This window comes from Mytilus galloprovincialis, chromosome 8 (genome assembly GCF_965363235.1).
Source record: "Mytilus galloprovincialis chromosome 8, xbMytGall1.hap1.1, whole genome shotgun sequence".
NCBI lineage: Eukaryota > Metazoa > Mollusca > Bivalvia > Mytilida > Mytilidae > Mytilus > Mytilus galloprovincialis.
The window spans coordinates 52,345,625-52,489,803 of record NC_134845.1 but is presented as its reverse complement, the minus strand read 5'-3'; the positions used below and the strand labels follow the sequence as shown (position 1 = coordinate 52,489,803).

Below are 144,179 nucleotides of genomic sequence, written 5' to 3'. Positions count from 1 at the left end.
ACATAAAATTGCAGAGTGGAAATATGAAAATTGTACCTGAAGCAATCTTCTACCTTTTTTTTTTTAAATATTTTATATACGTTAAATTAAGGATTAATGCTGTTTTCTCAGTCTTAAGTTTTCTTTGTTTTCTTTTGAGTAATATAATGTTTGCGTGTTGGTCTTTTTTTTTAGCAATTGCTTCTTCAGTTTATTTTTCGACTTATGAGTATGAATGTCCTTTTGGTACTTATTGCCTTTTTTTAAACCAATGACAAATATATTTATTTTATTATGTCATTAGTAAATGCAGGTTCAATATAAGGAGCTTAAAACATTGATTATATTGGAGCAAAAGAAACACAAAAAACTAAAACCAAGGAATGAAAAAAAACTAAAATAAGCATAATTTCAGCATAAAAAATACTTACTTTCGATTTAAATCATCATTATCACTTTGAAGTTTGTCCATATGACTCTTTAGAGCTGGAATATCTTCAAATTTTTCTGCATATTGTTGCAGTCTGAAAAACACATAAAAAATGTTATTAAGCATAGTGTTCATGTTTAAAGTTTAACAAAGGATTTATTTTATTTTGTGATACTTATTATTTATACACTTTTGACCCAGAAAATTTCCCATGCCTGTAGACAGAAGATTAAAAACACAACAGCAACATTGCTAGTTAATTCAAAGAATCTAGATCGTTGACAAAGAGGGAAGCGATTCAAAATGATTGTCAAACTGAGATATACTGTCAGCAATACAACTTTACAAGAAGATGTGTCCATACTACACAGATGCCCCACTCCAACTATCATTTTCTATGTTAGGTGGACCGTATTAATGGAATTAGAATTAGAAAGATCATATCATGGAGAACATGTGTACTTAGTTTCAAATTGATTGGACTTCAACTTCATCGCAAACTACCTTGACCACAAACTTTAACCAAAAACTGAATCATGAAGCAGGATAGACTGACGGACAAACATCTTACGGACGTACAAACATCTAACGGACGTACAAACGTCTAACGGATGTACAAACAGACTGACTAACATAATGCCCCTAGGTTGGGCATAAAAAAATATCATTGTCTACTACCTTGTTTCCAATCTTTTCACTTCTGATAGTTTATCCTGGAGGATGTTCTTCAGTTCTTTATTTTCTCTGTGTATTGATGATTTTTCATCATTGTTGATTTCAAGCCTAGAATTGATATTTCAAAAATAATTTCTTGATATCTATGTGAATATTAAACAAAGGACGTAAATGGATTCATGATAAAATTGTGTTTTGGTGATGGTGATGTGTTTGTTCATCTTACTTTACTGAACATTCTTGCTGCTAACAATTATTTCTATCTATAATGAACTTGGCCCAGTAGTTTCAGTGGAAAATGTTAGTAAAAATTTACAAATTTTATGAAAATTGTTTAAATTTGACTATAAAGGACAATAACTTCTTAGGGGGTCAATTGACCATTTTGGTCATGTTGACTTATTTTTAGGTCTTACTTGCTGTACCTAAAATTACCAGTTCAGGGGCAGCAACCTGACAACGGCTTGCCCGATTCATCTGAAAATTTCAGGGAAGTTAGATCTTGACCTGATAAACAATTTTATTCCATGTCAGATTTGCTCTAAATGCTTTGGTTGTTGAGTTATAAGCCAAAAACTGCATTTTACCCCTATGTTCTATTTTTAGCCAAGGCGGCCATCTTGGTTGGTTGGCCGAGTCAAGCCACACATTTTTCAAACTAGATACCCCAAAGATGATTGTGGCCAAGTTTGAATTAATTTGGCACAGTAGTTTCAGAGGAGAAGATTTTTGTAAAAGATTACTAAGACTTACGAAAAATGGTTAAAAATTGACTATAAAGGGCAATAACTCCTAAAGGAGTCAACTGACCATTTCGGTCATGTTGACTTATTTATAAATCTTACTTTGCTGACCATTATTGCTGTTTACAGTTTATCTCTATCTTTAACAATATTCAAGATAATAACCAAAAACAGCAAAATTTCCTTAAAATTACCAATTCTGGGGCAGCAACCTAACAACGGGTTGTCCGATTCATCTGAAAATTTCAGGGCAGATAGATCTTGACCCGGTCAGATTTGCTCTAAATGCTTTGGTTTTTGTGTTATGGGCCAAAAACTGCATTTTACACCTATGTTCTATTTTTCGCCATGGCGGCCATCTTGGTTGGTTGGCCGGGTTAGCGGACACATTTTTTAAACTAGATACCCCAATAATGATTGTTGCCAAGTTTGGTTAAATTTGGCCCAGTAGTTTCAGAGGAGAAGATTTTTGTAAAAGATTTACGAAAAATGGTTAAAGATTGACTATAAAGGGCAATAACTCCTAAAGGGGTCAACTGACCATTTCAGTCATGTTGATTAATTTGTAAATCTTAGTTTGCTGAACATTATTGCTGTTTACAGTTTATCTCTATCTATAATAATATTCAAGATAATAACCAAAAACAGCAAATTTTCCTTAAAATTACCAATTCAGGGGCAGCAACCCAACAACGGTTCTAAATGCTTTGGTTTTTGAGTTATAAGCCAAAAACTGCATTTTACCCCTGTGTTCTTTTTTTTAGCCGTGACGGCCATCTTGGTTTGATGGCCAGGTCATCGGACACATTTTTTAAACTAGATACTCCAAAGAAGATTGTGGCCAAGTTTGGTTAAATTTGGCCCAGTAGTTTCAGAGGAGCAGATTTTTGTAAAAGTTTACGGACGACGGACGACGGACGCCAAGTGATGAGAAAATCTCACTTGACAGTTTCCGTCTAAAATGAAAGTGGCCGCATTCGTGTTCATTCATAATATTGAAATGTAAGTTGTATTTGATGATAATACAAAACATATATAAAGGTTGAGGATGAACACGGATGCGGCCACTTTCATTTTTGACAAAAACCATCTGAAAAGTGACGTTTTTTGGCATATTTGATAAATTTAGCATATTTAAGCTTGAATCAGAGCGTTTTTAATGATTAAATCAGTTAAAATCTTTCACATAAACTAATCGAATCAATTGAAATAGACACTTAAGTGTTTAAAAAGTGTCCAAAAACTTTCGTTAGATGAACTTGAAATTTGAGGCCAAAATCGGCCCTTACCGGACCTACTCCTTTCAAATGTAAAAGTCATTAAGACATTAATACAATAATATTTCTATCTTAAGTACCAGTCTTTGTAAGAATCAGGTAATTTAGGTAAAAATCAAAACATGATTAGAAAAAACCCACCAAGCTAATCATGCTATTAAATACTTACCATCATCCTGAGTTAAAAATTATTAGTCTTTCGTTTGTGTGTGTCTGGTAATATCAAATAACTTGGTTAGAAAATTGGTTAGAATGATAGCAAATTAGAGAGTTATCTCCCCTTATTCGTTAATTCCTAGTGCATTTCAACCAGATTGTATCTTCTATTACCAGAACAGAAAACGGTAATGAATGTTATTTTTGTGCATAACTACATATTATGAACTGAAATCATTGTCAAATTGGGTGAGTTTTTTTTGTCATGTTTTCACCACTGCCTGATTCTTAGGCAGACTGGCACTTAAGACTTGTATTAAAGGGGCTGCTATGGCTTCTCATTGTTTCAGGTTCATGATTTTATTTGTAGCATTATTACAAAATTGCAAGGAACTATTTTTGTAGATTATGATATCCAACACAATTTCATTTTTTATCATGTTACTTATAGCCAAAGAAATCAAGGGAGAATGTTTACATTACATTATGACTCTTGTTCTGCATCTATCAGGATTCTTTTTCTTTTTTTTCAACACTCTCTCTCTCGCTCTCTTATTCTGTGTTTTAATAAGTATGCCTTCAATATTTTATACTAATGTATATAGATATTGAAAACAGACAATACGTAATTAACAATAAGTTTTTAACATTACTCTTATTAAAATGACCTTTCATAACCAGTAGCCTTAAGGACAGTTTCACATTAATTACTATAAAACTTAATTATAATCACTCATTTGATCTCATTCTTTGTAATATATTTTCTTTTTACATTATTTTTCACACCTTCCATAAGAATTAAGAATTGAAATCTCTCCTCTTAAAGTCAGTAACTTCAAAAATCAACAAATATTACAATTTGTTTATTGACATTAAATGTCAAATAATTTGTCTCCACATCAAAAATGCTTAATTTGAAAAACTATATTTTGTAGTTAAAAAAATCCCAAGTTCTATATAAAATGATAAAATAAAAATAGAAGTCCAATTAATCTTGAGACAAATTTCATATATTAAATGTATCTAAAGATATATATATTCTTACCTCTGATTTAAATCTGAATTTTCCTGCTTCAGACTTTCAATTATCTTATTAAGAACTTCTGAAGTTTCTTTTGAATCTGTTAGTTTCTGGAACCTTTATGAGAATTAACAAAGATAAGAAAATTAATGTTTTCCTTTTAAAAAAACAATACTGCTCTTGCAATAATTAAAATTAACAAGAGTGCACACGTTGAAATGTCTCTCCTTCTTAAATTATCAGTGATATTATGTTAATAGTCCTAAATATCTATACTATTAAACGAGAAGACCTCATTTTGTGTGTCGCTTCTCTTCTTTCCCCAAAAAATAAATCAACATGCCTCTGTGTCCTATAGGTACAAAAAATAATTGATTACAAAAAAAGAAGATGTGGTATGATTGCCATGTTGAGACACCTCTACACAAAAGACTAAAATGACACAGAAATTTACAACTATAGGTCACTGTACGGCCTTCAACAACTAGCAAACCCCATACCGCATAGTCGGCTATAAAAGGCCCCGAAATGACAATGTAAAACATATTCAAACGAGAAAACTAGCGGCCTTATTTATGTACAAAAAAATGAACGAAAAACAAATATGTGATACATAAACATACGACAACCACTGGATAACAGGCTCCGTAATTGAATGTTCATAACATACTAAATATTGAAATTAAGAGACAACCAAAAATTGGGAATTTTGGAAATAAAGGAGGAGGTCTTAAAAAAAACATTTTCCTGTTCCCATGTACCTATGACTTTTGATACTTTTCCTGAAATTCTTCAGTCATTCAATATTTTACAAAATTCTTCCAACAACACTTTACATACTTTCAACTTCGCTCTGAATGCCCGCGATTTCGCGGGTGTGTTCTAGTAAAGCTTTATTATAACTGTCACATAAACTTAACATTAACCAAGAAAACTAAATATTGACCAATGAACCATGAAAATGAGATCAAGGTCAGATAAACCATGCCAAGCAGGCATGTACAGCTAAAAATTCTACCATACAACAAATATAGTTGACCTATTGCTTAAAGTTCAAGAAAAACAGACATAAACACAAAAACTTAACACTAAGCAATGAACTGTGAAAATTATGCCAAGGTCAAAACCTGCCCAACTGACATATAGATCATAAAATATTTCAATAAACCAAATATAGTTGACCTATTGCATATAGTATTAGAAAAAAAGACCAAAACTCAAAAACTTAACTTTTCCCACTGAACCATGAAAATGAGGTCAAGGTCAGATGACACATGCCAGCTAGACATGCACACCTTACAATCCTTCCATACACCAAAGATAGTAGACCTCTTGTATACAGTATAAGAAAAACAGACCAAAAGAGAATTTAACATTACAAAATATCTTAATTATTTTTTTAAGTAGCCACTGAACCATGTAAATGAGGCCAGGAACATTGGACATGTGACTGACGGAAACTTCGTAACATGAGGCATCATATACAAAGTATGAAGCATTCAGGTCTTAAAATATAAAGCTTTTAAGAAGTTAGTTGGCGCCACCACCACCGACAGATCCCTATCCCTATGTCGAGCTCTCTGCAACAAAAATCGCAGGCTCAACAAAAATTGTTTTATAGACTGTTGTGTTGTGTTTCTTTTCATTTTTTTGCCTGGCATGGTTAGTGGTTTTATGAATTTCAATATCCTTATCGTATCTTCTTTCTCTTTTTTCAAGCTTATTAGATTCATGAAAAATTTAAGTACAACAAACATGTAATTACCTTGATTTCAAATTGTATAATTCTTCTTGTTTCTTTTGCAGAATAGTTTTCAAATTCTCAAATTCTTTGCCTAAAGAAGTCTGTTCTTCATTGTTTAAGGCTAACCTAGAGGGAAATATATAAAAATAAAGATCAAAATACATGATGAACTAAAACAATTAAAATTATATAACTAAATATTTGATACATGTTTAAAATAAAAATAAAAAGTATTGTCTTGCTTTTTGTACAGCATTTGGACAGGCAGAGATACTGACAAGTGATATACAATGATATTTGAAAGTAAAAATTGGTTTAAACTAAGATTTTGACTTTGATGACGTCATGAATTTTGAAGATTTATTGCACTAGTGCAATATTGGAATGTATTGCACGCTAACTTTTGGTTACTTTCTGTAGGAAATATTATATTGCTATACAATAATATGTGTTTTCTACAATTGGCATTTAAAATTCACCTGAGCTTATTTTCCAAGTCTTTCTTTTCTTTATATATCTTTCTGTTTTCTTGTTTCTGATCTTCAATTGTTTCCTTTTGTTCTCCCATCTGTCTCTCAGCTTCATGCAATTTAGAAGTGATTTTTCTATACCTATGAAATTAGAATAAAATGCACATTTAATTTTACAGATATCATCAAGTATGTAACAGTATTTATTTTTCAGAAAACTCAAACAGTCCATGATTAATATTAATACTTTAAGCTGAAGCATGAACTATTTCCCATCTCTGTTCAAACTTTGTCAACGTGACACTGACTGACTGATGTTCATGAGAAGTACAAAATACATGGGACTCTGAAAGCATAACTTAAGGAAGAGTGTTTTTCAGACTGGTACTTGATTTCTTTTTCACATTACTATAACTCCAAATATGATAAACATTCCAATACATTACCCTTCTTCGTGATCCTTAATTTGTTTCTTCAAATTAGATATGTTCCTCACAGAATTTTCAAACTGTTCAAGTTTTGAGTAAAGGCTCCTACAAATGGAAATAAATTTCAAAATTGTCATTGAACTGTTCATTATAATTTGATGCAGTTAGCATGTACTTATAATTACAATTTATAGGGTCAGAGGTAGCAGGGAGAGTATCATAAGCACATTCAAGATGTCAGGATTTTTTAAAACTGAGTACCGCTATCTGTTTCACGGGGGTCAAATAAATAGTACCTAGCACAGTCTGCAGAACAAATGATGGTTTTTTTATGCGTAGCCTTCTCCAGTGAAAAATATACTTTTCTTTTTTCTCATAATAAAATGAAAGTATCTAAATAGCAATGTACCTGTATACTACAACATCATCATATGGAGGTGGATTGACATTTGAATTATTTTTTTAGTTTATTACATCATATGATGTATGTTATTTCATTATTTTATTATTTTATTGACATCTACTGTTCGGAAATTTTTACACATATTTGTATTTCAATTATTCATTATAGGGGACATGATTGGCAAACATGAAAGATTATATATTGCTATTATTAATTAGAATTTATGTTTACAAATAATGTTATAAAAATTAAAGTGCAAGATTTAATTTTTGCAAACTCTATCAGGTCACATTTTATTACAATAATAAAATATCCCAACTGCAGCTTAATGTATTTATACTTACTGTAACTCATTTTCCAGTTCCATATTTTCTTTCTGAAGTTCATTTCGCTCATCTTCAAGTGCCTTCTTTTGATGTTTGCATGTTTCAAGATCATTCTTATTCTGCATCATTTCATAAGCACTATACCGATTTGCTTTTTCTCCTGTTAATCTATTAAATTATTAAAAAAGTACGTCTATGTGACATTGTGTGTACTAAAATGAGATTCCATTGATAAAATAGTATGTTTACCAACTCCTGTAATTGACCCTCTAAATAGAGATCTTTTTTTAGTTGTCTCACATAGGCATGTTAGGTGGGACATAATTTTCAATTTAACTAAATAGAGAGCTACCGTAAATTAAACTAGAGGCTCTCAAGAGCCTGTGTCGCTCACCTTGGTCTATGTGCATATTTAACAATGGACACAGATAAATTCATGACAAAATTGTGTTTTGATGATCATGATGTGTTTGTAGCTCTTACTTTACTAGACATTCTTCTTGCTACAATTATCTCTATTTATAATGAACTTGGCCCAGTAATTACAGTGGAAAATATATTCAAAAAATTTACAAAAAATTTACAAAAATTTAATGAAAATTGTTAAAAAATGACTATAAAGGGCAATAACTCCTTAAGGGGTAAACTGACAATTTTTGTCATTTGACTTATTTGTAGATCCTACTTTGCGGAACATTATTGCTGTTTACAGTTTATCTCTATCTATAATAATATTCAAGATAATAAGCAAAAACTGCAAAATTTCCTTAAAATTACTAATTCTGGGGCAGCAACCCAACAACAGCTTGTCTGTTTTGTCTAACTGATAAACTATTTATCCCTGTCAGATTTGCTCTAAATGTTTTGGTTTCAGAGATATAAGCCAAAATCTACATTTCGCCTCTATGGACTATTTTTAGCCATGGCGGCCATCTTGGTTGGTTGGCAGGGTCACGCCACACATTTTTAAAACTTGATACCCAAATGATGATTGTGGCAAAGTTTGGTTATATTTGGCCCAGTAGTTTCAGAGTAGAAGATTTTTTAAAAGAATACTAAAATTTAGAAAAATGGTTAAAAATTGACTATAAAGGGCAATAACTCCTTAATGGGTCAACTGACAATTTTGATCATTTGACTTATTTGTATATCTTACTTTGCTGAACATTATTGCCGTTTACAGTTTATCTCTATCTATAATAATATTCAAGATAATAAGCAAAAACTGCAAAATTTCTTAAAATTACTAATTCAGGGGCAGCAACTCAACAACGGGTTGTCCGATTTGTCTGAAAATTTCAGGGCAGATAGATCTTGACCTGATGTACACTTTTACCACAGTCAGATTTGCTCTAAATGCTTTGGTTTTGGGGTTACAAGCCAAAAACTGCATTTTACCCCTATGTTCTATTTTTAGCCATGGCCGCCATCTTAGTTGGTTGGCCAAATCACGCCACACATTTTTTAAACAAGATACCCCAATGATGATTGTGGCCAAGTTTGGTTTAATTTGGCCCAGTAGTTTCAGAGGAGAAGATTTTTGTAAAAGTTAACGACGACGGACGACGACGAAGACGACGACGGACGACGACGAAGACGACGACGGACGACGGACGACGGACGCTAAGTGATGGGAAAAGCTCACTTGGCCCAAAAAGAGCAACTAAATCTGTGCGTAATGTGTGTTACCTTTAAATTTTTATTTTTCACTAAAAACTTGTGAAGACTCAGATATATCACTTTCAACATATCAAGCTTTGCGTGGAAAAAAGCCAATATTGTCCTGTATAGAACCACATTATGATTGACATGCAAAGGGAAGTAATATGTTAAAAGAAGGGAATTGGCAAATGGACTATTTCACCTAAAATTTAATAAAACATATAAATTGATGTTTTTAACTCAATTTCAACCCCAGTTTTTAGCAACAATGGATTATTTCTAACATAAATAACACATATTATATTCGTTCTCCTTTTCTTTTTCTTTTGTTGGAGAATTTTCCATTTATAAAGAGAAATTAGAGAGAAAGTGACGTCACCTAAATTCAAATTTGAACTGTGTTCAGTAGTAATAGAGGTCGGTCATTTAAAGACGTATCAACCGTATCATATACGTTGACGTATCCGCATCTGCAGATATACCAAAAAACAGTATATGATACATTGTACCGAGATTTAATTTTGTGTACTTTCAATAATGCAAATTGGCGACTGATTAATCTCTAATGGAGAAATTTACAAAAACAATTAGGAAATATCGATGTTTTTGTGAAATATGTAACCCGACTTTTAAAGATAGTCCGGATAATTGGAACAGGTTACAGGCATGATAGGAGTGAATACGGTAAAATCGTTTTTTTTGTGTATGAACTTGTTCTCACGTAGAACCAAATTGTTAATTGACAAATAGAGTGATACTCAGTAATTTTCTATTACCTTTAACGATAAAAACGCAAATGAACAATATTCAAAGTTCCTTTTATACAAGTAGTACATTTGATTTCTTTTGTGTTTATTAATATAAGATCTTGAAATATTTTTTTAACTAGATTATTAAATGATTTTGTACGATATTCGTGTACCTGCCCTACATTGGCTCTTTTTTAAAAGTAGTTGATAGAACCCCTTATTTTTTTTTTAACAAATTTACTATCACAAATATTGAAAGTGTATGTTTGATTGTTTCGAAGAGATTCCAATTAGTTTTTTTTTAAATGAAGCATGGTCTTATTAATAAGCTCGGGATCACATAATACTTTTTGATATATCTGCAGATGCGGATACGTCAACGTATACGATAAGGTTGATACGTTTGTAAATGACCGACCTCTAATAAGCATTGTATATAAGTTTCAGAACTTTTGGTTTCAGTAAAGTAAGTAAGAGAGGGGAAACCAATATCAGGACAAACCTATGGGTATAGAGACATACCAATGGACAAGCATAGGCCTATCAAGGGGAAGGGCCCTTTTCCCCCCTTTTCGTGGGAAACATTTGGTTAATTATATAGGGAATCACTGAAGCATGACTGGAGCGGGCTCTCCCCCCCCTTATGAAAAGTTCTAGGGCCGCCACTGGCAAGGCTGGGCATCAAGTATATAAATTTAAGGTGACCACAAATTTCACGAGAATTGAATTCTATTAAAAATCATGAATGGACATTTAGAAGGTTGAAATGTTGTCTTTCTTATGCTACTTGCATAAAACTATAATTCTAGTAAAAGTGATCAAATATTTCAGGTACCTTGATTTTAAGTTTTCAATCTCGTGTTCCAATCGCTGTATTTTGTCATTGTCTTCTTTCCATTTTGATTTTAAACTTTCAATCTCATGCTCCGATTGCCTCATTTCTTCATTATCATCCCTGTACTTTGATCTTAAAGTTTCAATATCCTTTTCAAATCTCTTTAGTTTTTGTAAATCTTTTTCCTCCCTATCCTTGAACAAAGCAACAAGCTCAGACTTTTCCCTCTCTTTGCTCTGTAATTCTTCTTTTGCAAGAACATGTTCGGTATTAAGGTTTTGATAAGATTCGTTTTTCTCTCTCAGTACTCTTTGCAATTCTGTTCTTGCTGAATTTCTTTCTTTCCTCAGTCTATCATTTTCCTTCTTATATTTGGTGGAAATATTATCAGAGCTCATTCTATCCGATTTCTCTTTTTGGTATCTATAAAATTAGATGTAATACCTATTAGTACAGGTTAAAATGAATCACAAATAATCAAAAGACTATTTTTGGATAAATATCACAGTAAGATCAACACAACATACATTAACCACAATATAATTATAAATAAGGTCTTTATACAATATTTAACAATGAGACATTCACCTTCCAACTGCTAATAACCCCTTATAGTAATCATTTTAGGTTATAAGTATTTTAAGATGACAAAATATCTAACCTATTTAGTCACAAAGAAAAACATACATAGACATCAATATCCATCCTGAAAAAAAACCAGAACATAATAATTTGTTTTAAATAATTTTTTTCTACATACAGTGTTATGGCAATCAAGACAAAGACAAATACTTAACTTTTTCTAGGTTGTCCAACTCCCTTTTTACTCCTTCTATTTCACGTAATGATTTTTTAACTTAATATTTTCAGTTTTTGCGTTTTGAAGAAATAAGATATCAGCTTAAACATTTTTTTATTCGAGCGTCACTGATGAGTCTTTTGTAGACGAAACACGCGTCTGGCGTAAATATACAATTTTAATCCTGATATCTATGATGAGTTTATTTGCAACCACTGGGTCAATGCCATTGCTGGTGGAGATTTACTTCCCCGAGGGAATCAACAGCCCAGTAGTCAGCACTTCTGTGTTGACTTGAGTTATCAATGATATGTTCATCATTATAAATTAACTGTTTACAAAACTTTGTAAAACTTAGGCTTTTCTACCTCAAGAATTGATTACCTTAGCGGTATTTGCCAAAACTGTCCTAAGTTAGGGGGAGGGTTGGGATCTCGCTAACATGTTTAACCCCGCCACATTATTCATGTATTACATATGATTATGTGTTACATATTTGTTTTTCGTTCATTTTTTATATAAATAAGGCCGTTGGTTTTCTCGTTTGTCTTGTTTTATATTGTCATATAGGGGCCTTTTATAGCTGACCATCTGTTATAGGCTTTGCTCATTGTTGAAGGCCGTACAATGACCTTTAGTTGTTAAGGTCTGTGTCGTTTTGGTCTCTAATGGACAGTTGTCTTATTTATATTTTAGGAATATTTGGTTCTCAATGCTCTTCAACTTCGTACTCCATTTGGCTTTTAAACATTTTTTTTATTCGAGCGTAACTGATGAGTCTTTTGTAGACGAAACGCGCGTCTGGCGTAAATACAAAATTTTAATCCTGATATCTATGATGAGTTTATTTTCAGTTTTCCTATTTTGTAAAAACCAAAAAACCTGACACCTAAATTTTCAATAAATAACCTACTCGAAAATATTCTAAACAAAGAATTCAGCTCCTTCAATTTTGATGGCTCTTTTTCTTTTTCTTAGTGAATTACACAATTATATGCCATGTAAATGTATCAAAACAACAACTGAAAAAATGGTTGAAAATGTAGAAAATGTATCACCCTACTGGCTAATATCATCAAAGAATTGTGAATGAATCTCTTAATGCTTATAAATTTCTAGAACCAAGGGAAATATTTTGATCAAAATATATTTACTACAAAAGAAAAACACATAATGTATTATTTACATATGTTATAACATGGAACTACATTCCATGTGGAAAAACATTGAAAACAAGAATGTGTCCATAGAACATGGATATAAATCACACTATCATTTTCTTTGTCAGTAGACTGAGAAATTGGGGTTACAAATATAATGTGGCATTGTAATTATCACAGGGAACATGTGAACTAAGTTTCAATTTGATTGAACGTTTAATCAACAAGAGTGCACACACTGAAATATCTCGCCTTCTTTACTTATCATTGGTATTATGCTGATAGTCCTAAATATAAAGCTTTATTACAACTGTCACATAAACTTAAGGCCTCGGTCACACCTTACCGGATAGCCCGAACGGACGCCTAACGGATGAACATAAAAGTTGTCCGTTGACAAAATTGTTATCCATTGGGAGTCCGTTGATGTACTGACCGAATGAAACGGACGTGTAACGGATGCATAACGGACACACACCAGATATGCAACGTACGAGAAACGGACACGTACCGGACAAAATGGATGTCGAACGTACATCCAACGGACGAGCAACGCATAAAACGGACACTTAACGGAAGCGTACCGGATAAAACGGATGAACGAGATATACGGAAAAATCAAAGGCGACAATAATAAAACATGTAAATCGAATAAATATTTAAAATGTTTCTTTGTACCTGGTTTTGGTTTGTTCTTCAAAATTCCGCCAAATGGCAGTGTCTGGTCTGAATAAAAACTGCTTGATTGTGAAGAAGTGCCTATACTCTAAGATCGATTATGAATAATAAGAATTCATGAACCTTAAGAAATCTGACATACCAATAATTGGCATTTCTGACGCAAAATGTTCAAATGGCATTTATCCGTTTCAGATCCGTTCATCATCCGTTTTATCCGTTATACGTCCGGTAGAAGTCCGTTTCTCATCCGTTCAACATCCGTTTTATCCGTTAAACGTCCGGTAGAAGTCCGTTGGTGAATTTATCTTTCAGACCTTCAACGGATGTATAACGGACACGTAACGGATACAAAACGGAAACGAAACGGACGAGTACCGTACAAAACGGACGCCTAACGGACGTTCAACGGACATTTATCCGTTTGACGTCCGTTCAAAGTTTTGAACATGCTCAAAATTTTCCACCGGACAGAACGGACGTCGACGGATAAAACGTACGCTTAACGGACATGCAACGGATATGGACCGACGTCTAACGGATAAGAACGGACGTCTAACGGACATGAACGGATTGAAAAAAAGTTATCCGTTAGGCGTTCGTTCGAGCTATCCGGTATAGTGTGACCGAGGCTTAACATTAACCAAGAAAACTAAACATTGACCAATGAACCATGAAAATGAGGTCAAGGTCAGATGAACTATGCAAGGCAGGTATGTACATCTAACAATTCCTCCATACAACAAATATAGTTAACCTATTGCTTATAGTTTAAGAAAAACATACAAACCAGTCCCATTAGAACACGATCGCACCACGCTCACCGCGATCTACAATAAATTCAGATCGTGGTGAGCTCGCAGTAAGAGCGCAATGAAAATGTATTTTTTTTTCTATCACGTTGCTACTACGTCCTCATTACGCTTTTAAAATCATCACGCTTTGATTATACCACGTGCTCACCACGCTTATTCTGCGACTTAACTACAATTATCACGATCTTTCTACGCTCATCACATCCTCACTACGACCGTATCACGATTTCTCCGATTGAAATACGATCTTACCACGCTTCCACTACGATTATAGCACGCTCTTACCACTACCATACTACGATCAAACTACGATCATACCACGTTCATACTGCGATCTCACTCCGTTCCCAGCAATAACGTCGACATCTTGTTCCACATAAATACTGTATCATTCCTTTTATTTTTCATTGATACGTAGAGTTTCTCGGAAGTCAAGCAGTCAAGAAACCAAAATCTACATAAGGGTAAGGGTAGAGGTATAGGCAGAGGCAGATCTTGAAGATATATGTCGAACTCAACAATCAAACATGATGCACAACCTATTGCTGGTCCATCAATATCAAATGACAATGCTTAAGTAAACGATAGTAGGGATGACACAGATGGGATCATAGTGAGGTCGTAGTAAAGCCCCAGTCCCACTAGACCACGATCGCACCACGCTCACCACGATCTAAAATAAATGCAGATCGTGGTAAGATCGCGGTATAAGCGGCATGAAAATGTATATTTTCGTTGCCTCTACGATGCTACTACGTCCTCATTACGCTTCTACAACGACCCCACTACGATTATATCACGTTTTCACCGCGCTTATTCTGCGACCTTACTACGTTTATCAAGATCTTTCTACGCTCATCACGTTTTCACTACGACCATACCACGAGCTATCCGATTGCAACACGATCTTACCACGCTCCTACTGCGATTATAGCACGTTCTTTCCACAATTATACTACGTTCATACCGCAATCTTACTACGTTCACAGAAATAGCGTCAACATCGTGTTCCATATCAATACGATTCCATTCTTTCTATTTCTAATTAATACGTAGATTTCTCGGAAACGACATGTCTTGCCACCAAAATTTAAAAGAACACTTGGGAGTGGTGGTAGGGTGATAGAGGCAGAGGGAGCTTTGATAGTAATGAATCCTGATCCAGCAGAGATGTCGGACCGACCAATCAAACCTGAATCGCAAACCTATTGCTGGTCCATCATGCTCAAATGACGATGTGTAAGTGAACGATATCAGGGATGACACAGATGTGTCAATATAAAAAAAAGATGTGGTATGATTGCCAATGAGACAACTACCCACAAAGGAACAAAATGACACAGAAATTAACATCTATAGATCACCGTATGGCCGTCAACAATAAGCATAGCCCATACCGCATAGTCAGCAATAAAAGGCCCCGAAATGACAATGTAAAAAAATTGAAACGAGAAAAAACTAACGGACTTAATTCGAGCCGTTAGAGCAAAAGGACAAGAGGTTCAAATTACATACAGACAAACAAAACCTGGTGAGCTTTTATATATTTTATGTGACAATGATTAAGAGCATGATGGTCGTAATATGAACGTAGTCAGGTCGTAAGAAGAGCGTGACGAGAACGGCATAGGCGTGCTAAAATCGTACTGTGATCTTGAACAGCGTGGTGTAAACGTGGTATAGTCGTAGTAAAAGCGTAGTTGGGTCGCAGTGAGAACGTGATGGTCGTAGTGAGGTCTTAATAACATCGCTGTAAGATTGTAGCGCAGTCTCTCCGAATAGAATAACGCTTTCACTACGCTCTCGCTACGATGGTACAGCGACCTTTGCGATCTTAGCATGACCTTAGTGCGCTCTTACTACGCTTATACTACGACCTGATTTCGCCACGACCGCACCACGATTGTTTTGAACATGTTCAAAGTTGGCCACGCTCATCACGATCTTAAAGACCTTACCACGACGGTGATACGACCTTACTGCGATCTACACGATCGCACTACGATCGTCAAAATTTACATTTTTTTCACAGATCGTAGTGCGATCGTGGCCTAGTGGGACTGGGGTATAAAGTCGCTGTGAAATTATAGCGCAATCTCCCCGACTAGAATCTTGCTTTCGCTACGCTGCCGTTACGATGGTACAGCGATCTTTGCGATCTTACCACGACTCGACTGCGCTCTCACTACGCTTCTACTACGACCTGATTTTGCCACGACTGCACCACGATTGTATTGAAAATATTCAAAGTTGACCACGCTCATTACGATCATGAAGACCTTACCACGACCGTACTACGACCTTACTGCAATCTGCACGATTTTCATTTTTTTCACAGATCGTAGTGCGATCGTGGCCTAGTGAAACTGCGGTATAAAGCTAGGTTCACACTGCCGATCAAACTCGAAGATCCCGATTGTCCAAATTTCCACGACCAACCGAAACCAAATTCTTGATCGGGCCAGTTTACGACTTCTACCCGACTACTATCCGACTGTACACGAACTTAACTTAACGACCAATACTTGAATACATATTCGATGATTCCGACCAGTTTACGAGCTCTACACGATCTTTACTCGACTAGCTAGACCAAATCAACTATACTAGATCACAGCCTGTTCTCGGTCAGACCAGATCGACTTGATCGTATAGGGGTCGTAGGGAAATTCGGGCATGGGTCGGGTATGTACAATTTCAGTATAAACCGTCTTAATTTTTTATATCACCCGCTGCAGCAGAGAGGGCACAAAGTGTCACCCTTGTCCGTACGTAAGTACGTATACGTACGTTCCAACAATTAGTTTCCATTCTCTAATTTTATTTTGCCTCAATCAAATTCTATGAAACGTTTGAACAATGCTTAATACCATAAAACACAGATCAAGTGCGAATTCGGATGGCGTCACTTTTCTCGTTCTTGGATAATGACTCTTTACAGCGTTATATGCATATCTACATGGAAATAAAGCAGTTGGATTATTTGGCAAACTGGTTAGAGCTCAGATAGACAGGTTATTCTAATGCAATTATTTTGTAACAATTGTTCTGATTGGATGACAGCAAGCGTAAAATTCTCTATCTCCTTGTCTGTAACTAAGGAAGCCGACATTTTGAATTTCGGAATGTACTGACATGTTATTTCTACAATAATAAACAATAAACTCACTTCTTGCGTCTAAAAATCTTCTTTTTATCAAATTTTATTACATTATGAAGCGGCACAGAAGCCAGAAAACGCCCGTTGTTTATGTTTGACGCCGGAAGCATACCTATGACGTCACGTAGTGTAGGGACCAAAGAAGATAACATTTTTTCGCGGAATTTTTTTTAATGAAGATTTTACACTGAAATTATGATTGAAATTTAATTATGAACTTGTTTTGCATTAGAATAGAGATAACTGTATTGTATTTGAAGCTTTGCGGACGTCCATCGGTAGTTTTACTGTCGCAAATACCCGTTTACCTGTCTCCGCTCCGCGTCGCCAGGTAAACTAAATTTGCGACAGTAAAACTACCGATGGACGTCCTTAAAGCTTCAAATACAATACAGTTATCTCTTAAATAGCCGCGACGGAGCTTGAAGACAGCATAGAAGATGAATAAAAAGGGATAAACAGCAAAGGGTGCCGATAATCTAGATGATGCAATGGCTGACACGACGATCACTGTGTTCGCAGTATACATTGTTATAAAAGAAATACTGAACTTCGAGGAAACTGGAAAGTCCCTAATCAAATGGCAAAATCAAAAGTTTGAGAGATTTGCAGGAGCTCAACAAAAAGGATCCCAATAGTTATAAAAATTTCTTGAAAGTATAGTAGGACGCTGATTTGTTATGGGAGTTTTACTGCTCGTTACCCAGTAGTTGAATTGTTCAAGATATTTCTTTTTTTGTGTACCATGCCTACAACCTGCTCGTTTTTACTAATAATATTACAAAAAGGGGGTAAAGATGTCACATGTTTTCCCAAAATTTTGCCAAAAATAGAATATTCCTGGAGAATACTTTTTCTGAAACTGTTTACATATATATATATATATATATATATATATATATATATATCTTTCACGAATTCAAATAAAAAGCATTTGTCTTTCGTCTCTTTTTTATTATATAATATTGTGTCAAAGAGCGTAGGTAAAAAGTGTTTGTAAACATTCGAACGAACGGTGACATATAGCTGTTTATTTCTGGTTCATTTGGTCTCCTGTGGAGAGTTGTCTCATTTTCAATTATACCACATCTTCCAATTTTTATATTTAAAAAAGTTCTGGAAATACGGAAAATACGGACAGTGAAATAAAAATAGTCCATACAACAGGTAAAAATATAATATGGATGTTCTTAAAAACTAACTTTGAAAGTTAAATTAGTCATCCGCTGTCTCATTGTGAGTTTTAACATGTTTAATGCACATTTACTTTCATATTTGAAAAATTCTTTGGGGCTGAAAGGCAGGATCTACTTCCTTCCGGAACACCTGAGATCATCCAAGGTTTTATTAGTTTTCTATGTTGTGCTATGCAGACTGCTGTTTGTCTTCTCGTCGGCTTTCATTTTTCGCTATGGCTGTGTCGGTTTGTTTTTGACCTTTGAGTTTTGATTGTTCTTTTAGTATCTTTTGTCTCTCTTTTAAAATTTTACAACTCCTTGTAAAAGTACAGACGCGTACTGTACATGGGGGAATTTGTGTATAGTTAAAACAATAAATAGAGACAATATAGTTTTGCAAGAGAAAAATTACGGGAGTTAATCAAAGCGGCACACATATTTACGGAATAGTGTATGGCCGAGTAGAGATCGAAGAGTGGTCGAATGTGGTCGCGTGGAGATAGGGTATTGGTCGAGTTGGTCTGGGATGAAAACAATATAGAGGTCGCAGTGATTATTAAGCGATCGGGTATTGGCCGAGTTGATCTGGATCACATATCGAACAGGTTGGCGTTGATCGGGAAATGATTAGAAATAAGTCGAGCAAATATCGAAATGAAAAAATCGTGCACAGAAGACTAAGTTTATGGTGTTTGTATGTATGGGTTCAAGAATTGGAATAACATTATTTTTCATCGGTCACTCGTTTATTATGACTTGTAGTAATATGGTAAATTTTATAACAACCTTTATTTGTATTTTATTTTTTCTTCAATTGATGTTTCTTTTTTTAATACCTTGCTCAGTATTACGATAGAATAGATGTACTAGTACATACCTGGTTGTGAAATATATCTAAATATTTATACCTAATTATGAAAGCAATACAAATTATTTTTGCATTAATCATGATAATTATGAATATCTGTACAGCAAATTAGTATTTTGAATATGCACATAATAGGTCTTTACTAATTTAATAAATTACTATAACACACCCGCGAAATCGCGGCCATTTTGAGCTTGATTTTAAGTTTGTAAACTGTTGTAGAATGATTTTTTGTAAAACAAATATTGGTCTGGAGAATTTCAGAAAAGCCCTCTCCCTTTTTTCCAAAGACCGTTATTTGTTTCCTTCCTGTTAAATTCCATTATTTTCACTGTTCTGGCCTCAGACCGAAACAATCCTCCCCTTTTGCTACAATGCATTTTTTGGTAAAAGTCAAATTCAATTACAAAATTTGCACCGCTTCAAATATGAAATAAATATAACTGTTTATACACCATTATCATTCTAATAAAATATGCTTCTTAGACAATTGATCAGTGGTTTTCTTTCTTTTGAGAGCCCTATTAACATGCCAATGGTAGGATTTAAATCTTGAATAAATGACTAAGGCTAATTGCTACCTTACTTTCATTTTGGCAAAATCACTACAATCACTGGCCTTTAACAAGATTTTTTTCCCACATGATTTATTTATTTTAATTTATATACAGCTGATATGACCCCCAAAATAGTAAACATTTCAAAGAAAACAGTAGCCAGAATACTTAGGAAGCATTACCCCTCATAATAATTGGAAACTATATTCCAAGGTCAAGAACAAAGGGAAGTACTTGTGGTCTGTATAGTATGAACATATATTATAAATAAAGTGTATTTGCTATTAACTATCAATTAAAAGTCTCTTCTCCATGTCGATCACTGCTATAATTTTATAGAGAGTCTCTATATATTATAGTTGTATAGTCATAGTATACATTTAGATAAACGCGAAAATAAAAATCATATGCAAGTTGAAAACTGGAAGTCTTATCGGTGACTTAAAAGTCGGTTTGATGACGAAAACAATATCCGAAGGCCTTTTTTTCGTTTTTCTCCCAAAATAACTCAATCTGAATAATCATAAGAATGGATGACAAATGCGAAAACGCATGGTACCTTAAGAACACATAAGCATGATAATTGATTTATTGTGGAAGGTAGAGAAAAGACACACAAAATGAGGTCTTCTCGTTTAATTGTATAGACATCAACTTAAAAAAGTCATAAATATAATTATGTTAGGTATTGAGAATTGTGAACCGTTCAACGTAGTGGTATGAAAACTCAAAATGTCAATGTGTAGCCATGCAAATTATAAAAAGATATAGACTTTACATTGACAATATGTGACACAATTACGGTACTTGTATGAACCACAGTGTTTGAAATTGTTTAAAGAAAGTGAATATTTAAACTACGACATATAGTTTTAAATTTTACTAACTGGAGCTCTTATTAATTAATCTTCATGAGGAAAGCCTCAACTATAAGATATGTTAAAGCTTGGAATGTATAAGTCCTTGAATTAAGGAGGATTATATGATAACGTTAAAAACAGGCACTGTTCCTACGTATAGTATTTTAACACTATACTCATTGTTTAACTTACTGAAATGTTAACTCTCCGAATAAGTTGTTTATGTCTGTGACTGAAAGCTGTTTGTTAGTGTATGACACAGAAGGTCTGGGCGTATCGAGCGACTGCTTTAACAATATCTGGTCAACATCAGTTTTGAGGTGTTTCAGCTTCTTAAACAATAGTACATCTGACGTTGTTTCCATTTCTTTAATTTTCTTTTGCCATTGTTGACAGTGTTCTAAAATTTCAAGGTATACTTTAGTAGCTGTAGACAAACTTCCTAATGCCTTCTGTGTCTCATCTTGCACTAGCTTAACAAAACTATGTACTTTTTTATCAATGAATTCCTTATAGTAATTCCCTTCCTCAGTAATGGTTTTGTTGACTGCTTTGATTTTCTGATGGTAAGTTTTTGTGTCTTCCTCAATTTTGTCTATGCATAAAGTGGATGTTGTTATCGTTGATTCAATGATCTTGACCAATTCAAATTTGAGTTTTACAGCAGATTTAGTTAGGTCCGTCATCAAATGACCATGATGTGTCTGTAAGGAACACGATCTACAGACAGGAGTATCACAACCATGACAGTAGAATAAGAAACGTTCTTCATGTTCTATACAAAGCCGTTTTTCTTCCTTGTTGATATTTTGTCCACTAAAAAACGTATGCTTTTTACTTATATTTGCTCGTAAATGTGATAACTTACAATTTCCGCAAAAAAACTGATCACACTGCTGACAGTAATATTCACCTGGTCCGCCAATGCAGATTTCACACAAACAGGTCGAATCAGCCGATTGTGCCATTTTTTAATTTCGTTTGTCTTATAATCCTTTCATACAATTTTTGGCTTATTCGTTTAACTTAAAAGTTTAATCCGGTAGCATAAACCGTTACCGAATTAAATGTGATGAAAGTAATATTTATGATAAAATTAATGGAAAAAAATCATTTATTGGTTATTAAATGAATTAATGATGTTCAGCCAATAAACTGCCTGTTAATTTAATTATCCGTTTTAATAACTAGTTTCATAGATAAACAAAGCTATGAAATTAAAGCTAAAAACCAATGAAATTCAATGTATGATAAAGTTTGTCTATAGTGCATACATCATCACTTTCTTATTTTAATATTAAAATATCTATTTAATTACATTGTATATTTATTTGTTACGGTTCTGAAATTATTTATTGGTAATAATGTGTGAACCTTCTATTATCAGACTTTACAAGTATTACCAATCGAACCTGGTATTGGACAATTGATAAAATATATTGACATTTTATCTGTACTAACTAGATAACAGGTACTTTTACCGTGACTATTTACACATAGTTGTTACATGAATGAATGCCAAATATTTTATCTTCGCATACTGATTTGTTTAAACTAGTTACCTGCTGGTTTCTTGGGGTTTTTTGTTGTTGTTTTTTTTTTTTTTTTGGGGGGGGGGGGGGGGTTCTAGTATTTTCTTACATAGAAATTTAATTTCAATAATATAAATGAGCCATGTGCAATGTGATTATTACTGGATTGACACATTTATTACTCTCAATGCTTCTCAGAGATTAAAAAAGTAAGAAAATGTGGTATGATTGCCAATGAAAACTCTCCATAAATGACCAAATTGAGGTCTTCAAAAATGAGTAAAACCCATTTCACATTGTCAGATATCCAATATAAAAGAGTATTATTATGATGAGGGGGGATAGGACCTTTATCGAGACTCCGGGATCGGGTGTTTTAAAGCTCGGGATTTCGGGATTGACCCTTTCGGGATCCAGGAATCCTTTTTTTTCGGATTTCGGGATGTCGGGATTTGCTTTATTTAAATTCGGGACCTCGGTATTTCGTTTTTTTAAGTCCGGGATTTCGGGATCAAGACCCCTCCTATCCCCCCTCTATGATGTGCAGTTACAGTATTTTGCAGTTTGACAAAAATATGTTTTAAAAAATATTAAAATTTGCTGATTGAAACTTAGCCATTAATAATCCTTTTATTTTAACTGGGAAAAGCAAAAAATAATAAAAAAGTTTTCTGCACTTCAGATATGTTTCAATCAAAGATTAAGTTGTTCTGTTTGTCTGTGTTGTATTTTGGTTATCGTAATCGTCATGTTTTTCCAAGCCTTTAAACAGGACTCGGTGCGATTCAGAGCGTAAACTTTCAATACTTTGGTTATTAAGTTCTGGCGTATTGCTGATATCGACATTTTCCTTTTTTTTATTCAGCGTAATGGACAAGTCGATATACCGAAAGGTTACATTTCTAGAACTGATACAAAAGGATTTCAATAAAAGGTTACAATCAACAACTAAGTTGCATATGTTGACCACTACGTGCGTGGATAATAAACTTTGGATTGAAAGTAAATCTTGTAGCAAATACAAGTTATTTGTAAAACAAATATGGTCGTTCAACATGTAAAATAAAGATTGCAGTAGTTAAAACACAAAATATACCCATTTACAATAATATAAACCTTAAAATTTATAATTTTTCTTAAAAAGGCTTTAAAGGGTAACTTTAAATAAAAATTCAAATAATCTTATCATAGATAGCAGGATTGAAATTTTGTATTTGCGCCAGACGCGAAATGCGCGAGTCTACAAAAGTCTCATCAGCTCGAATTTTATAAAAGTAAAACGGATCAAATAAAGAACGAAGTTGAAAAGCATTGAGGACTAAAAATGTCTAACACTTTTGCCCAATACATCTTAGGTATATATATAAATAAAGGCACACAGTATACCGCTGTTCAAAACTCATAAATCCATGGACAAAAAACAAAATCGGGGTAACAAACTAAAACCGAGGGAAACGCATTAAATATAAGAGGAGAACAACGACATAACACTAAAATGTAACACACATAGACAAAATCCCACGAGAATAACAAATATAACATATATATATAACATCAAAACCAAATACATGAATCTGGGATAGACAAGTACCGTGACACGTCTTATCGCAATGTGAATTTACACTCAAAAATAAGAGAAAACAAACGACACAACGTTATAATGTAATACACACAGAAACGAACTATATTATAACAATGGCCATATTCCTGACTTAGTACAGGGCATTTTTAAAGGAAAAAATGGAGGGTTGAACCTGGTTTTGTGGCATGCCAAACCTCGCACTTTTATGGCCATGTGAAATATAACATCAAAATGACAACACAGGACTACAATATAAATAAATTGGAGAACACAATTGACAAAGAATCACACGAACAACAGCCAACAAAAGGCAACAAGTTCAAAATTTTAATACGCCAGAAGTGTTTTTTGTCCACACAAGACCTACGTGTGACGCCCAGATACAAAAGTTTGAAAGCCGAAACGAGTACAAAGTTGAACAGCATCGAGGACCAAAAGATCAAAAAGGTTGTGCCAAAAACGGCAAGGGTTTTCTGTTAGTTACCAGAAAATCCCTATAATTTAGAATAATTTATACTTTTGCAAACAGTGAATTTTATAAAATTAATATTCAAAAGATGTACATGATAAAACTGAAGTATTAACTAATTACAGGAAACAACTGAAATACATTTACATAACCAGACATTTGAAACACAAAAGTAGACACATCCAAATAAGTTTAAACCTCTACGCCAAGTGACGTCCTATTTGAAACTGAAAAGTATTTCAAAAATTCAAAGTTTTGTAAATAGTTAATCTATAATTATGACCATATCATGGATAACTCATTTAAACTGTATGCCACTAATGATCTGTATCTGAAGTCAAATTTGCTAAATAATAGTTATCAAAGGTACCAGGATTATAATCCTGAATATCAATTATATGGTCATTTTAATGAATTTCCTGTTGACAAAACTTAAAAATTTTCGAAAAACTAAGGATTTTCTTATCCCAGGCATAGATTACCTTAGCCATATTTGGCTATGTTATAACTTTAGGTTAGATTTAATTCTAAGCGGGTTAAGAGAAGTTAGAGTTCGTCAGAACAAGTATACAGGTGGTAGACAAAGGCAATGTTTTATGAAAAAGGTCAACCAAAATTCCAGTTTAAGGAGGAGTTTTTTAATATACAAAAAGTTCAAAGTTTCAACTTTAGATGGCAAGCAAAAAAAATATTAAAAAAATATTTGATCATTTGAATTTTACAAATTATTTAATTTCATCTTTTAATAACAAAGTGTAAAAATTGCTAATTACAGTTGACCAGGTTTTTTTTAAGATCACAGAGGGAATTCTAGATGGTTTTTTTTTTTAGAGTTAAGAAAGGCGTATTTCAAATCAAATATAATACCATATATACATTGTTTCATGTTCCAATGTTTACATCAAACTATGGCTGCTTCAAAAAGTTTTCATGTCAAGGTGTTGAAAAAAAAAGAAACTATTCATCAGCATAAACGTGTTAATGCGACGATCTGTGTGAGAAAAAAACTCTGAAAACATTGCTCCACCAAAGCCACCATATTCGAAAAATAATCTAAAGACAGTTTTCAGACTACCAATGTAAGTTGAAACTTCAGATAATTTCCATTAGAAAAGCATATGATTTAATTACTAAAATATCAAATAATTAAATACAACTGATCAACAGATACTCGAAAGAAATCACTGATTAAGCGTTTTTTTGCTCAGATATTAAACTAACATTAAAGAACAGTTCGATAAAAAAAAGTGTGTGTTTTCATGATTTCAGCATAAACTTAGCCTTATTCCTTATTTTCTCTCACTCCTGTTGATAAAAATATTGTCATCTCTATGTCACAATAAGACATGATTGATTCAATGATTGGTGTTTAGCGCCACTTTCAATACGGTTGTGTTATTCTGTGTTGGTCAGGTTTTTTTGGCGGAGGAAGACAAAGTGCCCGGATATGGTAGGAAATCTGACAATCTTAAGTCAATTAAGATTGGAGTCGAGTGCACCTGCGTTATACGGGATTCGAACTCACAGCTTTGGTGTTCACATGCTAGTGACACGATCAAGAACAAAATATCTTGATTACAACATGTCGAAATAATCAATATTGTCATTTAAATATATTATTTTTTATCTAAAAAGTAATACAACAAAAATACTGAATTCCATTGAAAAATAAAAGCTTGAACACGTCAAAAAAATAATGAAATGAAAAACAACTGTCATATTCCTGACTTGGTACAGGCATTTCAGTATGTAGAAATTGTGAATTAAACCTAGTTGTATAGCTAGCTAAACTTCTAACTTCTTAAGAATGCCATATAATGTAAGTAATTATATAAAACAAAAGAAAATTTCAACAAATTCCATTTGAACTTATAATTATTTTACTAGAATTGATAAGAATTACCACCTTCAAAATTCCTATTCTAGCAGTACCTGGGCTGTACTTAATGACAGTGGTCGTTTATACCAGAAAACCTAGCTAAAGAGCCAACATAGCTTTCACTAGTAACGCAATACCATTCCTCTTCAAATTATTCATGAGATGTTAGTGAATTCTATAAATGGATTTTGAATGCATCTGTATAGTTCATCTTTATTCAAGCATTTATAAGCCTGCCAGAATACAAATGGTCAATATGATCAATGATGATAGCCTTCATATTCCACAAACATGTTTTCTTTAAACATATTCTATTTTTAAAAAATCATGTACATGACATACACATGTAAATACAGAGATACAATAATACTAAGGGATTCGGAAACAAGGTTTCTCTTATCTTAATCTGTCTCCCTGTTTGCAAGTACCAGCATAATGAACAAAAGGATGAAAAGACAAAAGGAAATTATTAAATGCCAAAAAAGGTGCAAGCCTGGGCAAACCGTGCAAGGGCTGTATAGCCAGTCAAGGTCGTTAAAAACTTCCATGCAAATTATGTAGCAGGGCCCTATGTATATCAGGAAAACAAAAACAAAAACATTTACTTTAATTACTTTATTTTATTACAGAAAGATATACATTATCATTAGATATTTTTCTACACATTTTAACAGGTTAAAAGTAATGATTTCACTTTTTCAAAATATATAGACTTCATGAAATAACACACTATTCAATCTAGTTCCTAAAATGTTAGTTTTAAAGTAAGACATTAACAAAAAAAATATAAAACAACTTCTATGTGAAATGTTCATTTCATAATCTATTATATTTCAGATCTCTTTTAACCAATAAACATTTGATAAACAAATCAGTATCTTTTCAGTAAAAATGTGTTTAAAAGCTGCATAAAAGGAATGTTCTGATTTGAAATGAGTTTCCTGAATTTTTTTAACATCAATCAACATAATTTAGTATCATAGTATACTAATATAAATGCGGAAATAAACTTTAAAACTACTTAATACATTGTATAATATTGAAAAGCCCTAGACTACAAAGGAATATAGGTTTTTAAGAACATGAAGAGAAAAAAATTCTGTAAGATAAATTCATTATCAAGAAATTGAAATACAACTTAACTTAGATTTCAGACAAAACCTGTAATAAAGCAAATGTTTTCTGTTAAAAATAAATGAGATTTGAGATTTTAAAATAATATGCAGCAAATTACCTCAGATGCTTTTGTTTAATTTTCAGGTAAGGATAACCAGACAATATGTAAAATACAACCTGTATAGAATTTTAAATTATTAAATTTTACAATAGAACTAAAAGATTCAATATTTATCTCTCCTTTTGATTGCTACCTTTGAAAATAATCTACAAGTCTAAAAAAATACTTTTATAGAGGATAAATACCCCTTTATACATTGCAAGAATACATATGCATATTAAAATATGAATGTATACCATGTATATAATATATTTGTCCTCAGAGAAGTATAAATCCTTGTCAAATAACTACTCTATATTAATACACCAATATAATTATCACAGTCTTATGCTATGTGTATAATAAAAAGAATTGCTCAATAAAATATCAAAGTTTTCATTGACTTTCATATATACACTTGTAAAACTTCTTACTACATGTGATGTGCATGTGCTTTTTAAATTGAACATATTATTCTTCTTCCATCAAACCAATCATGTAGGAATATGTTGGAATTATTATATAAGTAGGATTCTTGTCATTGTCTGTTCCTGTTTGATGCACACTTCTATTTCGGAAAATGCTTATTTTTTAATTAACTGATTGCACAGCAAAATGATCAGAAAGATGCAGCTTGGAAAAGTATTTAACCAACTATACTTCAAAATTGTGTCAATCATTTATAAACTACTTTGATTGTCTTATTGTAGCACATTTTGATTTGAATCCTGACACATACAAAAGATGGATCGGACGGGTCCTGAACCTTGAAATTCCGGGCTTAAAAAGATGAAATCTTGAGGTCCCGATTTAACAAAATTTAAATCTTGACATCCCAAAATTCGAAAAAAAGAATTTCCAGATCCTGAAAGGATCAATCCCGAAATCCTGTGCTTAAAAACACCTGATCCATATGTTACTAGGTCCTGCCCACCCTCATACAAGCTTTGAAACATAAAACTATGTCCAGATAGGTTAACATGTCTTCCTACCAATTTTTAACTTGCAAACTAGAACGTAAATAATCCAACTTAGTATCAATGTTTATATGCTTCATATTAATATCATAACTAGAGGCTCTAAAGAGCCTGTGTCGCTCACCTTGGTCTATGTGACTATTAAACAAAGGAAGCAGATGGATTCATGACAAAATTGTATTTTGGTGATGGTGATGTGTTTGTACATCGTACTTTACTGAACATCCTTGCAGCTTAAAATTATCTCTATCTTTATGAACTTGGCCCAGTAGTTTCAGTGGAAAATTTTAGTAAAAATTTACAAATTTTATAAAAATTGTTGAAAATTGACTATAAAGGACAATAACTCCTTAGAGGGTCAATTGACCATTTCGGTCATGTTGACTTATTTGTTAATCTTACTTTGCTGAACATTATTGCTGTTTACAGTTTATCTCTATCTATAATAATATTCAAGACAATAACCAAAAACAGCAAAATTTCCTTAAAATTACCAATTCAGGGGCAGCAACCCAACAACGGGTTGTCCGATTCATCTGAAAATTTCGGGGCAGATAGATCTTGACCTGATAAACAATTTAACCCCTTGTCAGATTTGCTCTAAACGCTTTGGTTTTTGAGTTGTAAGCCAAAAACTGCATTTTACCCCTGTGTTCTATTTTTAGCCATTGCGGCCATCTTGGTTGGATGGCCGGGTCATCGGACACATTTTTTAAACTAAATACCCCAAAGATGATTGTGGATAAGTTTGGATTAATTTGGCCCATCAGTTTCAGAGGAGAAGATTTTTGTAAAAGATTACTTAGTAGATTTACGAAAAATGGTTAAAAATTGACTATAAAGGGCAATAACTCCTATATGGGTCAACTGACCATTTCGGTCATGTTGACTTATTTGTAAATCTTACTTTGCTGAACATTATTGCTGTTTACAGTTTATTTCTATCTATAAGAATTTTCAAGATAATAACCAAAAACAGTAAAATTTCCTTAAAATTACCAATTCAGGGGCAGCAACCCAACAACAGGTTGTCAGATTCATCTGAAAATTTCAGGGTAAATAGATCTTGACCTGATAAACAATTTTACCAATTGTCAGATTTGCTCTAAATGCTTTGGTTTTTAAGTTATAAGCCAAAAACTGCATTTTTCCCCTATGTTCTATTTTTAGCCGTGGCGGCCATCTTGGTTGGTTGGCCGGTTCACCGGACACATTTTTTAAACTAGATACCCCAAAGATAATTGTGGCCAAGTTTGGATAAATTTGGCCTAGTAGTTTCAGAGGAGAAGATTTTTGTAAAAGATTAAGATTTATGAAAAATGGTTAAAAATTGACTATAATGGGCAATAACTCCTATATGGGTCAACTGACCATTTCAGTCATGTTGACTTATTTGTAGATCTTACTTTGCTGAACATTATTGCTGTTTACAGTTTATCTCTATCTATAATAATATTCAAGATAATAACCATATAACGGCAAAATTTCCTTAAAATTGCCAATTCAGGGGCAGCAACCCAACAACCGGTTGTCCAATTCGTCTGAAAATTTCAGGGCAGATAGATCTTGACTTAATAAACAAATTAACCCCATGTCAGATTTGCTCTAAATGCTTCGGTTTCAGAGTTATAAGCCAAAAACTGCATTTGACCCCTATGTTCTATTTTTAGCCATGGAGGCCATCTTGGTTGGTTGGCCTGGTAACCGAACACATTTTTTAGACTAGATACCCCAATGATGATTGTGGCCAAGTTTGGTTAAATTTGGCCCAGTTGTTTCAGAGGAGAAGATTTTTGTAAAAGTTAACGACGACGGACGACGGACGACGCCGGACGCCGGACGCCAAGTGATGAGAAAAGCTCACTTGGCCCTTCGTGCCAGGTGAGCTAAAAATATGTTCTAGAAGGGACTAATTGAATCCCAGATCAACGTAATCTCTGTTTTATCAGCCATGAAAAGGAATGTAAAATAATTTACGAAGTTACCCACTAGTGTCGGACCTGTCTTTTACTCATACTTTTTCACATACAATGATTGGATTTCAATACATTATTCAATTACTATTAAATGTAAATGTCATTTCAATAATTAATTTTGAAACACACCAGTAATTTCAAAATTAAATCTTTGAATTCTCATATTTAATTGTTTTTTCCCTTTCCCTTTTTTATTTGCTACTTTATCAATCATGTATAATTTGTATAATCAGTTACTTTCATATGTTAAACATTATTTTGATGAATAGCAACACTCATCATTTATAACTTCTGCTTCATCAAATTTTTTGTCCCCACAAACATTTATCATTCATTATTATACAATCCTAAAAACTACAAAATATTATCACATCACAACATCCATAAGTTATTTCCCTTGTGCCACACCTTTAGCCAACATTGGTCCAGTTTTGTGTAGATATAAAACAGGCCACACTAAATAATCGATTTTGCTGCCACTTTTTGTAAACACATTGTAGTCATTTTTGTTTAAGTTTTCTCCTGAATTCACATCAAAATTTACATATAGAGGTGGATCTGATATCTGCATCATCCAACAAAGTTCAGAACATTTCTTGATATATTTTACAATGTACTTCTCACTGGATAAAGTCTGTTGTGTAACACTCTTCACATGGCATATCTGTAAATAGAAAATAATGTTTGTATTGCATCTTGACATAAATCATCCCCAATTCCTCTCTCTCTGTTTTAATCTAACATACAAAACAGTATTTTCACAGATCACTATAAAATCATTGGAAAACAGTATTTTGAAGGTTCTCAAGTAACATGTACTGCGCACTTGCAAATTGTATAATTTTATTTCTTCAAATTAAAAAAATAATAAAATGAGGAAAGATTGATAATGGGTAAACTATACTAAACTTTTCACCAGAGACCAAATGATTTGAACATACATTTTACAAAAATAAATAACTCTTAATATTGAACAGCTAGTACATTTGCCTTTCTAGATAATGTTTAGTTTTAAGAAAGATTCATCAATAGCTAAAAAATAGCAATACAGATAAAAACTGAAAATCCTAGTCAATAAAAATCTGATTTGACGTAGGTTTGCATGAGCAGGATTGGAAAACATACCTCTAAACTAGTTTACCATCCACGAATTTCCTAGGCAACTTGGACACCTAGGCCCTAGGTATTTCAAATGAAGTTAAAGATTGTATATATGCAAAATATAAACATGCATGCAGTCTGCTAAAAAAAAAATCATATAAATTACCTGGCCAACAACTTCTAAAGACTCAACTGCTATTTTCTTTTGAAACTCCTTCACAAAGATAAGACATCTGTCTGATAAAACTACATTCTGTCCCTGAAAGTGAAAGAAATAATTTGATAGCTAATCTCCTTATAATTGACATTTTTGATAATTGAAAAAATAAATGAATCAAAATTTAATTGTGATTGCAATTTATTAATTTTAAGGTACAAAGTATTTTGAATTGTAAGGTAGTTTGAGTTCAACTAAATTGTATTAAAACAAGAGGCTCTCAAGAGCCTGAATCGCTCACCTTAAATTTTTTGCTTAAATCTTCCATGAATGATTATTACTTTGCTGATCATTTTTGCTGTTTACAGTTTATCATTATCTATAATGATATTCAAGATAATGACCAAAACCTGCAAAATTTCCTTAAAATTACCAATTAAGTGGCAGCAACCCAACAATGGTTAGTTTGATTCGTCTGAAAATTTCAGGGCTGATAGATCTTGACCTAATGAACATTTTTACTCCCTGTCAGATTTGCTCTAAATGCTTTCGTTTTTGAGATATAAGCCAAAAACTGCATTTGACCCCTATGTTCTATTTAAAGTAAGGGCGGCCATGTTTTTTGACGGATCAAAAATCGAAGCACACACTTTGTGCAGGATAATCTAAGGAACTATCATGCTAAGTTTCATCCAAATCCATTCAGTAGTTTCAGAGGAGAAGATTTTTTAAAGTTAGCAAATATGATGAACAAATTGTGAAAAATTGTCATTAAAGGACATTTACCCCTTAAGGGGTCAATTGATCATTTTGGTCATATTAACCTATTTGTAGATCTTACTTTGCTGATCATTTTTGCTGTTTACAGTTTATCTTCATCTATAATAATATTCAAGATAATGACCAAAAACTGCAAAATTTCCTTAAAATTACCAATTAAGTGGCAGCAACCCAACAATGATTTGTTTGATTCATCTGAAAATTTCTGGGCTGATAGATCTTGACCTAATGAACATTTTTACCCCATGTCAGATTTGCTCTAAATGCTTCCGTTTTTGAGATATAAGCCAAAAACTGCATTTGACCCCTATGTTCTATTTTAAGTAACGGCGGCCATGTTTTTTGACGGATCAAAAATCGAAAGCACACACTTTGTGCAGGATAATCTAAGGAACAATCATTTTAAGTTTCATTTAAATCCATTCAGTAGTTTCAGAGGAGAAGATGTTTGAAAAATTGTTAACGACGACAGACGACGACGACGACGGACGCCAAGTGATGAGAAAAAGTATAATTTTACTGACTGATAATTTCCTTTCTCAGCACAGTAATATATAATATGAAATTTCGCTACAAACTAAGGGCACAAGTGTCATTGTCAATGCAAACATCAACGTCATCACAGGCAAAATAGGTATAAACAGATTATCTGTAGTCCTCTCAACTTGATTACTTTTTTCACTTTCGCCATACCTGCAGCTCAAGCAAGCAAGAGATTAAATCTGATTGAGTAGACCACCAATTAACTTATAAAATACATACACCATGATTCTCCATGAATCCGATAGATCTGTTTATCAGGGTATCTCTCTGTTCTTTGGCTAATCTTTGACACCAATCATAACAGCGCTTTTAAAATAAAATACTCATAAAAAAATCAATGTAAAAGTCTCACTGTGCACTACCATATATTTAGATACTATGCATGTCCTTTATTTTCTACTTGACAGGTAAAATTGTATTGTGCATTACTTGGATTTAATACTTGCCTTTGAATAGGACTTTTGAATATGTATAAGATGGGATAGTATTTTGTCATTTAGAATGAATAGAGTTATCTTTCTTTGTACTGATTATTTTTAGTATTTATACTGCAGTGTCACTATAATTTAGAGTCCTACTACTGACCTGATGTGTTCATTTCATGGTTGCATACACAGGTTTTAGAGAAAAATAAAAATTTGTGATCAAGTGATCAATTGACTACCAATTGATATATAGCCTCTCTGAAATTGCACTCATTGATATTTTTGAAATTTAAAAAAAAGTTACCCAACCAGTAAGTTGGTTGCAAACCTTTATTTAGGAAGAAAAAAAATTTAATTACAAAATCTGTAATGAAGTGGTAATCTTTTAAGGGGCAAGGATAGTGTGCAGTTGTGTGTGCTAAATATAGTTAAAAAAGTTAACAAAGTACCTTTAACAAATCAAGCATGACCTTGACGGAAGCTGCCTCATCCATATCATCCTCAATAACTTCCATAGCATCTGTGTATTCATCTGTATATAATGAAGAGAATTTCTCTGCTAATGAGGTTGGACGGTTCATATCACTTAAGTCAGCAATGTTAGGATTGTTATCTCTCAGTTTGTTGCCAGCAGCTTCACTCAGTCTGAAATTAAGTACACATATAAAATTCTCCAGAATTTTAGTATTGAATCATTCTTTTTTTAAACAACTTATGTCTTTTTCATTTAATTAAGATGTCATTATTAAATAAAATAATACACACTGATTGTTCTGTGTATTTCAATAACATTGATTATATACATATATGTAGCTGATTTTCTCTTACTCTTAACAGATTTATACTTTTCCTGACTTGTTGATTATTTTAATTAATCAAAGTGTGGTTAGTTTGATCTGAGCTGTTAAATGGTCAAAGTTTGATTACTTTCTTCTTATTTTGTTATTAATATGTCACGAAAAAGTAACCATGCTTTATGACAACACATAAGTGGACATCTTTTTGCAGATCATAAAGAAAGATAAGTTTGTCTTCATATCGTCTATAAATCCTTAGAGAAAAAGATTCCGTCACAGAATATTATTTCATACAATAATTTATTTGGCCGTTTTGAAATTCAAAACTTAAATGTCTAGAATTGAGACATATCTTAACACTTGATGCAGTACTAGTGCTTCTTAAAACTATAGTGTTTTATGATGATGTAGCAGGCAATCATATTTTTGCCCAAAAGTTTCTAGGATTGCTAAATAGCAATTGTACAATTAATGAATGTGTCCTACAAATCGTGATGTTGATTATTCAACACAAAACTATATTTTACAAAAACACTACCTGTCTCTCAGATCATTGATTTCTCTCTTCAGATCGGATATATCATTGCGGTGTTTGAAACAATTCTGACAGCTTTTGGATTCAGATACTACCTGTGGTGATCGTCGTCTGCAAACAAACAAAATAGTACTCAAGGTGTTTCACACTTGCATGTCAACAAAATCTAATTTTTAAATAAAACATAATATGAGAACTTATTTTTTTTAAAACAGATATCATTTTGTTCCTGACTTTAGAAAGTGTTAGGATAATTTATTATTTCAGATCATATCACAATTTTGCTCCTTATACCTTTTTTAACAATGCTCTAACATTTTAATAAATAAACACAAAACTAATATACAATATCAAAGAACTTAAACCTGAACATTAAAGCTCATCCAAAGTTTGTATATTATTGGTAATCATTTGTTATTCTAGTACTTTGGCTTCATTATTATAAGTTGGAAATTGGAAACCAATTTTTGCGGATTTCATGGAGACAGGGAAACAACAAATTTAAATATTCAAGGAATTTAAAATTCTGTATGATTATATGGAGCGATTAGCAAAACAACGAAATTAATTAACCACGAAAAATTGGTATCCCCAAAAATAAATTCCACAGAATTTTAATCTGAATCAATGAATTATGAGCGGTAAACTGCCAAAATCTCACTAATATATAAATGAGATATTTATACATGTGAACCTATATAAGTAAGAACTATTTTGTTGGGTTTTTGCCTCATTAACATTTACCCACTGTCTCTTTCAAATCAATTTAAATTATGTATGAGCTGATAGAAATCCACCTTAATATGCAAATGATTAAATACAGATGTTTACTTATTTCAGGTTTTAAAAAAATCAAAATGCAAAGTCTGTAACAGTTTGAAAATTCAGGAGACATAAGAACTCTACAAAACAGACCAGTATTCATCTTTCAATTCATATCTGAATGTTCCAAAATCAATCAAATACTTATTAATGTATTTATAGCTGACTGAGCGGTATGGGCTTTGCTCATTGTTGAAGGCCGTACGGTGACCTATAGTTGTTAATGTCTATATCATTTTGGTCTCTTGTAGACAGTTGTCTCATTGGTAATCATACCACATCTTTTTTATATGTATCATGACATGCATTTACATAAGGCCATTTTCTGTCCCATGCAGCTTATATGATGATGCAGCTATAATACAAATTGAAACCTACAATTTTTACTAAAATTTCCCATAACCTTAAAGATCAACAATTTAAAAATACTTCGCCGAGTGCTGCCTGATACAACCACAGAGCTCTAACTCTGAACAGTTGGGACAAGCTATAAGTTTGGACACAAAATTCACAGTTGATACTGTCTAAATTTGGATTGTGATCAAATTTTGACATAATATAGGTTTCTGACACAAAATAAATGAGTTCAAAGATCTTAAAAATTTTAAATGGGGCATTTAATTAACCTAGTATGGTCTTATATTCAAAATATAACAACATGGTAAGATTCAGCATATAAAAAAAAAACACATAAAAAAATATAATTTTAGTTGAAACCAAACAAATTGTTTTTGAAATACACTTGAATTAAAGTTATTGCTTAACTACATGATCATCAATATACTTGATATATGAACACAATTATGTTTTTGCAGTCGTATAAAAAATATTACCTAAGTCTGTCTTCAATCTCTAATTTCTCTACATTTAGAATTTCAAGACGATTGTTTAGAGTTTCATTATTTTGTCTTTGTGATACAACTTCTGTATCTAACTCCTTATTTTCCCTCTTTAACTTCTGGACATCTCTTTCTAAAGTTTGTAAATGTCTGCACCTATAAAATAAATATTATTTTCAAAAACTACTTGGTGTCTAAAATACAGAGTAAAGTGAGTTTTCTGTTGAGTAATTTGATCAACTAGTATATATATATATATATATATATATATGTGGTTTACTTATAAATAGCATATGCTTGTGGTACCAAAAAGCTAACAAATGTCATACTTTTGCTGTGGATTCTGTTAACTGTAATTATTTGGTACATTGGTAAAAACTTTTACTATATATTTATTGATGTCGTGAATCTATTTGCCAGTTTGAAAAAGAAAAATAACTTTTAAGTTATCCCAAAATGAACGAAATTGTAAGCCTAAAATTTCAAGAAATATGTCGCTATTCATTCTTCAGAAAGTGCCTTGGATCCCTGTATAGCATTCAAACATAGCCTTCATTAAATTTGTAATACTTTATTGCTATTGTTCCGCCATTACTGGTCATCATAAAGGTTCCAGTCAAATTTTGACGTCATTATACAAAATATCTGATCCTACAATGGAAAAGTGATTGTTGTATGACGTCAATAGTTCAAGTGGGGCAGATTCTCAGGTCAAGCTAACAGATTTCCAAATAGCAATAAGGTGTATACCATACTAAGGCAAAACACAGAACTATTTTTACATATGAAAAGCAGAGACTTTGATCCATATTTACCTTTCTTCCAATCTTTTCACTTCTGATAGTTTTTCCTGGAGGATGTTCTTCAGTTCTTTATTTTCTTTGTGTATTGATGATTTTTCTTTGCTACTGATTTCAAGCCTAGAATTTAAGTTTCAAATAAACAGTCGAATAATTTTCTGCAAATACTTTCTTGCTTCTTCTTGAGATCTGTACAGAACTTTGAAACCTATACTTGGACTTTTTGAGAACAACATGTGACTTTGAAAAATAAATTTGACTTTGAAAAATAAATTTGACTTTGAAACATAAATTTGACTTTGAAACATAAATTTGACTTTTAAACATATATTTAACTCTGAGACCTCTATTTGGTTTCTTGACTTCTATATTTGACTTTGTGACCTACATTGACTTCTTGAGATAACTATTTCGAGTATTCAGATATCTTTATTAGCCTTCTTGAAATCTATATTTTACTTCTTTAGACCTATATGAGACTACTCTATTATCCTTCTTGGGATCTCTATAGGACTTTTTGAGATCTCTGTTTGACTTTATGACCTATATTTTTATATATTTAAAAATATTTTACTACTTGAGATCTTAAGTTTCCTTCTTGATATCTCTGTTTCCATTCTTGATATATCTACTTCCCTTCTTGAGATATCTATTATACTTTTGAGACTTTCTTTCTTGACTTCTATATTTGATCTACATTGACTTCTTGAAATTAAGGAATAACAGTACTGTAGTTGAAGAGTTGACACCGTCAATTGCAGATTTGACGGTCGCAAATGCACTTTTACTGGCGACACGTAGCGGAGACAGTAAAACGTAGATTTGCGACTGTCAAATCAAAATTGACGGTGGCAACTCTTCAACTACAGTACTGTTATTCCGATTCTAATGCATTACAAAAAGAAGTAATACGATTAAACTTGAAAAATTGTCTAAATTTGACAAATAGAAAAAAATCTGTGAAACTTTATAAATGCTTTTGGCGCAAAGACGTCATGGGTAAACGTGACGTCACACAAATGAAAACTTACAAACTGGAAGATATTATGGTACCTGTACGAATCAAATTCGGATAAAACTACATTAAAACTGCGAATTCGAGGTAGATGTTGTTTTACTTTCGATTATATAGCAGTATTTGAACATTTGTTTATTCAATCAATTCAAAATGGCGGGTCCCTCCTTAGTTACGCCTGGTCAACTGTGGATTTGACAGCAACTTTTAGCCAATGAAAAAAATTGTTATATAAAAATTGCATTAGAATATCTATTTGAAGTATTCAGATCTCTGCTAGACTTCTTGAAATCTATATTTAACTTCTTTAGACCTATATGAAACTTCTCTATTTTCTTTCTTGAGATCTCTATTTGACTTTATGACCTATATTTGATTCTTGAGATCATTAGTAACCTTCTAGATATATCTATTTCCTTCTTGATATCTCTATTATACTTTTGAGAAATTTTTTCTTGAGATATATATTTTGACTTTGTGGCCTATACATGTATTTGACTTCTGGGATATCTTTTTGAAGTATTCAGATCACTATTTGACTTCTTGAAATCTTCTTTAGACCTATATTAGACTTATATATTTTACTTCTGGACATCTCTGTTTGACCTCTTGATATCTCTCTTTGGCTTCTTGTAGTGTCTATTTGACTTTGTGACCCATGTTTTGCTTCTTGAGATCTCTATATGACTTCTTGATATCTATGCATCCCTTTTTTTAATCTATATTTACCTTTTTCAGATCTCTATATGACTTCTTAATATCAATATTTTCATTCTTGAGATCTCTTTAAGCATTTTTGAAATCCATATTCAACTTCTTGAATAAAGTGTTTCTTTACCAAGTACATGATATTTATTCTGCAATCAGCCATTTTGCTAATTAAGGAAAAAAAAATGGGTTCACAAATAACCATATACCATATTATTGAAAATGAAAGAATATAGTTAATGAAACAGATTCTCAACCAAACCACAAATATATCCAAAGACATCCAGACAATAATATTTATCCAAAGCATGACAGTTATATAATATCAAATTTAAGAACATAACATTACAGTTTACCTCTTATTCAATTCTAAGTTTTCAGAACCCAGCTTATGAACTTGTCTTTTCAAGACCTCTAACTCCTGCAACCTTTTAAAACAAAATAAGATATTGATGAAGAATGCTCTCAATGAGATAGGAAACAAATGGATGCAATGTACATTTTACAGGGTATAAATAACATATATCAACATCAAAACATTAGTTCAATGATATTTCTTGATTAGAGGTTTGTATTAAAGGGGCTGCTAAGGCTTCTTAATGTTAAAGGGACAAGATTTGTTTGTGGAGTCATTATTATTTATTAAAACGTTTAAAAGTCTTAATACCAAAGACACCAAATTGCTAAGCACTATTTGTAGATAACAATATCCGACAAAATTTCATGTTTTATATTCTAATTCCAATACAAAGAATAAGGAAGTATATCAACATTACATTATGACTCCTACTGCATCTATCTCAACTCTCTTTCTCTCTCTCTATCTGTGAATCTGTGTTCAACAAAGTTTGCCATTCATATTTATACTAAATATTGAATACAGACAATACTCATAAAATTAAAATGTCAAGTTTTTAGCAATACTCTTAATTAAAATGACATTTCATAACCTGTAGCCTTAGTGACAGTGTTCATACTAATTAACATAAAATAAATTAATAATTACTCATTAAAATTCATTCTAATACTTTATTTTTTACTTTATTTTTCACACCTCCATTTTGAATTAAGGATTTTATTCTCCCATATCAATATTTGTAATTTCACAAGATAATAAATGTTACAAATTGTTTTAGTCTGTAATTCATAAAAAAACCACACAATTTGTCTTGAAATGTAAATTTATAAATTTGAAAAAAACATACATGTAAAAAAAAAAATCCTAATTAATCTGCTGACAGATAAATAGCTCATATTTTTTTACCTCTGATTTAATTCTGACTTTTCCTGCTGCAGATTTATTATTCTATTTTGAAGAACTTCTGAAGTTTCCTTTGAATCTACTAGTTCCTGGAATCTATAATGAAAAGTAACAATGATAAGAAAATGAATACTTTCCAATACTGTAAATTCACAAATTATTATGTGCATTTATTATTGCGATTTTTCACGAATGGACAACATTGCAAGTTTAATTATTGCGTTTACCAAAAAATCTGCATAAAGACCTATCTTTCTGTTATCAAAATGCGAGTTCTTATTATTGCGATACTCATCCAGTCGCATAATTCACATTAATAAAAACCTCGCAATAATTTCTGAATTTACAGTAATAATGATCATGCAATACTTTGTATTCTGCACATTGATATATTTTCAAATTAAAACTCTTTATTTACTACCATGACTACCAAAGCAGACATTTTGTTGGGAATGAAACATGAATGTATATAATCCACAAAATTATAACCTCAACCAAAAATTAACCTTAAAGAACATTACGAATATACTGGAATTCAAAATAAATAATCATCACAAAAGATTAAAAACACACATTGTAACAATCGAAATGTAAAACTCCTTAGTATGGAATAAATTTTCCATGGTTAAAGAAATTTTGAAGAACACTATAAATCCTTTGAAATTATAACCCACTATAATAGTATAGCTATTAAAGCTGATGAGATTAATATAATGTTCTTAGGTTCTGCAGGCAGTTGCTTCAATATGTACCTTAATTTCAAATTGTTGATTTCTTGTTCTTTGTCTTGCAAAATGTTTTGAAGTTCTTCACATCTGTTGCCTAAAGAGGACTTGTTTAAAGCTAACCTAGAGGATAAAGACAAAGCATATGAATGATTGACGTCTATGACAAACAAAATTGAGAATGGAAATGGGGAATGTGTCAAAAGACAACAACCTGGCTAAAGAAAACAGAAAACAGCCAAAGGCCACCAATGGGTATAAGAAATATTACTGTAAATAAAGAAATTATTGCAAGCTTTTTGTTAATGCGAATAAAATGCAACTGGATGTGGGACCTTTCACTTCCTTAGCTCAACCACTTTCAGCTGACTAAGTATCTACCACATGTTTTAAGGGAAGCAGTCCTGTCACAAAATTATCACTTTAATCAAGCAAGGTTTTTGCAAGTTATTGTAAGGAAACCATTTGTTTCACACACATGAAAGGTGGATCAGTCAGACCAATTGATGACCATAGGCTTCAAAAATTATTTGGGATTATAAAAACCAAATAATATAATTTTATATAATTTTTTTTTCTCAATTCTGCAACCAGGTGGATCTGACCAGGTGGACTAAAAATATTTCTCCTCTTCATCTCTAGAAATCCCGTCTCTAAGAACATATAAATTGTTAATGATGGCAAATAATGATTTAGTTTTGGACAGATCTCTGCAGTTATACTATGTAAATTGTTGATAAATAAGTAGTCTTTGTTTTCAATTCACAAATACCATAACTTTTTAGTCTTTAATCAGGGTACAAGCTATCTGTATGGTGAGGAAAATAAATGTACCTTACTGTAGTAAAAATACACAAAAGAACATTAAAGTTGATTTTTCTTTTAAAAAAAAATGCATGCTTAATTTTAAACAAACCTGTTTTCAGATTCTTTTAATTGCTTGGATAAGTTCTGGAGATTGTGCTTTAACTCAGTATTGTCTTTTTGCAATTTCGAAGTTTCATCTTTACTGAACATAACCCTGTCAAATAAAATACAGGATAAATCTAATTGTCAATCTTGTAATGCTTAAGTGCTTATTTCAAAGGAATAGAATGAAAGGGCCTTTTAATTAGCTCACATATTTAAAGGAAAAAAACAAGTGAAACTGCGAGCTACTGCTCACTGATGATACCCCCGCCGCAAGTGGATAATATTAATAGTGTAAAAATATGCAAGTGTTCGGTAAACAGGAAGTTGTCGAGTGATGAATCTGAAAACGCATCACACGGTATAGCTGACTTATATAAATCCTGAAACCAAATTTCAGTCATCCTTGTATTGTAGTTCCTGAGAAAAATGTGACGAAAATTTTCAACTTGGCTATCATGTGTAAAATCATACAAGTGTTTGGTAAACAGGAAGTTGTCGAGTGATCAATCTGAAAACACATCACACCGTAAAGCTGACTTAGATAAACCCTGAAACAAAATTTCAGAAATCCTTGTATTGTAGTTCCTGAGAAAAATGCGACGAAAAATATTCATGGGACGGACGGACTGACTGACAGACTGACGGAAGGACAGACAGAGGTAAAACAGTATATACCCCCCCCCCCTTTTTTAAAGCGGGGGTATAATAATCATCAGAATCTTTAATGACAATAAAAAATACTAAAAATGCAAACTATGGAAATGTATAAGTAGTGAAGTTTTACAGAAAAATTGTGAAAATTTCCTTAAATCTGACAGTTAAAATCCTATTTCAATATAATAAAAAAAAAATGAAAAAAAATTGCAACCAAAAGCTTACCTCATTAATTCAAAGAATTGTGAAAACTTTCAATTAAATCTGTCAAAGCAAACACAAGATTTGAAAAATTATTTAAATCTGACATTTGAAAGTCTCTTGACCCTTGAACAACAGACCAATTATGTTTGGATAGACAGACATATGGACTTTATCTTCTTACAATATAACTATGATGGGTATTTAAAAATCACCTCAGCTTGTTTTCTAAATCTTTCTTTTCCATATCCAAATTTTCCAGTTTTACAATTAAATCTCTGTTTTCTTGTTTCTGATCTTCGACACTTTCTGTAAGTGTCTGCACATCAGAAACAGCATTTCTATACCTATTAAATAAAAATTATGCACAATAAGATGAATAACAAGAATGTGTCCACAGTACATGGATGCCCCACTCGCACTATCATTTTCTATGTTTAGTGGACCGTGAAATTGGAATAAATTCTCTAATTTGGCATTAAAATTAGAATGATCTTATCAAAGGGAACATGTATACTAAGTTTCAAGTTGATTGGACTTCTACTTTATCAAAAACTACCGTGACCAAAAACTTTAACCTGAAATTTGCAATATCATTTTCTATGTTCAGTGAACCGTAAAATTGGGGTCAAAACTATAATTTGGCATTTAAATTAGAAAGATCATATCATAGGGCACATGTATACTAAGTTTCAAGTTGATTGGACTTCAACTTCATCAAAAACTACCTTGACCAAAAACTTTAACCTGAAGCGGGACAGACGAACGAACGGACGAACGAACGAACAGACGGACGGACGGACGAACGGACGCACAGACCAGAAAACATAATGCCCCTCTACTATCGTAGGTGGGGCATAAAAAGGATAAATTATTAACAACTAACCTCAAATTTCAGCAGTATTTGTTTAGAAAGATGAGATTTATGTGAACATTTAAGGCTATTGCTTGTGCTCCATCATGTCATGTCCAAAGTCCAGACTGTTCAAACTTTTTCAACACTTTATTGTCTTGATCATTTTTATTAAAATAACAAAACACATGGAACTGCCACAGTAAAACTTTATGATGCTTGTTTTATCAGGATAACTTAATTTATAAAAAGACCTGTATAAGACTTGTGAAAAGATATTTGAAATGCAGTGAGGTGGAAGTTTTTGCTCTGAAGAATAGCAATAAAAGCATTGTTCAGTGTACTTTCTGCAATTTTTGCTGTGCAAATACTAATTTTGTAAATTTGTATGGCGACAATAGCATGAAAGGCTAAAATTATCTGGAACATAGTCACAAACATTTTTCAGACCTGACCAATGTTATAAAGCTTTTGGTTTTGAGAAGTTTTTAAAAAAAGTACATCGCCACATGGGAATTGTACAATGCTCCTTACTGAATAATACATCAAATAAACATATTATTGACACCTATCTAGACTTGATGTGATTTCAACCTTAACAAATTGATTATTGTCAAAGGTCTTTGTCTACCTCTTGGTATTTTTCAGATTTTTGTGTTGTTGAGTTTTCAAGTTTCTCCTATCAAATAATTTGTATGTTTACTCTATTGTATAACATGTGTCAACTGTAAAGAAAATTTAATAGGTTAAACAGGAAAAAGTGTGTGCAAACGGGTCAGGATCCATAAACAGCAAATACGGCAACCTGAGTAAAGACAAATTTCGTTGAGCAAACATCTAGACATTTGTGCAGGAGGAAAATTCTAATTTTTTCCTATTCTTCAAAGTCTTGATTATAAGCAGAACTATTTCATTCTTTGAGAGCATGTTAATTTAATCTTAAATCCTATTTTTTTTCTAGCAGACTCGGGTACTTAACTTTTTATCTATAAATCACATTTCTCTTCGTTTCGATAATTCTCAACGTAGTAAACATTAGAATACATTACCCTTCTTCAAGATCTTTAATGTGTTTCTTTAAATTAGATATGTTCTTTTCAGAGTCATCAATCTGTTCCAGTTTTGAATTTAGGCTCCTACAAACAGAAATAGATTCCAAAACTTCCATTGAGCTGTTCATTATAATGTGATGCAGCTCACATGATGCATTGATATATTGTCACTAATATACTTCATAAATCAAAACTTCTGTATACATGGTATAACCACAAAGAAATCATTCATAAACATTGGAATAGCTTCTTCAATTCCATATAGGAAATACAAAATAAGTTGCCTAATCTATAATAAAGGGCAAGTATTATTCATGTATTGATACTTACTGCAATTCATTTTCCAGTTCCATATTTTCTTTCTGAAGTTCATTACGCTCATCTTCCAGTGCCTTCTTTTGATGTTTACATGCTTCAAGATCATTCTTATTTTGCAGCATTTCATAAGAACTATACTGATTTGCCTTTTCTCCTGTTAACCTATTTAATAATACAATGAATAAGTTTATATTTGTGTACTAAAATGAGATTCTATTGGTACACTTTCAACTCAAGTTTCATTGAATCTATGAATGAAAAATCTATGTTTTCTGACTGTAAGGCAATTTCGATCAATATTTGAAGCAACAATGTATTATCTTATATTACAAACAGTAATGCTATTGCATTGATCATGTTGATGCTTGGACAGCTAGATAACTAGATTTGGATTTTTACTACAGGTTAATCTAAAAGATGCACTCTTTGTACCTTTTTTATAGTACCAGCACTTAATCAAAGAGCAGATTGCTCTGAGGGATACGATTTCCGTTGTTTCATTGACACATGTATACATGTAGCTGGATAATATTATTTTCAAAACTAATTCAACTGCACTTTTAAAATAGTTACAAAATAGCCAATCAGGGATAAAAGTGTATGAACAATGTAATCAGGCCTATGTTTTATTTTTGTGCTATCTATTCCAAGTTTACTTTCCACAGCAGTCACTGAGACTCAGAGTGAAAGAAGGTATTTCACTTCGTATCTTATCACCTATTTTCCCATGTTAATTCTAGGAGGAACCCCATTCCTAACTCTTTAAATATTTAATTTCCTTTGGGTCAGTGATCATGACTCCTTTCCGTACACATTTATCGGTTTAAATTGCGATCGTTTTTAATATAATACACTTCATTGACAGAACAAGCTAATACTCGACGTATTGTTTTGATTCAGAATTCACGGAAGTTACTTCCGGAAGGGAGACAACTTGAAACGATAATATGGAAGACTCCAATTCGCATGAAGGGGTGTTCTACGATGTGGACTATATTTATTTTAATTTAAATGATGCATATGATTTAAAATTATGCAACAACAATAACCTTCAATAGCAGACATACACAGAAAAGATCCCATGAGTTAAAAATTAATTAATTGAGTGGGGAATCCAGAGCAACCATTCAATCGAAAACCCCTTGAAGTCAAGAAAACTATATGCATGCGCATAATTTCCAAAACAAACCCTGGAGCAAGAACGTATATTAAATGTTTATTAAACGACCTAGATGGTTCTCTATTACTTTATGGAAGTACAATCTCAAATATCAGTTTCATAACGGTAAAATATAAGAAAAACTCCACTTCAGTTCTTATATGACAGAAATAGATTTATCGGAATTCAGAGAACCCTCGCATTTTATCAAAACTGGGAATTCCCTCTGACGTGTTTCTAAATTTATAAAAACACTAAATATAAATACTGCTTAATTCTGATTTTCCGTGTTGTTAAAAACACGCATATAAGCCAAGGGAATTATCAAACATGAAGATTATGAAAAGAACATTATAGGAAAGTTGTTAAAGTTCAATCCCTTTGTTTGTTTTTACCTTTTAAAGCAAGACAATCATAAGAATCTGAGATGTTCCTTAATGTTTAGAATAAAACGATTGACGTGAGGGCAATGCTCTGAGCCACCGGTATAAGTCTACAGTTTGCTTGAAAGCAATTGTATCCCAAAAAACTAATCTAACCTATGCAAATCACAATAGTTTCATTTTCAATTTTGGGAGTAAATAAATAATACATGTACAAAGTAAGAACATTTGGATTCATTCATTTCCTTTGTTATCAATTTTTGTTTTGGTTTAAGAATTTCTTTCTATCAAGTATTGGCTGTTCCAAAAAATGAAGAATACATGAACCCAGAAGAGGAACTTTAAAATCCTTACTATGGGTGAGCATCAAGTATAGTAAAAACATAACATAATTTTAATTTGCCTCAAGTAACAATCAGGAAATTGCTTTTCCTGCAAAGGAAATATGTTGAAATAGACCATTCCTAACTAAAACATTTTGCCAAGTATTCAAATTTCACTAGAAACAGAAAATAATTATGAATCCATAGTATTTATAAACAAATCTTTTGCTAGATATTTTTAAGGGTCAATCATAATCATGTAGATTTTTTTATTATTGAACTGTTAAGAGTTATCAGATTCAAATGTATGCTTACTTGCAAAAAACATGTTTCTCAGAAAAGTGATCAAATAAAAATACCTTGATTTTAAAGTTTCAATCTCATGTTCCATTTGCCTCATTTTGTTATTATCATCCCTATGCTTTGATTTTAAAGTTTCAATTTCAAGTTTCATTCGTTGTATTTTGTCATTATCATCCCTATGCCTTGATTTTGAAGTTTCAATCTCATGTTCCATTCGCTGTACTTGGACATTTTCATCCGTGCAACTAGATTTCAAAGTATAAACCTCGTGTTCTAATCTCTGTATTTTGTCCTGATCATCCCTGTACCTTGAATTTAAAGTTTTTACATCATGCTCTGATTGCCTCATTTTGTCATTGTCTTCCCTACACTTTGATTTTAAAGTTTCAATCTCCTTTTCATATAGTTGTATTTTTTGTAAATCTTTTTCCTCCTTATCCTTGAACAAGGCAACTAACTCTAACTTTTCCCTCTCTTTATTCTGAAGTTCTTCTCTTGCAAGAACTTGTTCCGTATTTTGGTTTTGATAAGAGTCTTTCTTCTCCCTTAGTAATTTCTGCAGTTCTATTCTCGCTGAATTTCTCTCTTTCCTCAGTCTTTCATTTTCATCGTTTATTTTAGTGGAAGCATTATCAGAGCTCATCCTATCAGCTGTTTCTTTTTTGTACCTATAAAGTAAAATACACCCATGATTACATCATCAGCACTTTTGAGGAAAGGTAAAATTGAGAATGGAAATGGGGAATGTGTCACACAGACAACAACCCGACCAAAGAGCAGAGCTGAAGGCCACCAATGGCTCTCCAATGCAGCGAGAAATACGGCATTTGGAGGTGTGGTTCAGCTGGCCACTTAACAAAAAATGCATACTAGTTCAGTGATAATGGATGTCATACTAAACTCCAAAATATACACAAGAAACTAAAATTAAACAGCATACAAGACTAACAAAGGCGTACATACAGTTATTAAAGAAAACCACATTTTTGTTTGGCCTATATATCTCAAGAATACAAAAAAATATCTGATATACGGTAACAAGGCTTACAGGTTTCATGAAGACTCATCAATTTATTTTAATGACATCTGTAATTTTAAAGTCTTTAAAATAATCTGTCCACCTGAAGAAAACACATTTCAAATTATTTTAAGTATACCATGACTGAGGCCCTTGCTGTTGAAAGATTTAGGTGGATGTTGGTGTAGTTGGAATTGTCCAACATTTATCTAACGTTACTTATGCTGTCAACTGCTGGACCATTACCAATTTATTGAAGCATAAGGTTTTTATGTCTCAAAATTCTAAAGTTTCAATCTTGAATTCTGTGTAATTATTCAATATTTTAGGAGCATGTTAATGATCCCTTGACACAACTTTGAGGGATTTTTATGTTGCCTGTTGCAAGACAAGCTTTTTTTAACTATTGCCTTTGGAAGTAAGAAGAGAAAAAAATCAGTCCACTATCTTTGCCACAGTAAAACGAACATGAAATTCAATTTGGAACTTCTTATGATAGGACTTTGTGCTTTGCAAAAAAATTGATTTAGGAATTACAGATTTTTTTTATCTAAACCAATTTTCTATGTCGAGGAACAACAGCTTATGAAAATATAACTCACCCATATAACTACTCTAGCTCACTTTTTTTCTTTTTTTACAAAAGAGAACTATTCAATAGTTACCTTTTCTCTAAATTATCTAACTCCCTTTTCACTTCTTCTAGTGAGGCCTTTAAATCTTCATTTTCAGTTCTCATGTTTTGAAGATGTGTAAGATCAGTATCTAGTTTTATGGATCTGTTAAAAATGATATCATACATAAGTTGGAATTAAACTATTCTTTACATAGCAAAAATATATCAATATGCATTGCACATAATTTGAATGGTGGTTCCTCTGAATTCCAAACACTACACTAGATCAACCATTAACTCTTTCTCCATCAGAAACATTTTATTATAATTTAATTTTGGAAGTAACGCGTCTTCTAATTGGTTGATGTTATTTTGTTATCAGCCCATAGACATAATTTAGTTATGTGACCGTGACGTCGTCAACGTTTTTTCATGGTTTTCTACGGTTTAAAATGGAATTTAAAATTAAATTATAAGAAATGACTGTAATATTTTTTCTGTCTATTCGAAATAACATAAAAAATATGGTGCACACTGTTAAATAACCCGCTACACAGGTTATTCAGTGTGCACCAAATTTTTTATGTTATTTCTTCATAGACAGAAAAAATATTACAGTCATTCCTTAAATAATCATTAAGTTTGCAGGAAATAAATAAAACTATAATGATGAAATAAACGTTTTGTCTTTACTCGCCATTTATGGCATTTACAAGAGTTGCTGCTTAGAAGAAAGAAGTCTTTATATGGACTTTACAATTCAATTGACATGTGATAAATAAATACAAATTCATAATAAATTTAACCACTTGTTGTGAGGGTATACAAACTTAATTCTTGTCATATAGAAATCATAAATATTTATTTAGTTATTTTACTTTTGTTCTCTAATACTTATGTTTGACGAAATGACAATTTGTGTTTAGTGTAATAGAGAGACATATGAATGGAAGGACAGATAAATGGACAAAGGAAAAACAAGTATATCTGCAGGGTGAAACATCTGTTAATAGGATTTTAAGTTTATGCTACATGTCCTAATAAATTATATGTGTTTGCAGTGGTATTGTTACTCATGTAACTGTTTAATTTGTACCTGGATTCTAATTTTTGAAGTTGATCTGATTTTTCTCCAAGATTGTGTTGCAGATTATTTTTCTCTCTCTGTAATGACATATTTTCTTCCGAACTTTTTTGCATCCTAAAAAATAATGTGTCACTTAATTCTTAAAGATATACTTTAACGACTGAATTCATATCGTATAAATTAGTTTGTTAGTTATGATTTTTTCCCTAAATTTCTTATTACGGTTACTTATAATTTGAATTAAGTGTTTTCTTTAGTTTAATATAAATGATAAAATTTACATCACCAGAAAAAAAAATCATCAATACTCAATGGACTTTATTCTTTTACTACATTACATTCAAACAGATCTTAAACAAACATTAGGTAAATTAGCAATTATCAAGGACTATGGAAAGATTTTATTGCTATATGCAGCACTTTCATGTCGTAAATTATGTATACATTTAAAGGAAATCTCATCCTTTGGTAACTTTAACATTTAGATATTTAATTTCTCTTGTCACTAACGCCAACACAGATGATATCAGTCCTTCAACAATATTTGAAAAGTGATTACGAAAGGACAATTTTACTAATACAAGTAGGTCCTAAAAGTATTTATAAACACAGCATTTAAGGGTTTTGAATCAGCTATTACCTTTTTTCAAGTTTAACCTTTTCATTTTCCAGCAAAAAGATTTTCTTTCTTAAAAGTTCTTTATCTTTTTCTAATTTCCTGTTGTCCTGGCAAAGTTTTCCATAAGATGAATCCTGTTGATGGACATGTTCATGTTTTAAATTTTTCAAATCACTCTGGATCTGTTCCATTTTAGCTTTCCAACTAACCATTTCATTTTCTAAGGATCCCTTTTCCCATTGTAGATCAGCAATTGTCCTTTTGTCTACAACTTTTTCACTTTCATATCTAATTGAAACGAAAAATAAATATATATTTAGCTGCAGTAAATATTGTGTTTTACATAGTAAACATATAATTGCAATGTGTGTTATTATATTATACTGATGTAACAGAAACGAATGAATATCATATAAATAACACATAGCTAAGAGGGTGATAGAGCAGATTATTACCCAAGAGAAAACATTGTCAACCATCAGGTGACAAAGAGTACAAAATGGTAAGGCAATGTTATTAGAAAATGGATTACTTATTTCTTTGTTGCATGTATAGTTGTAGAGAAAAGTTTCACATTGTTAGATCTACGTGGGGGAGGTTACTTCCTACTTTTTTTAGTGGTATGAGTGTGCTGAAAAACAGAGTCCCTATTTCATAGCTACTGGTTAGATCAGGGTCGCTTTTTCATGACCTGCTGGTGTGAACAGGGTCTTTTTTTAAACAAAGTATTTTTTTCTAGAACAGGATCGCTTCCTTAACTGTTAAAGATACAGTATAGAACCTTGGTCTAGAACAGCATCTATTTTATATGGTCTAGAACAGGGTATGTTTTTCAATACTTATGTTTAGAACAGGGTGTGTTTTTCAATGTTTTCTGGTTAGAACAGAGTATGATTTGGCAAGTACTGTCGGCACAGTTATACCTCTCCTTGCCTGAGTTTCACAAAAACTATCAGACCAAAAAAGTCATGAACAATTTAGTATAGAGTGGGTGGCGCATATTCGCCTTGGACAGATTTTTATATCATACATTGCGGGAAAAATGTGTCCCCCATGGTACACGAACAACTTGATTTCCTCTTGTGTTTGCGTTCGTCTTTGGAACAATTAACCAATGTTTTAAAAATAATTCCTTTATCAAACATTTTTTTCATATAGTTAAATTTCTGAAACCTACATAAAAAGTTCAAATTTTCGAATGTAGGTCGGATGTAAGTGGAAATGAACAAATTATATAACAAAGAATATGGGTCCCTCACTCTACTTCCAATGGTTGTTTTGTGAAAACCAAGCCAGTTACAGTGACTTGACTTGACTGTTAGTGTTGCTCTCCAACAATTGCAACTTATTCAAAATTCTGACCAAATTGCAATTTGTTTTATAAATTCAAATTGTTCAACTGGACAAAAATTTGAACTAATTGCTGTAGAAAACCACAGCCAAATCATAAAAGTGCAAGGTGATAAAATAAAACACTTACAATCCTATAAAACTTTTTTTTTTTTTATCTGTATTCTATAAGACCTTAGCTCCTCTTTTTTTAATGATGTTGTGACAAAATCAGTCGATCAGTTTGTATAGGTATATTATAGTCATTTCCATGCTGAAGAAACTGTTATTATTTTGAATTGCTATAAAAATGTCCAAACTAAGCTTTCATATAGTTTTTCTTTCTAAAAGTATTCTATATTCATAAGAAAAACATCATTAAAGTGGAGTTAAAGTCTTATAGGAATGTAAGTATGTTTTATTGTATCACCTTGCACTTTCACATTTTGGCTGAACAATTCGTTCAATATTCTGACCAGTTGAACAATTTGGTTTCATGAAACAAATTGCAATTTTTTGAATGAGTTGCAAATGGTGGAGAGCAACACCAACAGTCAGGTCACTGTAACATAAAGCCAGATTACTAAAAGGTTGAACAGTTTTAAATCATATGTTGTCAAAATACATAAACAATTGTGTATTTTCAACCTTCAACAATGTGGGCTGAAACACCAATACGGGTTTATATATTGTTTATTATAATAAACGAATAGTTTTTATGGTGCATATGATATAGCTTAGCTACCTAGAATATTTATTGATGCAAATTAAATATGGTGCAAATCAACAACAAAATTTTGCATCCATAGAACACCCATAATTTCTCAATAAAGGCAACACTTCTGATGTGTCAATCATTTTACATGAAAATAAATCCATACCTTTCTGATAGAGTTCTTAATTCTTCTATATTATCCAGTGCTTCTGATAGTTCAGATTTCAAGCTAATATTTTCTTTCTCAAAATCTGATTTACCTCCACCTGCAGTATATCTGAAATAGATCAAATATCCATTTTAGAGTAGTTGACTCTCTAAAGTATAAGTTTATGGACAAAAAATTAATCAATCAACCATGAATTACACCAATTGGTCAGTTTGAAGAATTAAATTTAAGCTGGAACTTGAAAAAACAAAAATGTGTCCGTAGTACACAAATGCCCCACTCGCACTGTCATTTTCTATGTTCAGTGTACCATGAAATTGGGGTCAAAACTCTTATTTGGCATTATCATTAGACACATCATATCATAAGGAACTTGTGTACGTAATGTTTCAAGTTGATTGGACTTCAACTTCATCTAAAACTACCTTGACCAAAAACTTTAATCTGAAGCGGGCACTATCATTTTCCATGAACTGTGGACTGTGAAATTTGGCATCAAAACTCTAATTTGGCAATAAAATTATAAAGATCATAACATAGGGAACATGTGTAGTTAGTTTCAAGTTGTTCAAAAACTTTAACCAAAAACTTTAACCTGAAGGACTGGAAGAACATAATGCCAAAGGAAAAGCAGATCACTCCTGGTTTAGAAAGACATATATATAAAAGGAAAAAATTCACACTGAGTCAATGCAATAGGTTTTCTTAGGTCATTCATAAAAGTTAATTGTTACTTTTGATTCATATCCTACACATGATGTCTTCTTGAAGCTCTTAAATTAGAGCTTCATTTTGTGGGAGTATTATTACTGTTAATTCCCATCAGACAAGGTGTAAATCATCAAATCAATGTTTTCTAACTTCAATACAGTACTGTTATATTATATTAATCTTACTTTCCCTGTAAAGATGCTGTGCTTCTTTTTAACTCATTTATATCCATGAACCCTCCTTCATCCATTCTATAGATATTTGCTCTAGGCGAGTTTGTTGACCTTGACCTTTGAGAAAGAAAAATGTATATTGAATGCATGTCACTGTCATTGAATTGAATACTTATATCAAAACATTTGCTTATTACTTTTTAGTTGACTTACATTAAAATTGTTAAGACATTGAAACTGAATCAAACTTTGCTGTTGACAAAACAAAACATTTTACCACCTTGAAACATCTTTTGGATATCCATAGAAAACTAACTATGTACATACAACCCCAAATACTTAATCGTAACAACTTTGTGTAATTGGTTTTTACAAACCTTCCTTGCATACAGATATGGCAAAGCCAAAGTTTTATTATTTTACATCATGACCATGGCAAGATACTTAAATGCTCAAGCATTTAAAAAAACTTTCAATTATTTTTATCCACTTTACATCTCTTTTTTTTTCTTCATTTTTTTAACAATTTAGATACATCTACTAAAACATTTTCAAGCAGTTTTACTAGAACAGGAATCAAATTCAATGTACAACCGTCAACAGCTTAATTCCTGAAAAAAAGGTTTTCTTGTTTGAATTGTTTGAAACTAGTCATTTTGGGGCCCTTTGTTACTAAGCTTGCTGTATCGTGTGAGCAAAGGTTCCATTTTGACATTTAATGGTTCACATTTATAAATCGTGACTTGATGGAGAGTTGTCACATTGGCACTCATTCAACATCTTTTTGTGTGAAAATAATAATTAATCATAAAATTGAGCAACTTGTTTTGTTTGTCTATATGCAAAATAATACTGTAAATTCAGAAATTATTGTGTGCATTTATTATTGGGATTTTGTCAATATAAATTAATATGCAATTTTTATTTTTTCAATATTGAGAAAAATCCTATTACAGTTATAAACTAGATTTCAAAATGCGAGTTTCAATTATTGCGATTTTAACCGTCGCAATGTTCGCAATAATAAAAAACATCGCAATAATTTCTGAATTTACAGACCAGGTTAGAATTATCAGTAAGATAATAACCATAATCTTAAGTGTTCTGTGGACCTTTGTTGATCATCAAACTGCATCCTTAATTTCTTTATTTCCTTCAACTGACATCTCTCTAAATCTAATATAGACTGCTGTTCCCTATTCTTTGATTTCATCTCTTCTAGTTCCCTTTTAAGGTCTATTATTCTTTCCTCTGATTCCTTGTTTTGAATTTTAAGATGGCTGATTTTACCTTCAAACTTGTGTTCAATGTCAATATGTTCCTTCTGTACATCACCTTGTCTTTTGAAATATAAAAATCATTATTAACTTTTATTTTCAGTCAATCCCCAGTAAGCTGCATTAGTTGAGGGTTAGCGGTAAAATAATTGCTAATATGAGATGTTATCCTTTATCAAACACTATCACACCATCTTTTGAAACAATTACATTTCCAATAAAGATATTTTAATAAATTTGGGTTTGACTAATTCAGTCATATAACCATATGGAATGGTATGATTGGCAATAAGACAAGTTAAGTCACAAGAGATCAAAGGACAAAGATATGAACAATTGTAGGTCACTCTTAACCCTTGAACAATGAGATAATCCCTTACTGAATAAAATCTTCAAAACAGGTCATGACAAATTATGAAACTGTTAAAAGAGAAAAACAATAGCCGAATTCATACACCAACAAGTAAAAGTAAGTATGCCAGACAGCAAGCAACGATAACCACTCAATTATAGATTGCTGGCTTGGGACAGCCAAATAAGAATGTGGTGGAGTACTGAGATTACTGAGAGCTCAACTTTCCTTTTTACCTGGGTGTAACAGCATATATAGCTTCAAAACAATTTACACAAATCAGTTATACTTGAAAAGAGCTCTAGCTACTCATCAGATTGGTATTTAGCGCATGAATAAACAAGAATGCATTATCATGATTACAATAACCCACTCATAATTCAAAGTAGCGAAAAAAGGAATTATATCTCCGACAGATCCCAAAAGTAAACATGTTCATCAATGTTGAACTACTGATGAGACATGAAGTCATTTTGTTAGGTATATTTAGGAGTTTGTGTGCAATTACAAAACATTGTTAAGAAATCAACTACCCACACTTTTGAAGTCTGTATGAACTAACAGGCTAAAGTACATACAGATGGGAAGACAGACAAACAAAGTGGTTTTTTTGTTTTATATAAAAAAAAAAAAAAAAAAAAAAAAGGACATGTGCCACTATATGAGCAGGAAAACTGAATATACTTCTGGAGCACTTGAGTTTCCCTGTATTTTATAGGTTTTAAATTGTTAATTTTTTTATTTTCTGTGTTATGTTTTGTGAGCTTCAGTATTTTTGTTTTTATTTCGTTTGACCATTGTGTTAATTGACTTTCATTTATTTATCACTTTATTGTCCCTTTGTAATTCTAATTGTGTTTTTTTTATTCTGAAATATGTTCTGAAATTTAATGGATAAACATGCTTACTTGCGTTCCATCTCATATATTTTAGTCTTCAATGATTCGTTTTTTTCAGCCAATATTCTATTGTTTTCCTGCTGTTGAATAAACTGATTTTGTTCTCTATAACATAATATTGTAAAATGTTATCAAACTATAAATGTAGCAGCTTATTAAAAGCAATAGTTCACTCCTATATATTCAGCAAAATATTAAACATATAAAATTACAAACCATGACATCTATCAAACTAGTCATGCTATATGTTAGTATTTTGTAAAACAAAGTAATTTTGTTGTCATGCATATAGATACACTAAGATGAAAGTTAAGCATCACTTATTTTATTTTTTTCTTTCTTAAAAAACATTAACACATTACCCATACATATCTATACTGTCTTAAAAAAAAATGGAAAATGCTGAAGTCATTAATATGTCAAAACTAACCAAACTAAAGCTTTAACAGAAGACACCAAAGGATTCCCCACCACTCAATGCTTATAGCATATTGATGTAGCTACAAATGTGTTAAGATATTCCAATACTAGTCTAGTCAGGGAAAGTTGTGCTAACAAGATGTTACCACATACTGCAATATTGAAGTAAGTTAACAATGTTAACTCAATAAGCTCCCCCTTATCATGTTAAACCATCATTCCTTTCCTGTATGCACATCCTCATGTAGTATTTTACAACTATATGTATCTAAATTCTCAATCAATATCCATTTAAAAAAATTTGACCTAAAAATGCACATGGAAATATGTAAAACAAGAATGTGTCCAAAGTACACGGATGCCCCACTCGCACTATCATTTTCCATGTTCAATGGACCGTGAAATTGGATAAAAAATATAATTAGGCATTAAAATTAGAAAGATACTATCATAGGGAACATGTGTACTAAGTGTCAAGTTGATTGGACTTCAACTTCATCAAAAACTACCTTGACCAAAAACTTTAACCTGAAACATGCACTTTCATTTTCAATGTTTAGTGGACCGTGAAATTGGGGTCAAAAGTTTAATTTGGCTTTACAATTAGAAAGATCATATCATAAGGAACATGTGTACTAAGTTTCAAGATGATTGGACTTCAACTTCATCAAAAACTACCTTGACCAAAAACTTTAACCTGAAGCGGGACAGACGGACGAACGAACGGACGAACGGACGCACAGACCAGAAAACATAATGCCCCTCTACTATCATAAACAGATGGGCAGGGGAACAATATATCCCCTCCTCAATACAAAATATTATTTGCAGCAGTTTACTTAAAAAAAAAATAACAAATTTAACGTAATTGTGTGGTAACTTCAACCTCATTTTCCATAAATAAGTTTTGAAATTAATACCATTGATGCTTAACTTCCATGGATGTGTCCATTTCATGCAGTTATTAGATGTATCATTTGTTATTTCAAAATCTATTCATATTAAAGTAACAATAAAGAATGACTCCTATTTGTCAAAACTTAGGGATATGTCATATGCATAGCATGCTATATCATTTACCAAGAAAGTGAATTAAATAACCAACAAAATTAAATCTCAAAAGCATCTCATTTTTTTAATTGCTTTTGACTATAGTCTTTTAAATCCATCTTTTATCCACTCTCTATTTGTTTTTTCCTGTTTTCAAAATTATCTACCTGGAAGGCAATTCTTGGTTTTTTCTTTCAGTCTTTTCCAATACTTCACTTAGTTCTTCATTAAACTGTTTACTCTGTTGTAGTTCTTTGTTTGTTTCCTTCAATTCTTTTTTTAAATCATTAATGTCTTTGTTTTTTTCCATCAATTGTTTTTTCAAATTATTAAAGTCTTCATCCTTTTTCTTCATTTCTTTTTTCAAACTAATAATTTGTTCTTCTGCATGCTGCTTTAGATTTTTTAGATTTTCATTACTTTTCTGTAGGTGATCTTTTTCACATTGAAGTTGGTCAGTTTCAATTTGATGATCTGATAAATTGATTTCAACAGTATTTTTTTCTTCCCTGTATCTTTGTAACAAAGATTTTTGATACTCAGTAGTTTGTTTAGATTCTTTGAGTGCATTCTGCCATTGTTTTTCACTGTGAAATGATATTAATTATAACTATAAGAATGTGAAAGTCAGCATTAACTTAGTTAAATTTGAAGGTGTCCCTTTAGATAACAACTTTTAAAGCAGATTAACTCAAAAAGTTATTTGAAGACGGACACAAACTGTTTTAAATTAGTTTTTCATTGTTAAATGTATCTGTATGCTGTGGATAGGAACTAAGGGACACAAAAAAATCTATGTATTATCTTCACTATTTTACAAAATTTTCCTTTGATGTTGCTGACTGATAATTTCCTTTCTCAGCGGAGTTGAGTGATATGAAAAATTATCGCTAGAAACTAAGGGAGCATGTGGCGTTAATTGACAACGTCGGCATAGATAAAATAGCAATAAACAGATTATCAATGGTCAAATTAACTTGATTGCTTTTCTCACTTTCACCGTACTGGCTCAAGCAGAAAAACAATCTCGTTGAGATGATTAACAATAATCTATAAATCTATAGCATAATCATCTAAATAAAGCTTCTTCAACATTTTATCAGAAGATGTCTAACTAAGTTTTTGAAGAATAGGCTATTAGTTTAAAATAAATGAACACAATTTATTCATCTAAATATATATAGGATTTAAGTTATCTTTGTCCACATAAATTAAGTCGTCATCACTGAATAGACATTGATTGTCAAAATGTAGATTTTGATGCAGTAAAATTGGTAGCCTACTGTTATCATGGTTATAGAAATATCCTTTTGAGTCTGTAAATCATAAATTATTTATTTATATAAAGATTAATTCGGACAGCCAACATAATGTCCAATGTATTTCTGAGTAGTAAATTAATTCATTATAAACATGCATTCAAATTGTGTTAATTTCACATATAATATTACAAATTATAACCACTTATTCCTATTTCTAGTACAAAAAATTACTTACTTTCACACAAAAACTAATTCATGCATAAAGAAAATGTGTATATATATGTGTATGTAATAGAAATATACGAAAGACAATGCTCTGAGCCACACCTAACAATAAATTTTTGTATACAGTGATGTTTTTCCCTGAATAAAATGTAAATACTCAGCTGTCTGAATTTGGAATAAACAAGAATGTGTCCAAAGTACACGGATGCCCCACTCACACTATCATTTTCCATGTTCAATGGACCATGAAATTGGATAAAAAATATAATTAGGCATTAAAATTAGAAAGATAATATCATAGGGAACATGTGTACTGAGTATCAAGTTGATTGGACTTCAACTTCATCAAAAACTACCTTGACCAAAAACTTTAACCTGAAACATGCACTTTCATTTTCTATGTTCAGTGGACCGTGAAATTGGGGTCAAAAGTTTAATTTGGCTTTAAAATTAGAAAGATCATATCATAAGGAACATGTGTACTAAGTTTCAAGTTGATTGGACTTCAACTTCATCAAAAACTACCTTGACCAAAAACTTTAACCTGAAAAACTTTAACCTGAAACATGCACTTTCATTTTCTATGTTCAGTGGACCGTGAAATTGGGGTCAAAAGTTTAATTTGGCTTTAAAATTAGAAAGATCATATCATAAGGAACATGTGTACTAAGTTTCAAGTTGATTGGACTTCAACTTCATCAAAAACTACCTTGACCAAAAACTTTAACCTGAAATTTGCACTATCATTTTCTATGTTCAGTGAACCGTAAAATTGGGGTCAAAACTCTAATTTGGCATTTAAATTAGAAAGATCATATCATAGGGCACATGTATACTAAGTTTCAAGTTGATTGGACTTCAACTTCATCAAAAACTACCTTGACCAAAAACTTTAACCTGAAGCCAAAAACTTTAACCTGAAATTTGCACTATCATTTTCTATGTTCAGTGAACCGTAAAATTGGGGTCAAAACTCTAATTTGGCATTTAAATTAGAAAGATCATATCATAGGGCACATGTATACTAAGTTTCAAGTTGATTGGACTTCAACTTCATCAAAAACTACCTTGACCAAAAACTTTAACCTGAAGCCAAAAACTTTAACCTGAAATTTGCACTATCATTTTCTATCAGTGAACCGTAAAATTGGGGTCAAAACTCTAATTTGGCATTTAAATTAGAAAGATCATATCATAAGGAACATGTGTACTAAGTTTCAAGTTGATTGGACTTCAACTTCATCAAAAACTACCTTGACCAAAAACTTTAACCTGAAGCGGGACAGACGGACGAACGGACGAACGGACGAACGAACAGACGGACGAACGGACGCACAGACCAGAAAACATAATGCCCCTCTACTATCGTAGGTGGGGCATAAAAATAATAGTATTCTCCTTGCAGTTGATCAAGGATAATTTCAATTACAGTACTAGTAAAAGCTGTAAGTAGTTGGGTTTTGTCTACAAAAATGTTGGATAAACGCACTATCATTTTCTATGTTCAATTGACCGTGAAGATGGGGTAAAATCTCTAATTTGGCATTAAAATTAGAAAGATCATATCATAGGAAACATGTGTACTAAGTTTCAAGTTGATTTGACATCAACTCCATCAAAAACTACCTTGACCAAAAACTTTAACCTGAAGCAGGACAAACGGACGGAAAAACGAACAAATGGACAAACGAACCAACCGATGCACAGACCAGAAAACATAATGACCATAAAAGGGCATAATTAAAGAACCTTAGTGAGCACGCTCACATACCCCACGTCCCCACATTGTCATTGGAGAAATTAAATAAGTGTAAGAAAAAAAAAATGTATAAGAAAAAATATTGAATAATAATTTCCTGTCAATATGCACATCAACATAGTATGTCCTTATTATCTACAAAATTTCATGAAATTCTGTTGTGTGGTTTCAGAGGAGTTGAGATGACAAACTGTTGCAGAAGTACATTGAAGCAAATAAGTTCAAAGGGGCGTTACTCCTAGAAAAAAAATTGAATTGTAATTTCCTGTCGATATGCACATCTACATAGTATGTCCTTATTATCTACAAATGTTCATGAAATTCTGTTGTGTGGTTTCAGAGGAGTTGAGATGACAAACTGTTGAAGTAGTACCTTAAAGCAAATAAGTTCAAAGAGATTAACTCCTAGAAAAAGAATTGAATCGTAATTTCCTGTCGATATGCACATCTACATAGTATGTCCTTATTATCTTAAAACATTTCATGAAATTCTGTTGTGTAGTTTCAGAGGAGATGCGATGACAAACTGTTGCAGTAGTACAATAAAGTAAATAAGTTCAAAGGGGGGTAACTCCTAGAAAAAATTTGAATCGTAATTTCCTGTCGATATGCACATCTACAAAGTATGTACTTATTATCTAAAAAGGTTTCGTGAAATTCTGTTGTGTAGTTTCAGAGGAGTTGCGATGACAAACTGTTGCAGTAGTACAATAAGCAAATAAGTTCAAAGGGGCATAACTCTTATAAAAAAAATTAAATTGCAATTTCCTGTCGATATGCACAACTACATAGTATGTCCTTTTCATCTGAAAAGGTTTTGTGAAATTCTGTTGTGTGGTTTGAGAGGAGTTGCGATGACAAGAAACAGGACTGACGGACGGACGGACGGACGGACGGACGGACGGACGGACGGACGGACGGACGGACGGACGGGTCAAAAACATTATACCCTCCGCAACTTCGTTGCGTGGGGTATAATAAAAATAAAGTATAGCAATATGAAATATCAAGGTATAAAGTCTTAATCAAAGAGCTGAAAACTCTGAGGAAAAATGACGCCACTGTCTCTAATATTGGGATATTTTTTATGAAAGTCTTGATTTTCACATACCGTAATTTGTTTAACAATGTAACATGTCTCGTATGCATATAATTGATATTCGTATATGTGTGTGTGTGAAGTGAAGATGACAACTGGCTGTTTTTTTTAAGACAAATGAATAGGTCAAGACTGCCTGAATTGTACAAATAAATAGAGTAAAAAGGCTTGTATATTTCTCACTGGTACATAGTCCGAACCCCCTTCTCCCCACAAAATTTTAGGTAAATTATCTTTTCGTTACTGTCAAAGGTCTTATGAAACTCAGGTAATTTCAAAGAATTCTAGTCAAACCGGCACCTGGTTAAATTGGCACCTGGTCAAATCGGCACCTGGTTAAATCGACACCTGATATAATCAATTCGTCACCCATGTTAAATATATATTTTTAACAGTATTTTAAGCCAAAAGAGTAAAAATAAGTAAGGGGTTGCCAGAATTTTTTTCAGTATTTAAGCAAAAAGAGTTAAATACCTAAGGAAGGGATTGTCCAAAAACATCAACTTTCACATGTTTGGGGGTTCATGTACATTTTAAAGAATTTAACCGGTGAGAGTCGAAATCCGTACATGACAGATATCACTATAATACGACTTTGAAAGTAAAACAGTTCCATCCTTTTGTAAAACAGTCTTTAATATATCTATCACATTAATGTTTGAAGGGTCTTAAGCTTATACAAACCACATAAGTCGGTATGAAACACCATAACGGAACAAACAATAACCGATTACGTTTTGTAGTTTACAAATTCTAAGCTGATTTACGGTTGTTATTTTTACTATGTTTGGATCGTATCAATCTAGCAGATACCAGTTTATTTCAACCATTGCATTAAAAAGAAACAAGAAATTTGTAATGAAAGGTTTAGTTTTTATATTTATCAGTTTTAAAATGATATTAAATCGAAATAACTTATTAATATGGATGAGTTAAAATTATTAGTTTGAAAAATGATGAGAGCGCCCTCTACAATATCAAAAACAAAGATGTCTGAACGTAAACAAGCCACTTCGCCGCGAAATTGAACTTGTTCTTTTATTTCTTGCTTATTGTACTCTATAGTCCCCTCTGGAAGGTCCAATTTTGGAGAATAAAACCGCGGACTATACAAGCCTTTCTATGGACAGGTCAAGATTTTTGTTGTAAATAAAATAAAGTATGTAAACTGGTTCCGGTCCGACTACATGTACAACATTTTGTTCGAGTGTAGTGGAATACAAGCAGATACCAGTTAGTTTGTAAAATAGTAAATATGAAACCAATGCTGTAGGCGGAGGCAATAATCAACTTCCTGTTGTTCTGGTCAATGGTATCAGAACAATGCGGCTGAAGCGTCATTTTCTAAAAACACTTTGCAGATATGCAGTTTGTATATACTTTTTATGGATAAATGCTGTTCAAACCTTATTTGCATTTCTACGATTGTTTTCTTTAGATTCTCTATTGTCTTCTCCAGACTTCTGGTTTTTAAAGAATATGTGTCATCTGACTCTGCATTCAAAATCCTGTAAAGTTCAATTGAATATTTATAATCTGAGGAAAGATTTATTTTTAACACTCTCATTTTAAATAAAAAGCTTGATTATATTCTTGACAATCCTTTTTCATGAAGCTTATAAAAGTTATCTGTTTTTCAAGGACTTCATAAACATTCAAAAATCTTGTAATGTGTATCTCACCCATTTGCTGTAAAACTTGTTTAAGGTCCCAGTTGTTATTGATTAATAAGAAGTATGTTTGCAAGTAAGTATATACAATCAGTAGCTTTCCTTTTAAATCTTACTTTTTGGGCATTGTAGAATTAGATGTGTAAGAGATCTTTGGTGGTCTAAGTCAACAGCAAGTTTGACAGTGAGAAATTGATTCAGATCAAAAACAAAAATGGACATAATGTTTGCGCTTGATACAGGTCTGAATTTGGATTGTAATTAAATATTTGACACACAATAGGTTTCTGACACAGAATAACTGTGGTCAAAGAATTTAGAATTGGTTATATGATTTTAATTAATATATTTTTTGCTTTTGACCAATTCACTATGCTGTAAAAAATTATAGACATCCATTCACTTAAACTAAAGTTATTGTCCGGACACTAAATGCGTCTTCGGACAAAGATGCAGACGAGGACACCGACAACAACATGATAGTATTATACATTGCAAAAAAAATTTGCAATCGTATAAAATATCTCTGGACTTTTTGAGGAAATACTTTGACAGTAACAAGACATCTGAATTGTTTTCATTCCTGATTGAAAAGAACAAGGCTTTATATTGGAATTGTTACAAATGACAAATAATGAAAATATTGGTTATTCTGTAATGAAAATAACATAAAAATCAATATATCAGTCTATTTACTATAATTTCTTACTTTGAATTATCACATAATTTGCATTTTTGAAAACAACTAGAGAATGGTAAGACAGCCATTACAGAGGCACCAATGCATGTCAGCTGTATTTAATTTAAATTTAGAATAAAATCAAGATTTTCCTTTCAAACATAGTTTACATGCAATTAGATGACAGAAAATTTACTGACACACCACTTATATAAGTGATATTCAACTTTACTTATGTTACAAGGTTTAACATTGAAATATCCACTAGTACATAGCAGATTTTTTTTGTGTTGTTATAAATTTATATAACGTTTATAAAAAGCACTTACTGTCTTTCCAAATTTTCAATTTTGTTTACAAGTTCAATATTTTTAACTGCTTTTATCTGGAGTTTTGTAGAAGTCTCATTCTTCTCTCTTGCTATTCTATATAATGAAGAAATACATTATTTGAAGAATGTGTTCATGGGTAACAGAGACAGAAATACTGACAGACAAGGGTAAAACTTAAAACAATTTTAGAAATTAATCCTTTTTTTATATTACAACATTATAGCAGCACCTGTGTATGGAGATTATATCTATATATATCTCTCAACTCATTTGTCACAAGAGAGCTTATGTCCTTTCCTAAGTATTCATACTGAGCAAAATTCTGACTTAAAATAAACACAGGATGGTTGTACAAAAAAGATGTGTCTTGCAAAAACCAGGAGCTGCTTACCCTTCCTGGACACTTGAGTACACATCAAACTCATGGGGTCTGGGTGTTTTTTTCCATATGTATCTGTTTTTTCGTGTGAAATTGCTTTTCTTATCCCAAAACTGTTTTTGTTTATTAAATCATCAATACAGGTTTGTAATTTCTAATCGTATTTTGACAATATGAGAAATCAAACCAGATTTGTTCACTAATTAATGTCAAGGAACAGTAAATGAGCTATGCCACTGCTGGTGGAGATTGATTTCCCCAAGGGTATCAAGTTGAGTAGTCAGCACTTCTGTGTTGACTTGAGTTATCATTGATATGTTTATAATTATAAATTAACTGTTAACAAGACTTTGAATTTTTGAAAAACTAAGGCTTTTCTACCTCAGGAATAAATTACCTTAGCTGTATTTGGCAAAACTTTTAGGAATTTTTGGTCTTCAATGCTCTTTCACTTCATACTCTATTTGGCCCTTTGAACATTTTTTGATTCGAGCTTCACTGTTGAGTCTTTTTGTAGACGAAACGTGTGTCTGGAGTAAATTTAAAATTTTAATCCTGGTATCTATGATGAGTTTATTTATTCACAGATTTTGGTAAAACTTTGCATACAACTTTGCATCTTTGAATCATACCTTAATCTGATGTACAGGAGTTGTTGTTTGTTTATATAATTTATACATGTTCTCATTTGCTCGTTTTTCATATAGATTAGACTGTTTGTTTTCCAATTTGAATGGTTTTACACTAGTAATTTTGGGGCCCTTTGTAGCTTCTTGTTCGATGTGAGCCAAGGCTCCGTTTCGAAGGCCGTACATTGACCTATAATGGTTTACTTTTATAAACTGTTATTTGGATGGAGAGTTGTCTCATTGACACTCACACCACATCTTCCTTTATCTACTTAAAATAAAAGAAAATACCATTATCTCTTTTATTTCTGAAATATCCCTGATTGAATTCTTTCAAAATACATAAAAATTTCTAAAGAAAGCACGGTTATGTATGCAAAACTTTACGACATAGTCCATTTATTGTAACTTGATCTATAAGTTTAAACAAAATTACTAAATTATTAGGAAATATTCGAGGAACTCGTTTATTTAAAGCACTTACTGTCTTTTCAAACTTTCAAATTTTTCACTATTTTCATCATCTATTATCTGTAGTTTTGAAATAGCATCATTCCTTTCTCTTGATAGACTAATGAAAAATTGAACAAAAAAAATATATTTGAATTTCATCATACTTCATCTATAGGATTTAGTGATGTATCGCCTATTAGAAATTAACTCTTGACACCAACTAATATTATATGATGACACCTACAGGTTACAGGTTAAATATCTCCTGATATCTTAAACATGTATCTGTAGGTTACACTTTGTAAGTAGAGCTATTTAACAAACCATGCCTCTTTAGGGGAGAAATTTTATATTCATAGGTATTTTGTTTTGTTTACCTACTGGTTCTAAGATATGATCTGTATGCTTCACCTTGTATAGACATGACTTGGGAATGTTACCAGTATAAATACTCATGGAAAGCGGCCAATTAAGTTCTAAGATATTTAACAGAAATTTCAAAGAGGAGGGAGGGATAGAAAAAAATATTTAATTTTTTTTAAATTTGAACTCTTTGAAGCTTGATGAGACATATAAATGTTGAAAATAAGAAGTTACTATTCTAAGATATCTTTTTTCATATCTTCAAAGTTAAAGTGGTACAGTAGTTTTAGCAAAAAAAGGAGTTTCTAGGAGTTTCAAGAAGTGCATGATTTGCCATGAAATCACTAAAATAAATTTTGCTTTTTTGTCAATTCTCTGAAACTTACAATAATAAATGCATGAATGTACCCAGTTTGTTGAAAAGATAGTATAAAGAGACCATCATATTTTTCATTTTTTATTGAATAAAACTTCTGAGACCATCATATTTCTCATTAATAAATGAATGAAACTTCATAATCTTACCCGACCATAACTGTTTCCAATCTTTTCTTGTCTAATTTGAGTTCATCTCTTTCTGCTCTATATCGCTTCACATGTTGTTCTTTTTTTTCACACTCAGCACATACATCTGTTTTTCTGATATAATAAAATTAATTTAGGTGAAGAACTTTTAATTGGAGAGGTTCAGGAGACACAAATGACTTTATTGGTTGAAAAAGAACAGTGTCAAGTTGATTATGTACAAATTATTACAGAGACATAAAAAAATAAAAATGTAATGATTTTCATGTGAGCCCAACTTTCTACTACAGCAACTACACAAGGATCTGGATTTTCAATGTCATAGTTCACAAAATGACACCCTACCCTGGTTAAATATTCTGACTACTGGCTGACAGGTTTTTCATCTTTCTCTTGCTGTTAGGCATGAAATCAGCAAAATCACCTAGTCTTTGCTAGGTTTGAAACCCAAAACCTCCCTTGTTACCATGATACTGTAAACTCAGAAATTATTGCGTTCATTTATTATTGGTCATTTCAGACTGAAACATCTAAAATACAAGTTATTTTTGGCGATATTGAGAATAATCATGTTTATTCTTATATAAAAATTTCAAAATGCAAGTTTAAATTATTGGGATTATAATCCTGTTGCATTTTATCGCAATAATAAAAACATCACAATAATTTCTAAATTTAAAGTACTATAAAGTCAGTTAATTATGCAGAAGCTTCCTTCCAAGTTCTGTAAAATTCTGTGTATTTCTTTCTCAGTTTTCCAAGTTTAAATATCCTCAAAAAGACTATACAAACAGTGCATTTTGAAGTGAAACACTGAAAAATCATAATTTTACTCTAGAAATGTAATATCGTGATGATAAAGCTTCTGTACAAACTTCCCGTAAATCGATGATGATTGGTAAAAGTTTTTTCATATTTGAAACTCTTAACAAAAGACAGTATTTAAAAATAATTGTATTCTAAAAAAGCACTAAATCCATCTATCACTAAGGAAGGGGAATAATACTAACAAATTAAAAACAAAATAGTTCACTGCTAGATTATGAAGAAGCTTCTGTTATAGTTTTCCGAAAAAATTCCATGAAGTTCGATCCAAATATCCTTTAATCAATTAAAGGTGAACTGTGAAAACAGGCTGTGAGGTATATTTATTGCTTTTATGTCAAACTAGGACATCAAAATTGAAAGATGTCTATTGAACCATACAAGAGACACAAATCTCTCCTGCTAACATATTTATTATAATTTCTACAAAAAGATCTAAGAGTAGCATACATATTCAGTGATCTGGAAGGTTTTTTTCCCTATGGGCCCAGGGCCCCTAAAAAAAATTCAATGGGCCATTTAAAAAAATAATGGGCCATGTTGCCAAATGAGTGAGCCATTTGAATTGACTTCTGTAAAAAAAAAAAAAAAGTATCAGTATATTTTGGCAAAGAGGTGTTGATACTTACCTTTATGATTTTAAATAAAATCATGGATATCATTCATGTGATTTTGTAATTTCAATTTCAATGAAATACAATGACTTCTTCCAACCCGAACAATATTTAAGTTAACCTTATTTACAATGTTTAAACTGGTACTGTTGCCTTTTTCATGTTTATGTTTTTTTGTACATTAAATTTGGGTCTTCGTCGATACCATTCTTATTCCAGACGTTCCGTATCAGAGGACATTTCAGGCATTTCCTCTGCACTTCTTGTATTATTATAACTTCATCAAGGTGACAAGAATAACAGTATAGAGTACCATTAATTCATAGAACAAAACAACAAATCGCTGAAGTCATGTTTACAAAATGTCAAAACTAGCCAAAGACCAAAAAATGACAAGGACAGTTAAGCGTCTTTTATGGAGACAAAAACTATATTCCTAAAAAGTCTTTGGGGTTCTTCAATCAAAATAATAGCAAGCTAAACTAAATGAGATTATTATTAGAGTTAAATCTCGTCTGTACTAGCCAAATTTCACAAATTTAAAGTTGTTTATAATTTTTTTTTATCATGAATGATGGTTAATTACGTTTTTCGGGTTATCAGTTAGATCACATATTTCTATTATTACAATAGGAAAACACCCGACGCGTTAAACCGCATGGTTCTATTATCATAGTGAAACACCCGAGACGTTATTGGAGGATCATTGCACAGTTGTGTACACACACATGGCGGCACGGAACACGGTCGGCAATCCATTTGACGATATCTAAGCGTTTCAAAACGAAGTGAACTTGAAATATCGTGCGCCACGTGGGCGCTTATATTTGTCACTGTATGCACCATTTTTTGTCAATATGCGCAGGGCGCACGACCTTCCCGATCACTGCATATTGCTTACCTCAGAAATTCTTTCTTCAGACCTATCTTCTTCTGTTTTTCTAATACAGAATTCAGACATTTATAGTAGGTTTCACTTTGAGCACCTGTTCCGGCTGTATATGTACTTGGATTTATGAAGGCATCAACACTGTAATTAAGATGATAATGCTGAGTAAAAAAAATCATTTCATTTGAAAAATAATTACTGTAAATTCAGGTATTATTGTAAAAAATGCAACAGAATCAGATTTGCAATAATAATTTACAGTATATTATAATGAAGAAAGTTCCAAGGAGCATTTTGCTTGGCATCAAATATATAATGTTTTAACATAGTCAACTATCCTAGCATAAAGCAAATGATGTGGAGGTAGGCAAAAATAGGTAGCTTAAATTTATACATACTTAAAACCATCCACATCCTCATCATCATTAAAGTATAGTGTTCTTTTCTCTCTCTAAAAAATAAATGTATATTCTGTGTTTAAGGTATGTTCAGAAAAATAACATCTTGCACATCTTGCATGATTTAAAAACTAGAGACTCTCAAGAGCCTGTATCACTCACCTGACTTTTCTTGGGTTTTTGAAATTACCGGTATATAAAAAAAGATAAAATTTGGCTGAAAAGTAACAACATTTCAGTGGTTCTCTAAAAGAAGAAATTTGTATGTATTTTCCATAGGGTCCTATGTTAAACAAAGTCCCCTGTTGGCGGCCATCTTGGATGATGGATCGGCTACAAAGTAACAACACTTGGTCAGCACCTCATTAGGAACATTCATGCTATGTTTGGTTTCATTCCATTCAGTGGTTCTCTAAAAAAAGTCATTTGTATGCATTTCCCATAGGGTCCTATGTTAAACCAAGTCCCCCGCTGTCAGCCATCTTGGATGATGAGTCCGCTACAAAGTAACAACACTTGGTCAGCACCTCATAAGGAACATTTATGCAATGTTTGGTTTCATTCCATTCAGTGGTTCTCTAAAAGAAGTCATTTGTATGCATTTCCCATAAAGTCCTATGTAAAACTAACTCCCCCTGTTGGCGGCCATCTTGAATGATGGATCGGCTACAAAGTAACAACACTTGGTCAGTACCTCATTAGGAACATTCATGCTATGTTTGGTTTCATTCCATTCAGTGGTTCTCTAAAAGAAGTCATTTGTATGCATTTCCCATAGGGTCCTATGTTAAACCAAGTCCCCCGCTGTCAGCCATCTTGGATGTTGAGTCCGCTACAAAGTAACAACACTTGGTCAGCACCTCATAAGGAACATTTATGCAATGTTTGGTTTCATTCTATTCAGTGGTTCTCTAAAAGAAGTCATTTGTATGCATTTCCCATAAAGTCCTATGTAAAACTAACTCCCCCTGTTGGCGGCCATCTTGAATGATGGATCGGCTACAAAGTAACAACACTTGGTCAGTACCTCATTAGGAACATTCATGCTATGTTTGGTTTCATTCCATTCAGTGGTTCTCTAAAAGAAGTCATTTGTATGCATTTCCCATAGGGTCCTATGTTAAACCAAGTCCCCCGCTGTCAGCCATCTTGGATGTTGAGTCCGCTACAAAGTAACAACACTTGGTCAGCACCTCATAAGGAACATTTATGCAATGTTTGGTTTCATTCTATTCAGTGGTTCTCTAAAAGAAGTCATTTGTATGCATTTCCCATAAAGTCCTATGTAAAACTAAGTCCCCCCGTTGGCGGCCATCTTGAATGATGGATCGGCTACAAAGTAACAACACTTGGTCAGTACCTCATAAGGAACATTCATGCCATGTTTAGTTTCATTCCGTTCAGTGGTTCTCTAGGAGAAAATCAAAATGTAAAGGTTAATGACGACTACGGACGATGACGACAGACGACAATGACGGACAACAGACGAAGGAGGCCAAGTGAGCTAAAAAAGAAATTTTATTTTACACTTGAATGTAGACCATATACTCTGTATTCAATTTGAAGTGTTGGTTGTTATTTTGGTTGGTTGTGATTTTGTTTGGTTTCAGTTTAATTTGAGAAGTTACTTGAAGGGAAATATCTGAGAAAACATGAATGTGTCCATAGTATATGGATGTCCCACTCACATATTCATTTTCTATGTTAAGGGGACTGTGAAATTTGGGTACAAAATCTAATTTGGCATTCAAATAAGAAAGATCATATCATAGGGAACATTGAGTAGTAGTTTAAAGTTGATAGGACTTCAATTTCATCAAAAACTATCCTGACCATAAGCTTTAACCTGAAGCATAACAGACAGACAAGCAGACAGACAGCCTGACGAACAGAACCACATACCAGAAAATATAATACCCCTTTGCTATTGTAGGTGGGGCATAAAAATCTTTAAACAAAAATGTGTCCATAGAAAATGAGTGCCCGACTCACACTATTTTTTCTATGATCAGTGGACTGTGAAATTGGGGTCAAACTCAAATTTGGCATTAGATTTGAAAAATCATTTCAAAGGGAACATGTGTAATAACATGAATAAGTTTAAACATGTTAAAGTTGATTTTACATCCACTTCATCAAAAATTACCTTGACCAAAAACTTCAACCTGAAGGGGAACAGACAAATGAACAGTACAATTAAATGACAGATGAATGGAAGAACAGACCAGACCCGAACACATAATGCCCCGCTACTAATGTAGGTGGGGCAAAAAAACAGAAATAATGGAACATGAAAAAACATAGACCATTGGGTTTGTTTCTGCAATTATAAGAGGTTTTACTAAAAGTGTTACAGAAACTTTACATTTTTAAAGATCTATCACAATAAGGGCAAGGTCAGATAAATCCTGTCAAGACTTATTATGCACATTACAAATTTTTGATACCCTAAATAAATATACAAGTTGAACTATTGCTACATAATTGACAAAGAGACAAAAGCACAAACACTTAACAATAAGCATGTACCATGAATATGAGGTCAAGGTAAGATTATACTTTCAAGACAGACAATCAGGCTAATATAGCTGATCTTTTGCTTAATTATAGTCTTTAAAATACAGACCAAAACACAAAAATATAACATTTATCATTGAACCATAAAAATGAGGTTAAGGTCAATTGATACCTGTCAGGCAGACATGTACACTCCATTCCATTTACAAAATTTAGTTGACCAATTGCTTATAGTAGTATAAAAACAGACAAAGACAGAAAAAATTAACATGGACCAATGAAAATGAGGTCAAGGTTAGATGATACCTACCATAAAGACATGTACACCTTACAATGATTTCATACACCAAACATAGTTGACCTATTGATTATAATACTTGAAAGACAAACAAAGACAGAAAAACTTATTATTGACCAATACACCATGAAAATTAGGTCATGGTCAGATGAAACCTTCCAGACTCACTTGTACCTATTACAATCATTCCAAACACCAAATATAGTTGCTCTAATATTTATAGTATTTGAGAAAAAGACATAATCCTGTTACTTTAACCTTGATCAATGATCAATAAAATGAGGTCCAGGTCATGTGAACTCTGTCAGACAAACATATAGATGTTTCAAGGAACTCTTATATAGCAAATTACTCATAACAACTGAAAAATCTGCATGCCAAAAAAACTCAAGCAGATGCTGAACAATAAAATGAGGTCAAGGGTAATGAACATATGATTGATGGAAACTTTGTAGTGTAAGGTATCTGCATTTAAGAAATGAAGCATCAAGATCTTCTACCTTCTGAAATATAAAGCTTAACACAAAAAGATTATGCTGCAACCATCACTAGTGTAATACCTATAATTGGTATACTGCAGCTTTCCAGGAAAGGCAGCAAGAGTCAGGGTGAAGAACCAGGCGATCATGGTAGATAATTTTAAAACCATCAAAATCAAATTTCACATATACTTAACATTAATTGTTGAATGCCTATAAAACAAATATTTTGACGAAGATCTACTTACTGGACTTCCAGCATGTCCATGTATTTCTCTCTGGTGAAATCTTGGAAGTGATTTTGATCTTCTATGTTTTTCCTTAAATACAATTAGAATACTGTAGATTCAGAAATTATTGCGATGTTTTTATTATTGAGAAAAAATGGTATAGGGTTATAATAGCAATATTAGCCAATAAAAAAGCGCATTTTGAAATATTTTATATGAATCAAACAGATGTTTCTAAAATGACAAAATCACAATAATAAATGCATGCAATAATTTCTGAATTAAAAATCTTCATTTCTTGGCATACAACTACAGTAGCAACGAAGCGCAGATAATGATGCTTCCAAATTTAACTTGTTATTTCACATTATTGTTAATCATATAAATTAAGCAACCAAAACTCCTGGTAAATTCACTTAGGTCATCAAATCTGTATTTGCAAAGAAAAACAAAAATGTTTTATATTTAAATATATGAAATCTACTGCAGAGGTATAAAATTCTATGAAAATGAAGACTGAATTGAATACTTTTCTGTCATCAATAATTTCATATACAACAGTAATTTGTTTAATGATTTGTGTATGGAAATAGTTGGAAGACTGTGTTGTATGAAGAATACACAATGATGTAATTTAGCTCCAAAAATGGGAGTTTTCCAGCATTTATGTTTCTAGCATAAAAATAATCACATGGACAACCATTTCTTCTGTTTACACCTGATTATGTATAACTTCACTTTCGGAATGTTATATCAAAATCTTAAGAAAAAATCAACTTCAGAATTTTTTATATACATTTTTTTTACATGAAAAATATTTTATTTTATTATTTTTTAATTATTATACCCTTTCACAAAATATGTTTTATTACTTTTATCTCATACAAATTAAGCGATGTATATCTTTTAGTAAGTAGTATAATATTGAATATAGATTAATACTGCATAATGTTCATCATTGTTCCTTCAAAAGCTATATTTACATGTGACCCTTGTGTTCTCTTGGAGTTTCTTGGTGAATGACATCCTGGACTTCCTTGATTTTCCTTCCAGAATTTCTTAGGTTTTGCAATTTGAACACGTTCATCAACAATCTAAGATAGAAAATAAAACCATGGAAGACCCTTATCAAAATCAAAGATTCTTCCCAATTACCGGTAATAGTTAAGGGCATACGATACAGTTACAGGAAAGGTAATGACGTTGCTAAAGTAAAATGATATTTTCGCAACGTCAAACCATGACATATCGGGAAAAGATGCATTTTTCGACTGATTTTTATCATTCAAACTGATTTAATTTGAAAACGAGTGCATGGACCCCTATTTTTGAAAACAGCAATTTGTTTCATTTTGCAAGGAGATTATGTGACCCAAATTTTATAAAACCATAAATAGCGCAATTTTTTAAATTTTGATAAACATGCAGCAAAAAATGACGTTTTTTCCTCTATTCATGAACATTTGATAAATATGAGTTATTTCTGAATAAAAATTGCATATTTTTAATAATACTTATAAAATACAGAAATTACCGATTATTTAACAAAAAACAATTTGTGTTTATCTTTTAAAACAAAAAAGTTATGTCTTTCATTCGAAAAAGAAAATACGGACACAAATCTGAATTTTGAGCCAAATATACAAAATTTCGACCTCATTTTACTCAAAAAGTAGCACATGAAGGTATATTTTTTATCACAGATTTGATTTAATCAGGTAAAAAATAACCTATATGCAAATTTTCATCAACTTGTAAATACAGGTTCAAAACTGTATCGTATGCCCTTAAGTATCAACTATCAACAACATTATAATCATGATAATTTAGTCAATAAATGCTGGGACTATAATAGTCCCATATACATAACATGTTATAATTCTGAATCGAATATTTATTGGTCGAAACATTTATCTTTAGACATAATTTACAGCATCATTTCATGTAGTGTAAAGTAATATATTTGTGTATTCAAATGTGTGGCCAAATATTTGTGTACTGAGATTTTATTGAAAAGTACATGTAATGATTTAAGATGAATTAGTAACGTGGTCAATATGATTGGCATTTAGGAGGTGGGGTATTGTAATTAAGGGCATACAATACAGTTACAGGGGAGGTAATGACGTTGCTAACGTAAAATGTTATTTGGCGATGTCAAACTGTGACATATTGGGAAAAAATGCAATTTGAAAACAAGTGCATGGACCCCTATTTTTTAAAACGACATTTTGTTTCATTTTGCAGGGAGATTATATGGACCAAATTTTATAAAACTATAAATTGTGCAACTTTTTTAATTTAGATAAATATACAGCAAAAAATGATGTTTATTTCTAAATTCATGACCATTTGATAAATATGAGGTATTTCTGAATAAAAGAAATGCATAAACTTTTAGGATACTTATATAAAATACAGAAATTACAAATTATTTAAAAAAAAAAACAATTTGTGTTTATCTTTTAAAACGAAAAAGGTATGTCTTTCTTTCTAAAAGAAAAATACGGCCACAAATTCGAATTTTGAGCAAATATACAAAATTTCGACCTAATTTAACTCAAAAAGTAGCAAGGCAAAAAATAGCTATATGGAAATTTTCATGAAACTTTAAATACAGGGTCAAAACTGTATCGTATGCCCTTAAGGCCCTGCATTGTCTCTGAAAAAATGATGATCATGACAGTTGTAATTCATATCGTTGTTGTATCATTACTCTAATTACTAATCAAAATTACCAAAATAGCATGTGCATTAACACATATAAGAGACATACATAGTCTGTTTAAAAAATATATCAAAATTTTTCACACTTAGTTTCAATAAACTTTAAAGAGTATAAACTTTGATAAAGGTATCAACATAATCTTTTGCTTATCATTACCTCATCCTCAACTAAGCAATCAATGATTTTCCAAGACACTACATCAATACCACTGACTTTCGCAAAATATATATTTTTATCTATAGAACTCTTCATTTTTGTTTCCAATTCATCCATGCATTTTTTTATATTCTTGTTAGCATCTATAACGCTCTTCTTCTTCCTCTGTCCTTTTCCTCCAAATGCAAGTTTACTGGGAAAAGAAACAACTAGCTACAATAATCTAAAAAACTTCTGCAGGCATAAACAAGTTTGTAAAGTGGTCTCATAGGGTTCTAAGCATGATTGCAGATTTTTTGTAAGCGTGACGCGTGAAAGTCAAATTATTGTGTCGTGAAAACGGAAATGACAAAAAAATGAGAATTGCTTATGTACATAGTGTAAGCGGGATACAGGAATCTGACAAAAAAGTAAGCAGGATCCGTGATTGGAACCCCCTCCCCCCCCCCCCCCCCCAAATAGACCCCCTATAAAGGCTTTCTTGCATTATCCTGGTTCTTGCCATAAAAGTACATAATATTCTCAAGTTTAAGCAAGTCAATTTTGGACATTTTGTCAAAGTATGATGATTTTGTGCAATTTTCAGAACTAAAAGCTTTAGGAAAACCTTGGCCACCACCTACAATCCAAAATGTTTTGTATATGTTGTTACCAAAAGTTTCCAATTTTGATATAAAATTAATAAATATGAAAACTTTTTGGAACGCCAAGGCCAATTATGCCAAAAACAATTTAAATCATTGAAAAAATCTACAAAAATTGACCTAAATATACACAAATAAAGTTAATATTTAAGGTAGCACAATACAAAGATTTTATGCCTCCAATTCCCTAGGTTTAAAATGCTGTAACTTTCTTTATAATGATTGAAAATTTATAAAAGTTGTATTTATGGATAGCTAACAGATTGCTCTTTCAGATTAATGCAATGTTAGTACTATACAACAATTATGTAATCAATTATAATGTTTTAAAAATCTGTGTCTACAAAATTTGACAAGAAATTTCCACTTTCAATTGAAATTAGCTTTCTCATGGATATCCAGAGATGGTTGATTCTATCATATGTTGTTCCTAGAGCCATTATCTACAAAAATGTGTAAAGACCTAATCAATTATTATCTCTTTTTGTGTGGTAAGGACACACTAATTACAGATTTATGATAGCATTAATTTAAGACACCCTTTTGAGCTCCTGCTGTGTTGATTAAGGTGGCTCGGGTGTCTTCCTCCATCTTGAATTTGAATAACTTTGGTATAGATATTTGATGAAATGTGCAAATTTTGAGAGTTGTATGTTGATTGATGTAAAAGACTTTTGAAAATTGTGTGTTTTATCATTGTTACAGCTGTAATTTCTCAAAAAAACCTTGTTTGAGTTTGATTAGATTTTTTTTAACTTTGCCAAATAAGGGGAGAGATTTTAACTCAGATAAAGTAATTTTTATAATAGAAAGTGTTATGAAATCACCTATTTTGATGTATAGCAAGAAAACAAGTTGGGTAAACCCATTTTTTTCTTTTTCTTATTTAAGCATGTTATAAGAGCAATCTTCTCACATTTTATCTTAAAGTTCTGACAGTACGTTTTCTTTTTATCACACAAAATTTGATTTTCCGTGCATTAACTATTCAAAATCTGACCATTTTGCACAACCTGTAGCGTGAAAAAAACTTCAGTAACCAATACTTATTAATATATTTTTGAAAAAAGCATGATAAAAACTTGATTTTGATAAGTCATCAAAAAAATTTACAAATTTTAATTAAGATGCCTTAGCCACCTTTTTTAATAAGATTTTTCATAAAAATTTCCTGTATAGTTAAAGAGATGATTGAGCTAAATTCATGAAGTGAACTCACCAAGATTTTGCCATTGAATAACAAAAATAATGCATTCCTTTAAAAGATAGATTATGATCTTTAATCTTTCTATCTATCTAAATATATATATACCTCTTTTATTAATTTATAAGCACTCTAAAGAAAGTAACAGCATTTTAAAGGTTGTAGATTTGAAGTAGAAATATCTTTGAGTTGTGCTACCTTAAGGGTCATTTCTTCATAAATATTATAAATTAATATATAAGAAGGTGCCAAAAAAAATATACATTTGTCTTAAGTTAAAACCCTTTCAAGGCGAACAATGTGTTGAGGTATCCCCGTAGCCAGGTCGAACAATGTGTTGAGTCATCCCTGTAACCAGGCCGAACAATGCTTTCAGGCATTGACAATCATGTGATAAAAATATTTGTTTTATATAGGCAGAAATGTGCAAAATTATAAGCATAATAAGCTGTACCTATTGTCCATTTGTGTTAAATTTTTTAGACGACTTATTATAGAAGTTATTGCCTTTTATTGACAAAGGAGAAGGTTTATGAAAGGTTAAAATTGGCCCTAAATTTTTTATGTTTTTTAAATCAGATCACAAAATTACAACTTTCACATTGAAATACTTGTGATAATACTATTCAGATTTTCTCTTTTCACCCTTATGTTCCATTTTAAGCCATTTGGCAGCCTGCATCAATGGACACATTTTTTTAAACTAGATACCCCAATGATGATTTGGTTGAATTAGGTCTAGCAGTGACAAAAGGAGAGATTTTTGTAAAAGTGGCAGATAAAAGTACGGAAGACAGATCACTTGGCCCTATTTCAATTCAAAGAATATTTGGCAACCACTCAAACAACTTGGTATAAATCGTCATTAAAGGGTATTAACTTCAATAAGGATTTGTCAGAAAATTTCAGCCATGATGACTTATTTGTATATAATATAATATACCAAATATAATAAACTTCAAACCTCAGGAAATATTTAAACATAATAGCTTTCCAAAACGCAAAAAATGTGAAGATAGGGGGGGCCAAAAATGGGCCTTATTGTACCTTGTCCTTTGAAAAATCAATTTATTTCAAGGTCAAAAAGGGGTCTTAAGGGTCCTACTCCTTTTGAAATGGTTATGTCTGGTAGAAACATTTAAAACCCCAAAATACTTATATATTATTTCTTCTATAAAGTAGAACAATCTATCATACTGCAAAGTTAATAGGTGGTAAAATGAGAATATTTAACGTCAACAAAGTCAAGAATGTCTAACCTTTTAATTGAACTAAATGATGCAAAAAGAGCTATCTGCTACACTATATTGTAGTAAAGTTGAAATCATGTCAAGTTTTAAAATACTTACAAATCATCAGCTTCATAATGATTGTCCTGGCAATCAAACTGAAAATATTAACAAGATTTTTTCAAAGATACAAAATAAAGAATATGTAATTCTTATAGAGTATTGTACAGTTTTTGAGTTTTTTAGTTGAAAACTACAACCATTTTGTCATATATAGATATTACACATGTAGTAGATCTTTATATAAAGATGTACATGATATAAACCAGTCAAGGGCTCATAGTTTGAAAGACCATATTAAGACAAAAACCCGTTTTATTAACAGAAAAATGCTTATAGAATAGGTAGATCTAAGATTCAAACTGCAGGGTTCTCAAACAATGGAGAATGCTAGTCTACACTAAACATTGACCAAGTAAATTCTTGTGTTCAGGATCATGTGTACTTGGACCATGTGGATATATATGTTTTGACTACATCCATCCTGAACATAAGAAAATTTTTGGTTATTAATGGTTTAGACAATATGAGTATTCTGACCATACCTATAGTAAAGTAAAAAGTCCACTAGTTTGGTACAAACCCAAGATAGTTTAAGAAAGTTATTAAAATTTTTAAAACTTTAACCACAGAGTGAATGTAATGTTTCCTGCCAGAAAAAAACTAAGTCCATTTATAAGTAAAATACAGTAAAAAAAAATTTTTTTTACAAAATTTACTCCTGGATACTATCTTATGATCATAAACAAGCTTCTGTCTAACAACTACGACGCCGACGGAATGTAGGATTGCTTTGTCTGGCTTTTTCGACAACAGTCGAAGGCTAGACAAAAAAGAGGGATTTTTCTAAAAAGGATGAAGCAGCACAAGTATGTTCAGGAAATAAAAGGAGTTTTTAAAATGTGACAAGGGGGCTCACGCCTTTCGGGTATATATTCATTTTTTTTTTATAATATAGTATTTCGCTAATTCTTTTAATAAATGAACTTTATCATATACTTAATAGAAAATAAAATTCAAAATGGGGTCACCTTTCATTTAAGCTCACAAATCTGCTTTCCAAAGAAGCATGCATTTCTGTAAAGCCACTCTTTTACTGTTGAACTACAGTGACTTGACTGTTAGTGTTGCTATCCACCAATTGCAACTCATTCAAAATTTTGACCAAACTGCAATTTGTTTTATAAAATCAAATTATTCAACTGGTCAGAATATTGAACAAATTGTTCAGTCAAAATGTGAAAGTGCAAGGTGATAAAATAAAATATACTTACAATCCTATATGACTTTAACTCCACTTTATTGATGGTATTTAAAATCAGTCTATCAATCTGTATAGTTATATTATAGCCATTACCATACTAAAGGTGAACTGTTTTATTGTTAATTGCTATAAAAATGTCCAAACTTAGCTTTTATATAGTTTTTCTTTCGAAAAGTATTCTATATTCATAAGAATCACACATTATGTGAATAAAAACATTTCATATTCAGTAAAATATTTGTGAAATTGCAATATGTTTGTAGGAAGGGGAGATAATCTTTTTTGGTTTCAAAAAATCTTTATTCAAAAGAATAGTATTTTAGGTTATCTCCACAAGGAAACTTATCAATAGCATATTGTTATTTCACACATATTTTACTGAATATATGATGTATTATTTTAAATGATATATGATTCTTATAACTATAAAATCCTTTTTATTTTTAATTGCTATAAAAATGTCCAAACTAAGCTTTTATATAGTTTTTCTTTTGAAAAGGATTTTATATTTATAAGAATCATATATCATTTAAAATAATACATCATATATTCAGTAAAATATGTGTGAAATAACAATATGCTATTGATAAGTTTCCTTGTGGAGATAACCTAAAATACTATTCTTTTGAATAAAGATTTTTTGAAACCAAAAAAGATTATCTCCCCTTCCTACAAACATATTGCAATTTCACAAATATTTTACTGAATATGAAATGTTTTTATTCACATAATGTGTGATTCTTATGAATATAGAATACTTTTCGAAAGAAAAACTATATAAAAGCTTAGTTTGGACATTTTAATAGCAATTAAAAATAAAACAGTTCACCTTTAGTATGGTAATGGCTATAATATAACTATACAGATTGATAGACTGATTTAAAAATACCATCAATAAAGTGGAGTTAAAGTCTTATAGGATTGTAAGTATGTTTAATTTTATCACCTTGCACTTTCAGTCTTGACTGTGGTTTTCTACAGCAGTTGGTTCAAATTTCTGACCAGTTGAACAATTTGGTTTAATAAAACAAATTGCAATTTGGTCAAAATTTTGAATGAATTGCAATGGGTGGATAGCAACACTTACAGTCAAGTCACTGTAATAGGTGAAATTTTTATATAGGTTCTTGTTTGAACTGCTTCACATTTGTTCATATCCATTAACTTACATTTGTTAGTGTTTTTACCCCGTCCCCTTGTTCTTGATTGAGTCTTTTCTTCTTATGTTCTAAAGATGGATCAATTCCAGTAACAACCTGGTAGCCAAAAAAGATACAAAATAAAATCAATACTTATCACATGTACCACCTAGATCTAAACTCTTGCAAAAGCAGTTTCTGTCAGATTTATGGTATGAAATAAAGCAAGAATTTAATCATAATGAGATGAGCACTAGCATTACTTGCTGAATAAATTAGTTTTTTAAGATATAAATTCATAATTAGAAGAACATTGAATAGTATGTTTCAGCCCATTTAATTACAGATCTGCCAGTTTTCATGATTTTCATTGGATTTTCCCCGTTGGAGGTGTTGATCTGAAATTTTAAATTTTTTGATTTTAAGCTGGACACCTCAAAAACATGCATTCAAATGAGTTTTAAATTATATTTAAGCACATACATAATCATAAAAACAGTAAAATAGTAATTTAAAATCACTTATGACAATATATGTGGAACATTAGGTCATTCACATCATGCTCTATATGCTAATTTTAACCTAAGTAAGCATTAAACATGTTAAATCTGTTGATTATAATTTTACACTGAGCAATAGCAAGGTATAAAATATGGTCAAATTAAATAATTACTCAGCATGCTTAGGTGAAAATGAGCACAGTACATAATATGTAGGAATTATTTCGTTTCTAAAAGGAAACACAGTACTTTGACAGGTCGAATAATACTAAAATACAGTAGAAATATATGGCTGTTCCTGCGTCCTCTCCATGAATTATGTACATTATATATATATATTCATTATCTAATAAGTTTAAAAACTAAAAGCAGAGTAAATATATGATGATTAAATAGCAACATATCATATGTATATCATAATATTTTTATATAAGCAGCTGAAATATATATAATTACTAGGATAACTAGAGGCTCTAAAGAGCCTGTGTCGCTCACCTTGGTCTATGTGAATATTAAACAAAGGAAGCAGATGGATTCATGACAAATTGTGTTTTGGTGATGGTGATGTGTTTGTACATCTTACCTTACTGAACATTCCTGCTGCTTACAATTATCCCTATCTATAATGAACTAATGGCCCAGTAGTTTCAGTGGAAAATGTTTTATGAAAATTGTTAAAAATTGACTATAAAGGACAATAACTCCTTAAAGGGTCAATTGACCATTTCAGTCATGCTGACTTATTTGTAAATCTTACTTTGCTGAACATTATTGCTGTTTACAGTTTATCTCTATCTATAATAATATTCAAGATAATAACCAAAAACAGCAAACTTTCCTTAAAATTACCAATTCAGGGGCAGCAACCCAACTACAGGTTGTCCGATTCATCTGAAAATTTCAGGGCAGATAGATCTAGACCTGATAAACAATTTTACCCTGAAAGATTTGCTCAAAAGGCTCTGGTTTTTGAGTTATAAGCCAAAAACTGCATTTTACCCCTATGTTCTATATTTAGCCATGGCGGCCGTCTTGGTTGGTTGGCCGGGTTTACCGGACACATTTTTTAAACTAGATACCCCAATGATGATTGTGGCCAAGTTTGGTTTAATTTGGCCCAGTAGTTTCAGAGGAGAAGATTTTTGTAAAAGTTAACGACTACGGACGACAGACGACGACGGACGCAAAGTGATGGAAAAAACTCACTTGGCCCTTTGGGCCAGGTGAGCTAAAAGGAAAATATTGAGAATTTTTAAAAACTGTTAATTTTTGGGCATGTGTGTCAAACATGTGTTGTGCAAATTAGAACAAATCTTTGTTTATTTAGTGAGATTAGGACATCATACTTAAACTGTGCCTAAAATTCCATGTTGAGATGAATTATAGTTATAGTCTTTTTTAATTTTCATTGAATTATAAAACCAAAATCTGCAGGCTATGACAGATACTTCTCGAGACAGAAAAAAATTGCAAAGTGTTTTAAATATTTTAAATTTAACTTTAGAGGACTGAGGAATACCATATATTTTAAGATATTTGGTGGTGGAATCTGTTTCTCTCTTCATTTTTTAGACGATATATAGACAAACTTAACCATTCTTTTCCAAAGATTTAATCACAAATGTGTTCTTTCTATGTGAAATCATCCAGCATTATCAAGGCTGACTATGCTGTATGGGTTTTGCACATTGATGAAGACTGTAGTGACCTACAATAACTGTTGTCAACTTATACATTATTTGGTCTCTCAGATGGAGAGTTGTCTCAGTGGATATCATACCACATCTTATTGTTATATGATGAAATCATAATTGTCGTCATAATTGAATTTTGCCCACTGTAAAACTGAGATTGAACGAACCACACATTGATAAAAAAAATTAATCAACTAGTCTAATCTGCAAGAATTCTAGATATAGTAATATCTGAAGAGCTATATATTACCATATATGACTTTTAAAGATAGCCAGGAGATGGAAACTTAGTTAAGTTAAAAGTTGTTAAAAAAAACAACGCAATTTTGAAGAAAAAAATGTTAATTATATCAACTCAGTGCCCAAGTGCTGACCCAACATGACCAATGAGTTCAAGTATCCTCCACTATTAAGATCAATATAAAAAATGTTTCTGACTCTAGTAATTGGATAGATTTGTACAATGCATGTCTTATGATAATACCAGATGTACAATCTATGATGTCTTTGTGTCAGATTGTATTAAGAAAAAATTAAATGGCGAAATAATATATATGATGAAGTTACCAGTATGCATTTGTTTTGGGGTTACTTCTGCATTTCTAATCATCCATAAAGTTTACTATGTGGTACAATGGAAATAAAACACTCTATAAAGCATCTAAAATTTATATAAAACAAATTGTGTAGGGTTTACCTTATTTTCAACTAGACAATTAATTAGCTTCCATGATGCAACATCTATATCATTGATTTTGGCATAACACATATTTATAGATTCTGCTTGCTTAATTTTAAATTGCATGCCAGATATACAGACATCTATTTTTATTTTTGCTTCTAACTCTCTCTTCTTTGTGTTCTTCTCCATGCTCTCTGTTGCAGTTTTTACCATTTATATTGCTTAAAAAAAAAAAGGAAAAACAGATTTACTCAAATAATTTTTATCAGACAACATGGACAAAGATATCAATTTCTGTCTATTTTTATAACCTAATCCATACCTTAAAATCAATAGTAATCACAATAAATTGAAATTTGATATAGACAATGTCCCCCCTTTTTTTCGGTTCTGCCATGTGCATGAGTATATTTCCACATATTTTAGGGTTTACAAACAGTGATGTTGGCGTACAACTAGAAATTGTTACACTCTCTGTAAGACACATATGATGCCCTTGCCTGCCCATAGGAAATTATAAATTTAACATTATGTGTGATGATCAGGGGCGGATCCAGGATTTTGGAAAGGGAGGTCGAAGTTTCAAAAATTGGCCGAGCTTACGAGGCTAATAATTTTTGGACCTGTTTTTAGCCTAAAAAAAACATAAAATAAGTGTAAAATACACTTTTTAAAACGGTTTCTGACGTGGGGCATGTATATTTTATAGTTGCTGTAAAGTGTAAGGGTAGGACATTTTTGATGCTTTATTCTCCCTAAGACTATAGTAGTCTCAGATTCTCCCTATTAACTGTCTATCATAAAATGATAATATGGATTCAAAGCCATGTACTGATATATTTGATGTGAGAAGTGTCAGTAATAAATAGACCTGGACAATTCTCGTTTGTTGTACGTTAAGTAAGCACAACCTCGTTAGATTTCTTGTTGTAAACAAGATATACGCCGGGCTATTCGATGGCATACAATACGACGACACGAGTTAAAACAGACGAACACGCAATTGTATTCAAATGTTTGGTTGATATGTTTCACCAAACAAAATGAAGGGAAGTGAGGGGTTCCAAATCAACAAAAGGCTACGAATGAGTCTGAAATGACAACGAATTAATGAATGATAGTCGACATAGGAGACATAAAGGCCACACCCAGCAGACAGGTTGCAGTCTGGCCTTCAGAAAAAAAGTCAATATATCAATTCAGCGAAACAGGCATTCAGGTCAGACATGCAAACCTCCCCCCCCCCCCCCCCCCACCACCAAAAAAAAAATATGCCCGCTTTTTATTCATCATGTTCATTTAATGCTAAATGATTCTGTTGGAAATTTTCGTTTCTAATAGCAAAAATCAAGTCAAATTTTGTTCACTCATATATCTCAGACTGCCCCCTCCAATCAAATGGTTCGTACCTTAGACTTAAAATATATATATAGAGCTTAATTATACTGAGTGGGGATCAGTATTCAGCTACATGTATGTTATTTTAGGCCACGTGAAAACTTCGACTCATCCGAAATTTCAAGTCAACCGAGTTGGATACAACAAGAGTTAACTGTAAGTTTTTTTAGAATAGGCTGGGGTGTTTGGGGTTAAACATGCTTAATCCTGTGTCGCTTTGAAGGTGTCATGATTGTCAGTCTCAGCTTAAGCAATGTGTTACTGTAATTTGAATTCCAAAATGACTGAGTGACGTTTTTTTGACCCACTCGTCAACTCCACCATAGCGAATCACATGACTTTGACATGATAAATAAATACCAGTGAAAAATATCTTAATAAATAAAGAATTGTCGCATGAAAATCAAAGACACGGGAAATGGCAAAATTCACGAAGTCTAGTCTGATTAATCATTTTACAAAAAAAAAAAAAATTCAAAGCAAAGGGGCTATGCCCCCCCCCCCACCCTCTGGATCCGCCACTTATGATGTATCCAAAGAAGTAAATCAGAGTACAAAGCATGATCTCTTTTCGCAGCTAGTATAAAAAAAATATCAATATCAATATCTGTCATTTTCAGAATGCAATTAAAATAGAAATACTGTGGATTCATTTATTTTCGTGTGTACCAATTTTCGTGAATTGAGGAAAACTCGCATATTTGTGGATATTTAATTTCATGATTTTGGTAAAGTCTGCATACATTCCTTTAGAATATTTTATTCGTTGAACATTTAAATTTGTGGTTCCACTGTACCCACGAATTCCATGAAAAATAAGTATCCAATGAATATTAATGAATCCACAGTAACCGGAAAAAACATGTTTTCTAATCTGGACAGACTGATGGACAAATAATATTCAAGATACTACCTGAAAACTGCAAAATTATCAATAATGGGGCAATAACCTAAAATCGGATATATCTGATTTGGCTGAAAATTTCAGAGCAGTAAGACCTTGACCTAATGCATACTTTATCTTCTTGTCTGATTTCCTGTAAATGCTTTAATCTTTTAGATACATTGTACAAGTCTTAAATACTTCATTTTACCCTAAGTATTATTTTTGCCATTAAGCAACCATGTTTTCTGATGAAACAGAAAATAAAACACAAGCTTTATTCTAGACCACTTAAGAATCATTATGCTTAAGTTTCGATTATTTTTGTTCAGCAGTTTCATAGGATAAGATTTTTTAAGTTAGAAATCATAATAAACAAATTGTATAAAAATGTCCTTAAAGGACAAATTAACTCAGGAATCAATTGACAATTTTGGCATTAAAGCTTATTTGTAGAACTTACTTTGCTATTTTGCTGCATAATTTCCTTAAAATTACTTATTGAATGGCACCAACCCAACAATGGGTTATTAGATTCATCTGATAGAACTTGACATAATAAACTTTTTTTTTATCCATGTCAGATTTGCTCTAAATGGTTTAGTCTTTGAGATATCAGTCAAAAACTGCATTTTATCCCAATGTTCTATGTTTAGTGATTTCTGCCATGTTGTTTGATGAAACAGAAAATTAAACATTTTTTGGAATTGGTTCAGTAGTTTCAGTGGATTTGACTTTCTTTGTTTAAATTTACACCACTTTAAAGCACCACTTTTGGGATTTTTCCTGGCGGCTAGTTTGTATTGGTGGAGGAAGCCAGAGTGCCCAAAGAAAACCATTGACCTTTGATAATAAAACTGACAATCCTAGTCAACTGAGATTGGAGTCAAGTTCACCTGCAGAAGCTGGTTTGGAACTCACAACCTCAGTGTTGACTGGCTATAGTGGTTACAGTAGTAACTACTTAGACCACTTGGCTACCGAGGCCCCTTGTTTCAGAAAAGATGTTTGAAATAGATTAGTACACCAGACTTAAGAAGAATGACACCAAGGTTGGTGGCAAAAGCTCACATTTCCTTCAGAAAGGTGATCTAAACATTAGGATAATTAATTTTCTTAAGTCATGAAAGACAAGTATAAAGTAAAGTTTTTAATTTATATCCATGTATAATAGGAAAACTGTCACTGGGCTAACTCTTTAAAAAAAGTTGTGTTTAGGGTTTCCATTCCAGCCCTTATTTTTAATTATGATTCAAAATGTTTACTTTTCATCAATATCAAATTTATATAAAGTTTAAATGCAATTTGCATTTTTAAGTTCTAAATTATTGAATCATTTTTGATTGCCATGAACACTATTGCAGCGCTCATAATTTCTACAGGAGCGGATCCAGCCATTTAAAAAAGGGAGTTCCAACTATATGTCCAGATTCATTGCATTGATCGTCCAAAAAAAGGGGGGTCAACCCCCAGAACCCTCCCCCTAGATCCCAACTGTTCTATGTAGTACGTAGTTGGTAATTTTATGAATGTAGGTAGGTTTAGTGCTTACAGCCAGTTAGGATTCTGAATAGCAGTACACAATCAGTATGATCAGTCTAGTTCGTGGTTTAAATCGGCAAATTTTGATACAAATTAGCAATTAATGTGACTAATACTGTTTATCTATACTATTAAATGAGAAGACCTCATTTTGTGTGTCGCTTCTCTTCCTTCTACAATATATTAATCATCATACCTCTGTTTCCTATAGGCACCATAAATAGTCACATTTATCATCCTCGTTATGATTATTCTGTTTGGGTTATTTTTAGAGGAAAACGAAAATAAAGGCGTCTGGATTATTTTTTCCGTCATCAGAATGAGTTTTAAGTCATATAAAAGACTTCCGCTTAGGATAGTTTTACAATTACAAACAACTTCATAAGTACTTGGGGACAGGACTTTTTTTCCTGTTTTTCTGTATACTGTGATTTTAAATATACTATAAATAAAATGTATTTGCAAAGGCAGTCACTGGTATATTATATATTATATAGAGGGTCTCTATATAACTTAGTAATATATATATTAATGACTGTTTATAATATATGTATGTTCATTTAAACAGAAGAATAGAAAACAAAAAAATAACGATCTTTGGAAAAAAGGGGGAGGGCTACAAAAAAATGTCCTGTCCTCAAGTACCTATGACATTTGACACCTTCCTTCGCTCATAAATATTTTACATCTTTCAAATACATCTTTCAATTTCGCTCTAAATGCTTGCAGGTGTGTCCTAGTTAGGTTTATTGCATTATTCAGACTGTTTTTACAAGTACCAAATATATGTTTTTGTTTGATTGAATTGTTCAACTTAGCAATGCAAGAGGAGATAACTCTTAATTATAGTAAAATTTCTATAAAGGAATATTAATGAAATTTTTATTTTTATTTGTAGCTACAATGTAGGAAAAAATATGTATTATAATTTTTTTGTTTTCTTAAACATGTTAAAGCATTTCTGAGTCTAGTCTTTAGTCTAAGAAAAATTGTAGATTTTGCATGAATTTACATGTAGCTTTCAAAAATAGCAGTGATCAATACTTTTTATTATAAAAAAAAAACATGGTTGTTAAAATCTACATTTTCAGGTTGTTAAAATCTACATTTTCATGATCCGGGAATTTTTTTTCAAATTTCTGGATGTATGGATTTAAATTTCTTTAAATGCGTGACCTCAGGATTACATGTTATTAAGCCCAGGATATCGGGATCAGGACACCTCCAACCCCCCTCCTGCTAGAGGTAGTAATGGGAATACTTTCATGACAAATAACAGTAAAAAATCTTGCCAAATGATGTTAAAGGTCATTTATGGTGTATGACTATAAACTATGCAATTTCTTTTAGACCATAAAAAGTCAACCGATTTTGTCGCACCACAGTAACTTTTTTCCGAAAAATTAGGCTAATGATATAATTATTTACATGATTTAAGACCTCTGACAATGATTCACAATTCAGATATTTTGACGAATCACGTAAAATGTTAACCACTTTGATGCTAATGCTAGCCAAAAATTACTATTTGACACCTAGAGGTAACGGGCATTACTACCCTCCTAACATAAATATATATATATATAATTTGGTATTTGGACCTTTTCCAATAAGGATAAAAAATTAAGTGATAAGAATATTGTATTTTGGTGAGAGAAGTTGTTGCTCCACCATCAAATGCTATTATTTCTATTAAAATATAGGTGCTTTCTACTCTCCCCTAGAGAGAATTTGAAATAAACAAATATTTAACGCTTTAGTGTGTCGTTTTTTAGTGTTATTTTCGCTTCCGAACCGAAGTGCCATGTATGTCCAAACAGAAACTGGACCAGTGGATGATGCCATGTCAGATTAATTCTTGCTACTGCACAGATCTATCTGCTAGTGTTCTATTCGATACTAGTTAGTCATTTGAAAATAAAAATTGTCTGTACGCTAAATGTACTATCATGACTATAGTATAGTGCCAGTGGACAGAAAGTCTTCTGCCGCCAGATTAGAACATGTCACATCTTGACACGTTTATTAACATTGTTTGACAAAACAAGCCTTTGCTTAGTCTCTTTAAATCTTCAAGTATTTGAAATTAGACTTTACCAGGGTTGTTATAACAGCACAAGAGCTACAGAAGTTCAGTTATTCCAAACTACCCACAGTCAATATGATGTTGAACTGTCATTGTTGTCTTCTTCGTCAAGGAAGTAAATTACAAATCAAAAGTAGGTCAGGTTTTTAAAAATTCAAATTTAAACATGTTTGGTTTGTCATGTTAACAAAGTATGTATTTCAACTGTCAGATCTACTACTTTAGGGATCTTTTCACTGCAAAAATTGCAAGATGCGCTCGCTTTTGTTACAAAACCAATGTCGGAATTATTTTCCGGAAAACGCATTTCGCTCTCATTTAAAAAAAAAACGATTTGAAAGAGTGATATTTAATTTTAATATCTTATACATTGTTACTATTATATTGTCTTTTATATCAAATGTTTTAAAGAGGTGAGACTCAAATAAATTATTTGTTTGTAATATAAAAATGCGAACTGTACAATTCTGAAATATAGAACGGCCTAATTCATAACAAAACATTTGACGATATTAAATATGATGGACATCAGTGGCGGATCCAGAACTTTTTCTAAGGGGGGCCCGCTGACTGACCTAAGGGGGGCCCGCTCCAGTCATGCTTCAGTGATTTCCTATATAATCAACCAAATTTTACCCACGAAAAGGGGGGCCCTGACCCCCCCCCCCCCCCCCCACACACCCTGGATCCGCCTATGGACATGAACCAAATATAACCACTGACCTACATGCCCCTGGGTTGGGACAGGCACATATAAAGAGTATGGCGAGGTTAAAAGTTTTCTGGTCTAAATCATCCACGTAGCCAGGGACAAAACATATATATATATCATGTATATGTAGGATTCGGAGGTGCGATGGAGACGCGGAGGTGCGATGGAGACGCTGAAGTGCGATGGTCACGCTGAAGTGCGACGGTCTTTCGCTGAAGTGCGATGGTCTTTCGCTGAAGTGCGACGGTCTTTCGCTGAAGTGCGATATGGTCTTTCGCTGAAGTGCGATGGTTTTGCATGACGTTTAGACATTGACGTTTTCAAAACAACGTTGTTTATTTTTTAAATGCCGGTACGATTCAAATCCCGAACAGTTTTGAGGATTAGAGGTAGAGGTTAATAAAATATGTAAATCTAAGTCAGACAGCAAACCATGGGAAGCAAGGCATATCTTGGTCTGCAGTTGAGCTAACGAGTGTTCGGAATCATATATAGTGCATGCCCTAAACGTTTTGTAAGACAAAAAAATGTTTTCATCCTAATATTGATTTTGTCTTCTCTTCAAGTATATATCACTGTTCTGTGTGGACAACTTAATAATAAAATTAATTATTAGAAAATGTTTTCCTGATATCAAGTAGCTTTGCTTTTGTTTTATTCTTGAAATGATACCTGCTTTGTAAGAAAACACACAATCTTCAACTTAGCAATAGTTTTATTGTGTTCACAGTATTAATCTTCTGCAATGGTTTGGCAAAAATAAAGCCGAATGGTCCCAACTTGGTGTACTTCTCAATATTTCTGATGCCGTCAGCGGAGAAACCGCTAATTCTATCTTTTTGACCGAAAAAGCGTCATGTCTCACTATGAGTCAAGCATAAATGTACTTATTGGTTTTTATTTATCAAAAACTGTTATGACATCTGATTAAGCTAGTATATTTGACAAAATAAAATGTATCCTGCTTACTTAGTCATGTTAGTACAATAGACAGCCGAATTAAAGTGTTTGGCTTGACCCGACCAGAAATGAAACCCGATCTCCCGAAATGCGAGGTTAGCGCGCTCACCACTACACCGCTACCGTGATGCATTAAATAGGTTTTAACTTCAGACCATCGCATTTAGCTAGTATACACAACCTCACAGATAGACAGACCATATCGCACTTTGAACAGCGTATCTACAAACAAGTTAGCGTCACAATGTCACCATCGCACTTCATGCAGCGTATCTACCAAAAAGTTCGTGTTACAATGTCACCATCGCACTTGGACAGCGTGTTGTTACCAACGCACTTCAGCGTGGACCATCGCACTTCAGCGTGACCATCGCGGTTCGGAATACCATCGCGGATCCGAGTCTTACATATACATATATAAGAAAATTATTGAAGGAATGACTGTAATATTTTTTCTGTCTATGAAGAAATAACATAAAAAATTTGGTGCACACTGAATAACGCGCGTAGCGGGTTATTTAACAGTGTGCACCAAATTTTTATGTTATTTCGAATAGACAGAAAAAATATTACAGTCATTTCTTATAATTTAATTCTAAATTCCATTTGAAACCGTAGAACACCTTGAAAAAACGTTGATGACGTCACGGTCACATGACTAAATTATGTCTATGGTCTGATAACAAAATAACGTCAGCCAATCAGAAGACGCGTTACATCCAAAATTAAATTATTAAAAGATAATAACGGTTTCAATGCATCTCTTTTACTAGTACTTTCACTGCTTTCACAGATCTTCAGGTAATGTGACTTGTATAGATATAAAAACAATTGATTGACGTTAACAATAGTGTTATATTAAAATTTTGTCTTTGGCAATTCATAGTTTTACTATATAGTAAAATTATGAATTGCCAAAGACAAAATTTTAATATAACAATAGTATGACGTTAACAAATACTAGGGAGACTACTAATGTCATTTTAAGTCTTTAAAATGTTACGTTAAAATTAGAATATCATTTATCATTTAATCCCGGTTTGAGAATGTTTATGAATAAATCTTCTTTCTTCCTCCGGAGAAAATCATTTTGACGATTGACCATATACAATGGAAATATTTTAAATCGTCCATTAGACATATACAATGGAAATATTTTAAATCGTCCATTATATATGCGAATAACAAACAAACAAACGAAAGAATACAACCCGATACAAATCATGAAGCCTAAATTCGAGCTAAGTAGACAATAACGAATTATTACGTGGCCATAGAAATTCCTGCAGCCCTGCCATGAAAAAAAAGAGTGAATCCGGTAATGACCTTTCAACGGTATTTTTCAACGCATTCTAAAAATGCAATTATTAGTACATACACTTCTTTCTGTACAATCACATGTTCCATCATTTTCCTCCGCGAATTTTAGCTGGTATCGTATACTCTTCATGAGACCAGCATTTCTGGAGCAGGATTTGTGTCCTGTCACAGATACGATTAGTATCGATACACATGACAACAGGATTATTTGAAATAAACTGAAAAAAGTACAACGTCAATGTGTGTGTGTCACACCAATAAACTTAAAGTAGTGGAGGTGTAATTTGATAGTCAAACATTAAAAATAAAGTTTGAATTGAAACCAAAAGACTATCGATTCTGCAATAGGCTGTAGATATATGTAATAGAGGGGGGCAAGGGGGGTCCCCATAACAGCAAAACAGTGAATTGATTTGGTGAAAAACAGATAACAAGGAATTGAAAAGGGATAATAACAGATAACAGTAATGAAATATGAAAATGAATCTGTCCAGGACCAATCCAGTAGATGACTAGTAGATCTATGTATATATCTTGTGATATGGACCTAGAAAATTTGTGTAAACAAGACATTTCGGCCGTTAAGGCAGTTCTGCCTTGGTTGATTTTTTTCCGTAACTTGTACAATAAGTTATAGTATGGATGTTGATTTTTTCTGAACGAAATTACTAGTTTCTGTTTTTGATATAGGGATATTTTTAATCTAGGGCATTTGAGGATCAATTTTTAATGATTCAGGTTTTTTTATTTAATTTTTGAAAGTAGTGCAGCCAGTGACACTTTATTATCAATTTGATTGTTAGATAAAAAAAATTCTGAAAAGCAATATATATACTTTACAAGTAATAAAAAAAACATTGATGCACAATATATTTTTTAAATTTAATGACCTCATGATAAAACTTACTTATAAAATACAAAAATACCCAGATCATTGGAGACAGGACTTGTAACTGAAACATGCATGCCAGTTGTGGTTATTCTGATAATAGAAATTGACTCAAGTGAGAATTCTGATAGTATAATAGAAATTGGACCTAGTGAAAATTTGGATGACACCAAGTGAAACACCAATCATGTATCTTATGTGAAATTATAGAATATGGAAAATTTGGGTACAGCATTGGAGAAGCTGTAGGATTTTAAAACTTTAGGGTATTTGTCGAAAAATTAAACTGAAGACACATCTGTATTTGCATCAATGGTTTCTGAGCTTCACTTTTCGCCATGTGAAGCAGCTAAAAAGCTTTTAAAAATATGGTGATCAGGGTTCTCTTTCATGTAAATGAAAAGAGAGGGAGTAGCACTTATAATATAAATGCTAAAAGAAAAAGATGTTGTATAATTCCCAAAGCCATAATTCAAACCCACACCACTTACTAATATAAAACAATTCAAAGGAGAAAGCTAACTGCCTAATTTATCCACAAAATAGTGAACGACAAACTTAGTAACAACAGTAACAAACTACAACCACTGAATCCAGGCTCCTGACTTGGAAATTGGCACATACAGAATGTGACTGCGTCAACTTTAGCATGCTAGTTGGTGTCCAATCCTCCCCTAATCAGGGACAGTGGTGTAATAGTATTACATAAAGATTATTATGTGGTCATTGAATAAAAAAGTCTATAGGGTGTACCAATGCCTTTGTTATAACAAAATCCATACTATAAGTTATTGTACAAGTAATAAGTGAATTATAATTTGTACAAACTGCTACATGTTCACAGACAATGTAATTTATTACAAAGGATAATAATAATATATACTGGAATGGTCCTGGGTCCAATTGATTTTATATGTTTATGTGATGTATAATACTGAAATTCTTCTGCAAATACAGGGCCACCCGATATAACCGGTAGAAAGACCCCAATAGATATACATTGTAAGAAGATGCGGTAAGCATGCCAATGAGACTATTATCCATTCAAATCACAATTTTCAATTATCTTCAATTTCGACGGAAGATAGGGTGTCAAAATGCTAACATTCCAATTTTCAATAACAGTTAACAGCAAATAGATTCTCACAATAACAGATAACAAAATAGATAATAGTCCTATAACAGCTAACAAAGAATAAGACAATAACAGCTAACAGTAAATATATTTTCAGAATAACAGATAACAAAGAATTAAAATGCCCCATAACAGCATAACAGTTAAACCCCTTGCCCCCCTCGTAATAATATGTGGTATGAGTGCCAACCAGACAACTCTACATCCAAGTCACAATTTGTAAAAAGTAAACCATTCAAGTTATATATAGGTCAAAGTACGGCCTTCAACACGGAACATTGGCTCACACCGAACATCAAGCTATAAAGGGTAAAAAAAATGAGTGCATGTTGTACATTTAAGAGACAAACAAGTAGATCAAACCATTTGTTAGCAGTTCCGTGGAACCATGTGTATCGCCTAGCTTTGCTACTGTTAGAGTAAAATATGTAATTTGTACCGCCAAATCTAAATTGAATAATAAGATGTGATGCGATTGTTAATTAGGAAACACTCAGCCAGATACCAAATGAGCAAAGTGAACTACTATAGGTCAAAATACGGCCTTCAACAAAGTACCTTACCACACTTGCACATTAAAGTAAGCTTAATAATTCCATTCATCAGTAAAGTATGGACAAAATCATCAAAAAAGTGTGACTTTCATAGTTTATTTAACTCAAAGAAGCTTGTGTCCAGGTTTCATAAAGGTCCTTTGAAATAAAATAACAGTAACAAAATATCAAAAATTTAAAACAACAGTCATTATCTTATAGCATACAATATTGAAGTTTGAAAACAAGTTATGAATGCCCCCAAAAAAAACAACGTTGACCCATTCAAGAAATCTTGGCGCAAACAGCTAGACCGCTTTATTTCCCCGATAAAATGTCTCTAAAGGCAACTGAATGTACTTCAAAGTCTATTATACTATTATTAAAGTTACAGATCATGTATGCTTTTTTTATTGAGTTAAGCCATTCCAAATGATATTTTGCTGTGTGTCTTTCTATTTTGTGATGTTACACTATTGTTTCATATATAAGGCAGAAGGTTTGGTACCATACATGTATATTAAAATGTTTATTCCTGCATCATTGTTTGCACCTTTCCTAAGACAGAGGTTAAAATGCATTGATCAAACGGAAATTATGCCGGGACCGAGAAATTACTTTGACTCATCCGAGTTTTCGACACAACGAGATTCGACTGCTACATTGTTTGCACCTTTCCTAAGTCAGGATTCTGATGTTCAGTAGTTGTTGTTTGCTTATGTGGTTCATAAGTGTTTATGGCGTTTCTTCGTTTTTGTATATAGATTAGACCGTTGGCTTTCCCGTTTGAATGGTTTTGCTCTTGTATTTTTTTTAACCCTTTATAGATTGTTGTTTGGTGTTGAAGACCGTACCTTGACCTATAATTGTTTACTTTTGTATTTTGTGACTTTGATGGAGAGTTATCTCATAACACATCTTCCTTTGTCTATTAAAGTCTGTATACATTGTCTTTTTACATTTTTAACCATTGCGTTTTCAGTTTATCATTTTCGATTTATGAGTTTGACTGTTCATCGCCCTTCTTTTGTATATGACATTGTCTATTGAAACAATCTGAAAAGAATAACATACCTCATTTCTTTGTCGGTTGAATGCCTTTTGGACCTGTTCAGTTTCCATTTGACTTGGTTAATATTTGGGCAATATTTTAACACTAATAACATGCAATCCGATCATTTTGTAAAGAAGGAACAAATCAATGTGTATAACGAGGAAGCAAAATTAGCAACGAAAAAGTTTAGACAACGTGGGTCGAAAAAAAAATACACAGTTTATAAAAACTCTTTTACCCCTAATTGACCCATAATTGATGCTGTGGGGTATTGATCCAAGTGCCGAAAAGTCATTTCTACAATATCTCGTAAAACAAGTTTTCTTTGGAGTAGTTCTTTTTTTTTTCTTTTCTTTTTTTTTTTACTTTTTCTGTCGTCTGCAAAGCGATCTTGTACTTCCGTGGTCATTGCGTCATTGGCGTCGGCGGTTTGGTCTGCATACATTTAGATTATTCTGATGTCGTAAAACTTAAAAATATGAAAACCTTGTCACCAGTCAAATCTTCATGAAATTTGACAAAACCTTGTCATGAGATCTTCTTTTTAAACAAAAATCCAGAGCAAATTTGTTTATTTTTTTAAATACGAAAACATATGGACTTTCAGCAAATTTTGTTTACAGTTGCCATTTAAGATTCTGTCTACGTAAAGAGAGGAGAACTCAATATCTGGGTTTATCATTCAAGGATTTACACAAAATTTGGTTGGAAGTTTTTTTTTCTATAATCAAGACCTGATCCAGAGAAATACATGCATGCTTTAATTCAGTGGTTGTCGTTTGTTGATGTGTAACCAAATTTTTTTTAATTTTCTTATGTTCGTTTTTTTGAAACTCGATTAGGCCGTTAGTTTACATTTGACATTTCGGGGACTTTTATAGCTGACTATACGGAATGGGCTTTGCTCATTGTTGAAGACCGTACGGTGACCATGCTATGGTTGTTAATTACTGTGTCATTTTGGTCTATTGTAGAGAGTCAGTGGCGGATGCAGGAATTTTCGAAAGGGGGGGTGCTAGCCCAGGGCAAAGGGGGGGGGGGGGTGCAGGGGGGTGCAAAACATATGTCCCGATTCAAATGCATTGATCGGCCAAAATAAAGGGGGGTGCGGACCCCCGGAACCCCCCCTCTGGATCCGCCACTGAGAGTTGTCTCATTTGGCAATTATACCACATTTTCTATGCTAAGTAATTCGTATTCCGTATTTAACTGGTCTTAGTGGTGTTTTGTTGCAGTCAATATACTGCAACAGTTCGATATAGTCCAGGATAACAGGTTTGGATTAACACATCAATAATTTTGTTCTTATAACATTTTTTTTCGACAATGAAAATAACACTTTCTCTCTGACGATTAGCAATTATCGGCGATACTTATAGTTCCGCGAAAAACAAATTTCTAATACCAATATGTGCGGCTCTGTATCAACAACTGTAGAGTAGAGGGATAGCGCGTTATTTTCAAAATGCATTGACAGAAGCAAGCACACTGAAATTATGTTAAAATATTATATAGAATCTTTTTAAAACACCAACAATAAAGGAACAAGAGTGCACACGCTGAAATGTCTCGCCTTCTGTACTAATCATTGATATTATGTTGATAGTCCTAAGTATAAAGCTAAGCTTTAATACAACTGTCACATAAACTTAACATTAACCAAGATAACTAAACAAAGACCAATAAACCTTGAAAATGAGGTCAAGGTCAGATGAACCATGCCAGGCAGACATGTACAGCTAACAATGCTTCTATACAACATATATAGTTGACCTATTACTTATAGTTTAAGAAAAATAGACCAAAACACAAAAACTTAACACTGTGCAATGAACCGTGAAAATGAGGTCACGGTCAAATAAAACCTGCGCGACTGACATAAAGATCATAAAATATTTCCATACACCAAATATAGATGACCTATGGCATATAGTTTTAGATAAAAAGACCAAAACTCAAAAACTTAACTTTGACCACTGAACCATGAAAATGAGGTCAAGGTCACATGACATCTGCCCGCTAGATAGGTACACCTTACAATCATTCCATACAACAAATATAGTAGACCTATTGCATATAGTATGAGAAAAACAGACCAAAACACAAAAATTTAACTATAACCACTGAACCATGAAAATGAGGTCAAGGTCAGATGACACCTGCCAGTTGGAGATGTACACCTTACAGTCCTTCCATACACCGAATATACTAGCCCTATTGCTTGTAGTATCTGAGATATGGACTTGACCACCAAAACTTAACCTTGTTCACTGATCCATGAAATGAGGTCGAGGTCAAGTGAAAACTGTCTGACAGACATGAGGACCTTTCAAGGTACGCACATATCAAATATAGTTATCCTATTACTTATAATAAGAGAGAATTCAACATTACAAAAAATCTGAACTTTTTTTTCAAGTGGTCACTGAACCATGAAAATGAGGTCAAGGACATTGGACATGTGACTGACGGAAACTTCGTAACATGAGGCATCTATATACAAAGTATGAAGCATCCAGGTCTTCCACCTTCTAAAATATAAAGCTTTTAAGAAGTTAGCTAACACCGCCGCCGTAGCCGCCGTAGCCGCCGCCGCCGCCGGATCACTATCCCTATGTCGAGCTTTCTGCAACAAAAGTTGCAGGCTCGACAAAAAGGGAGACCTTGGCCTCATTCGCCTGTGCATTGAAAATGTAGTCAAAATGATTTCTTACAGTGGATCTTTTGAAGTTTTAGCATTAAATTCGTGATATAATCACAATATAATTAAAAACATACATTCTGCAGGATTTTTTATTAAAACATTTTAATGACTCGCAACAATCATTTTACATGTTATATAGTTTATAACCGCTGAAAGTTGACCAGCCATCACCATACATGTACTGTCCAGTTGTTCCATCTTGGATACGTATAAATACTTTGTCGTCCTTTTTAATATCAAGAATAACGTTCTGACTTCCCGATGCGTGATCTGCTACACCTTTAGCTGATGCATAATTTTTAGCAATGGTGCTTCCGTTCAGAATAAGATAAGTGTAAAAGCTTTTGCCATGATGACATAAAACGGTCCAGGAAAAGCTGTACACACCATTCGAAGGAGCCGTAAAAATTCCTTTGGGAGAGTCGTATCCATTACTAGTGTATCCATTTCCTAGATTCGTTACAACTGTCTGGTATATCACAACAGCTTTTGAAGGAATATTTTGCAAAGATGCTGCTTTTGCCATGAACGCAACTTTATCTGGTCCTGAAGGAAATTAAAAAAATATGTGATATTTTTAAACAGACATGGCAATTACAAATGTAATGGAATTAGGTTTCACTTGTTTAAATTGAAATCGAAATAGAAAATAGAAATAAAAATAAAACTGATTCCTCCAATACTGAAACCCGGGCTGTTTAAAATCGAACAAGTATCTTTTTTTAAACACTTACACGTTTACATTTTACCTGTTTTACGTATTTTTGTTTTTGTTTTATCACTTATTTCGTTAAATAATAGTTTCTATCATAAGTTTTTTTAATTAAAGTATTGATAAAAAAGGATGTGTGGATTATAAAACGGAATGAAAACCAACCGTGCAAACGACACGATAAAGGTCAACCTCCCTTTTTCTTTCACGAAAACAACAAATTAAACAGAATAAGCAATAAGGATTTATTACAAGATAACAAAAATTCCTACAATCGTACCATGAAAATGAGGTGCGAAACGACGATCGATATTCTAATCCGATTCGAAGAACATTCCGGGCTATTTTTCAACGCACTGTAAAAAAGTAATACCTGAACTTCTCCCTGTACAATCACACTTTCCATCATTTTCCTCCACGAGTTTAAGCTGGTATTGTATACTCTTCATGAGACCAGCATTTCTGGAGCAGGATGTGTGTCCTGTCACGATGAGTGTCGATACGCATGACAGTAAGATAAACTGAAATAAACTTTAAAAGAGGTACAACGTTAATTTGGGTCCCATACAATAATTGATTTGTTACTAGTGTTATATTAAAATTTTGTCTTTGGCAATTCATAATTTTACTAGAGTTGTTGTAGTAAAATTGTGAATTGCCAAAGACAAAATGTTAATATAACACAAGTGTCGTTGAACAGTCGCCATGCAAATGAGAGGTTTAACTAGCTAAATAACGAACAGCTGTTTTCCGTTCGTTTGATGCATGTGTTTGAGCTTTTGATTTTGCCATTTTATAAAAGACTTTCCGTTTAGAATTAACCTTGATGTTTGTTAGTTTTTGTTATTTTACTTTTTACTATGGGCAAAACATTCGGCAACCAAACGAACGTTATTAAAATCAAATATTCTTCTTCTTTAAGTTTCTAGCGATCCTTCAATTATTGAAGACTATTCGCCGGAAAAGAGGTACAAGGTTAATATTTAAAAAAGCTAAACGAACCTGCTATCGATTTTTTTTTTAAAGAAACAACATGAACATATGATCTGTCAATTCTCTGACATTCTAAGTATACTTATTGGACCAACAATCAATAGTTATGCCTTATATTTGACAACATATGCATGCACCACATTACCTTCTGTTATGAACGAATTTACAGTGATTCTACATGTACATATGAATGCACCCTTCATATAAAATATGCTACAATCAACCCTTGTACACTGACTAATAAAACTTCAAGAAGAAGCGTTCAATTACTTCTTAAAGTTTTGTCAGGCATCCGAAGCACTTTTGTGGATTTATCTTTACTGACCAGAAACTTAATTTAAAAAAATGGGGTGCTAGTACAAATATGAAGAAATGTAATAGACACTGTATGATTACAAAATAGTTAGTTTAGTAGATCCACATATAATCAAAGATGAAAATATTCAGTTCCTTATATCTATAGAATTCCGAAAGCTGAACGAAAATATTTATCAAAATAATTTAAAACAAAAAACATACCTCATTTCGATGTCTGTTGCCTTTTTGGACCTTTTCAATCGTTGTGTTTACATTTGAGCAGAGAAGAGAAGTATATGTATGTATGTCACTGATTTGGGCAATATATCAAGAGAGTTTTCATTAACACGCAAACTGATCATTTTTGAAAGGTTACTTAAATCAATACAATAAATAACGAGGAAGCAGACGGTCGCAAAATAAGACCATGTGGGTCTAAAATGTCAAAAAATATTTACAAGGTTCTCGTTTTTAGCCTGAGATGAACCAAAGAAAAAATTGGTCAAGCTCGACATTGGTTAATTATTTTCCTTTTCCTCAAAACTTTCTTGATGTGGGGCTTTTGGAGTGTCTATGCACGTTTTAAGTCCTTTCTTACAAACAAATCAATGTGCAACCATACGAGGAGACGTATTGAAGAGGCTGCCTGTATATATGTGCAATCATGTTGAAAACTGTACTTTTAACTATAATAATTTACTTTTACAAAATGTGACTTGGATGGAGAGTTGTCTCATTGGCACTTATATCACATCTTCTTGTAGCGAACTAATTAAAACTTATTTGGTCCAAGTATCGTCATTTTATTTGGAATAAGCATACAGCTAGTGTAACAGTCTTAAGTTAAAAGAAAAGTAAATCTCTTAATTCATCAGTTTTAAGATCTCACAGAGTGTCTTTATCATAAAACTTACATGATGTTATATTATGATGCAATGAAGAAAGTGTAGCCGCCCTCCAACCTGAAACCTATTGTTAGTATTATAGTCCACAAATAGACTGAATTATGTTTTCATTCAGATCTCACGTAGAAGCAATCTGCAAGCATTTTCCAAAACAGGAATATAACCGAGTACCTCTGTAATATTAAAAACTCTCTATTCATGAGACTTTCAAAAATGGCAAATTAAAAACTATGTATAAAATTGAGAATGGAAATGTATATAGTCCTAGATTGCTCTAACGTACAATTATGAAGGTCTTTATAGGGCTTGCTGGACAATGGATGGGCCCAGCAAGTCATAAAAAGAGTTTCAGATCATTAGTGAACTATACATATATAAGTACCACAAACACAGACTTCATGATGGAAGAAAACATTGGATATGTCAGTTGTTATCTATTTGTTTGAGCTTTTGATATTTGCTTAGGGACTTTTCTCGAGTTCAGATTTTTTGTGATTTTACTTTTGACCAATGAACCATAATAACGAGGTAAAGGTCAGGTATACATGTATACCTTACAATAGTGCCATATACCAATTGATTATAGTATCTGAAAAACTTAACTTACCAGGAAAACTAGACAGGGTTGAATGATCTATGGATATTAGATTGCCATAGACCCCATACAGATGGATATATGACAAATTAAGTCCAGTTTCAGTATCAAAACTGTTTAATCAGTTGGAATTAGCAAGCATTGTGGTATTTGACAGCCTCACTGTGATTCCAACATGATGAATATCAATAAAAGTCCTGTGTTTCACTTTTTCATGTAAAAAGAGATTTTATGTAAGGAGACTGATGCTAATCAGATCTTTTTTTCCATCTTTAAGTGCCAATCCTCCTAAGAATTAAGACATTAGTGAAAATTTGACGAAATAAAATCCTGCTTCAGTTTACATTAAATTCGAACTATATAATGGTGCATCAATATAACATCGTTTCCTAAGTCATGTTTTGGTATTTTTAAAGTTATTAGTTAAATGCATTGACAATTTACAATTAAGGGGAGCTAACTCCAAAATTTGCTATCAATTAAACAAAAGCTATATAGCAAGACTCACAGAAATAAAGACAACTTTTTTAACTCATGATGACGGAAATTTCAAAATTGGATGGTTAGGTCAGAATGTTTTACAATAGCCAGATTCTTACAAAGACTAGCACTTAATAATGCATTTAATGCTATGACAAGGCTCTACATAAGATATCAGCAGTTAAAACCTACTTTTTCTTCAGATAACTCATTGCATTTGTGCTACTTATTTTTTTGCTTTTGTTCACAATTGATAGAATTTATCATTATGAACAAAAGCAAAAAATTAATGAATTTTAGAAGCATTCAAGGGTCTCCACACAATTTTTTGGCCCTTTTTGTATGCAATCATTTACTGACAATATTTATAATTATTCATCTTTGCCAGATATGCCATTTTGCAATGAGATTGTTGGACAATTAATTCTGACAGTATTTGTAATTTTTCTTTGCCAGACATTCCAATTTATAATTTGTTGATACATTTGTATAACCCAGTGGCAGAGTTTTTGATTGCAAAGATGAAAAGTCTACATCAAATAGAGCATGGTTTAGTTTGCATGTAGTGATATTTATACCTCAGGAAATTTCCTTTTGCCAATTGTAAAACTAATTCTATAATCCAATGTAGAAAATGGGTTGCTGCCAATGTAGAGCATAATAAGTTGTAAATGATAGTTTTGACCAATTTTTTACAATGATATTAAGTTTTTAGAATTACCCCAGTACTATAGGTTATATGCCATTTACTACACAGTATTGGTTTTACTCATTTCAAAAACTTGTACACACATTACCCAGATAAAGTTTCTCTTTTTGTCCATCTCTTCATTGGCAATAAAAATTTATGTCCTTCCAAAGGGAAATAACTCACTAAATGGATCTTAAAATACATGTTCAATTAAGGAATTGACAAATAGACAAAAGGAGAGGTTTGAGATAGTTGTGTTTCAATATGGAGGTGGAAAAGTTGTATCTCACACAACATTTTTCTATGCATCTTTAAGTATTTTCAGACAGGCAAAATTAAGCAATTTGGATGAATTTAAAAGATATCCACGTGTAAACATCTAATTTTGTACATAAATTAGGGCGTTAGTTTTCTCGTTTAAATTATTAGACATTAGTCATTGTAAGTCCTTTAATAGCTGAATATGCAGTAAAGGTTTAACTAATTGTTGAAGACTGAACAATAACCTATAGTTATCAATTTATATGTCATTTGGCAGAAAATTGGAATTGTCTTATAGACAATCATACCACATTTTCTTATTTTTATATTAAATCAATCATTTCTTTTTTTACCCTTTCACTTGCTTTCTGACTTGATCTCCAAGTAGAAATTTGACTTCTTTTTTTTTCCTCATCACTTTTAAAAAATCTGTCCAGTATCTGGAATCAGGATTTTTTATATTTATCATACAACAAAATTTAGCACTAGAACTTAACATCTTGTCATCATTAAAACTGATCTGAAACTATTGGGAAAATGTGTTTTATTTAATATCATATATAACAGTCAATAGTTTATGTTGTTCCTGGTCAGTTAGAATAAATCAGCAATGCCTTCCTCTAAGAATCTCTTATAAATTGCCATAAATTTAGCAACAAAAGCTTCCAGATGATAAATAGCTTTCTGTCCCATCTGTAGTCTGTGTTCATAATATGCTGCCGTCTGTACAACTTCTGTCTTCAACTGACCATCACAGTTAGATATCAACTCTTGTAGTAATCCCTGAAATTATATATTGGACAATGTACAACTGACCATCACAGTTAGATATCAACTCTTGTAATAATCCCTGTAAATAGATAGTGGACAATTAACAACTGACCATCACAGTTAGATATCAACTCGTGTAGTACAGTAATCCCTGTTATTAGATAATGGACACTGAACAATTGACCATTTATACATACAGTATAGATATTTACTCTTATTGCAATATTAAATACATTATTTAATTTTAACTTTTTTGAGTTAGAGTCGATAAGACTTTTCTACAATTTTGAAATTATTTGTCTTAAAAATAGTACACTACACTGCAAATATCTTATTTTGGATAGCGCAGGTGCAATTTTTTAAAATTTGCATATTTTTAACATTCATAAAAATCAACATAGTTTTTAAGGAAGAGTGCAGACCTGCCAACTAAGCCGAATTTAGTGGAATCATCCCAATTTTCATGCCTCAACAAGAATCCCAATATAGGGATTGAAAAACAGGAAAAAATCCTGATTTTCACAAAATATACCAGAAAAAAATAATTGGTTACCGATTTTGATTAATATCTATAAATCTATACCTGGGGACATATTTATGATAAGTTTACGACCCTACGCTAATCAACAGTCACAACAGGTGTCATAATTTGATGCTACATGTAATCTGCTGATCTGTTGGGTTATAACAATCATCAAAATTAATTAATTTGCTGTAAACAGAATCGCTCAGTCAGCATTCCAAATCAATTTATCATACTTTGCAAAGTTTGTCATAGTTTCATGACAAAATCGTAATTAACTGAAAGACCAAAACTTAGAAAACAGCATCGATCTTTGAGTAAGTTAACATTTTTGAAATTAGATGTGTTTTTATCCAGTTAAGAGTGATTTAAAAAATCGATGCCATCTTGTATTCACTTCTACTGTGTATAAGCCTCCACCTGTAAGCGCAAAATCTTGAACACAAAGAAAGATAACTCAAAATCTGTCTACCAATCTGATGAGGGCTGTATAGCAAGTCAAGGTAGTTAATAACTTCAATTTGTTGTAAAATCAGTCCTATCATACCCACCGTGTAGAACACCACATGCGGGTGTCGGCTATGTTTGACATGAGGTGGCAATTTTGAAACGACGAAAAAGTAACAAGGTAAGTTCAAGCATCAAAATTTCTTATTTCTAGAACTCTCAGTACCACATAATGTATTGCACGGAAGGAACCGCAACATAATCTATTTCCTGAAAGCAGAAGCAGTCGTTTTCAGTGCTCAGTTTTCTCAAACACCTCGCCCTAGTTTTCCGTGTTGCAGATTTTGAGGCTTTATATGCAAATTTCGGTACGTATCATTTATATAGAATTGTATTCCTCTCATTGACTTATACCAAATACCAGTTTCATAGTTAAAATTATTGATTTTAAAACTGTTATTCATCAAAATATAAAGTGTCGCTCGGGGTGTCAGATTTTGCAAGTGGCATTCTACACGGTGATACCTACTTAAGGACATTAATGTTTAGGTCTTTTGAGTCATGGAGTAAAGATATGAAGGTTTTTGGAGGGGGTGGGGAGGGATTTTCACTGTGTATCCTTTATTTTCAAAGGTGATTTTTCTCTGCAGTTATTTTGTAAAAATGTCATGCAAATAAAAGAAATCAAGGCTTATTAGCTCATCATCACTTTACAGAAAGAAAAACAAGAGATATGAGACTATTTTAATAGTAAAAAACAGTGCATACAGAAACACTGCAAAAATTGTAACCCTTAAAGATCTGGTTGCACAATAAATCCCCCATGGGGATTTCAAAAGTTGGCAGGTCTGAGTGACAAAATTTCCATTTCCTGTTGTACATATTGCAACTTCTGTCAATTCAGATATTTTGTTTGCGTTTATTATGTTTTTTGAAAAACGGACAAAAATACTAGCTTCCCAGTAATAATTTTGTTTTCAGTCAAAACTGCATACATATAATTAATGCAATCAGAATTAAAAATGTGAGTTTGTAGAGTGCCATACCTTTTCAGTCTAAATTTATGCAATAACAAGAAGTTGTCAGATTGAAAGCAAATCAGATTTACCATCATATAAAATGAATATTTGCAAATCAGGACCTCCACCCTAACAGGATCAAAGTAAAAGGTACCCAACACTTTCACTAAAATTAACTTGGCTCGTTTAAATTTCATAAAATTTTGACAAAGTATATCTTTGACAAAAATATAAAAATTTCATATAATTTGAATCAACTGTTTTTTCAGAAAAATTACACTGTTTATATAGCAGTATGACAAATACTAATTTTGATCATTTAGAAGCTTTATATTCCCTTAACAACATAACGTAATAAACGTTTAGCTGATTTTACAGAGTTATCTCCCTGTAGTGTTAGGTACCACCTTAAGGTCTTCAAATCAACAATGATAAAAGCTAAAATTGTGAAAATCAATTCCAACCTTCATTTAGTAAAAGGAAACAACATATCTAAATTTTTACATTTTGTCAAAGTGTTTCAAGTTATTGCATGGACAATACTCAAAGTATCATTTTAAGCCACTTAAAGGTCAATGGAAAGCTAAATCAAAACTTTTTAAACAGCATTGAAGATTAAATCTGAAATTTTTATTGCTCATACTTAATACATACCGGGGTAAAGAGGCTGGTTTTTTTTCCCTGTAAATGTCTCTGTCCTGCTAAGTGTGTAAGATTTGTCATACTTGATTTCATTTTTGGAAAATGTGTGACAAAAAATGTGTTGTATTGGACATATAGATTCCACAACTAGAACAAGTGTATTACAATAATTCGCCACATGAGACCGTTAATTTTAATATTTTAAGCACAAGGCTTGCCGAGCTTTTTAAATAATTAAAATTTAACTGTTGAGAGTGGAGAAATATCGCAATACATGAGTTACAGTGGTGGAATCTGTTTCTCTTATTTTTATCCTTCCTTTTCAAAGATTTGATGAAAGTTGTGTACTTTTGATGTGACGTCATCAGAAATGGTCGCCTTTTTTTATGACGTCACAAAAGGAAAATTCAGAAGACAAGAAGAAAATTTAATGTCACAACTAAATGTTAACCAATCATTTGCCGAGAACAAATTTTTCACTAGTGAGGAGAAACATTTTATTCACACCGGTCAGGAAATGTGAAAATAGCACAAAAATTAGAGAAAATGGAGTAAATGAACAGACAAAAGTTGATTGCAATATAAACCCCATTCTAGATGGAGGGTATAATAAATACCTTTATGATGACATCTGGTGGTATACAATGTGTTAATAGTTCATATAGTCTGCCTCTTACTTCTAATAACCTGTAAATATATCAAACTTGACATAAATGATTTAGTCCCTGAAACCTTATATTATATATATACCGTTATGTGGATTTATTTATTTTCTTTGGTACCAATTTTCATGATGATTCTGTCAAATTCTAGATACAACTTTATAATAATTTGTTTTTCACTGAACATTTAAATTCATAACGAATCCACTGTAGAAGTTATCTTAAATCTCCTATACTGTAAATTCAGAAATCATTGTGAGGTTTTTATTATTGCGAAAATTGAAACAGAGTTGTAAACGCAATAATGTAAACTCGCATTTTGAAATAATTCATATGAATTAAGCAGGATTTCCCCAAAATCGTAAAAATTAAAATCTCATTTCAGTCTAAAACGACAAAATCGCAATAATTTCTGAATTTACAGTACTTTGGATTCTTTTTTGTGGTTAAGAATTTTCGTAATAAAATAACCAGTTTCAATACCAGAACTCCATGTTTTTCTAATTAATAAGACCAAACATATTTTCCAAGTTAGGAGCCTGTAATTCAGTGGTTGTCATTATTTGTTTTTCATTTCTTTTTCTGCACATTAATTAGGATGCTAGTTATCTCGTTGAAAATTGTTTTACATTTGTGATTTTGGGCCCTTTTATAGCTAACTATGCGGTATGGGCTTTGCTCATTGTTGATGACTGTAAGGTGACCTATAGTTGATACCTTCTGTGTCATTGGTCTCTTGTGAAATGTTGTCTCATTGACAATCATACCAGATCTTTTTTTTTAATATGTTAATTATATACAACAAAAAATGTTGCTTTATGCTTTTAGAATGATAATGTAACGTTCAATAAAGTGCTAAAAAAAGCATCATTATTTTCATTTAATGAATACAACAATTCAAGAAATGTTAACCTCTTAGGACTCTGTTGCTGAGCTATCAACTGAGCTGTTTCTTTTAGATACAATTCCCAGTCTGGTTCTGTTACTTCTTGATCTGCAGTGAAATTTTGTCTGAAATAAGGCAAGTTTGTAAAATAGATATCAAATTATAAAATACAGTTGAGACTTTTTATTCTCTTCATCTGATTTGTCTTATGATATTATGATACTTTCTATATCCATTTCCTAAACTTCTGACTTTTTAAAAGATGTATAGTGTGTAAGACTTTCAATCTTAATGCTTCCTGAGGGTAGAAAACTTTTATCAAAATTTGTGAATTTAAATTTTCTCTCTATCAATCATTTCAATAGTTTTTCTTGTTATCTAGTTGTAATACTGAACCTTACTATTTAATTGTAATAAACCATGATAACAAAATCAAGTATTTACAACATAAACAATTTTGTAACTGGCTTTGATCAAATTCAAAATTCTAAAATTTTTCTCTGAATTACCTCCCCTTGTCCATTACAGATTTTTATTAAGTCATTTATCATACATCTGCAAAGAAATTTACTTCATGTTTGCACTCATGATCATGTTGGATTTTCTTTCTATATAATCAACTTCTTAAATATTGGTTTTTCCTTACACCAAACACTAAGAATGCAATAAGAAAAACAGTCTACTGATCGAAATTTATCACCCTTCCAAATCTTGACCAACTGCATGCATGTTGCATGTTTTAATACATGCATGCATAATTTGTTGATGAGTAAGTATTATAAAACAAATTGCATTAAGTATCCTCAGCATTTATAAAGTTCAAAACTTCATATCAAATCATCAGTCAATGCCCAAAAAACTGAACAACATGTATAAACAAGGAATGTGTTCCAAGTACATGTATGTCCCACTCACACTCATTTACCATGTTCAATGGACCGTTAAATTGGGGTAAAAAATCTAATTTGGCATTTAAACTAGAAAGATCGTATCATAAGGAACACGTTTACTAAGTTTCAAGTTAATTGGACTTCAACTTCATCAAAAACTACCTCGACCAAAAACTTTAACCTGAAGCGGAACAGACATACCAGAAAACATAATGCCCATAAATGGGGCATAAAAAGTCAAATAATATCAAGCAGGTTGTCTCCAATATAAAAGGACCCATTTTATGTCTTAAAAAGTTTGCAATAAAAATTTACAAACATTTGAATCAACATTTCCAGATACATATGTATAGATGGTGAATTTGTTGGTGAATTTGTACATTGACAGATAGCCAGTAATATCAACAATCACATATTTATCCATTTAACAAATTGAGCTGAAAAAATAAAATTCTATATGATATTTACTGTTGTACTCGGCATGCTTCACACATTAGTACTGCACGTCGTAGATTTCTGTTACTCTTCTCTGCTATTCTTCTTGCCAGCTCTGAGGGCAAATTTAATGACTCCTTTTTGCAAATATTTTGAAGGACTTGGCAGATCTAAAATTAGAAAATACCTTTCATTAATACCTTAATTACTAAAATATATACTACATAGTTTGGTACCTTTTTTTTATACAGTTACATCTAAATTTTGATACAGTTACATCTAAATTTTTGATACAGTTACATCTAAAAAACAGTCTTATCAAAATCATTTTGAAAAGAATTCTGCAAGTGATGTCTGAAACTTGCAATAAGGTGAAATTTTTTGTTTTTGCTCTGTGTGGAAGGCCTCCTTGTGACTTTGTGTTGAAGAACAGCAATAAAAGTGCCGTTCCTTTACATTTCACATGTTTTAATGCTGTGCATGCACTCATTTGGTGTCATGGATGGATACCCCATATCTTTTTCTTTTTCTTTAAATAGCAAATCATAGTTTTGTTTCTTTTTATTCTGGACAAATTTTACATTTTTAAAAACAAATAATCATCTATTTCATAATTTACCTTTTCATATTAAATAAATTTTAAGACCTACACTGGCAAAATGACTGGTGATACAATTTAGGGCAGTTACAAAATGTAACCTTAACCTTACTATCAAGTTAGGATCAATCCTCAATTTTCTGTGAAATATGCCTGGACCAAGGAACATGAAAGTTGTTTTTCCATTCACAGAGGCTGATTTAGAGGGTTATTCAGGAGGCGCCGGACCCCCTTTTCTGGAAAAAAAAAATTGGTTGATTGTATAGGGAATCACTGAAGCATGACTGGAGCCCCTCTTAGGCAGTCAGTGGGCCCCGACTTATGAAAAATCCTGGATCTGCCACTGATTCGTTCTGTTGGTTATTATAGATTGGCAAGTTTTACTGATTCCCCTTTTGTAATTTACCATGGAGTTTGGTATTATGGATAACCATTTCTTTTCATTCTCAGACTATACCCAGTTTATAATGAGGCCCCTCATGGGGGGGGGGGGGGGGTCCTAGTAATCACATAATCACCATTTTTTTGCCAATATAATCACATAATCATTAAATATTTGCTTATCTTTAGTAATCAAATAATCATAAACTAAAAATACAGTCCTAGGTAATCAAATAATCATGAAATATTTGGCTTAATAATCAAATAATCATTAAAAAAACGGCCAAGTAATCACATAATCAAAAACCCCATGAGGGCCCTCTATAATAATTACCTCCTCTATTGATGGAGCTGGTACTCTTACTCCCAAACATCTGCTACGGATAGCTGGGATAACTTTACTGGTAGAATTACAACATAGTATCAGACGACAGGTAGACATGTACTTCTCCATGGTTCGCCGCAATGCATGCTGGGCATCTTTTGTCAACCTGTCAACTTCTGTCAATATGACCACTGTTAAAAATAAAGGTTTTAGAAAACAAAATGAAATAGCAAATATGATATAACTTTATCTACAAATACTTGTTCCTGAAGCAATGAGTTTTTTTTAGACTTTATTTTGTTCTGAAGGATTTTTGATGTAATTAAGATTTAGTTAATCAAAGTCCATACTTGTATACACAAAAAGAATCTATAAATTGCATCAAAAACTAGAAAATAGGCATTAATAAATACTTCCATTAAATTATTTTCAAACATTTGTCATTTTTATAGCTTGCTGAGCTGTATGTGCTTTACTCATTGTTGAAGTCTGTATGGTATCAATAGTTGAACCCTGTGTGAATAGTTGTCTCATTAACAATCATGATCATTCCACATCATTTCACATTTACACTGTTTATATTCATTGAGTGTTTTTTGTGATATGCACATTTAGAAGCATTTTTTTCCCCTAATAACTTTATTTCTGTAGAAATATTTCCCCAAAAATCCCCTTATACTTATTGTCAATACCATACAAAACACATAAATTATCTTGTTAATATATGCTTAAAATACTATCTATCGTATTCTGAATGTTTAAATGGTGAAAACATGAAATTGGAGAGGTATATATTGAGGTAAATAGTGATTTTTTTCAGCCCTGTTCCAAACCTTTGAAATCTTTTTGTGTTGATGTTTCTAGTTGATTAACTTGGGCAACAGTCTTGATCAATTCCTGTATAACAACTCTGTCTTGGTTTCCAACATCACTAGAATTCAAACAAACAAAATTTCATTAAAATATGTATAAACTAGAGGCTCTTTTAAAGAGCCTGTGTCGCTCACCTTGGTTTATGTGCATATTAAACAAAGGAAACAGATGGATTCATCACAAAATTGTGTTTTGGTGACGGTGATGTGTTTGTAGATCATACTTTACTGATCATTTTTGTTACTTACAATTTTCTCTATCTGTAATGAACTTGGCCCTTTAGTTACAGAGGAAAAAACTTTGTAAAAACTTTCCAAAATTTACCAAATTAATGAAAAATGTTGACTAGAGGCTCTAAAGAGCATGTTTCGCTCACCTTGGTGTATGTGAATATTAAACAAAGGACAAATGACAAAATTGTGTTTTGGGGATGGTGATGTGTTTGTAGATCTTACTTTACTAAACATTCTTGTTGCTTACAATTATCTCTATCTTTAATGAACTTGGCCCAGTAGTTTCAGAGAAAATGCAAAAAACTGCATTTTACCCCTATGTTCTATTTTTAGCTGTGGCGGCCATCTTGGTTGGTTGGCCGGGTCACTGGACACATTTTTGAAACTAGTTTTTGTGGCCAAGTTTGGATTGATTTGGCCCAGTTGTTTCAGAGGAGAAGATTTTTGTAAAAGTTAACTAAGATTTACGAAAAATGGCTAAAAATTGACTATAAAGGGCAATAACCATTTCGGTCATGTCGACTTTTTTGTAAATTGTTCTTTGCTGAACATTATTGCTGTTTACAGTTTATCTCTATCTATAATAATATTCAAGATAATAACCAAAAACAGCAAAATTTCCTTAAAATTACCAATTCAGGGGCAGCAACCCAACAACGGGTTGTCCGATTCATCTGAAAATTTCAGGGCAGATAGATATTTACTAAATAAACAAGTTAACCCCTTGACAGATTTGCTCTTAATGCTTTGGTTTCAGAGTTATAAGCCAAAATCTACATTTTACCCCTATGTTCTATTTTTAGCCATGGTGGCCATCTTGGTTGGTTGGCCGGGTCACCACACACAATTTTTAAACTAGATACCCTAATTATGATTTTGGCTAAGTTTCGTTAAATTTGGTCCAGTAGTTTCAGGAGAAGATTTTTGTAAAAGATAACAAAAATTTATGAAAAATTGGTAAAAAATGACTGTTAAGGGCAATAACTCCTTAAGGGGTCAACTGACCATTTTGATCATGTTGACTTATTTGTAGATCTTACTTTGCTGAACATAATTGCTGCTTACAGTTTACCTCCATCTATAATAATCTTTTAGATAATAACCAAAAACGGACAAAATTTCCTTAAAATTACCAACTATGGGGCAGCAACCCAACAATCCATTGTCTGATTCATCTGAAAATTTTAGGGCAGATAGATCTTGACCTAATAAACAATTATACTCATGTCAGTTATAAGCCAAAATATACATTTTACCCCTGAGTTCTTTTTTTAGCCATTGCGGCCATCTTGATTATTTTGGCGGGTCACCGGACCCAATTTTTTAACGTGATACCCCAATAATGATTGTGGCCAAGTTTGGTTAAATTTGGCCCAGTAGTTTCAGAGGTGAAGATTTTTGTAAAAGTTTACGGACGCGCCGGACAATGACGGATGACGGACGCAAAGTGATGAGAAAAGCTCACTTGGCCCTTTGGGCCAGATAAGCTAAAAATGATTTTAACTGAATTGTGTGCTATATTCTCAATCACACTTAATAATTTATAAAATGGACAGAGAATTCAATAAAAAAAAGGTTTTTTGAAACAGAAATTTGAAAAATGTATGCTGCCTTCTAAATAAAGTTGTCATTTTTTTTCATTTTACTTTTATTTTTGACACATAACAGAATATTTTTTTTTTGTATAAAACACTTCCCTGTTATGACTTCCCCTCTTTCATATCAGTGTCTAATTAATAAGGCCTGCTTTCTGTTGAATAATAAACCTTCAAATTCTTATCAGAAATACTTTTCAATAAACTTTGTTTTACTATTTTCTATATGTTTAATTATGAAAAAGCATATCTTACGATCGACAAGTTCATTACGATTGAATACACTCACAAAATTATCCTTTCAGTAGAATGCACCTTTCGTCTGATTTAGAATTCTGCGACCTTTTCTGTTTGATAGTATTACTTCCTTTACAAACTAGTCTATGGTTTGCAATTAAATGCAGGGTTGAACAAATTCACAATTATCTTTACGCAAAATCTTACAAATTTGTACAAACAAAAAATTTGGTTTAAATTATGACATGAGATTTTTTTCTCTTTTTAAATTTTCAAGTATTTCTATGAAAGAAGTTTTATCTCTGGCAAAAATTAAAAATCTTTTATAATTTCAAAGACTTAATCACATTTAAGGTCATTTTTACATGGAGTAAACAAAAGATCAAAAGACAATTAATACATTGTATGCATTTACATTTTTTATTTGAAAAAGTCGAAGCTTAACAAATGCAAATTAAATTTTCTACAAGAACAAAAACTAGAGGCTCTAAAGAGCCTGTGTCGCTCACCTTGGTCTATGTGACTATTAAACAAAGGAAGCAGATGGATTCATGACAAAATTGTATTTTGGTGATGGTGATGTGTTTGTACATCTTACTTTACTGAACATCCTTGCTGCTTACAATTATCTCTATCTATAATGAACTTGGCCCAGTAGTTTCAGTGGAAAATGTTAATAAAAATTTACAAATTTTATGAAAATTGTTAAAAATTTACTATAAAGGTCAATTGACCATTTCGATAATGTTGACTTATTTGTAAATCTTACTTTGCTGAACATTATTGCTGTTTACAGTTTATCTCTATCTATTATAAAATTCGAGATACAAATGTAATAACCAAAAGCTGCAAAATTTTCTGAAAATTACCAATTCCGGGGCAGCAACCCAACGACAGGTTGTCTGATTGGTCAGGGCATATAGACTTTGACCTAACGAACAAATTTATCTCGTCAGATTTGCTTTAAATGATTTGGTTTCTGAGATTTTAGCCAAAAACTGCATTTTACCCCATGTACTATTTTTAGCCATGTCAGCCATCTTGGTTCACTGGCAGGGTCATCGGACATTTTTTTTAAACTACATACCCTAATGATGATTGTGGACTAGTTTGGTTAAATTTGTTTTAGTAGTTTCAGAGGAGAAGATTTTTGTACAAGATAACAAAAATTTACCAAAACTTGACTATAAAGGGCAATAACTCCTGAAGGGGTCAACTGACCATTTTGGTCATGTTGACTTATTTGTAGGTCTTACTTTGCTGAACATTATTGCTGTTTACAGTTTACCTCGATCTATAATAATATTCAAGATAATAACCAAAAACGACAAAATTTCCTTAAAATTACCAATTCTGGGACAGCAACCCAACAATGGGTTGTCTGATTCATCTGAAAATTTCAGGGCAGATAGATCTTAACCTGATAAACAATTTTACCCCCCATGTCAGATTTGCTCTTAATGCTTTGGTTTTTGAGATATAAGCCAAAAACTGCATTTTACCCCTATGTTCTATTTTTAGCCATGGTGGCCATCTTGGTTGGTTGGCCGGGTCATCAGACAAATTTTTTAGACTATATACCCCAATGATGATTGTGGCCAAGTTTAGTTAAATTTGGCCCAGAAGTTTCAGAGGAGAATATTTTTGTAAAAGTTAATGACGACGAACGATGATGGACAACAGACGCGAAGTGATGAGAAAAACTCACTTGGCCCTTTGGACCAGGTGAGCTAAAAATGCATTGATTGATAAAAATGACACAACATTGACGCTCTTTTTTCATGTTCTCTAATTGAGTTGTACTGTTCAGTAGATCTTGTACTACAATATTGATATTACCTAGGGTTGACCTCTATATGGTAGTTACTAGAGATGGTTGATATTTCAATCTTTTTATTTGATGGTGTAGTGAAGGTGTGGTTTTCTATCCTGAGTTTCTCCACACCAGAGCCATACATCTCTCTCAGGAGACACATGATTCTGGTCTTCTTCCCTGCACCAGATGGTCCATATACCAATAAATGTGGGAAATCTCCTCCTTGCACCTACAATGTATAAAAGAGTGGAATTAAAGACTACCTACATTTGAAAGGGAGCTTTTTTTTTGGGGGGGGGGGTGCTAGGATGAAGTAGTTTGTCCTGCATTTTGTTTAGTAGTAATCTCTGTCTTCCCTCTATATATTTCATTATATTCTGTCCTGCATTTCTTTTACAAGTTTATCCTGGCTTATTTTATCATGCCTTTTATTTGCCAAGATTAGGGAGAGCATGATTCTTCAAACAACATTTTGAACAAAATCATCTTTGTGTTCACTGGGATTCAAACCCAGGACCAAGACAGCGTGTATACAGACTGAGCTATAGAAGTTCTTGCATATCTCAATCGCTTAGGGCTGACTAAGTATCTACCATATTTACTAAGGGAAGCAATCCTGTCACTCTTCCCCCACCTCAAGAGTCTTCATACAATTATGACTCTAACGACACATACATGTATCCTAGCTAGAAATTGTGCTACCCAGTGTTTTATTTTAAAGTTCAGCACCAAATGAAACCAAAGAGCATGATTGTACATACAATATTATCATCTTTGTATCCACCTGAACTGGAACTAGAGGCCTCTGTCAAAAATGTGTCTGTGTAACAAGGCAGTATGTACATGTATACCTTCTAAAGAAGTACTTCCTTTGCTGAACCCCTTACGACTGACTCAGTAACTACCACATATATTAAGGGAAGCAATCCAGTCTCAGAAGATAGATCTCTTTTTCTTCTTTAGTCAGGTCAGAAATAACCACCAATTGGTGTTTTTTTCATGTACCTCAATTGAAGTATAATTGGTATAGACCAATTGACGTATAATGCAAGTTTTTTGTAATAAAATGCTAGTGTGAGATCATGGAGATAGGAGCATCTTTTTGCAACTTATAACCTATTTTATGACCATTAATGCATAATGAGTCCTCCGAAAGTTTCAGTTTTGACAAAGCCTGCTGCATCGATCTCTTGAGAATGCCAGTGATTGGGAAGGACGAGCGCCCTGCGCCTATAACGCATATCGACAAAAAATGGCGCATAGAGTGACAATTATAAGCGCCCACGTGGCCCCATTATTTTTCACTTCGTTTCGAAACGTTAAAATATCGTCAAATGGATTTCCGATCGTGTTCCTATCACCATGTGTATGTACACAACTGTGTAATGTTCCTCCAATGCTAGGAGCACCTTTATATTTTTGGGACGTCTCGGGTCTTTTCCTATGGTGATAATAGAACCATGCGATATATCTGATTACCCAAAAACGTAATTGACCATCATTCATGATATAATTTTTTATAAACAACTGTAACGATATCGCCTCGTTTTTAAATTTGCGAAATTTGGTGTTAGTACAGCCAAGATTTATCTCTTACTATAATCTTTTAAGTTAGTTTAGCTTGCTATTATTTCAATTGAAAAACACCAATGCCTTTTTATGAATATAGTTTTTGTCTCCATAAAAGGCGCTTAACTGTCCTTGTAATTGTTTGGTCTTTGGCTCGTTTTGACATTTTGTAAACATGCCTTCAGCGAATTGTTGTTTTTTTCTGTCAATTAATGACACTCTCTATTGTTATATTCTTGTCATCGTGATAAAGTAATAATAATACAAGAAGTACAGAGGAAATGCCAGAAACGTCCTCTAATACGGAACGTCTGGAATAATCATGGTATCGATGAAGACCAAAATATAATGTAAACAAGAATGTGTGTTGAAAGTACACGGATGCCCCACTTGCACTATCCTTTTCCATGTTCAGTGGACCGTGAAATTGGGGTAAAAAGTCTAATTTGGCTTAAAAATTAGAAAGATCTTATCATAAGCAACAAGTGTACTAAGTTTCAAGTTGATTGGACTTCAGCTTCATCAAAAACTACCTTGACCAAAAACTTTAACCTGAAACTCCCACTTTCATTTTCTATGTTCAGTGGACCGTGAAATTGGGATCAAAGTCTAATTTGGCTTTAAAATGAGAAAGATCATATCATAAGTAACAAGTGTACTAAGTTTCAAGTTGATTGGACTTCAGCTTCATCAAAAACTACCTTGACCAAAACCTTTAACCTGAACGGACGCACAGACGGACGGACGGACGAACGAACAGAAGCACAGACCAGAAAACATAATGCCCCTCTATTATCGTAGGTGGAGCATAAAAAACCATGAACAAGTCAACAGTACCAGTTTAAACATTGTAAATAAAGGTTATCTTAAAAAAATTATTGTCCGGTTTGGAAGAAGTTATTGTATATTCAATGAAATTGAAATTACAAAATCACAGAACAACATCCATGATATTATTTAAAAATCATAAAGATAAGTACTACCACCTCTTTGCCGAAATATACACTTTTTAATTTTTTTTTACTGTAGTCAATTTAAATGGTCCACTCATTTGACAACATGGCCCATTATATTTTAAAATGGCCCATTAAATTTATTTTTTGGGGGCCCTGGGCCCATAGAGAAAAAATCCTTCCAGATCACTGGAATGCATGTGTACAACAATTCTTTTACTGAAACATCTGTACTATTGACCATGATTGACTTTTAATAATGAAAGTCAAGTATTAACAAAGAGCTTCATTCACCATGTTCTCCTGTAGAGTTGTACTTATAATCACATGACTGCAGACAGGCGATTAGTGGTAAATTTGGCAATCAAGAATTGACAAGATAACAATAGAAGAAACTGCAAATACAATTATTGATTAAATGCAATATGTTACATTGTATGCCACTATACTTAACTAAGAATGTTTGACATGTTTTCATACCATACATGTAATATGGTTATAAGAAAACAAATTATAATGCTCCATTTTGGTTGAATAATTTAAATTTGCTTTGAAAAACAAAAGAATTATACCTCAATTGGTCTATACCATTATTAGTTCAAGATTACTCTGATGTGGAACAGCTGTTTTGCCAGACAAGCTGGGGCCGTTGGATGTCAGAGCTCGTCCCATATCAAAAAGTGGATATTTGCCCATCCAAAATAGATGCGCTGCTTCATCGCTTCTGGTGCCAACTAACGGCCTTGGAATTATTAAATCGGGTATCAATTTGTTCATTTTTCATTTATCTCTTCATTTATGTAAGCTTCACCTATAGCTACCTGCCACCCTTTATTTTTCCTTAAACAGTTTTCACAGTGACCCATCGATTAAGACATTTTTACTATTATTTTCAAAAGGATGTCAAGTTACAAGAGATTTCGCGACCTCGAGACTCAAATATGCAAATATTTATACTTTTTCACCTCCTTTATATAGGACATCGATGTTTAACATTTTGTAGCCAACCACGATTTTTCACCTCCTTTACAGGAGATCTGTATTAAGCATTTAGTGCCAACCACAATAACAATCAGAAGCTCTCAGACATTAAGATTATTTGAATGGTAAATTAAATGAATGAGGTGTTCGATTATGGTTATTTGCATAAATCATAATTTTTTTCTCGTGGTCACGTGATAATCTTGACGAACTTTTGAATATAAAAGTAAAAATGTCTGAATCGATGGGTCACTGTGAAAACTGTTTAAATATGGAAAAATAAAGGGTGGCAGGTAGGTGAAGCTTACATAAATGTAGAGAAGAGATAAATGAAAAAATTGATACACAATTTATATAATTCCAAGGCCATTAGTTGGCACCAGAAGCGGCGAAGCAGCGCATCTATTTTGGATGGGCAAATATCCACTTTTTGATATGGGACGAGCTCTGATGCCCTCGGCCCCAGCTTGTCTGGCAAAACAACCGATGGACGTCAGAGTAATCTCAGACTATAAGGTAAGGGTACCCAAATTGCACCGAGTACCCAAATTGCACCTATTTAGAAAAAAATAGCAAGATTTCCTACAGATTAAACAATTTGTATTTTTATGATTTGATACTATGCACGTCTTTCAACATAGGTAAACATATTTAGATATACACAAATTGTTCACAGTCTTTATCAACAGATGGACTGATTACCGTGAAAAAGCAAAATGTACGAAAACGTCACCATGTGACGTCATCAAAACGTCTTCTTTTTAAAATTAGCAAATACAATATATTATAATATCCATTTCGTAAAACATAAAGAGTAAGCATGGACTAAAATCCAATTGTTCAAAATATTTGAAGAAATTAAGCTCGGTTATTAGACTTTTGAGGATGTAAATTTAAGCATGGATGCAATTTGGGTACTCCTCATTACAGAATCATGGATAGTTTGGAGGTTGCAGGGATCTCCATGGATGAAAATTGAATGATGGAGGAACTTTCACCATTACAAACCGTGTCTACGCTGTACAGTGTAGCCTGATAGGAAGTATTTTATCCCTCCATACAAGGAATGGTGAACATGCTAATTCATTGCTTATTTAAATTATATTCATTTGAATTTTCATTTTAGAATTAAAAGTATCAATATTTTCATTTATTGCCGTTTTTAACCATTCAAATGCCAAGTCTTCATGGTCCCCCCTTAGTTGAGAATGACCAAAAGCTGTCATGAAGGTCCCCATGTAGATTTCTTGTATTTTTGGTAATTGTTATTGGTTTAAAAATCATATGATGTGGAGCTTATTTTTCATGGACACTGTCAAATTCAGAACCCATTACCGGTATGGCTGATTTGCAGCAACATCAAAACGATTCTTACGGGTTATGTAAAAGGTTAAAACTTAAAGAGATTTGTAAAGCAAACGTTGACAAATGAAAAGGTTTTTAATGACTTTATCTGGCAAATTGATGCTGTGCAACATGCATCTTTCGAGTCTGATTAGAAACCGGAAATGCGGATGTATCAATTTGATTGTAATATACGAAATGAATTCGGAATTACGATACGATATTTCTTTACAGGAAATATTTAAGTTTTTACTTTTAAACTTTTAAAGTAATTCTAAATTATTGTTACAGCAGTATTCGAGTTATTTGCGATGAAAAAATATTTACTGTTTTGCGTCTTATTTTGTACTCCTTAAAAAAGGGGGATGCTGATTGCGTAAGTCAAAATAAAGCACGTGTTCGACTTGTTAAACTGTTTTCTTTGTAACTGGATTATTAATTAATTTATTTAATCTAAATTATCATAATCATAAATTTGCTGAAACTTAGTTAATTCAACAAAAAGATTGGTGTACACCAATTGGTGGTTATTCCTGACCTGTAAGTTACGGAATACCATCAACTTTTTTGAGGATTAATCTCAAGGAATACGATTTATCAAGAATTTGTATAGTTCTAACTATACAAATCCTTGGATTTATTTATAAATTATTCATTCATGATTATTGGTTCTGATCATGGAAAACGAAATATCGCAGGCAATTGATTCTTCCCGTGGGAGGCACACTATCAACGTATATAATGTAAATATACGTTGATAGTGGGTCTTCCCATGGATAGAAACAAGTACCTGTGACTGGCTGTGTGAACATGTGAAAATTATAATATGCAGAAGCAATATTCCATCAATTCATAAATCTTACCAATTTCTTCAAATGAGCAGCTTGCTCTTTGTGAAAGTCAAGCTTATGCAGAGAAGTTGGACGATGTTTGTCAACCCAAAGACTCATTCTTAAACCTCTTAGATTTCTGTTTTCGTTTTAAGTTTTCCCCGCGCAATATTCTGGGTGTAAAAGGATAAAATGAGCAAACGTAAGTTTTTTCATTTTAAAAACGCATGAGCGATCTCAAGAAATAGCTGTAAAAATAAAACAATGTCCGACTAAATATGAAAGTATTCCGGATAATATGATCCTGTCACATGATCTAAGATCTAATGGGGGGGGGGGGGGGGGGGGCAAGGGGGTCCCAATAACAGCAAAACAGCAAATTGATTTGGCTTATAACAGATAACAAGGAATTAAAATGGACAAAAACAGATAACAGTAAATGAAATATTAAAATAAGTCGGAACCTTGACAAATCCAGTATTTCTTATTAAGGGTATAATCCTTTGTAATGAATTTTATTTTCTATGAACATGTTTTTAAAATTATGTATCTAGAATGAGTTTACTACTAAATATATTTGTATACGCTCGTTTACAGGACGTATTATGGAATACTGTTGTCCGTCTGTCGTCAACATGTCAAATATTAACTCCAACACTATTCAACCAATTCGCATAAAACTTTTGGAAATTGTATATATCTATTGACGTGAGCTCCCCTTCGTATTTCATAAATTTCAGATTTTAAGTTTCTGAGTAATGGGGTTTTATTCAATAAAAATGGTGGTTTTTTTCACAAATTTGCAAGGAATTTTGGTGAATTGTTACTTTCTATTGACATGAGCTCCCTTTCAATTTTTATAAATATCTGATATGACATAAAGAAGTTATCGAATATTTCAAATAGGACGACGGGCGTGTCGTGCGCTCATGGCGTAGCTGTTTATTTGTTATAGAATACCTTTTTCAGCATTTGTTTTTATACAGTTATAGAAACTCACACATGCTTGTAATTTAAAAAGTGTGTAATGAAATTGAGAATGGAAATGAGGAATATATGTCAAAGAGACAAAAATGATATTCAATAAAAATTCAAGGGCGGTTATGGTATTCAATTCACATAGTTCTTGTGTTAGTTGCTACTAAAAAATGACCTAAAAGAGTTTGAATATATATATTCGCATTCTGACTTTTTCTAAATGCCTATTTAATGAGGTGTGTGAATTTTTCTTAATAAGACTACGAGGCAAAGTTGTCAGTATATAGGATAGAAAAATCAAAAGCACCAATTATAAGCATGCAATTTATCAAGTACCTCGAACCAATTTTGACACTCCAAAAGTAATTTATTCCATTATTTTCAAATGCTCATTTTGAACAATTTTTTATCAGGCTATTGATTGGACCAAGTATACTAGTAAGTAGAATACATAGTTTAGTAGAGGAGCAATGGCGCAGTGAAGACGAAATAAATCTTTCTTTGTAATGAGCTATGTGCTGCTTCGGGACCCAGTACATGGTTGAAACTTTCATTGTACAATGTGTTTGATTCTGCTTTGAAAAGAATCGCAGAGCTGAGTCAATGTACCATATTATATAAAAGGTTAACTGTTCAAGTGGTTGTAAGGACATAGTCCTTAATTGAGATTCTTGTCAGATATTCCTGGCCATATGTTTTCCTTTTTGTCATATTATTAATTGTTCTGATTTAATATGTTTGTACGGGAAACAAGGAACATTATCCTCATACAAAAAAAAAATAAGATAATTCTAAATACATGTTCAAAAAAAAAAAAGGAATTTATTACAAAGGATAATCATAAGATATACTGGACCTCACTTCTGTAATGGGTATATGTTAATGAAATCCTTCTCCGAATACGGGACCAACATATTACTAGTGGTAGACCCCAATGTCCAATGATCTTCAATTTCTACCGAATATTGGCTGTCAAAAAAATGCTAACATTCCAATTTTCAATAACAGTTAACAGCAAATACATTATCACAATAACAGATAACAAAAAAACTAAAAGCCCAATAACAGCTAACAATGAATAAGACAATAACAGCTAACAGCAAATATATTTTCAAAATAACAGATAACAAAGAATTAAATTGCTCCATAACAGCATAACAGTTAAACCCCTTGCCCCCCTCTCTAATGTGTTTTCAGTAGCATTTTAAATCAGAGACATATATTGAATATATTAAAAAAATATGATATTATAATAAATAAATTTGAAAACAGAAAACAGAGTCATAAAACAGCGAAACGCAATATGATTAAAGATACAAACAAAAATAGCGGATTTTTTTAAAGAAAAAAGGGTGTGTGTGTAAAAGTGCCCTATCCCAAAGTACCTATGGCACAAATGAGCATCCGCATTCAACGTATGAAAAACATATGATATGATGTGCTTTGTTCAAATCATTTATTTATCAAAATATATACTAAAGAATAAATTGACTGGGATCTGGGATCTTGGAACAGTATATCAATAAAATATAAAATTGAGAATGGAAATGGGGAATGTGCCAAAGAGACAACAACCCGACCATAGAAAAAAACAACAGCAGAAGGTCACCAACAGGTCTTCAATGTAGCGAGAAATTCCCGCACCCGGAGGCGTCCTTCAGCTGGCCCCTTAACAAATATATACTAGTTCAGTGATAATGAACGCCATACTAATTTCCAAATTGTACACAAGAAACTAAAATAAAAATAATACAAGACTAACAAAGGCCAGAGGCTCCTGACTTGGGACAGGCGCAAAAATGCGGCGGGTTTAACATGTGTGTGAGATCTCAACCCTCCCCCTATACCTCTAGCCAATGTAGAAAAGTAAACGCATAACAATACGCCCATTAAAATTCAGTCCAAGAGATGTCCGAGTCTGATATGATGTGCAAATAAAATTAAAATAATATCTCAAATTATCTATATTGAATTTCAAGGGTAGAAAATTAATTCTACGCAAAAACCGGATGCGTTAGAAACTGCTCTTTTAGTCCATTTACTCTAGACATAATATATACGGTATCATAGTCACCGACGGGCCCAGTCTTCATCCCTGAAATGAATCCGTATTGCATTCGATCCGACTAAATGAAACCAGGCTGTGTTTTTCAATAGTGTCATGTCTAAGCGAGTCTGAGACTACTTAACACAGTTTTATAGTAGTCATATTGTGACTCAGTATGCAGTTGTGGTTCCAGTGGTCCAGGTATGAGTCACCTATTTCAACAATTACTGTTTTTGAATAGGAACATATGGTTGCCCCCTCCCCACAGGCACTTGCAATTGTCTCTGAAAAAATTCTTATATATATACTTTAATATATCACTAGGTGTTATATTAAGGCATATAAGAAGGTTTTTTTCTGAGACAAGTGCCTGCCCCTCCCCACACCCACCCACACAAACACACACACACACACATCTATCCTGGGTTGGAATCCGTTTTTTAAAAAAGGCTGGATCCTCCCCTGTCAGTATTACATAATACTGTGTCACAGTCTAACAGACGTATATTTAAATGTGTTTGAACAATATAATAGAAGACCAAAGTAGAGTCTCGGTTGATAGCATTACAACTTTAAATCAGTTAGTTTTTAAATCGGACATGTATTTCATTTGACCCAATCTATATCTAAACCAACTTGATAAATATGGATAAGGGATCACCATATCCACAGTCGCAGCCCCAACAGTACGGCCAGCCTCCACAGCAGTATGGTCAGCCTCCACAACAGTATGGTCTGCCTCCACAACAGTATGGTCAGCCTCCACAACAGTATGGTCAGCCTCCACAGCAGTATGGTCAACCGCCACAGCAGTATAGTCAACCGCCTCAACAGCATGGCCAGCCTCCACCAGGTAAATAGTCAGCTACATGTATATATGTTATTTTTGTTTAATTTTTTAACCATTTTTTACATTAATGTTTAATTAGAATTGTTTATTGGTTCGTTTTCCGTTTTATTAAACTTGTACTACTATAACAACAGAAAATTGTTGAGAGGTGAAAAAGAGAAGGACATGAATTTAGAATTTTATCTACTAGTACATAATTATATACTCTTTATTAAAGGTATTATGTCGGTCGACATGAAGTTTAGTTAGATATTTAAATTTTAAATTACTGTTCACCCAAGACTTTCATATGAAAATATAACTGTTGACACTGTACACAAAACAATATATCATATGGTTCCAGTTCGTTCTTCCTTCAATAATGACCCAAATCTGTACCACATAGGCAGCGATATATACAATGACCCGAAAAAAAAACAAATGTTAAACATTTCAAAACTAACGGCTTCATTTGTTTACAAAACATTCGATATGTGGTTTGCAGTTTTTTGTCTAGCTTTTGACATTTATGTCGCGAAAGCGAGACATTTCGGTCCTAAATTTTGTCGGCGGTGCCAATAATACAACTATGTACATGTAGGTTCATTACGTGGTTAAAGTTTGAAGATATCAACAACTTTGTCAAAGATTGTAAAATTTTACGGTAGTTTGACAAAAACTGTTTATGGTCAAACGAGTATCGAGAGCAAAATGACGAAATTATATATGATCAGTTTTCCCGTATTTTACGAGTTAAACTAAAAGAAATTTCTTTTTGCATCTTATTCAGTTTACAATCCTAGGTTAAATTTTGTTACATATTAATTGCTTTTTTAAACCTTCATCGAATTTAATTAAACTTTCTTGAAGGTTTTTTTTCATGGTTAGTTTCTGTAGCAATTTTTTTTTCGTTCATTTTTCATTTTTATACCGACAGGCGGTCTTATCTTTGCGCAATTTAAATCAGACTGGTCTGGTCACCGTTTAATAACACATTGAACAGGGAGGCAAGCTTTCAAATACTTTCTTTCATTGAAATGAGATTACGATTTCGGCTGAGAGGGCATGGTATATATTGCCATTAGTTTACACATACTAACAACACTTTGTACACAAATAAAATATTCTTTTTGAAGACAAAACCAGTTAAATATATTTAACACAACTATCTGTCTCTGTCCTATATTTCTTTGTTCTGTCATTCTTTCGGTCATTCTTATCTATTCAGTAAGAAATATGCTTATGATCTCAATTATGTATGCCTTTTGAATTTGCCACTGTATAACATAAATGAAACCATTTATCAATTATGATTAATATCTAATTGAAACCAAACATGGAAATATATATATATATATGTTACGATTTATTTGTGATAAATTGGATATAATGGATAACAATCAATAGATCAGCTGAAATTAGTTATGTCGTCCTGACAGATGTCGGTTGACATTGTTATTGTACGAATCTTTTGTCCTTCAGGCCCCTCATCGAGGTTCGGGCGTACATGTTAAATTGACCTAGCTAACCCAAGGTATATGGTTCTAAAGAATGCACAATTTCTGAATACAACCTAACCCTAACCCTAACCCTAACCCTAACCCTAACAGGTACAATTTCTGAATACAAGGAAATGAAATTATATGAGTTATATTTTTTAAATCCATTACTTTTCATTCTCTTTACAATATTTAAAGAGAACACAAATAACTGAACAGCGAACGTCATAATGAGTTAAACCTTCAAAGTAAACCACCATTAATGATAACAATAATTATGATATATGGTTATAAAAGAATGTACAATTTCTGAATACAAAGAAATACAAAGAAATGAAATTATATGAGTTATATTTTTTAAATCCATTACTTTTCATTAGGAAAACATGTTTGTCGAACAAGAAGTCAAACAAAAAGCACTAACTGGGGCCATAAAAAAGAATATGTTTGTTTGCCCTAACCATACCTACCCAGAAAATGGCAGCCTTCTCAAAATCTTTTTTTGTCTCGATGAGAAAAAGATTTTTATGCCCCACCTACGATAGAAGAAGGGCAATATGTTTTCTGGTCTGTGCGTCCGTTCGTTCGTCCGTTCGTCCGTTCGTCCCGCTTCAGGTTAAAGTTTTTGGTCAAGGTAGTTTTTGATGAAGTTGAAGTCCAATCAACTTGAATTTTAGTACACATATTCCCTATGATATATGATCTTTCTAATTTTAATGCCAAATTAGAGATTTTATCCCAATTTCACGGTCCATTTTATATAGAAAATGATAGTGCGGGTGCATCCTTATACTTGGGACAAATTCTTGTTTTAATTAGATAGACATTAAGACTAAAAAATAAAAAAAACACTTCAATATTACTCTGCTCAAATAAGAAAAGCAAATGCCTACCTACCTACATGTACCTACCTACCCACTGTCTTTAACTTTGAGTAGGAATTGAGCAAACCAACATATTTTTAAGTGTGGCCTGGTCATCTTCTTAATTGATATTTTTTACCGAAAAAAAGTACAAAATGATACACTGTACTGTATTTCTAAAATAAATCTAAATACCCCAAATGCCATATACCTCAGAATTGAAAAAAACATATCCACATATTCCGTAATAACATTATATAGATAAAATGTATATTTAAATAAGGAGAAAGTATGATTGCAAATGAGAAAATAATGCAACACAATCCAAAAGAATGAGCAGCTGATTGTACGGTATGGGATTTGCTCATTGCCGAAGGTGTCATGGTGAACTATAATTGTGTACATCATCGCTCATAGTCGAAGACCCCATTGTGACATACACTTTGTGTACATGCTTGCCATCCTTGTGTAACTGTAGGTTATTGCTCATTGTCGAAGTCCTCGTGATGACCTATAGTTGTATACATCGATCATCTCCGTCCTTGTGTAACTGTAGGTTATTGCTCATTGTCAAATGCCTCATGGTGACCTTAAGTTGCGTACATCATTGTCATCCTTTGGTAGCTGTTGGTTATTGCTCACAGTGGCGGATCCAGAAATTTTCATAAGTGGGGGCCCACTGACTGACCTGAGAGGGGGCCCGCTACAGTCACACTTCAGTGATTTCCTATATAAGCAACCAAATTTTTTCCCAAAAAGGGGGGGGGGGCACGTGCCCACTGTCCCCCCCCCCTAAATCCGCCTCTGGCTCATTGACAATTATACCACATTTCCTTATTTTTATATTGAACTTTCATTCTGTTTCATTACAAGCACACATACAACACAATGTCCTAAATATTACAGATTTTTAAGAATCATGTTTTGTACATTTTAATATATTCACAGCTTACGGTGGTGGGCAGCAGCAACAGACGTCAACAGTTGTGGTTGGACAGCCGCAGACGTTAGTGTTACAACAGACATACAGAGACTCACCAGTACGTACGACGTGTCCATCATGCAATGCAGATGTAATGACAGCCATTTCATTTGAAGTAGGAACGATGGCTTGGATAGTGGCGGGATGTCTCTGTCTATTTGGGTATGCTATATTGAATGAATAATAAAACACCATATTCGACTAGTAAGACAAGTTAAACCAACAAAATGCTACATCAGAAAATTTTCAAAGTAAAAAGATATAAAACGATGTGGTATGAGTGCCAATTTTACTCGATCTCCATCAAAGTCACAATTTGTCAAAAGTACACGAAGCCTCTTTCAGCTATATATCTGTGATGGTATCGACATAAGACCTAGCCAATAAAATTCAAAGATCACTTTTGAAAAAAGGGGTCCAGATGAACATGCCAGACTTAAATGTGCACCATACCATCATTTCAATACACTAAGTATAGTGGACTATTTTTGAATAGTATCCGAGAAACAGAACGTACCATGAAAACTAAACATGTCTACTCTATGGTCGGGTTGTTGTCTCTTTGACACTTTCCCCATATTCATTCTCGATTTTATTGACAAATGAATCATGATAAATTTAGCTCTGTTAGACAAATATTTACATCTTCCAATCATTTCATACACTTGGCATATTGAAGTATTGGCCATAGTACATAAGAGTGGACTAGATCTCAAAAATATAGTATTGACCATTGAACCATGAAAATTAGGTCATGATAAAACGCCAGACAAAAACTACTGCCACCGGATTATCATCGCTAAGTCTCGCTTTCTGCAGCGAGAGAAAAACTGAAAAACTAAAAAGAACAACAAAAAAACACTACTCAGACGTTACGCGCGATGTTCGTACATGTAAGCGTAACACAACGTCGCGAATATTTCGTAACGTTCAAGGCAAAACGTCGACTAGAACGTTGTTCTTAAGCAAGTGCGACATTCTTGTAAGACTCCGCAAAATCGACGAGACTGTTTAACTTCTTATTGAAAATTGATGTATTTTACATTTTTGAAAAGTTAAGAAAAATAACATTTTAAAAAATAATAAAATTCTACCATTATACGAGCACTGATAAGCAAACAGTTGACGTAAAGTTGAGATGAGTGCGTTTTTACGTCAAAAAATGGCGGTGCGACAACCTTGTAAGCCTTTGAAAAATCGCTCATAAATTACCATATATCATTTTTCAGGATATTTGTCTTTAAAGTCATAAAATTAAGCAAATTAACATTGGTGTAGTAAATACAAATACTGATCTTTTTCCATTTTAGATAAACGTTTTTGATTCTCAAATCTGGAATCCCATTTTTTTCCCCGCGTGGGACAGTTTTGCCCTTGTAGTATGGAACGCTTTTTTTTCTATGACGTCATCATAACGTCATTAAAAAATGCATAAGAGACTGCAAGAACCTTTCTGTTAAGTAATGGAAAAAACCGTTTTTCAAAATATTAAATAGTTTAGACGAAAATCATAGTTTAGTGGTTACAATAAATGGAATATGTTACGCGGGACAGTCTAAAAATAGTCGTTTTATTAAAATGAAGCTGGTCTCATGCAGCATAAAACATAGTTTCATTAATTATTTTTTTCATTTTTATTTTAAAAACCATTAATTTTTAAAATCCGTAATATAGCAATGAATATGATATCACAAAATTATATATTTTAAGTTTGCATCTTGCCAACTACATCGATTTTCCAATGAGGTACGAACATCGCGCGTAACGTCTCACATAATGAGAATTAAAATATATAACTGAGATTGGGCGCTTACAGTCTGTTTGTGTACCTTAGGTATAGAAAATTATTTGAAATTATATTGATAAATGTTTTTTTAACAGAAAAATTTATCAAATGTATAAACCCCCGTTTACTTAACAATAGCCTGTTAATATCATGATATATATATTTGTATGTCCTTCACTTATATATGCATAACATGTGGTTTCAGATCTTAGAGTTGAGATAAATAAATTTGTCTATAAAAATTAGTCAATCAATTATTAAAATTATTCAACCAATTATTTAAATCATTGAAATAAATTACTTTGCCGTTCAAGGTAAATCGTATCCAATCTATCTAAATACCATTGCGTACTTCTAAAGTGCATTTGGTTAAATGTACCGAATTTACCATATATATATCATGGTTGAACATTAGGGGCATATCAAGGATTTTAAGTTAGGGGACGCAAACTTATATTTTCGCCGAGCTGAGCGAGTCAAAAATAAATTTCAAGTAAAATTATAGAAACGTTCTTTATTAATCAGAGGACAACATATGTATTGCAAATTTTAGGAAGGCGGATAGCAGCCACGCCCCCACCTGAATCCGCGCATGAACATTGTACATTCAATCATTTGACTGGTTTTTTTTGTAGATTTTGGCTTTGTTGTTTTATTCCATTCCTTGTTGACGGATGTAAGGATGTTGTTCACACCTGCCCAAACTGTAACCATATGGTTGGAAAGTTCAGCAGAATGTGATAAAAATACATTTTTTTCAAAACAATATCAGAGCATTTATATATAATATGAATGAACAGTATAAATTAAGAGCGCTAACAAACTTTTATATTAACGTATATGGACATTTCTTTAAATAAAAGCAAATTATAATTGTATAGACGTTTTCTTTTACATATATGGGTCATTTTCAAAAAATGTCGAATTTTCAGTACACCCATGCTAAACTTTTTATTTCTAATGGAAATTTCAGTTGTAATGGTTTAAATGAAAGCTTGTCGGATTTGTGATTCAGAACATTAATAATAAACACACCTTACATCTATTTTGATAAGATTAAACTGCATTTAAGGCCGATTTTGGGGGTATTTGTGTGCGTACATTGTCAGAAAAACACATTTCAAATAATTTTATTCCGATTTTCTGATCGCCTTGATATCTGCAAAAGGGACTTTCTAAGAACGTTAAATTATTCTCCCTATGAATATTGAATCAGTCAGTGTTGATTTCAAAAATGCAAAGTAATCTTTACATTTAAAACGCCTCGTTTCTTGAACGGCAGTGTAGAGAAAAGAAATTTCAAGACATTTAGTGAAAAAAATAAAGCGTACTTTTTTTCATGTCTATGCTGTTACCAACCATTTTGATTAATTACACTAACAAAATGGTTTTAAAAAGTGCAATAACGTGTTGGAAACCAAATTCACAATAGAAAACCATAATCACTTCACCAAAGGGAGTAGTTATTTCACAACAGCAATCAAAAACGAAGAAATTTGTCTATTCTGTTACTATAGTTGCTATTGTTACAGTAACAGGATAGACAATTATAGACGAAAACGTCGTTAATTTTTTTTATCTTAAGGTGGTACCTAACACTACAGGGAGATAACTCTGTAAAGTCAGCTTAATGTTTTAATTACGTTGTGTTGTAAAGGGAATATTAAGCTTCTCAATGATTAAATTTGGTGTTTGTCAAACTGCTATATAACCAGTGTAATTTTTCTGACAAAACGGTTTTTTCAAAATTTTTGAAATTTTCATATTTTTGTTAAAGGGTCAAAGTAAATACTTTGACAAAATTTTATGAAAATTAAACGAGCCAAATGAATTTTAGTGAAAGTGTTGGGTACCACCTTAACCTGTAGGTGGAAAACGAATGAAATATTTCATTGTTTGAACTCATCGTAAGGTTATAACGTCTTAATCTTTCCAATTAAGCATTTGCAGGTGCAATACTGATATCGGTAACAGGATAGACAAAAAGGTTCCAGGATAGACAAAAAGGTAACGGGATAGACTTTTATATAGTGATATATCAGAAACGTACGTTCCTGTTACCAACGAAATAAAGAGAACAGTAAATTAACTTATAAGGGATTTACTTGATGTTGGGTTTATTTGAAAGAGTGAAAAAAGGCCGAACAATATAAATTGCTATCTTAGACTTGCATTACTGGTGGTAATTTTTACAACCTTTAAAAAACAATTTTTAGAGCCATTTTTCAGTACAACCTAGAAAATTGGCAAATAATCTATTATTTTACAGAATGAATATATATAGAAGTTTATTCTCTTGAAAACCATCTAATTGGTAACGTAAAACAAGCTTAACATTTTATCTAAACCTTTTCTTAATAACCCAAAATTTCTTTTGAAAATGGTAACAGGATAGACAAAATATTGTACCACCGATCAAAAAATGTTTCAAGATATTCTTGTATGACATCATTAAGATTGCATCATTTAATATGTTGTTCTTAAAGTACTGTTTGTTTTGATTTGATTTGCTTATGTAGAGGGTTGTTTGAATAAGTAGCTTTTAATAAGTTTTTCAATTTCAAAATTCGACATTTTTTGAAAATGACCCATATATATCTCTTGTGGAGAGTCTATCATGCCACATCTACTAAGTATTTTAGATATAACCTATTGATTTCCTCTGTAATACTATTTCAGTGTATGTAAAGTGCGGATCCTAAAATACCATTTTCACTGTATATGCCATGCATTTCTGATGTAGAATGGTAAATAAACAGACGAAAACATAATGAGTTTTGAAGAAAAAGAAGAAAATTGTTCACATGTACTATATTTAGTAATAAATAATACAAGTTATACAAAATAAGAGATTGGAACGGGTTTTGAACGCGCCGAGAGCCATCCATACGTGAAATATATACCGAAATAGGTGAATATTTAGGACGTTTTACGAACAAATCGTGCAGGTGATTAAAAACTAGCAGGAAAGATGTAGTTGCAAAAAATATTCATTACAACACAATTATTAATTTTGAATAACGTAGAATAGCTTTTGTTATTCAGTTTGCCCATATTGTATTGAATTCCACTATGATGCTATCTTTATGGGAGTCATGTTTACTGTTGAATAATGATACTTTACTTTCATTATCACTGTAGAGCGATTCATTAGTATTGTATATGCGGTGCATTTTCACTGTATGAATTCAGCCGACTTGCACAAACAATAATTACAGTAAGAAAAGGATTTGATAGTGCTGACTTTGAGATGAATAGTTTGATTGAACACTTCAATAAATTCAATAGAATTAATATTTATTTCAAATAAAACACATCGTTGTCATAATATAACAATATATGGATCATTTCAGAGTTGAAAGTGTTTTTAGATTAATGCAAAATATTTTCAAATGCATGCCAATTTGATAAAATTCATGTTTCTGCGGTAGTCATTATACGCATGTGCAAACAAATTTTATCATTGGATTTCGAGTACCAATCAGAAGAAGCATGTCATAGAATTTTTCATAATTCATCAGAATCTTTATTTAAGGCGAAGTGTACGTAATTGCACGCCTCTAGCGGAATACGGGATTAAAAACGTTCGTCGTTAGTTACGCAAGTTATCTCCCTTACTCCAAGAAAGGACACACGAAAGAGAAACTACTTTCTGCGGTCTATAATGAATCCAACAAGCACGCCTGTGCTGTCTTAAACCTCATAGAAATTATCTAAATAACTCCAATTAGAAATCACAGCATTCTGTACGTTGTTCTGTGTGCAGCTTGACTTAAAAACACTGTTTTGTTTTTTGTTTTAGACGCGTAGGAGAAGGCATTTCGTGTTTATGATATCAACAGAAAGAAAAAAACGCCTCACAACAAAATTATAAACAAATAAACAAATAAACATGTAACAAATTTTCTTCTATTGATATCAAATTAATTAAAATGAAACCAGAATTGACCCAACAATATCGTTTTAAAAAGCCGTAGTCTTGAACGAAAAACACAGTACTCAACGTAAAGTTTTATAATAGGTTACAAATAATTAATGAAAGACGTGTGAACTTAATTGTTTAATCAAAAAGACGTTGAAATGTTCGTATTTTGTGCAATTGAAAATTTAAGGACATGACTTATATTCATATAAGAAATCAGACGATACCAAGAGAATAATTTAATCTTCTAGTGCAACACTTACAAGTCGGAAGAACAAAGACGGAAAACAAACAAAAAATAAAAAAATTATGCCCCAAAAATTACTCAGTAACTTAAAAATTCTAACATTTATCTTAAAATAAGTAAAAATTATGTCATTCAACTCCCAGTTTTCAACTTTTTCTACATGTGCAGAAAATAAACAGGTGTCTTCTATTCCGTCCGCAATTTATGGGAAAACTAAATCTAAATTTAGAACCATATTGAAATTGAAAGTACACATGTAAATATAACCAATCGGAACAACTAGGCCTTTCGGGTTGCACGAAGAAATACTGCGTAGCGAGAATGGCCGAGTAGTTACGATTGAAAATATAACATGTCATTTCTTCTTTCACAAATTCCAATTTCGAAGAGATATATAGCGAATTCTGTTTTCTTTTATTGTGCCTGTGTGCATCATTCAAAATTAGAGAATGTAATTTTGAAGTATCAAGTCTCAATTCAAGATTAATAATGAATAGGATATAGAATTACGAGGGGGGGGAGGGGGTAGGACCTTTATCGGAACTCCGGGATCCGGGAATTCTTTTTCCGAATTTCGGGTGGGAATTGACTTTTTTTTAATTCGGGACCTCGCCGGATTTCGTGTTTTTAAGCCCGGGATTTCAAGATCTGGATCCCTCCTCCCCTCCTCCCTCTATTACGGTTAAAGAAAATAGGTCAGGGAAGTTTTGTGATACTTGTAACTGCAATTTAATATTCAGTGGAATGAGCGGTGAAATGTGTTCAGACTATTACATTTCGATGTTTTTTAAATTTAACCAAAGTTTACTGCAAGGTGTGTTTAACGACCTCGATGATTATCCATGAGGATCTCGCACTCGGTCAGCTCTAAGTTTTCACCTAGTTCATTATCATTCAAGAATTTAGAAGACTGTGGTTACTAGTCTTATAATATGAGATTTTGGAGTTCATATAATTAACATTCAACGTTTTTTATCGAATATTTCAAGGCTTTTTGACTATCAATGTTGACCCCCCCCCCCCTTTTTCCAATTGATTGGATAAAACGAATGGATTGCCGCCCCTATTTCAAACTGAAGTCCTATAAACTGACTGGTATTCGAATTTGTTAAAAGAAATAATTGGTAACTCTATTGATTCAATACCGTAATGCCAAAAATTTGTTTCCGCGAATTCCGAACAGCTAGAAATAGAAGCCCTTTCCATGTCCGATTTTCTCCCACACGAGAAATGTAGCATTCGTACATCAGCTGAAAAATACGACTGAATTATTCGGGTTACAATTTGTGTAAATCCCGAATGCACATAAAAGTAAAGGTCCAGCCCGACTTTCGGAAATGGACTGTTGTAGATTTCAGATTGATTTCCAGAAATAAAAATCATACAAAAATGTTTCACGCAAATATTCGTCTTCAGACGTGTAAAGTTATACAACGGTTACTAGCGGTCTGGATTGTGATAAAAAGAAGCGCATGCGATGCATAAAATATATAATGTCGTGGCTCAGGGATGTGTTGAATTATAGAGATGCTTATAAATGCGGCACAAAGATAAGATTAATTTACCCAAATGTACTAAGAATTACCACACAACTTAAATTTACTTAAATATTGATTTGTTATCCTGTGCCAGACCGATGGCAGATATTCTGAGAAGAGACGTTGATGAAATGAAGTTTTATGAGAACAAAGATTTTGAAAACACGTCGCAGTGTTTAGATTTTAACAAAAATTAAGGCACCGAAGTCGAAAATAGTTCTAGTTTATAATGAAGAAAATGTCAACCGTTTTCTAGCTTGGCGATCTCCGCACGCACCCGAATATAATAGACAAATACAATACAATAGTACACAAAACGTAACATAAAGAACTTAAGACCGAGCAACACGAACTCCAACAAAACGGTATATATTTCATACAAGTATTACAGTAGGACAACCGGAAGCGCCTGAGTAAGGATTTCGGTGCTCAGTGATACGGTTCACTGGACGACGTTGTCAACACGTAATGGCGGCCATTATTTGACGTTGGATTTGGCATTCCACGCTGAAAAGTTGCATTTATGACATTCTTGGATGCTTAAACTTTATGCTAAGCAACAACAAAGGTAAAGGTTTATTCCAGATATTTCAGTTAATTATTATCAAATAAGTCGGATCCAAAGAAATGATTTAAACGGCAAAAATAAAATGTAAAATTATATCAAACATGAATCTAAAATCCAATATATCATCATTTCCTTTTCATATACTAGTATTGAATGAATTACATTCGGATTTCGATCTAAGGTATCCGCACTTGTCTCCGGAAATATTACACTCACACAAGTTGTCAACATCCGTTTTTAAACTGGTCAAGGTGTTCTTCGTTCTTCACGATCTCCATGGAAAATATTCACGCTTTCAGTTTCACTTTTTGCTCAGATAATAGAACATTGTAAACCTCTAACTGCAAATACTGACCAAATTGAATCAAATTCGAAAGCACGTATGATCCCGTTTCATGCCGATTGTAAGTTCTCTAAAAAGGGGGGTAATTTCTAGGCCCCAAAAATTGCAAAATATAGGCTACTTAGGCTACACGAATTTTGCTGAACGTCGTGGGTTCAACTCAAAAGTGGACCCACTTTTACTGTTGGCTATTTTATACCTGGTATAATATTTCATTTGGAAAAAAAATATTTGTGTCCCTAATTTCATATAATATGTACACCAAAATGTACATGTAATATTCATAAAAATTAAATCTTTCATAAACATAAAATACAAAGGGAAAGCGATTACAGGCACAGACTCCTCTTTCCCATATAAAAAAAAAAGATAGCCATCATGATACATCCTCTAAATTCATATCTCATATTTTAAAAGAAATTTACACATTGAAATAACTACTGAATTTCCATCCCATTTCAGAGCTTACACATGCATTAAAATGTATCCCCATGACCAGGAACTATTACAAATTTACGGTCTCACTAATTAGCGACAAGAAGAATTTTAGCGACAAGAAGAATTATTTTAGCGACAAGAAACTATTTAGCAACAAGAAGACATTTTTTTTCCTTAAAATTACTTATTCCAAATAAGTATTAAAAGAATATGCAAAAAAAAACAGTTTTAGCAACAAAAAATTTAATATTGATACAAAAAAAATTGATAAATTTATTTACATGATATTTTATCATTTATTATGTTTAACAGTATTACGTTTACCCTGTTTATTATGATATTACTTTTACTTGTTTTAGAACAATAATATATTTATCTTATAATTTGTTTTTTAAAATTCTCTTTGTACAAATTATAATAAACTTGCAGAAAATACAGACACAAATTGTGAAATACAAAGAACTGAAATCAGAGACATATATATGTCTCTGCTGAAATAAAAAAAATATCAATTTATTTCTGCCCGTATATTAAAAAAAAATTGAATGTATATATTTCTTTATATTTAATAAAAAAAAATGTGTTCTTGTCGCTAAATAGTCTTCTTGACGCTTCTTGTCGCTAATTAGTGAGACCCCAAATTTAATATGCCTGTACAGATTCTTTATATCCATTATGTTATATTATTCCTATAGGCTATAGTCATACATGTATATATATATATATATATACAAACTAATCATGCTAATTAGAAATGATAATCCATTGATAATATTAATTACTTTCAAAAAATGTACTCAAACTACATTAATATCATAATATTATCAAATTAATGGTGTTATGACAGTGGTGGTTCATGGATTTAAATTAAAACTAGGTTGTGAGTGCCCCCAAAATCAAGGATTTGTATACAAATCCTTGCCAAAATGTATAAAATTTCAGCTTGCATTTATTTATGTACACTATTATAATATGTTTTCTTTGCCTGTAACTTTTATGTATTGAGCAGAAATGCTAGAGGCATAATCATTTATAATACATTATAAATATATAAAATTGAGAATGGAAATGGGTAATGTGTCAAAGAAACCAAAGAGCAGACAACAGCTGACGGCCACCAATGGGTCTTCATTGGAGCAAGAAAATATGTTTTTTCTTGGTAATTTATTTGGCAAATTTTTATTCATGTGTTGATAATAACAATGCAAAATTAATTTTGCTTAATTTTGCTTTGAATAATTTAGTATAATTGATTTAGTAGATGTATGTACATTTGCTTGTACATTTGCTGTATATTTACAGGATGGAGAAGGATGTTCACTATGAATCAAAAATTCAAAACAGAGGACTTTTTATATATCAACAAAAACACTTGCAGAACATGCACATATATGATATACATACAGCAAGAAAACAGTAATCAAATGGAATGTCAAAGACAAGTAATGCTGAAAGCAAAATTATTTTGTTTAAAATAGAAAACAATATGACTAGAATATATTTAGGGTAAGTAATCCAAATGTGTCTGTTCAGGGTAACATCACTCAGTGGGTTATATACAATGCGCTATGATTTCAATCCCACAAATATGAAACAAACATGATAGACATTATGAATTAACACTATTTTGATAACTGAAAATATTTTACATTTAACAGTCAGATAAGAAAATTGGCAATGGAATAATTTTGGAATGGAAGTTAAAATTTATAGTTTATAGGTTCAAGAATTATACACAGACTTTAAGGCCAAATGGTATACTTTTAATAGTTTAAAGATTTTATACTACATGTATTATCTATTCTGTATAATTTCAAGATTGTTTCATTTGGATTTAAAACCTAATTTCAAGAATGAAGGGTACAGTAATTTAAAATTAATTTATAAAGATAAAACACAATATAAGGGAGTTAACTCTTACAAGATGTGCATCATATCCATGAGAATATCAGAAGTGTTTTTTAATAAAACTTTACCATTTTTTTCAGATAAGAGAATGTTAAGGATGTCTGCTTGTCATGTTTTGGAATTTTTGTCAGATTTTCGGAATCCTCTGATTTTATCCATTTGAATGCCTTAAAAAAATTTGGGTCAAAGATGCCCATAAAAATGAAATATAATATATTAAATTATCATTCATCATTACTTTTCAATTGAATCAACAAACTTTATTTAATAACAAAATATTTTTTTTATTTTCAGTACACAACACATCCTGTCAGAAGAATAATTTTACTGGAGGATTAAAATGTTGATACCTGGAATCAGCAATGTATATGAAATTTGTTATGAGAGATATATTCATGTACAGAATGGTAACTGAGGTGCTTCAAGTGTTTATTAGCAGACATTTTTGTTGAATTTATGCAGAATGGAATAAATGAAACTTAAACTGACTATGGGCTCAATGTGTAGTAAAAAGAGGATTTTGAAATATGCGAGACTCATCAACATTAAAATGTGCATAAGTGAAATGTCACCATATTTAGTAAAAAAAATCAGATTATTGACTCAGCTGTTTTCGTGAAAAAAAAGTTTCAGAGCAATATCACTGTTGTATAGTTAATAACTATAAGATTCCTCATTTTTGTCGAGTCTGCGACTTTGGTTGCAGAAAGCTCGACAAAGGGAAAGTGATCCAGCCGCTACAGCGACGGCGTTAGATAACTACTTAAAAGCTTTATATTTTAGAAGGTTAAAGACCTGGATGCTTCATCCTTGGTATATGTGTAAAAGGTGATTTCTGGACGGTCAAATAATAACAAGTCCATTTCATCTTAGTCTAGGGTTCTTTATTCAACAATGATGTAATCATATAATTATTATAAACCCTACAAAATATAACAAGATACATATTAAACACATTAATCTAAAAATACTATATCATACTGTGTTACAGTTATTATAACATTACTGCAGATCAACATAATATCAGAACATTGAATGTTTATAGTTCTTATACAATATCTATACACAAGGTGACATGACATGCCTGATGATAATTAACACTTGCAAATATTCACTCATCGTTCATATAAAATCATCAGCTTTGACAATCAAACATACAACTATAATGTCAAGATCATATAACACTATTTCAATTAACCAAATAGATATATGTAAATCCATATTCTACAAATAACCATAGCATATATATCAACGGTAGATAACTCTGTATTATATCAAATGTTCTTCACTGTCTTACATGAACACTATATATTATGCTATTTCAAGTATACATAAACTCACCAGTCTGTGGAACTGAGTTTAATAACTAACATCGACAGTCTACACAATACTAACAGTAACGATCTTCATACATGTCATACTTCTACAGTAATGGTAACAGAGGTTCACATCAAATATGGTTCTGTAAACAATGTATGACAATAATAAGTAATCTGACTTTAATATCTTAAAGGCATTATACAATTCATAATAAACTATACTGATCTTTATCTTTCATCTAGAATTTACAATTACAAATAAGTAATCTTATTTCAATACTAAAACATTAAGTACAAGTACAATTGTACTGTTAATTACATCACATTGGATATACCAATGTCATTTCATGACTACATGACAAAAGGTCAAGGTCATTCATAAAAATAGATTAAATCTCTCTTTCTAACATTTATACTAAAATCTCTCAAATAAATCAGATTCAAACAACACTCAAAACACACTCTTTCATAAGGCTGGGAATCTTACCAAAATGAATGTAATAAACATTCATTTCAAAGTTAAGGATCCAGTTCATCCAAGACACCTCAAAGAGTACAAAATGTAACTTACTATATAAAGTCATGATGTCCTGTTCCGGAATGAATTCCATCACTATACTAATCCATAGAACTTATGGAACTAATAATCAAACACAATATAAAGTCTATGAGCACAAAGTGCATCAAAACATACAAATATATCAGGATCACAACAAAGACATCAATCCTCCATTATTGTTTTCAAACCTACCACCAAACTGGGGGCAAGGCTTAATAAACCAATCAGAATACAAGAAAACCTATACACTCTAGTGAACAGTAAGTACTGATAGTAAAATCAATAATAGGTAAATGCTACAAGGTAAACAGTTAGATTTTATGGATCAATGAATAATCAATAGGCAATCAATAGAATAAAGGTAAACTTAAGTAAACTACTCTGCAAATGAAAGAATATAATTAATGGTGTCTCGGAATAACCTATAAAACATATAAAATATATAAATGATTAATATGATAAAAATCCACACTACCACATCCTCCCCTCTGTTGGAGAATGTCTTCCATGACATCACAAATATCTCTCCTCCTCCTGAGAAAAAAATATGACGTCCTCGTAATCAATACTGATCGTCTGTAAAATATGCCATCACTTCTCAGAGGCAATCTTCAAAAGGCTTGCTAGAATCTGATCCTCCATGCCTTTGAAAGTACCGCTAGAAGCAATATCCTTCAGATAATCGGCTCTACTCTTCCAGTCAGGTTGTGGCTGGCTCTTCTTGGATACTATAAAATCCTTATACTTCGTGGTAGCTGTCGATGTTCTGGCACGTACAGATCTTCTCGGTTCTATCCATGGTGCTTCAATGTCCGGTTGAGGGACATTATCTACTATTTCATCAACAGTGGCGTCTTGCCCAGGTTCCTCTGTATCATCAGATAATGTAGTGTCAGCTACTTGTTGATCGGTCTCTGACACTTCATTAGGTTCAAGTACTGGATCAACTGTATCAATCTCTTCAGATGGAAGGTCGTCACCCTCAATTCCAGTATCTTGCTGTTCAGCAACGTGTTCCTGATCGTCATCATCCTCGTCCTGAACGGTATCATCATCATCCTGAGTTTCTAACTCATCAATAGTACTGTGTGGAGCACTTAAGTCTTCAACGTCAGGTTCTGTAACCACATAAACCAAATAATCATCATCACTTTCTTCATCAGAACTTGTCAGAGTGCTATCATGAAGGCTTGGCGTTGGTTGTGGATCTGCTTCTCTATTCTTCCTGGGTCTTAATCGTGGTGCAGGAGTAGGTCTAGGCTTCTCCTTTTCTTCATCCTCATTGATGGAAACTGAACCAATAGGCAGCAGAAGGTTCCTATGCAAGGTTCTCTTTCTTCCATGTCCGCTTTCCTTCCTCACTGTAAAGACTGGGATAGTGGAATTAGGTTGTTCTAATATGACGTAGCTGTCATTCTCCCACTTATCAGATAGCTTGTGCTTTCCATCGAAACTCAGAATCTTTACGAGTACTCGGTCGCCTGGATGTAATATGGCTCCACGCACTTTGTTGTCATAATGTTTCTTCTGACGTCCTTGAGCTATCTTTGCTGAATTCGTAGC

The 144,179-nt window shown here is 32.3% G+C and overlaps 8 protein-coding genes and 1 long non-coding RNA gene across 10 annotated transcripts in view; 2 read left to right on the top strand and 7 right to left on the bottom strand.

Annotated features, from left to right (window-relative positions):
* The window catches only part of LOC143043705 (uncharacterized), a 15,118-nt gene extending 7,302 nt beyond the window's left edge, over positions 1-7,816 (bottom strand). The window contains exons 1-7 of the mRNA XM_076215886.1: positions 7,671-7,816; positions 6,942-7,028; positions 6,505-6,636; positions 6,047-6,151; positions 4,306-4,398; positions 1,088-1,192; positions 411-503 (exon numbers count right to left, since the gene is read on the bottom strand). Coding sequence (XP_076072001.1) covers positions 411-503; positions 1,088-1,192; positions 4,306-4,398; positions 6,047-6,151; positions 6,505-6,636; positions 6,942-7,028; positions 7,671-7,780 — 725 coding nt within the window. The 5' untranslated portion in view covers positions 7,781-7,816. The remainder of the gene's footprint in view (positions 1-410; positions 504-1,087; positions 1,193-4,305; positions 4,399-6,046; positions 6,152-6,504; positions 6,637-6,941; positions 7,029-7,670) is intronic.
* Positions 7,817-27,035: 19,219 nt separating this feature from the next.
* Positions 27,036-50,101, bottom strand: LOC143042188 (uncharacterized). The gene is made up of 17 exons (XM_076214457.1): positions 50,001-50,101; positions 48,954-49,067; positions 47,327-47,938; positions 45,115-45,264; positions 44,782-44,868; positions 43,095-43,226; positions 42,029-42,133; positions 41,140-41,235; positions 40,391-40,483; positions 39,483-39,554; positions 37,419-37,523; positions 36,598-36,759; positions 34,946-35,053; positions 34,060-34,255; positions 33,405-33,491; positions 31,872-31,964; positions 27,036-31,268 (listed from the first exon to the last, which is right to left on the bottom strand). Exons 1-17 carry the CDS (start codon positions 50,078-50,080, stop codon positions 30,993-30,995), a joined length of 2,568 nt encoding a protein of 855 aa, XP_076070572.1. The 5' UTR covers positions 50,081-50,101; the 3' UTR covers positions 27,036-30,992.
* A 526-nt stretch (positions 50,102-50,627) lies between these two features.
* Positions 50,628-56,330, bottom strand: LOC143043704 (uncharacterized). Its single transcript, XM_076215885.1, has 5 exons — positions 56,245-56,330; positions 54,796-55,047; positions 53,720-53,824; positions 52,821-52,931; positions 50,628-50,898 (listed from the first exon to the last, which is right to left on the bottom strand). The coding sequence occupies exons 1-5, from the start codon at positions 56,253-56,255 to the stop codon at positions 50,628-50,630; spliced, it is 750 nt and encodes a 249-aa protein (XP_076072000.1). The 5' UTR covers positions 56,256-56,330.
* A 10,746-nt stretch (positions 56,331-67,076) lies between these two features.
* LOC143043702 (uncharacterized) lies at positions 67,077-90,743 on the bottom strand. The gene is made up of 10 exons (XM_076215884.1): positions 90,551-90,743; positions 84,646-84,851; positions 81,785-81,871; positions 79,412-79,449; positions 76,215-76,407; positions 74,314-74,424; positions 73,349-73,420; positions 69,807-69,859; positions 69,421-69,549; positions 67,077-67,194 (listed from the first exon to the last, which is right to left on the bottom strand). Exons 2-10 carry the CDS (start codon positions 84,841-84,843, stop codon positions 67,077-67,079), a joined length of 999 nt encoding a protein of 332 aa, XP_076071999.1. The 5' UTR covers positions 84,844-84,851; positions 90,551-90,743.
* Positions 90,744-99,932: 9,189 nt separating this feature from the next.
* LOC143043373 (cerebellin-4-like) lies at positions 99,933-102,116 on the bottom strand. The gene is made up of 3 exons (XM_076215709.1): positions 102,071-102,116; positions 100,932-101,089; positions 99,933-100,392 (listed from the first exon to the last, which is right to left on the bottom strand). Exons 1-3 carry the CDS (start codon positions 102,073-102,075, stop codon positions 99,971-99,973), a joined length of 585 nt encoding a protein of 194 aa, XP_076071824.1. The 5' UTR covers positions 102,076-102,116; the 3' UTR covers positions 99,933-99,970.
* A 3,256-nt stretch (positions 102,117-105,372) lies between these two features.
* On the bottom strand, positions 105,373-122,983 carry LOC143042187 (replication factor C subunit 3-like). The gene is made up of 8 exons (XM_076214455.1): positions 122,824-122,983; positions 117,137-117,342; positions 113,193-113,290; positions 112,369-112,550; positions 111,089-111,225; positions 109,757-109,855; positions 108,800-108,869; positions 105,373-105,563 (listed from the first exon to the last, which is right to left on the bottom strand). The coding sequence occupies exons 1-8, from the start codon at positions 122,908-122,910 to the stop codon at positions 105,375-105,377; spliced, it is 1,068 nt and encodes a 355-aa protein (XP_076070570.1). The 5' UTR covers positions 122,911-122,983; the 3' UTR covers positions 105,373-105,374.
* A 3,336-nt stretch (positions 122,984-126,319) lies between these two features.
* LOC143042186 (lipopolysaccharide-induced tumor necrosis factor-alpha factor homolog) lies at positions 126,320-132,652 on the top strand. Its single transcript, XM_076214454.1, has 3 exons — positions 126,320-126,668; positions 129,955-130,150; positions 132,410-132,652. Exons 1-3 carry the CDS (start codon positions 126,461-126,463, stop codon positions 132,513-132,515), a joined length of 510 nt encoding a protein of 169 aa, XP_076070569.1. The 5' UTR covers positions 126,320-126,460; the 3' UTR covers positions 132,516-132,652.
* Positions 132,653-138,288: 5,636 nt separating this feature from the next.
* LOC143042185 (uncharacterized) lies at positions 138,289-141,340 on the top strand. Its single transcript, XR_012967900.1, has 3 exons — positions 138,289-138,453; positions 140,133-140,336; positions 141,033-141,340. It is a non-coding gene; the product is annotated as an uncharacterized LOC143042185 (long non-coding RNA).
* Positions 141,341-141,556: 216 nt separating this feature from the next.
* The window catches only part of LOC143042183 (uncharacterized), an 8,111-nt gene continuing 5,488 nt past the window's right edge, over positions 141,557-144,179 (bottom strand). The window contains exons 1-3 of one of the 2 annotated variants that reach the window (XM_076214453.1): positions 142,629-144,179; positions 142,080-142,200; positions 141,557-141,661 (exon numbers count right to left, since the gene is read on the bottom strand). The exon at positions 142,629-144,179 is cut by the window's right edge and continues 5,488 nt beyond it. In XM_076214453.1, coding sequence (XP_076070568.1) covers positions 143,208-144,179 — 972 coding nt within the window. In that variant the 3' untranslated portion in view covers positions 141,557-141,661; positions 142,080-142,200; positions 142,629-143,207. Of the gene's footprint in view, positions 142,201-142,628 lie in introns of both variants that reach the window. The other variant, XM_076214452.1, reaches the window with a different exon arrangement.

Bases quoted from the DNA above. Each gene is read 5' to 3' on its own strand.
- LOC143043373 (XM_076215709.1), bottom strand. The intron at 100,393-100,931 runs GTATTACTTTTT...AATTTCCTTCAG, and splicing joins TTGTACAGGGAGAAGTTCAG to GACCAGATAAAGTTGCGTTC.
- LOC143043704 (XM_076215885.1), bottom strand. The intron at 52,932-53,719 runs GTAAGATTAATA...GATCTATTTCAG, and splicing joins ACAGCATCTTTACAGGGAAA to ATATACTGCAGGTGGAGGTA. The intron at 50,899-52,820 runs GTATGGATTTAT...CGTTTCAATTAG, and splicing joins TTAAGAACTCTATCAGAAAG to ATATGAAAGTGAAAAAGTTG.
- LOC143042188 (XM_076214457.1), bottom strand. From the start codon at position 50,080: ATGTCATTACAGAGAGAGAAAAATAATCTGCAACACAATCTTGGAGAA. The intron at 34,256-34,945 runs GTAGTGTTTTTG...ACTTAATTTCAG, and splicing joins ATCAATGATCTGAGAGACAG to ACTGAGTGAAGCTGCTGGCA. The intron at 31,269-31,871 runs GTAATTTATATG...TTCTATTTACAG, and splicing joins CTTTAGAAGTTGTTGGCCAG to ATATGCCATGTGAAGAGTGT.
- LOC143042186 (XM_076214454.1), top strand. From the start codon at position 126,461: ATGGATAAGGGATCACCATATCCACAGTCGCAGCCCCAACAGTACGGC. The intron at 126,669-129,954 runs GTAAATAGTCAG...ATATATTCACAG, and splicing joins GCATGGCCAGCCTCCACCAG to CTTACGGTGGTGGGCAGCAG. The intron at 130,151-132,409 runs GTATGCTATATT...TTTTTTTTGTAG, and splicing joins GGATGTCTCTGTCTATTTGG to ATTTTGGCTTTGTTGTTTTA.
- LOC143042187 (XM_076214455.1), bottom strand. From the start codon at position 122,910: ATGAGTCTTTGGGTTGACAAACATCGTCCAACTTCTCTGCATAAGCTT. The intron at 112,551-113,192 runs GTTTGGAACAGG...TATTTTTAACAG, and splicing joins AACACAAAAAGATTTCAAAG to TGGTCATATTGACAGAAGTT. The intron at 105,564-108,799 runs GTATTTATTATA...ATATAATTTCAG, and splicing joins CACCAGATGTCATCATAAAG to GGATTACTACAAGAGTTGAT.
- LOC143043702 (XM_076215884.1), bottom strand. From the start codon at position 84,843: ATGGTAAAAACTGCAACAGAGAGCATGGAGAAGAACACAAAGAAGAGA. The intron at 69,860-73,348 runs GTAAGTAGATCT...TTTATTTTTTAG, and splicing joins ATGGACATGCTGGAAGTCCA to AGAGAGAAAAGAACACTATA. The intron at 67,195-69,420 runs GTAAGCAATATG...TTATTATATCAG, and splicing joins CTGAAGAAAGAATTTCTGAG to AAAAACAGATGTATGTGCTG.